This window comes from Hoplias malabaricus, chromosome 2 (assembly GCF_029633855.1).
Source record: "Hoplias malabaricus isolate fHopMal1 chromosome 2, fHopMal1.hap1, whole genome shotgun sequence".
In the NCBI taxonomy this organism is placed as follows: Eukaryota; Metazoa; Chordata; class Actinopteri; order Characiformes; family Erythrinidae; genus Hoplias; species Hoplias malabaricus.
Window position 1 is genome coordinate 44,435,925 of NC_089801.1, and position 143,269 is coordinate 44,579,193.

A 143,269-nucleotide genomic window follows, 5' to 3' on the forward strand; every position below is an offset into this window, starting at 1 on the left:
GCCCCCTCCAGGGTGTATTCCCGCCTTGCGCCCAATGATTCCAGGTAGGCTCTGGACCCACCGCGACCCTGAACTGGATAAGCAGTTACAGATAATGAATGGATTTAGTTGGGAACTGTGGTTGGAATGCATTCTTTTCTGTGTGAGACATCTTGTTTGACATTAAAAATACATGAAAGGTGAACTTAACGATCACATTTGTACACCCAGTGTACGCCACTGAAGGTGCTTGGAACTTTGTGGGGACTGGACGCTGCATGTCTGGACACTAAGTTTGGATGTAGCTGGAGTTTTTCAAGGTCACTGATGGCAGACTCGGAGGATTAGGCTTTTCTAAACAAGTTGGCCTTGCATTTCTCTCGCTGTCCAATTATTACTGCCCTGTTACAGTGGCCCATTATTGATGCTGGGTGACCTTGAGCTAGGGAACAACACACACACACATGCAAACAAAATGTAGTTGTGTGTGAATGTAATGCAGTAGAGTTTCAGTACAGTACTGGAACACACAGAGCTGTGTTAATAATTCACCACAATGTGCTGCAATTATGCATATTCTAATAAGGCATGCATACTGTAATGCATACAGAATTACCCAGTTATTAAGAGGCAGAGAAACCTCTAAGACTGTGTACTGAATAAAAGAAGAGCTAGAAATCTCATTTTTAGTATTTAAGCAATTCACAGTAATTCAACCCAAATAATTAATCAATTGCTTCTTATTATATGATTAATTAATACTTTTGGACACCCACCAGCCATAACATTAAAACCACCTGCTGTTTGACCAATTAGGTAGGTGTGTCTAACAGACTGGAAAGTGAGTGGACACAGGGTTTTAAAACTCCAGCAGCAGCTGCTGTGTCTGATCAAGAGCAGCACACACTCACATGCCACCACCAGCTCTGTGGCGGTCCTGTATGGGTCCTGACTATTGAAAAACTTGGTATGAAGAAGGTAAGAAGGGATCAGCACTCTGTCTCAGATGCTCTCTATGCACAGTACGGCTTCAGGCTCCAAACAGAAGGCAGACCCTCGGTCTGACAGCACAGTTACAGTGGACGAGGATGAAGAGGTGTGCCTCAGGGCTCCGGACTGGGGCCCGTGCAAAGGGAGAGGGTAATTTGTGCTGACACCACTCTGAATGTCCTCTGAAGCGGCGGCGAACATGTCAGAGGAGCCGCAAAAACCTCCAACAGCCGGCAACATGTCAGGATTATTCTTAGATCAGCCCCCGGTGGTCTCCGCTAAAACTCAGACGCATGGAGTGGACGTACGGATAAATGTCTCTCACTCTATATCTCACCAACACCTCCACATCACCTCTTGCATGAGTAGCCTCTCTTTATCTCCCTCTCTCTCACTCACTCACTCATTCACTCACACACACACTTCGCCCTCTCTCTAATACCCTCTCCCATTTCTTTCTTTCTCTCCCTCCATGCCACTCTCAATTATTTATTTCCATCTCATCTTTCTGTTTTTTTATATTATTCTTTTTTAATATATATAATAAAAGACAATAAATATAAATATAAAATGAAATGAAATATATTAATATATTCTGAAGGAGAATATGGGTGTGTCCCAAAACCTAGTGAGCTGTCTAGATAGGCACAGACCGCCTACAGCTGTTTAAGTAGACAGCGTTCTAACGGTCGTCTGTCCTCATGAGGCAGATTACTGAGACGCTCTAGTTAGAGAGCGATTGTGTCACGGCTTGTTCCCGCCCACCTCACGCAATCGGTGTTTTTATATTTTTACCCCAGTGCCGTCGATTCAGTTTCAGCGTGGTGGTTTCTAATCTTCCCGTTTTTATGGGGATTTTAGGGATTGCTTTCGCGGCTGAGGAAGGGTTGGATACTGCTTTAAAATTCGGCCAAACTAAAATATCTTAGTAGAGGTATCTAAGAATTGGAATAGCCTATGTGTTGGGAGCGCGCACACTGTGTTGTAAAGTGCTCTGTAGTTAGACAACTCACAATGTTTTGGGACACACCACATGTGTTGTAAGAGCGCAGATTTGCAACCCAAAGGGATTTTGGCAATGGCTAAAACAATTTGGCCGTATCAAAATAGCTGGCACATTAAATCCTCATCTTTAATAAACGGAGGAGATGTTGATCAAAATGACTTTTGATTTACGACCCAGACAGCGAGCCGCTCCACTGACTGTAGACCACTGCTGGTCCACCATCGGACCACTCAGATTACAGTCCTGTACAGGATATAACTCATTTGTAATCTCCTCAAACAGATTTTACATTCACAGAGACTTTTATTCTGGAAAACAAACTAATACAAATATTACCAACAACTATGTCTGATATTAAATGATTAAATGCTAAAAATGTTGACTGAATTAAAATTATTACTAATCTTATTTATAAAGTTTAAAAAAAGAACGTAATGAAGGAAAAAAAAATTAAACTTGGACTGTGAAAGGAAAAGTGCTAAAATGTGGCATTTTGTCTAAAATTCTGTTTAATCACCAGGGGTCTGCCCAGAAGACGATGTGCAAAGTGGACCTCCAACTTTGCCCTCAGCGGAACAAAAGTGGTCTGCCGTCTTCTTGCTATCAGGGTAGTATTGATATTTACAGTTGAAAACTTTGATCAATTGTCTTTGCCACTACAGACACAATGAAAGTTTTCTGGTTACTCTGTGGCTGCAAAAAAAGACTGCGGCATGGGTCTACAGCAGGTGTGCAGATTTCTTAAAGGCTAAACACCAGCTATATGAAAGTGTCAAACAAATAAATACAGTGGAATTTGAGTTACTAATTCAAGGAATAAGGTTTAAAAGACCATTGGTCCCTCCTCCCCCCACGCCCAACGGTGTTCGGAAACTCTAATAGGCATCTTGCATGTGACATAGATGGTGGACAACAACTCTAGAAGTTGCACTTAATTTAATACAAAATGACAAAAAGGTGTGTATTTTATTGGCTGCAATAATTTAATGTACAGTGGGACATGTGTGCACAAATGGCCCAAAGATCCCAAAATATCCAGGAAATGGACTAAATTTGTCAACTTTAAACGTGCACTTTGGAAAGGACCATCCGTTCACTCCGTTATTTGTAGTGCTCATTTCAATGGCACTTTTCCAACAATATGGGCATGTAAGGAAACCAACGAAAGGTGTTCAAGAGCCTCTGTATACATGGAGGTAAACAGGGTAAGTACACTTACTTCACCTGTTTTAGTTGGTGTTAGTTAACGTTAGCTTGACTTGCTAAACTCGGTGGCTCAGATTATACTCAGCTATGGAGTTGCATTACGGAGGTTTATAGTGTCGGATGAATTTGAGTTCGACTTCGATCACATTTACAAGATTAACGGTACCTCTAAATTTGAGTTTAGCTCATTGCTAGGCTATTGTCATGAATAATGTTGGTTATTTAGCTATCGCTAGATACTGTCATAACAGGCGTTGTTCAGCTGTTGTCCACCAGTGACGTCACGGTTGCGTTCAAGAATTTCCGTAGCGAACTCAGGTTTTTCCGTCAATTTGAGTGTAGAGTGACGGGGAACAAAGCAAATTGACAGAGGGAATGTGTGGGGCTGGTGATAGTGGATGGGGCGTCCAACTCCGCTATCATGGCTGTGCTCTTCTCTTCTCTCAGTATTTACCCCAGTCTTTTACTTGCTCTATGCACAGTGGGGCTTCAGGCTCAGAGCAGAAGGCAGACCCTCGGTCTGACAGCACAGTTACAGTGGACGAGGATGAAGAGGTGTGCCTCAGGGCTCAGTCTTTTACTGGCTGAGAGACGGCTTTTAAAAGTTACAGCTAAGTATGAACATGTTTATTTGGTTTTTATTTGTATGTTTGGTCCTGTGGACATGAGAGTGCTGCTGGTTTTTAGACAAGCTCTCTAAAGTCATAGCTGAGTGTGACTATGAGCACTATCGGGTGTTGGCAAGAGATTTTTTTGCCGACATTTTAGATAAGAAACATGTAGAATACAATACTGCCTCTAGACGTGTTTTAACTGATCTTATTGAGAAACATGATCTAGCCGATGCGTGGCACACCAAACATCTGATGCCAGGCAGTACACGTGGGTGTGCACGCTGTAAGGTGTTTAGCTCTTTAGTTTTATTATATTAAACATCATTTACACATTTTTAAGTATTGAGTTATTGTGTCTGTGAGTTTTACTGACCACAGTATGGTGAGAGAAAGTGTTTTTATTATTCATTCATTCATTTTCTGTAACAACTTATCAAGTTCAGGGTCGCGGTGGGTCCGAAGCATACCTGGAAAAGGTAGCAGAAGGCAGAAGAGCAGGAACACAGACCCTGGAGGGTGCGCCAATCCTTCACATGGCAACACACACACTCACACATATGGACACCGATTGTCGGGACCGTGGGAGGAAATGGGAGCACCCAGAGGAAACCCACATGGACACATACTCCTCACAGGTAGTCACCCAGAGCAGGGCTTGAACCCACAGCCCCAGGACCCTGGAGCTGTGTGACAGCAACACCACCTGCTGTGCCACCGTGCTGCCCATGTTTTTATTAGTTTTGTTTAATCCATGAATGCATACTGGCATAAGAATACTAATTTAGTGAATGATTTAAATTTTTAAGTTTGTCTTAAGTTCTTTTGGGCCACTTGGAGGCTGAACAGAGATCATTTTGACTCCCTGGAACTGTGGTGGGATGTTGATTAAGTCCACAACCAGACCTGCTGTATTATACTCTGTGTCACTAAGAGCATTGTTCAGTCTCTCAATGAACTCCAAAATGTGTTCTTCCAAAACCTGGTTGATTCTAGTGTGGGAGCCATGCCACATTCAGAAACTCCAGATTTGCTCTGTCAGGGCATGGAGAGCATTGATCAGATCTTGGTTACAACATACCTCTGAGATATGAAGTATTTCTTCAGCTTGGAAAAAAAAAAAACAGAGGTTCAGGTTCAGCCTGCAGTCCATGCAGTGCTACTCTGAGCTGTACACCAGCGAGAGAGGAGAGGACCCATCAGTAACTCTCAGAGTTCCTACGAGATAACCCCAGGTGTCACCTGAGCACAATGAAGCTCTGGAGAGGGTAATCAGCATGCAGGAACTCCATGTGGCACTGCAAGCAGTGTCCACAGGGAAAGCTCTTGATATTGACGGCCTCTCTGTTGAGTTTTTACAGGGCTTTTTTTGGTATGTGGCTTTGCAGGACGTGCTGGAAGTGTTCAGTGACAGCCTGGTTGGAGGACAGCTGCCACTGAGCTTCAGGGGAATGGTCCTCATGGTTCTTCTCAAGAAAGGTGACCATAGTGAGGTGAAGAACTGGAGATGTCTGGACCTGATCACTCTTTTGGCTTCCTTTTAAACCAGGAAAAGGGCTTTGATGCTCACTATCGATAGCTATTGAATTCCTGCTCCACACACTCAGGAAGAGCTTCAGTGGAGTGTGTGCTGCTCCAGACATCCTACAGTTTTATGTGTCTGCTTACGCAGATGTGGGGGATGGGAGTCATTTGGAACTGTGATGTTTACATTATAAAGGATATTATTCAGGATTTTTAAGTATAAGGTGAAAAAGTCTGAGTCTGCGGGTTGGGAGCGGAGGAGGACCAGTATTGACAGGGGGTTAAAATTGTTAGTGTTGACAGTGTAGGATTTTAAGTGACCAATCTGATATTCAAAAGAATTGTGAGGGCCTTTTACAAGCACTTAGAACCAGATTGGACAAGTGGAGGTGGATTCTATCCCTCTGGCATCGTCTGGCTGTCCCTGAACCTCCACAGGGTCTTTTAATGGGTATACATTATTGCTGATTTTATTTAGGATAAGCTAACCCAGCACACTGAGTTCAGAGAAGTGTTTGATATTTATCGAGAGTTGAAGGGGATCAGGAGATTATAGATCTCCACAGCAGAAAAGCTACATTTGTAAAAGTCCAGTTTTACAAAAGTTTTTTATTCTGTCCCATACATGCCCTGTGGAGGCATGTGGCCCAGGTCATTTTAAGTCAGGCAGCAGGACTGGGAACCCAAGTGACCTGATTTTTAATGGACTTCCTTGTTTTTATGCCAGTGTTTTTAAAGCATGGAGCTTGTGCACGGTGGAGAAGCAGGACACGCTGCCCTGGCTCCTGCGTGAGTCGGTTATCCATGAGGCTTGGTTGACAGAGGGGCCTGTCCGAGTAGATGAAAAGGGCTTGTCTGATCACCCTGAGGCACCTGCTGGGCATGGTTGGATAGGACCTGAATACACCAGAGCAGCTATCAAAAGATCCTGGGGCTGAGATCCACAAGAGTCACCTCCTAGATGCGCTGGAGAGTCCAGCAGGCACACACTGAACAGGACTGGAATCTGCTGCAAGGGAGGATGCTTTATCAGACTGGCCTGGAGGATATTTCTGGCATGGATCCTTTCATGTGTTTGTAGGTTGGCCCCAAGGTGACTGTTTTTGAATCAGAGAGCCCCCTACTGAACACAGATGGACTGAAGGGTCAACGGTTTGACAGCATCCCTACCACACTCTACTGTACAGGGGGTGTGTAACTTTGGCCTCGCCAGTGACGTGAGGCTGGCCTTGAGGTCGCTGTACAAACCATGGTTGAGCAAATCTGCTGGGGCTCTGCAGTAGAGGGTTTTACATGTGATTATGGCAGTAAAGGCTTTTGTCTCCCTTTTAAATCCTGCAGTGTCCTCCAAGTGTCAATTTTGTATTTTTCTTTTACAAGAAATGTTTTTCTATTGCTTTACTTTAGACTGAAGGGGTTATTTGAGGTTTAACAAACCTTTTTCTATCTTTTGGTGAATTTTTTAACCTTCATGTATTTATTTTTTGGTTTTCCTTATCCCAGAAAAGCAGAAAAAAGTGTCAACTGTTGAATTTTATCTTGGGTCAGGCAAAATTAATCATTTATTTTGCAGGAAAAGGTGGCCGTTTTAATGGTGATGTTTGTCATGTTTTGAAAGATTTGGTGCAATCACATATTTCAGTAGATTTTATGTTTTATAAAATCTGATTAAAAGCTGATTTATGTGAAATTTGGTTGTGTTTGTTTGGTTTGAGGATGTGTGGGGCTATGGCGGGGATGTTTGCACCATAGAAGATGGAAGTTTAACCTTTCCTGACATTTTACAGTAAACATTGTATCTGATGTTTGAGTGACAGAGTTGTACTCTGACTGGTTCAAAACTAACTCTTTGTTCTTTAGCTCCTTATTTGTATCAGGTGTGATGGTAGCAGAGGAATCTGAGCCAGGTTTGAGAACCGCTGCACTGTTAACACTGAGGGTAATCACTCAACAACTGGCAAATATAGCATTCTTCTAAATGCACAGGTTCACCACAAGTGAGTATTTACTAACTACACTTCTCTTCCAGTCTGGGTACTGAATGTGACCCTTCTGAGCCCCCATAATTCACAGAACCTCAGAGAAAATCCACAGCATACTCTCCCAGCATTTCCAGCAAACACCAACAAACCCAAACATCTGAGTTTGTTTGGAAGCCATTAGCTTCTTCTACTTCAGCCAAACACACAGCAGTCTCCAGACAACTCGAACACAAGCCCTGCTGTCATGGAATGACGATTTTAATTAATTAAAAATACCCCCAAAATTTTAGAAGGTTGTAGTATTAATCCTGGATGTGGCCACTCACATGTGGAGGAACCACTCTGTGGAGCATAAACTGGGACTTTCATGAGTGTCACTTTGACAGTTTAACACTGTATTATATCAACTTTCCTTTTAAAAATGTGTGGTAATAATTTGCCTTGTGCCCCATGATCCTGGGTAGGCTCATTCATTCATGAACTTAATGAACTCAACCCTATCTTTGCTTAAATTTGACCTTTAAACCTGGTCTTTTCTGGATGGTCCTTTTACCATAAATGTATTGGCCACTGTCACTTCAAAGCATATCTTGTCCTTGTACCCATTTTGTTAAAATACAGGTCTGTTTATTTACAAAATGGCTAATTTCCTTCAACTTTTGTTTAAAAATGTTCTACAGATGGTAGGAATGGGAAAAGGTCTAAACAGATGGGATACCTCTAGCTTAGGAACCCCAAAAATTCCATATTCAGCCCTTTCAGAGCCGATGTGGTGATAGTAGATATAAAGCTCTCGTTCTGGCTGTAGGCGGCACTGGATGGGATTAGTGCCTTATGGGTAATGGAGTTTGAGAGCTGAAGGGGCATCTGTGTAAATATTCAGCTAATCTCAGGCTTTCCTGTGCAAATGTGCTGTGTCTCTGTAGAGCAAGTGTTCTGACTTCAAAGAGAGAGAGATCACCACACAGACAAAGACCACCACAAAGACATAGAGAACTGGAGTCCTGCACAATGGATTAAATGGGAATCCAGAAGGTGGTTGAAAAGACTTCACAGAGCAAGTTCACTCTTTTTTAGATTCTTAAGGGACTTTTACTTTATATAAAGGACCCATGTTTTATATTCTGCCTGGATTCTGCACCCTGTTTTAAGTCCTTTGCTTAAATATGTCACTATTTTCAAACCTCTATCTCTAATTAAGACAAACTGTTTTGGTTACTGTGTCTTTAAGATAGGCTGTCCATATGCTGAAGGTTCAACACTTCTTATCAAAGTATGTGTAGTAGATTTGCTATGAAAACCATGGGATTGATTTTTGAATAAACAACTGACTGTACAAAAAAGTATAGCCAAGTCCTTTGGACCCGAGCTGTTCTCAGGTGGTACAAAAAACAGTGGAAACTTGTGCTGTGGTCAGAGGCATCCACATCTGTCATGTTATAGGGGGCATGAGTGTCCATCGCATGGGTGACGTTCATACGACAGAAAACGATGACGTTCATCGTTCATACGATCATCAAGTTTGAGGAGTATATTACAATTTTTGAGAGGAGTATGCTCGCCTCAGGGTTATAGCTTCTCTTGGGGAGTCCATGGATATTTCAGCCAAACAATGCTAGGCCTCATTCTACATGTGCTACAACAGCGTGGCTTTATAGGCAGCGTCTTCACTGTCCTGCCTGCACTTCAGATCTGTCCCCTGTGGTGCATCATAAAGAGGAGAATCTAATGATGGCAACCTGTTGAGCATCTGAAGTCTCGAACTGAGTTATTTGAATGGGCAAAAAGTCCATATACAAAAAACTGCAGCAATAAGTATCCTCAGTTCCGAAATGCTTAAACAGTGTCATTACGAGGAAACTTATGGATATGAATGGAACAGACACAGCAGTTCTGCTATGTTATGCCACTCTGTTAGACACACCTACATTGTTGGTCCACCTTGTAGATATAAAATCAGAGACAGTAGCTCATCTGTTGCTGCACAGTGTCTGTTGTTGGCTTGGTGGACTACTCTTACCAGCACTGCTATGTCTGACCCACTCATTCCAGCACAACATACACTAACATGTCAGCATCACTGCAGCACTGCTCCGCACTGTGGTGGTTCTGACCATTGAAGAACAAAGTGAAAAAGGGAAAACCTATGCAGAACAACAGAAGGGCACACAAATCTGCAATTGTAAGTGCTCCTTTTACTGAAACCACCATTAAAAACCAATAAATGGAGAAGTTCAGAGAGGGCAGCGGTAAGTAAATGAGAGTGACCGATTCAGTGTCCAGCGCCCTGGCTGGGTTCCAGGTCCTTGTTTGTGATTCTAATGGCTCTGCGTGATGTCAGCACATGAACACTTTGGTTAATGGATGAACAAGAATCAATCTGCTCACTGATCAATCAGAAATGAAAGGCAGGGGGCAAGGGTGACTGGGCTCCTCCAAAGCACTGCCGCTCGATAGGAAGTGGCAACACTGCTGGCCTGAGGCTTCTTGGGTCGATGGATGCATCATCACTTAACGGACACAGCTGGAAGAACATCTGCCACACCACAAACCTCCTGTATACCATCACTGTGCAAGTTAACTGAACTGTGCATTCAAAACATTAACTTTAAGATTGACAGCTCCACATCCTTTCATATTGTTGAGTTGCCTTCTCTTGGTGACCAACATGTTTAATGCTAGGTATCAGCTACGGGGCTGTTAACCCCTTCAGCATAGTGGGACTGCATGGAAAGCAAATACATCAAGTACCTTCAGCATGAGTTAGAATAGAGTCTCTGATCCAAAACCAGCACTTGATCTTGCTTTTGTTCTCATGAATGCCATCAAATGCTCATGGCAGTGTCTCCAAATCTAGGGTGTAGCTTTGTACCTAAAACAACACTATGTCAGAATTGATATTTTTGCTCCTGTGCTCCCTCTAGTGTGCAGAGTGTAGTGAAATCAAGCCAGTCAAGAATTCTCAGTTCCTAACAACAGTTTTACAGACTGCAAACTGGAGATGAAATGTAGTGTTGCCAGTCATCCCATAAAATAGGGAATCATCCCATATTTGGACACTAAAACTAAATGGTTCCATAATGAACCGATGCACACAGCGTGTCTGTCTCTGGCTGAAATTCAAATACCTCCTCACTCCCTATATAGTGAATTACATCAGTCATTAAACTACAAAGTACACAAGCAGATAGCACTAGATTTCTGATTATCACATAAATAAATATAAATGTTGTATTTAAAAATATATAATGTGGACAGGGCCTTAGTGTGTAAGGCAAGTAGAGGAGTCCTAAAGCAGAATCTGAACATGCATATTTCAGCTTGGCCAACACATCCTAAAACTATATGCATCGATCACTGGGCAAATGATGTAAGTTACTATGAAAATATTCCATACATCTGTGCATTTTTACTGGAAGTAAAATATTGAAGTTAAATATTGAAATGTCATGAGGATTACGATTAGACTGATATTTAGACCTCTTATACCGATAAGATGCTTTCACTCGAGATCTCCTGATAAATAAACAAAAATAAATAAATAAATAAATAAAATATTATTGCTCTGTTTTTTAAGCTAGTAATACAGTATTTTTCAGAATACATGGACAAAACCTGTTTTGCTACTGTTCAAAAAAGCTACTTACTTTTACTTTCTTTGGAAAATGAATAGAAATTAACTCATGATAGTGATTGGCTTAATAAATGACCAACATTCATTCATTCATTCATTATCTGTAACCGCTTATCCAATTCAGGGTCGCGGTGGGTCCAGAGCCTACGTGGAATCATTGGGCACAAGGCGGGAATACACCCTGGAGGGGGCGCCAGTCCTTCATAGGGCAACACAGACACAGACACACACACACACACACACACATTCTAAATGACCAACAGTTAAAAAAATATATATATTAATAATATCGGATTTTCACAAGGTATACTGGCAGATATACTGGAACAACAAAGGCAGACATAAAGAAAGAGATGCCAGTCTTTGTTAAAAACAAATAGGAACAAGAAACAAAACAAAAGAGAATGACACACAAGACTAAACACAAGGATAAGGATCCAGTGAACTAAGGATTAAAACAAGGCTTGTCAGGGGACAGAAAAACAAGTCCAAATACAATACAAGAAACTTGACTATACAGGGAGGCTAACACAGGGGAGCACAAGACCAAACTGAGAGCAATCACACAGGAAGGTTAGGATTGGGAGGTATAACGATAATTCTGCAGTATTTAAAAAATGTGGACGGTATCACAAAATGAGGGCTGTATTTATAACATATGTGTGGTTTGTAAAATTTTTGGTCTGTCTTCATAAAACATGACCAAACAAGTGAGACACAGGGAGGGAACGCTGTGGGAGCTCACTGACTGGAGATGTGACAGTCTGAAAACAGGTGGAGAAAAACAAGACCAGTAGCCCACTGCAATTATTTGTGGAGTGCTGAGCTTGAGTTAAGAGAGGAGTAAACAGACAAAATACTCAGAAGACTCTTCAATCCACTTTGTGCTCACAGGTATGATGCTTTGTTATAATTATGTGTGTTTTGGGCCTCAGTTCACTGGAACATTATGTGCTGTGGTGTGCTAAACCAAGTACCTGTTAGCTGGTCACCTCTGCTTCTATACTGTGTAGAAGTAGTTTGCTTATTTTCAAACTTTTCTCTTCCTCCAAAACAGTCAATGAAATGTGCTCTCTAAGAAATGTTTTTTCTTATCATCAACACAACACACATGTTGGTGTGCACTGACAGGCTGTGCTGAGATAAACTGTACAGCACACACTCAAAACCCTTCATATGACTTTCTGCTCATATATAAGGCTCAGTGCAGCTCAAGATGCACCTCCCCATTGTAATACCGTATACTGCCATAAAATAGAGACCATGTCAATATTAAAAAATGTGGATACTACCCATCCCTAGAGCAGACGTAGAATAATTCAAGACGAAACTAAGAGTAGTTACACAGGGAAGCTATCACAGGAAGACAGTACAAGGCTATACAGAGAGTAATCACCCATGGAGGCTAACTCAGGCTAGTCTAACACAGAGAGTGCAAGGCAAAAGAGATTTAGTTAATACAGCTAATAAGGAAACAAACAAAACTAAACAGAGCCAAAACACAAGAAGGAACACATACCTAATAGCATTACACAAGGCTAACCAAGAGGTTAGACAAAGACAAACCATGAAAACGGGAGAAGATTCAAGGCCAGTCAAAATCAGGAGCAATAATGGCCCACAACCCATGTGCAAAGAGATGGACCTTAAAAAGCTAAACAAACCATGAACACCTGAAAAAGGACATGTGAGGTGAAGAGGCAGAGCTAGGGGAAAAACCGGGAAGGGATGGGATCACCAAGCTAACTTCTTCATTCATTCATTCATTATCTGTAACCGCTTATCCAGTTCAGGGTTGCGGTGGGTCCAGAGCCTGGAATCATTGGGCGCAAGGCGGGAATACACCCTGGAGGCGGCCAAGCTAGCTTCTTATATTCAGCAGAAGAAACACCAACGAGAGGAGGTCCCTGCCTGATGACCCCTGTGAAGAGCTAGTGATAGAGTGGCTGGTTTGGGTACTCATGGGCTGGGCTCAGTGAGTAACCATAGTTTTTAAGGATAGGTGGTTGCTGATCGGATCATAAATGGCCACAGCAACATTACTGTTGAGGTGTAGGATTCAACAGGAATTTTGGTGGCTGCAGGTAGGAAGAGAGTGTGGTGGGCCCTATGTGAAGCTCTAATGGATTGGCGTAGGATATTTTACATCTTATCTGTATGTGTATGATTATAATTAGCTAGCTGAAGGCCTGTAGCTGCTGGTGTGTGTGATGTGTGCCGTTAAGCATTGTGTAATTGTGAAAGCTTTTCTGCCTGCATCCCAAAAGTTACATAGTGCAGTTTCTGCAGTTCTGAGCATGGAGCAGCAACGACAGAGGCTCTATTCTTTCTGTTACAGCTCAGATCATGGCAGAAATGCTCCTACCTCAGCTGAAATGAACCTCCGGACCACATGGACATGGTCAGCACATAGGATGTGCTTTAAAACACAAGCTGATGATATGATGCTGATGGCAGCTGTATTCAAAGCCTCAGAAGCTCTGGAAAATGTGGCAGGGCAGGAGCCTGCTGAGACTGGGTTAGTAGCGCTCCATATCAACCACGGAAACTGGAGCATATGTCGCATACATTCAGGTTCAGCTGGTACATATGCCGGCTGCGTCAGCACATGCAAACATACGGCACTCTGCACTCATGTTTTGACATGATGCCCATTACTCCGTCCCCTGACACGGTGTCCTTGTGAAAGGACATCATGAAGAACCCTGGAAGAATGCCACTAAAGAACCCTTGAGAAACTCTTACAGGCACTTCAGTGCTGTGAAGTGGTTAAATTCATGATAATGAGATAATTTTATTACAGACTCTAATTGGATTAGCTCTGCAATTGCAGAGCATCATACTTTGAGCCAAAGCATGAGGACCACCTCATATGCTGTAGGTTAGGGGAGGGAGGGCGTGTAGAGTCTTGGAGAGTCAATGATGCTTTGGTGGGCCACCCAAAACAAAATGTGTAAACAGTAAATTGTTTGGCTCATGTTGCATAGTCCACAATCTTGTTCACAGATTTGTGCAAATTCTGCGCCAGATTTGGACCTTCTGTGTTCTCTGGAGTGATGGGCCTGCCTATGGTTTATGCTACGGAGGGCTGAATGCCCTCAAATCCTCACTACAATGCTCCATACATGGAGTAAAGCCTTCCCAGAAGTGTGGAGACTGTTACTATGGCAACATGAGCTCAGACACATGATTTCAGAGGACATGTTGGACAAGCAGGCACCTAGAGACTTTTGGGTGTTATTTTGGGTACCTATTTGTTTTTCTGCCCATACTACTTCACAGTATTCTGTCTCATTTGCCCTGTGCCCTTACACTTAGGTCAAATAGATGCTACCTTTGAACGAATCAGGTAATTCCTTAATCAGCCAATTGACTAATTAATTCTACAGACATTCCTCTGTGTTTTTAAACACTTCCAGGAGAGATCTGTACAAGTTTGAAATCACAAAGGAATACATCAATAAGTAGCACATGAATAAAAGCCAAGAAATACATTTTTATCCAAGATGGACTGGGGTTTGCAGAGTTGAACCTTATTAATTACACATGCAGTCTAGGCTGTGGGAGTGTGTGTAACTTTGATATGAGGCGATTGAAATTGAGCATCTGAGACCCAGTCCAAATGGAGCATCCATCTAATGAATGCTTATACTGTGCTGGAGTGGGGTGTCCAGATGGCCAGAGATGGTGGGGGGGCCTCCGCAGTAGCCTTCCTTGCTTTCATCGTTTCCTGGAAATTCTGCTTGCGTCCAATGTGTATACGGCAGGCAAAAGCCTTTGGACCAGTCTTCGGAAGCTAGCGGGGGCACTGCCCATTCCAAACAGACATGGCCAACTGCAGGTGCCATTAATCGTGGGCTCTCAGCCTGAACTAACAATAATTAATTAACTATGTAGCCGGAGCTTCCGCGTCACCAAATGGCATCCATGCCTCCTGCGAAAGAAGTGACCGTTTAACACCTGTGAACAAAACTCTCTGGATGCAAGGACCCTAAACTTCCTCCTGCAGCTTGACATTTGTGGCCAGTTTATTAGAAATGTTCACCTTGAATCTTCACTCTCTGGTCATTAAGCACCTACATTTTGATGAGACCAATTCTAGTGCAAAAACGTGGTCCTATTTGCTTTTGATACATGACTTCAGCTGCTCACGACTGCTTCATTGATTCTCCTCTTTATGGTGACCACAGGAGACAGATCTGGACTAGAGGCCTGCAGATCAAACACACGCACACAGTGTTTACAAGCCCATGCTGTTGAAATAACAGCCCTAGCACTACCTTGCTGAAATAACCATATAATTCCTGGGAAAAGTCATTAGCTTGATGGCAGCATATATCTCTGTAAACTCCCAATAGATATTTCTGCATTATTGGTACCTTCACAAACATGCATGTCACCCATACCCTGGGTACTGATGGACCACCTTTTAATGGCAGATTTTGGCTTTTGCACGTTTACTGATAACAGCCTGGGTTCGTATTTAAGTTTTTTTTTTTTTGTTTTTTTTTGACTATATCACAGAGAACTCAATATCAAGTTTCCTGAATACAAGTAGAAATATGGGCGGCAAGGTGGTGCAGCAGGTAGTGTCGCAGTCACTCAGCTCCAGGGGCCTAGAGGTTGTGGGTTCGATTCCCGCTCCGGGTGACTGTCCATGAGGAGTTGGTGTGTTCTCCCCGTGTCCGTGTGTGTTTCCTCTGGGTACTCCGAAAAACACACGTTGTCCACAAACACACAGTCCAAAAAACACACGTTGGTAGGTGGATTGGCGACTCAAAAGTGTCCGTAGGTGTGAGTGAGTGTCTGTGTTGACCTGTGAAGGACTGGCGTCCCCTCCAGGGTGTATTCCCGCCTTGCGCCCAATGATTCCAGGAAGGCTCTGGACCCACCGCGACCCTGAACTGGATAAGCGGTTACAGATAATGAATGAATGAATGAATAAAAGCAGAAATATGGATTCATCTGATCACGAAACATATTTCTACTATATTTCGTCCATCTCACATCCCTGTTTCAGCACAAAATTAATATATCGCTTTTGCCTTGCATAATACTGTTTCAGGTTGCACTTTTTTATGCAGTGGCAGGCTGTTTTAAGTGACAGTAGTACACCCAAGACCCTGTGGCTATGTTTATAAATAAGCATGACAGTTTCTCATTGAGTGCAATCTGAAGGCTTGAAGTTCCCACTAATTCTATAGTTATTTCTGGCCTTGGACTGAGATTTCTTCAGATTTCCTAAAACCTTTATGATATTATGAAGTTTAGATGGTGAAAGACATTTATTGTATGCAATCTAGCATTGAAATATGCAACTTATCACAATTTAGCTTGAAAAGACTTTGGATTTAATATATAATATACCTTTTATAATTCATAAATCATAATTAATTTTCTCCTTAAAATAACACACATACACATTTGTGTTTAATGTGAAATTACTGCAGTGGCAGCAGTATTTAGCGTCTACCCTTGACTTCCAATAAAAAATGTCACATGGACTTTCACTTAAGCAATAACCCGTACACACATCAGCTGCTTTACACACTTGAAATGATTATAAGAGGAATATCTAAAATGAGATTGAAGACTATGTGCCTGCAATCTATCTATGTGCCCATATATTATGAAAATTATTTCATATTAATAAACAATACTATTATTAAGTAATAAAAACATATAAAAATGATGGGACTCATAACAACCTCATCTTGACTTCAGATCTGGATGCATCCGTATGTGCTTTATTTCCATCAACAACTTGGCACTCTGGATCTGAAAGGATGTGGATCTGTCAGAAAGGAATTAGATACAAAAGAACATTTGCAGCTCTTTCTCTCCATCTCTCTCTCTCTCTCTCTCACACACACACACCCTCCCAGTCCCCCATCCCGATCATTAACTCAACAGTTAATTAGCCTAGAAATGAAGCATAAAAGCATCCAGACCATAACTTCAGTCCTGTGAGACGAATCTTCTTCAGAGAGACGGAGTGAGAGATCCCCTCGCCTGAAAGGGACGCTCTAATGAAGAAATCCAAAAATATCCACCACTACATCATACGGAACCCCGCTCAACAAAAGCTCTTAATTCCGTTCAAGACACCATCAATGAGTAAAATCTCAGGAAGAATGGGATGCCTTCATTTCATGCTACAGTTAGACCACTGCTGAGCCTCCAGAACAGCTTGAGCACATATTGAAGCTGATGTTTAAGCTTGGTTTCCCACAGCGATGACAAGAAACATCATCCGAGATCAACAGATCAACAGTCTCATTTCTTAGACAAAGATGTTCTGTATATTTGTGGTCACAATTTCAAAATTCAACTCTTCAATTTCTTATAACAATTTTTGAAAAATTAATTTAGATATCATATTTTTATTTTTTACACTTTTATTTTTAGCACTTTTATTTTTTACAAAGAAACATGTAAGTACAGTTCAGTAATACCAGCGAGAACAGCTTGTAAACAAATTAACAAAACATGGCTACAAATTTTAATTTGTTACTTAAAAATAAATTTTTAACCTTGCCCTTATCATCAGGAGATGCCACAGCCATCAGTAAACAGGAGATCTGGCATCTCTCTCTCTCTCTCTCTCTGGGTGAGTGTTGGTAGGATTTAGCAACTCCTCAATTCCCCATCCACTCTGCATGATTCTAGCCAGCAAATGCATGAAATAGCCACAAAAATAGGCTAATCCTATTCCCCTTCAAGCATGCTGAGGCTGTTTGAAAATCTTGGTTGCATCATGTGATTTTTGGGGGGTGTGTTCTGGCTAATGGTTTAAAATAGCCATAAATACATTGGGGAGAAATGTTGAAATAAATATAAAATTTATGATATACATGATTTTTGAGCCCTGTTCTTCTCTGTGGCTTCATACAGTCTGGACGAGGTGTTGGTCTGTCGCTGATCGAGCTGGGTCACTCGACTGGAATAAACTCACATCCTCAGAGACCCGTGCACGGAGCTAAAAGCTTGGCTTCTTCCCCTCGCTAATGTCAGCTGAGTTTAACCACATCCCACCAGGATCGCTGCCTTATTTATTAATTTAAACTCATTTATTTCATTGTATATATATTCATACATTTTATGTTTTAGAATTCATTATACACACATATATACACATAGAGATCAGGCTTAAATCATGGACCTATTTGATTATACTGTAGACATGCAGTATGTATGTTAATATGGGGTGCCAAAACTTGGCAATTAGGACGAAAGAAATGAGGAAAACATTTTTTTTGTTAAAACTGGCTTTAAAAAATAACAAAAAAGTAATAAAATAATAAGCCCTGTGCTGTTATGAAACAGAGGATTAGATATATTGATGTGTGCATCTGCTGCTGAAATTAGCTGCAGTAGCGCAGAGGCTAGTTCACATTTACTGCTGCAGTACGGTCAGACTTGACCAATAAACGAACCCAATTAACCTTTCAGGCCAAACATTTCTTCCATTTTCTCTTAGAGAGAAAAATACAGACAGTAATGCTATGCTGTGTGAACTAAACGGGCTAAATTACAGCCACTGCAACAGGAGTAACTTCCAACAAAAGTCACTCTTCCATGGCAGGGCTGAAAAAGCGCCATATCTGTGTTTTGACATTCCACACTGTTCCGAACTCATTAGTCTGGTTACAGTGTTTTTTTTTTCCATCTGTTTGTAAGGAGTAGGAGCTAGACTGTTCTCAGATCAGTTTCCTACCATTTCACAATGTCTACACAGCGAACAATGCAGGAAATAGCAAAACTCAACTGATCAAATTTTTCACATTTGTTTAACTAAAATTTGAATCATTTTCCATTACAAATTATAAATTTTAATCCAAACCGAATCCGAATATTACTCAAAATATATTTTCAGTATCATAACCAACATGATGTGCTAGCCAGAGGTACCCTGGCTGCCATTAGGTACTGGGATGAGATCCTCAGACCCATTGTGAGACCATATGCTGGTGCAGTGGGCCCTGGGTTCCTTCTGATGCATGACAATGCTAGACCTCATGTGGCTGAAGTGTGTCAGCATTTCCTGCATGATGAAGGCATTGATGCTATGGACTGGCCTGCCCGTTCCCCAGACCTGAATCCAGTCGAGCAGCTCTGGGACATCATGTCTCATTCCATCCACCAACACCATGTTCCACCACAGACTGTCCAGGAGTCACTTAGGATCCCTCAGGAGAACATCTGCCCCCTCATCAGCAGCATGCCCAGGCATTGTAGGGAGGTTACACAGGTAAATAGATGCCACACACACTGCTGGGTCTTATTTTAACTTGTCGTGAGGAATTTCCACTGAAGTTGGATCAGCCTGTAATTTGATTTTTAACTTTTGATTCCAAATCCAGACTTCCATGGGATAATAATTTTGATATACATAATTGTTTATGTTATTTTGTTCCACTATGTGATGAATAAAGATTTTGGAATATTTCATTCATTGAGATCTAGGATGTGTTATTTTAGGGTACAAGCTTAACAGTGTCTTACAGCGTTAAGGTGATCTCTTGTTCTTTCTCTCTTGCTCGCTCTCACTCTCACACTCACACACACATACACACACACACACACACACACATCTTATCTGGGTTTAATCCCCATGATACTCACTTTTATCTCTGCAGGTAGCCCATAATTACAATCAGCATTACATTCAGGTATTGGATCATAATCTACTTTAATAACCACACTAATTAGCCCTCATCAGCAGCATGCTAGCACAGTCTGACTAGCACAAATTTGTAAACACAGAGATGAGAAGCTGTGATAGCATGCTACTCATTAGCGCCTGGAGTGTGCATGTGCGTGTGTGCGCTACACAGTCGTCCCGAGAATGTCGTTCTGATTAGGATTAGTATTGTGTCAGTTTTTATGCGACAATTCCTGCAATAAATATGAAAATTATTAATATCTAAAATTTTGAATAATCCAAAGACTGGAAACTGAACATGACTGCTGTAAGGCTGTGCCCATATGGGTAGGTTTTAATCAATTTTAAATTATAACAGTTGCCTGGAGAGTGGTTAAATGCAGTGTACAACTACTGTTTAGTGGTTAAATGCAGTGAAAAACTAGCTAAAAAGTAGTTAAAATGCTAATCTAGTGTTTTCAGTAATAATAAATATGAATAGCCAAAAAGCAGTTTAACAGTGCATCAGATTGGGAACAGTCAGACAGCGTCTGCAGAAAGAAATAATGTATGCCTCTGTTGGTAATCATTAAAAAGGAGAAGGAGCTGATGCCAACCAATAAAGAGCTCCAGATGACTTGAACTAAAAACATGAATTATGATTTCTGCAGCAGACTGAGATAGAAATTGTTTGATTTTAGTGATGTTACGCAAGTGAAAAGATGCAGTTTTTACCACTGTGTTTATGCAGCTGTGAAAGAGAGATTAGAATCAAGGAGGACACACAGATTTCGGACCATGGCAGAGGGAGAAATTAATACGTTATCAATGTGAAGAGACATAGATGGAGTGTGATTATGTAAATTGTAGTTTAAATTATCAATTTTAATTCTGGCATATTCCCACAATGGCGTTTTCTTCATTCTTACTGCATTTAGCAAGTTCCTTATATAATTTTCTTGAGCCAGACATTGCCTGTCAAACTGCTTAAAAATTGTCAAACTGCTTTGAGCAATGCTGGGTAAATCTCCATGCTTCTGGATTATACTGAGCTTCTTCAAACAGTACAGCACAGTGTTTTGGGCCACAGCTCTATCACGTCGTCTTTATCTTTTTTGTAGCAAAACGTTAATTTTTAACTAGATATAAAAATTGAACTTTACACATACGTTTCATAAAACTTAAGAGATTTTTATACATTTGTTTGATTGATTGTTTGTTAATTTATTTTATATGTTTATAGAAATCCAGGGAATATAAAGGATATTTTTAATTCTGCCTTAGAATAATTAAAAAATTATTCACTATTATTCAGTAAAAACATATGTTACAAAAAGGTAATGGCTGAAAACATTGGAACATTAGAAATCAAAATAGTTGCCATCCAACACGTTATTATGTTTTTAATGGACATTCCATGAAGAGTTTGATAAGCTTGTGGATCAGATAACAAAGTCCATTCTCTGTAGAAGAGAACCCAGGCCGTGTCGAAAATGGCTTCAAAATACCTTTATTATCAGTTTAAAACGTCCTGAAATGAACAGGAGTGAATGGAGAGGTAATATCAAATGGTCCTCTCATAATGCTGCCATTCACTTCCTGTGACACTCTTTTGAAGGCAAATCCTGGGGGCCTGGTGCCAAATAAAGACAGAACCAATTGTTTCTATGTGATTTTGTTGTAGCATAAATGTTTGGTGGTGGTGTTCAGCCTGTAGCTCAAGTCCTATAGGCAAAGTACTCCCAATTGTTATGTGATGTCATATGTGTGTGTGTGAGTGTGTGTGTGAGGAATGCTGGGAATTGTAGTCTGAGAAATGAATGAAAACATGGAAACAACATGAAATCATGAGTGTTTCTTAAACCCCTGAATCTAAAGCACATGTGTCAAACTCAAGGCCCGCAGGTCAAATGTGGCCCACCGTATGATTTGATGTGGCCCGCAAGAGCTTAAAAGATCTGATTGACTACAATCTAGTGGCTTAATGCCGTTGCTTCATGGGTAACATAATCGGCATGAATTGTGGGAAATGGAGTTTATGGTCAATGCACGCTTTTAGACTTAATTATTAATTATTCCGCCACTAATTCTAAAGCGTGCATTGACCTTAAACTACATTTCCCACAATGCATGCTGATTATGTTGCCTGCCAAGTGAGACATTCCACCACTAGATTACAGTGTATCCTCTTCAATGTGATTTTTTCAACAAGTGGAATTAAGAAATAGCTACAAATATTGATCCCAAAATGTCCAGGAAAAGAAAAATGAATGCCAATGGAAGACAGTTTCAAGAGAGATGAGAAGGTGAATACATGTTTGTGCTGCAAGGAGAAAAACTGGTATGTCTTTTGTGTTATGAGGCGGTGGCAAGAGTTACGGCCCAAAACGACGCGGATGTGAAAGCTAGCTTTATTGTAGCTGAAGAAATCCCTTGCGTGTCTAAGTCCTTTTCAGAGGGTGCATTTTTTTGAAGCAGTGTATGCTGAAGGTCATAACTTGTGTTTGATGATATTTTTCTTTATTCACTTGGATAGTCTGATCGTTGATTGATGGAGTAATATGAGTTTCTTAGTCTGACAAACTAACATTTATGTTGTTAACAGAGCAACAAAACATATTTTTATATCTATGCAAATATTTATAAGTTGAAAAAGTAATACCATCCATCCATCCATCCATTATCTGTAACCGCTTATCCAATTTAGGGTCGCGGGGGGTCCAGAGCCTACCTGGAATCATCGGGCGCAAGGCGGGAATACACCCTGGAGGGGACGCCAGTCCTTCACAGGGCAACACAGACACACACACATTCACTCACACACTCACACCTACGGACACTTTCGAGTCGCCAATCCACCTGCAACGTGTGTTTTTGGAAAAAGTAATACATTCAAAGTTATTTAACATTAAGGAGTACTTCCATTTATTCTACATTACACTTGGTTACATTTAGTTACATTTATATGTTCTTACAGTTACATCTGGCCATTATGCTGATGTGGCCCTCTGTGAAAATGAGTTTGACACCCCTCATCTAAAGGATAGAATGCTGACTTTGACAAATAAAAATGAATTCATTCAATCAGGTAATGTTAATAATATATAACAGTAAAGTTTTCCAGTCTGTAACCACTTATCCAGTTCAGGGTCACCATGAGGCCAGAGCCTACCCTGATTCACAAGGTGAGAACATACCCTGGAGGGCCACCCGTCCTTCACAGAGAAACACACACCTATGGACGCTTTAGAATTACTATCAAATAACTGATTTTGTAGCGTTTAAAGTGTTCAACTTTCAATGTTGGTGTTACTGACACCCAAGCTCCAGGGTCTCTGCTTCCTTGGTCACTGTATTTGAAGAGTGTGGAGTGTACTCCCTGTGTCTGTGTGGGTTTTCTCCCTGTCCACACCAAGAGCAACCCTGATCATGATGAAGGGCCACACATTGGACAAGGTCATTGCACCACATTTGGTAGGCGCTTACTATGATGTTCTTTAAAGAGATATTTTTCAGTGGTTTTAATGTTGTGGCTGGTCAGTATATATTGTGAATGCTGCTTTTCAGCAGGTGATAGAGCTATGTAGATAATCGAGGTTCAGCGCAGGGACATTGTCCATCCTAGAGATGCAGTAACCAGCAAATGGACACAAGGCAGGTCAGAACAAACAGAGGGAAAAAGATGTGAAAACAGGAAATTAAAAGAAAAAATCACTGTGAGGGTCCTGATCCATTCAGCATGCTCCTGCCTGTCTGACCACGAGTGGAAATGGCTGTACACACACACACAGACACACTGAGAGAGATAGAGAAAGATAGGCACATTCACACACAAGCGCATGTGCGCACACACACATACTTGTTTCTGTGCGTTGTGGGGGTCACCTGGAGGAATACTCACATTGTGGGGTCCACCCTTTCCCAAGGTGCTACAGACTTGAAAAAAATCATGCTTTGTCAAAATGCACTTGTGAATCTTAATATCACTTCAAATTATAAATATCTCAACAAAATTGATTCTGACCAGACGTCCTCGTGACTTGTGGGGACATTTCAGGTTTGGAGTATATTTGGGGACCAAATATTACACAAATCACCTGTTCTCATTCTTTGTGGGGACCAATTTCATTTTGAGAGAGAACAATGTGTAATCTATAAATAATGCAGAAAAACAATGAATCCAGGCCGATGCATTCGTTTAAAGATTAATTTATTAACCTTTAACGTTATTTGAACTAATTTGTTCTTTTATTAAACTCTGAAAAAGATAGGCACAGATGTGTACATACTGTAGAAGCAATGAAGTTAGCCAAAAACTGTGAGAATAAAACACAATATAAATAAATAATACCTTGAATAACTGATGAGCTTAGCTAGGCTAAAGAAAATTTAAAATCAATATGAACACACACAATATAAACTCAGAATAATTTACATGAGACAGTCCATCTATGATATTAACCAAGAACTCCATTACGAACACTGTACTTACACTCGCTGTCCATTATATTAGTTACTCTTACCATGTAGGAGCACTGCCATGTCTGATCCACTCATACCAGAGCAACACATTAATTGTTCTTGTGCAATGCATGGGACCTACACTACTGGACTGTTTGGTCCCTGGTTGGCTTTTCACTACCACAACCTCACCCCAAGAAATGTATCTGGAATCAAAACAAATCGCGCTAGGTGGGGGTCCTCTAGAGGTACTGCCCATTGAAGAACAGGGTGAAATCTGGTAAACAAAGCATGCAGCACAAGAAATGGACACTATTCTGTAAATGCTGAACTACAAAATGCTCCTACATTGTAAATGGAGCTGATGAAATGAACAGTGAGTATAGACACAAGGTGTTCGTAAAAAAAGTGCCTGGTCCGAGAGAGCTTTGATCAAGTCTGAAAACAGAAACTTTAAAACAATATAAATCACATCACAGCATTGCAGAGACAGGTTTAAGAGCCCACTGTTCAGATGTATACAGTGAACAGACAGCTTTCCAGGAACTTTCCATCAACATGAGCTTCTCCACTCCATGGAATTCACTGGACCTAGGTGACAAAAAAAAAAAAAAAATATATATATATATATCAAAGGAAATTTTCCTATGCCTAAATTTTAATAAAAATTTTGCTCTTTTACCAACATCTTTTTTGGCACAAATTGCATGATTTAATAAGGCTGTTTTTCTTACAACATGCAAAAGAGAAAACAGACCTACATTGGCACTCAAAATGGTATCATGCCCCAAATTAGGATTATTAGCTATTTTTTTTTTGCAAAAAGTGATTAAAATAACAATTTAAATAGATAAAATGGTTTTCTCCCAATCCAACAAAAAATGTCCAAAATAACTACTGCCTCAGAATTATTAAACACCTTTTAAAACCCTTTGTGACAGGTGTAATTAATCTTTATACTTGAGTGAATCCAAAACAGGTACGTTCATAAATATCATTCAATTACATGTTTCTTGATGGATTCCTGATATATGATCACACTGCACGATTGTAGCCACGATTTTCTTGTCAAAGACTGTTTTAGGGGATCACGGGAACAACCCTTAGGTCACAGGCAAATCAACACTATCTCGATTGCTACGTGTGAACCGCTGAAAGATGTGATACAAGAGCTTGCCCAGAAATCGCTGATGCCATGCAAACAGCCAATAAATATCCAGTAGTATGAGACTTGTGACTGACAGTGAGCGAAGAGACAAGCTACCATCAATGAGAATTTGAGGCATAGGCTGATGAGAAGAAGAACTACACTGTTGTCTGTGTTGTGTCTACTGGTCCTGTTCTGTATGTATTTTAAGATCTTTGTAATTACTGCATTGTTCTCTCTGCACTAATGTTCTGGAGTCAAATACGGAGTCAAAAAAGGGTAAAAAAATTTGAGTTTGTAAAACAATACTCACAAATGTAACAGACTTTGTAACTGTGTTTGAGCAACTACATACACGTTAAAATCCACAAATGTATACGTCAAATTTAAAACAACAACTACAATGATAATAACTTAAATTCACAGATGTGTAAAAAAGATTTGCATTTGTAAATGAAATGTTGTGAATGTGTGAATCAGTAAAATACTTAAAATGTGCAAGAGCAAACCTTTTTTAAAGATTCCAAATGTGACAGTGGGAGTTTTTGAATGAGATGGAAAAAAACACACATTCGCCTTCTCTGCTGTGTGTGCGAATCTCTTTTTGCAGTTTAGAATTAAAGACCCTGTTTTGACGGCCAATTGATGGACCAATAGGAAAGCTTTAGCTGGACCAATCAGATCGCAAGGTTTGTTTAACCAATCAGATTTGTTGCTGTCAACCATAGCGCTTTTCCACCAAAAGAACTCTGGTTCTTGAACCAGTTGTGTTCCTGATTCTAGGAACATTGGTTCTTTCCAGTGAACCACCGCATTTCTACACATTTTGAGGGGAACCAGGAATACGTCATGAACGGAGACACTATGGGTGAGTTCAGAGGCATCCTGCTGACCTTGTGAACAGCGGAGAAACGTAACCAAGAGCCCAGAGCTTCAAATACAGCGTTATCGCCCAGTGGAGCTTGACAGGGTCATTCACAACGTTTCATATAAATAAATAATAGGAAAAAACAGGAACATGCCCCATTTTTATGCGTTTCTGGTGAAGTTAGGCGCAATGCCATGTGCGTTGATCAAATCCGCGGCTCTTGTTTACGTTTCTCTGCTGTCCGTAGAAACGCGGCGGTTCACGGACCTGAGTTCATTTTGTGGAAAAGCGCTATGGTTGACAGCAACAAATCAATGTTCCAATTGGTTAAACAAACCTCGCAATCTGCTTGGTCCAGCTAAAGATTTCCTATTGGTCCATCAATTGGCTGTCAAAACAGGGTCTTAAATCCGCATCTGCAAAAAGAGATTCGCAGAAGGAGAATGTGTGGATTTTTCCATCTCATTCAAAAATTCCCACTGTCACATTTGGAACTTTAAAAAGGTTTGCTCTTGCACATTTTAAACCGTTTGAGAAGTTACTGATTCACACATTCACAACATTTCATTTACAAATGCAAATCTTTTTTGCACATTTGTGAATTTAATTTATTATTGTAGTTGTTGTTTTAAATTTGTGCATTCCAATACATTTGTGGATTTTAGTTTTACGTGTATGTAGTTGCTCAAGCACAGTTAAAATTTTGTGTATGTAGTTGCTCTACGGCAATTACAAAGTCCATTACATTTGTGAATATTGTTTTAAAATGCACCAGAGCAAACCTTTATGTTCCAAATGTGACAAAAAATGCACACATTCACCTTCTCTGCTGCTTGTGTAAATCTCTTTTCACAGTTGTGAATTTTTGACCCTGATTGGCCAACTGATACCAATAGGAAAGCTTTAGCTGTACCAATCATATAGTGAGGTTTATTTAACCGATCAGAACATTGATTTGTTGCTGTCACAGCGCTATTTCACCAAAAGAACTCTGGCTGCTAAACCGGTTCCATTCCTGATTCTTGGAACCTTGGTTCTTTCCAATGAACTGCTGTGTTTCTACACGTTTAAAGGGGAAACAGGTATACGTCATTAGCAGGGGAGTCGCTGTGCCTGAATACAGCGCCAGCACCAAAGACTCATTGGTGACTCATTGTTAGACTCATTGTTAGAGTCATTGTTTATTCTTCTATCATGAAGTCAGACCCGAGTGAGATATAATACTGTGTAAATGTTGCGGAGTTCAGAGCCGTCCTGCTGAGCTTGTGAACAGCAGAGAAACGTAACCGAGAGCTGCGGCTCTGACCAACACAAATGGAATCGCACACAAACAGCACCAGAAACAAAAAAACAGGGCGTGTTCCTGTTTTATTTCTTTTTATTTATTTATTTGAAACGTTATAAATTACTCTGTCAAGCTCCGCAGTGCAATAACGCTGCATTTGAAACTCAGCTGGGAACAAACTTTTCTGGGTCGCGAACCAGTTTGTGTAGATGGAAACATACCAAACGGTTACAAATTCACCTTGCGAACTGGAACCGTTCTGGTTCCTTTTGGGTGGAAATGCACTATCAGAGATACAATAGAGTAGGGGTCCCCAATTACTTTTCCTCAAGGGTCACATCCAACAAACATCGAAAGGCAGGGTGTCATTCTCATATTTTTTCATACAGTACTTTACAAGATTTATTATTTCGGTTAATATATTAAGTCTATGTAAATCGGTAGGCCTTACTAACTACAGTTATTTTATTTTACAGACACTTCAATGAGAGAAGTGATAGTGGCAGGTGGAAACGAGATACCTGAATTTTTGTATTTAAATTGTATCAGCAGCAAATTGCTAGAATGCAAACCCCAGCCTTGTACGTGTAACGGGACCAATGGCCTAATGTGGCAGCAAGTCCAGTTTATATTATTACATTTATTCAAACTAGGAACTATGACTAAACGTTAACTACATCAGTGGCATTGCCACAAATTGATCTTTGGGTGGGCCTGTGTAAAAGTGTGTGGGCACAATTATTCTTTCTATAATAATAAGCAGTGTGATTTATGAAATTGTAGGCTGCCAACTTTCTGAAACCAAATTTAGGGACACATTTATGGCTTTACTATTTTAAATACTTCACTAATTACAATTAGATCTAAAGTGAATGCATCTTATTTGTCTAAGTGGTCTAAAAGACAATATTATCCTTATTGCATTACCACAGTTAACTTATGTCCAGTAAAAATGTTATATCATTATTTTTAAACACATTTGCTGCTGATGTTTTACAGCTTACTGTCATGTCCTATACATAACATACAGTCTGCTTATTTAGGACTTCTGTATTTCTCTTATGTGAAATTATCTGACGTGATTATAGTAGTAGTAAACTTGTAGTTTCTTTAGGACATGGTGCTAACATTAGTTCTATCTAAAAGCAAAGTTGTAAAATCCCACTTTCTCAGCATGCGCCTGCTGCTCTTAGCTCCGCCACAAAACAAACCGCTGTAGGAAGGGGCTGAGACTCCATTGGCTGCAGAACTAAATGATGGACAGTTAATACAAGTGAGGACCAATGAGAAGCATGTTCTGTGGAGTACCTGCCCCTCCCTCTGGCTAAGGGAGACCTGCAGAGCTTCTGTCTGTTTCAAACTATAAGTTTTTACAGTCTAACCTCAAAACAATATAATAAATGGTGTCCTGTGTTGGTTCAATACCAAACACGGCTTTCAGTGTCCAAATATCGGACAAAGTTTGGGAACTGTACAGAACGTGGGTGGCAGGCACATGCAAGACCAGTAGAGATAGGTGTTATGGGATTTGTAGCCAAGTTTGCTGCATCCATGCATGTGAACTTCGATATCAGGTGCTGAAAACTATGGGCAGCTGTGGAGGAGTTATCAGAACCAGCTGAAAATCTAGTCAGCAGTTGTGGAAAAGAAAAAAAATACCTGCATATTGCATATTGCAAAAATGCATATTACTTAGAGAAATACACTGTAACATAAACTGTAGTTCAGAAAATGTTGTCTGTATACTGACCTGTGAGTGTACTGCTATAGTAGGAGTATCTCCCTAGAAGTGGTCCCTACGATGCTAGACCTGACAGTGTGTGTCACCAATACAAACTGAAAGAGCTGTATCAGAAAAGAAAATAATAACAAATTCAAACTCAACACTCAGTGACATCAGTCATGAGGTAACGTACACTGTAGTTCAGAAACGCTGTCTGTATATTGACCTGTGAGTGTACTGCGACGCTAGACCTGACAGTGTGTGTCACCAATACAACCTTAAAGAGCTGTGTCAGAAAAGAAAATAATAACAAATTCAAACTAGACCCTCAGTGACACCATTCATGAGGTAACATACACTGTAGTTCAGAAAAGCTGTCTGTATATTGACCTGTGAGTGTACTGCTGTAGTAGGAGTGTCTTCCTAGAAGTGGTCCCTACGACGCTAGACCTGACATTGTGGGTCACCAATACAACCTTAAAGCGCTGTGTCAGAAAAGAAAATAATAACAAATTCAAACTAGACCCTCAGTGACACCAGTCATGAGGTAACATACACTGTAGTTCAGAAAAGCTGTCTGTATATTGACCTGTGAGTGTACTGCTGTAGTAGGAGTGTCTTCCTAGAAGTGGTCCCTACGACGCAAGACCTGACATTGTGGGTCACCAATAAAACCTTAAAGAGCTGTATCAGAAAAGAAAATAATAACAAATTCAAACTAGACCCTCAGTGACACCAGTCATGAGGTAACATACACTGTAGTTCAGAAAAGCTGTCTGTATATTGACCTGTGAGTGTACTGCTGTAGTAGGAGTGTCTTCCTAGAAGTGGTCCCTACGACGCTAGACCTGACAGTGTGTGTCACCAATACAACCTTAAAGCGCTGTGTCAGAAAAGAAAATAATAACAAATTCAAACTAGACCCTCAGTGACATCAGTCATGAGGTAATGTACACTGTAGTTCAGATAAACTGTCTGTATATTGACCTGTGAGTGTACTGCTTTAGTAGGTGTTTCTCCCTAAACGGGGACCCCACTATGCTAGACCTGACAGTGTGTGTGTGCACATTTGACCAAAACCTTTTCAATAGTTCCGTCCTGAGAGGGTCCCCACAACGTAAGGCCTGAGAGTGTGTGTAACCAGTACCATCCCTAAGGCCTCACCCAAAAGCAATGAACTATCACAATTTTGTGCCAGAGAAATTAACTTCAACTGACCACAGTGACCTGCCTCACTAAAACCTATTTCAGTGACTATATGGACATGAAACCTTTTTAAATACCTCCAAGTTAGAGGACGGAGCTCCAGCGCTGAGCACAGGACCGGAAGCTCAGTGGGTTTGTTCTACCATGTCCATCGTGTCAGCGGTGTCCTCTCATGCCTTCTACAGAGATTTCAAACAACAGTAAAACATTTCGGTGAACACCACACACAAATACATTAATATTTAAAGTGCAATACATTTTACAACATGTTTAATCTCTCATCAGTTAAACAATTGCTGAGTCAAATTGACTTGACATGGATACACCATGGTATTAAAAAACGTAAGACACATTTGTCCTGACACAAGTAACAATTTCAGATTATACCACCAATACAACCGCCAATACAACCTGAAAGAGCTGAATCAGAAAAGTAAATAACCAATTTAAACTAGACCCTCAGTGACATCAGTCATAAGATAACGTACACTGTAGTTCAGAAACGCTGCCTGTATATTGACCTGTGAGTGTACTGCTATAGTAGGAATGTCTCCCTAGAAGGGGACCCCTCTATGCTAGACCTGACAGTTGTGTCACTAATATAAGCTTAAAGAGCTGTGTCAGAAAAGAAAATAATAACAAATTCAAACTAGACCCTCAGTGACATCAGTCATGAGGTAACGTACACTGTAGTTCGGAAAAGCTGTCTGTATATTGAGATGTGAGTGTACTGCTATAGTAGGAGTTTCTCCCTAGAAGGGGACCCCTCTATGCCAGACCTGACAGTGTGTGTCATTAATATAAGCTTAAAGAGCTGTGTCAGAAAAGAAAATAATAACAAATTCAAACTAGACCCTCAGAGATATCAGTCATGAGGTAATGTACACTGTAGTTCAGATAAACTGTCTGTATATTGACCTGTGAGTGTACTGCTTTAGTAGGTGTGTCTCCCTAAACGGGGACCCCACTAGGCAAGACCTGACAGTGTGTATCACTAATATAAGCTTAAAGCGCTGTGTCAGAAAAGAAAATAATAACAAATTCAAACTAAACCCTCAGTGACATCAGTCACGAGGTAATGTACAGTGCAGTTCAGAAACGCTGTCTGTATATTGACCTGTGCGTGTACTGCTTTAGTAGGTGTTTCTCCCTAAACGGGGACCCCACTAGGCAAGACCTGACAGTGTGTGTCACTAATATAAGCTTAAAGAGCTGTGTCAGAAAAGAAAATAATAACAAATTCAAACTAGACCCTCAGAGATATCAGTCATGAGGTAATGTACACTGTAGTTCAGATAAACTGTCTGTATATTGACCTGTGAGTGTACTGCTTTAGTAGGTGTGTCTCCCTAAACGGGGACCCCACTAGGCAAGACCTGACAGTGTGTGTCACTAATATAAGCTTAAAGCGCTGTGTCAGAAAAGAAAATAATAACAAATTCAAACTAAACCCTCAGTGACATCAGTCATGAGCTAATGTACAGTGTAGTTCAGAAACGCTGTCTGTATATTGACCTGTGAGTGTACTGCTATAGTAGGAGTGTCTCCCTAGAAGGGGACCCCTCTATGCTAGACCTGACAGTGTGTGTCACTAATATAAGCTTAAAGAGCTGTGTCAGAAAAGAAAATAATAACAAATTCAAACTAGACCCTCAGTGACATCAGTCATGGGGTAATGTACACTGTAGTTCAGATAAACTGTCTGTATATTGACCTGTGCGTGTACTGCTATAGTAGGAGTGTCTCCCTAGAAGGGGACCCCTCTATGCTAGACCTGACAGTGTGTGTCACTAATATAAGCTTAAAGAGCTGTGTCAGAAAAGAAAATAATAACAAATTCAAACTAGAACCTCAGTGACATCAGTCATGGTGTAATGTACACTGTAGTTCAGATAAACTGTCTGTATATTGACCTGTACGTGTACTGCTTTAGTAGGTGTTTCTCCCTAAACGGGGACCCCACTATGCAAGACCTGACAGTGTGTGTCACTAATATAAGCTTAAAGAGCTGTGTCAGAAAATAAAATAAAAACAAATTCAAACTAGACCCTCAGTGACATCAGTCATGGGGTAATGTACACTGTAGTTCAGATAAACTGTCTGTATATTGACCTGTGAGTGTACTGCTTTAGTAGGTGTTTCTCCCTAAACGGGGACCCCACTATGCAAGACCTGACAGTGTGTGTGTGCACATTTGACCAAAACCTTTTCAATAGTTCCGTCCTGAGAGGGTCCCCACAACGTACGACCTGAGTGTATGTGTAACCAGTACCATCTCTAAGGCCTCACCCAAAAGCAATGAACTATCACAATTTTGTACCAGAGAAATTAACTTCAACTGACCACAGTGACCTGCCTCACTAAAACCTATTTCAGTGACTATATGTATATGAAACCTTTTTAAATACCTCCAAGTCAGAGGACGGAGCTCCAGCGCTGAGCACAGGACCGGAAGCTCAGAGGGTTTGTTTTACCATGTCCATCATGTCAGCGGTGTCCTCTCATGCCTTCTACAGAGATTTCAAACAACAGTAAAACAGCCTACAGTTAATGAAATATCACAATTTAATATTAAACATTTGGTAACCACAAATGAGACTATCAGTGTAATTTAATGAATACACAATCTTTTATTTTAATCTACATATTATGCATAACCTAGCTTCAGTTCAAAAATTGAAAAGTTTTAAAAACACATTAGCATTTAGCAGAAAATAAAAATAAAAAGCTTAATTTTACCAGTACTCCTTATATTACAAATAACTACTCTACAACTGCTTAAAGGCTGCTAATTTAAAACATTAAGTGAACTATACAGGCAAAAAAAAAAAAAACATAATGCACAATTCTTGAAGAAAAGATTATACTAGATTTACCTTTATATGAGTTTAGAGATACCTTCCAATACGTTGGTGTTGATAGTGGCACTGATGACATTCTGTGCTGCTTCATCAAGTGCTTTCACTCTCCTCCGTCTCAATTGTACTGTCCTCCTGGAACTCACAATATGCGTAAATGTAGGCAGACAAATCATAACCTAGCCACTGAAATACATTGCATTGTAATGCTGGTCCCAAGCGTGTATACATAGGGAGGGTTGTGTCAGAAAGATTATCTTTTGTATAAACTATGTCAAATTAACAATGCAGATCACTAACAAGAGTTCCATATCGGATCAGAGAAGGCCCGGGTTAACAACGTCCACCATTGGGATTGTTTCCTGCCAGTGTACCAGTGGAAATTGGGATACAGGAGGAGAAGGAGAGGGGGAACAAGAGTTGAGAGACAAAATAAAGAAGAGGGTTATGAAGGTGGAGGTGAGAGTGGAAACACTGAACGTTAGCACTATGACTGGTAAAAGGAGAGAGGTAGGTGATATGGTGGTAGAATTTGCCCCAAAAAATGCAAATGGCAGTAGTAAATACTTATTTTCAGAAGAAGGAAGAGCATTGGGTGACATTTAAGAGTGGAGGAAGGTCTACACATGTGGACTTTGTTTTATGCAGGCGAAGCAACCTGAAGTAATTTAGTGACTGTAAGGTGGTGGCAGGGGTAAAGTATAGCAAGGCAGCATCAGACGGTGGTGGTAGGTAGGATGTATTTGGAGGTGAAGAAAAGGAAGTGGGTGAGGGCTAAATCACAGATCAGATGGTGGACGTTAAAGTAAGAACAGTACGGTGTGTGATTCAGGGAGGAGGTGAGGCAGATGCTAGGTGGGGTGGACGAGGTGATGGACAGATGGGCAGAGACTGCAAAAGCAGTGAGGGAATCGGCTACAGGTACTGTGTTTGTTGTATGGACAGAGGAAGGAAGGGAGGAGACTTTGTGCTGGAATGAGGAGATCATGCAGGAAATCTTAAGAAGGAAGTGGTCGACAAAATAGAATTGGAATCTCAAGAGAGATGTCTAAAGGAATACAAAAAAATGCAGCATCAAGCAAACGGAGAAGTGACAAAGGCTAGGGAAAATGCACGTGAAAAGTTGTATGAGAATATGGATAGTGAGGTTAGAATAAAAGACATGTATCGACTGGCGAGATGAGAGAGGAACAGGATGTGAGGATGTACAGCATGTTAGGATGATAATGAATGTAGAAGGTATTGTGCAGACTAATGAAGAGATGATATTTGAAGGTGGAAGGAGTACTTTGAGGAACTGATGAATGTTTGTGAGGAGAATAGGGAGCATGTTAAGGTTAGTCTGGAGCTATGGAGGAACACAGTAATTCATTCACTCACTTACTGTAAGTACACATCTAAATGTGAATAAACAATTCTCGTATTCTGAGCTTAGATGCAGATCAGTCGAGGGCTCAGTGCATTACTCTCCTTTTTCTCCTCCCAGATCTTTCCCTTATACTCTTTCCACCTGCCCAGGAACGGCTTCTGCTGTCTCCCTCTCCAAAATCTCTCTCTCCCTAAAAGTAAACGAATACAAACAAACCAAATGTTACAAGCAAGTCAGGCTTATAGTACACACCAAATGCTCACTGATTTTCAAATGAAGGAGTTGCAAATATAATCATAGGCTACACTGTCAAACACATTGTTTTAGATTTGCAGATTTTTAACATCTCAAAGCAATTTTACGTGATGTAAACTAATTACAAAAACCCACATATTGGCACTTTAATTTAACTTTCACGTCTGTCTTTCTCTCTCAAGTGAATGCACTGAAAATACAGTTTTAATAAAACTCTGATTATATGATTCTAATAAAATATCACGTTTACTCTCAATATTAAACATTTACAAATGAAGCGTCACCTTAAACACTTGCCTCTAACTGGCCTCTATAATGTAAACAGCTGAAGTAACTGTCTCTCTGTCTCCAACACGCATTCATGGAAACAGAGTCCTTTAAAAACTTAATTTTACAAAAACAGCCGAATATTCTCTCTATATCCAGTATAACGTTAGTTAAAGCACGAAAGCTGTTGTTAACGTCACATTTCACGGGCCTCTTTCTCTCTGCACTACTCTCACACGGAAATATAGCCCTTTAAAACATTTGAAACAGCTTAATAACTCCCATTCTCTCTATAAACACATAAATACGACTAAAATAAGCGTCACATTACCGAGTAAAGCCATATATTTAAGCACTTTTACGTGATTTAAACTAATTACAAAAACCCACATATTGGCACTTTAATTTAACTTTCCCGTCTGTCTTTCTCTCTCAAGTGAATGCACTGAAAATACAGTTTTAATAAAACTCTCTACCTGTCTCTCTGTCTCCTACACGCATTCATGGAAACAGAGTCCTCTAAAAACTTAATTTTACAAAAACAGCCGAATATTCTCTCTATATCCAGTATAGCGTTAGCTAAAGCACGAAAGCTTTTAACGTCACATTTCACGGGCCTCTTTCTCTCTGCACTACTCTCGCACGGAAATATAGCCCTTTAAAACAGCTTAATAACTCCCATTCTCTCTATATACACACATAAATACGACTAAAATAAGCGTTACATTACCGAGTAAAGCCATATATTTAAGCAGTTGTTTATTACCTTTCAGCTCGTCCTGTGCACGACCCCGCAGACTCTTCGTGGAACAGAGGGATTATGGGAAGTGTAGTTCCTTTGTAGTTCCGAGTTGCTTTTCCTTCATTCAATGTAGAACGGTGAAAACTACAAACCGCCATTTTATATTCGCTTCCATTACACAGAGCCATTATCTTCAACCAAATGTTCGGCTGAGCTATTTTAATACATAAAGAGTGGACTATATTTACATGTATATGAATTTTACTCTTGAACGTGTCACCATTAAAGACTTTATAACGCTGATGTTTGAACTAAAAGTTTTAATTTAAACAATTTAATTTGCCTCCTCACTAACTTACAATATACTACACCAGGATTAATATTTTGTAACTAAATGTATGTCCATGTACATTTTTTGTTAAGATTATTTTCTATGTTTAAAATACTAACTAGTTGTGTACGGTGTTTTATTTGTGTTTACCTTGGAGAAGGAGCCAATAATGCAGTGTTTAAAGGACCCTAGTTCATTTAATATGAGTCACTATCAGTGTTGCGTAGACGCAGTAGTGAAGTGTGTACGGACCCCCACGATCTGTGTGTTCATGCAATACCACCGAGTGCCACCGGGGGCGTTGTGAGCAGAGTCACACACAGATGAGACACACGGCTGTCAGGTTTGTGTGAAGCATGGGGGCCAAAAAAAAACTGCACCACCCATATCAGCATGGCCTCCTGAGTCAGCTGACCCATTTTGGCTGAAAACATTGTGGGGACCAGCAAACCGGTCCCCACCATGTTTTTGGTCCCCACACCGTGAGTGTGCTAACAGGTTGCGGACCCCACCATGTAATATAAACAAACACACACACACACACACACACACACACACTTGTTTCCAAATATTGTAGGGACATCAACTTGACACACATTTTCTTCATTAACCCCAGTCTTAATCTTCACCCTATACCTCACCCAAACCCTACCCCAAACATATTTTCATCTTATATGCAACAATCTATGTTTTATGTACCAGTGGGGCATCCAAGCTCTGTAACAGCAACATTTGTCAGTGGGTTAAATACTCCACATATGGAAGCCCTCCAGGGTCAGTGATGGGATCAGCTTGGGTATGGTCTATCTAGGCTGTACACTTGACCCACACACTATGAGCCCATACTGACCTCCTGTATAGACAGTTACTAGGCTGACCATATTTATCCAATATAAGAATCCCACCTGAATCAGTCTAATAGCCCATACCAATCAATCCACAGGCCACATCTATCATGCCCATGGTCACCCCATGTTGGCTCCACTATGGTTTTTAGCTCCTTGTCTCCATAAGGAGGACAAGACACCACAATGTGAGTGTGTCAAGAGTTTGGTCCCCACAACCTCAGAAAAACATGGTACTGACACATACATATAAAATCTTTTAGATTTGTGGGGACATTGCATATAAAGACAGGATCCTACAATGTGAGTGTGTAAACAGGTTTTGGTACCCATTGTGTGATATATACCTGGTACACACGCACACATTCCTGATAGAATCATCAAAATCCATTATGTGTGGTTCAGCTTTCCCTCTATCTGACCACCCATGAAACACACACACACACACACACACACACACACAAACACGTACACACACCCTAATCCAGTCCGAGGGCCAGTGCTGCGCTCCTTTCCACTCCACTGCAAGGAAATGTGTCAGTGAAGAAGTGATCTGCACAAGAACACTCCCTGGCTCCGGACAAAAATAATAAAGCAGAAGGTGGAAGGGGCCACAATTAAAGGGCCAGTCCCTCAGAAAAAAAACTGTTTCCTTCACTTTCTCTCTTAAAGAATAATAATTCACAGAATATATAAATACAGAATCAGCCCGTTTGGATTTTGTTGTGATGTCACAAAATTGAGCATATATGTGTATATATAAGTAGAGGAAAATGGAGCACATGTGTTATAAATCTTGTGTATATCTTGAAATATCAACAACATCTAAACTAAAAAAACTTTTTTAAGTCTATTAAACTTATGTAAAATGTAAATGGTTGTGATGTCATAAACCCATTTGCATATGAGCCCTTATTTAGTTCAGAGCAGCCTAATACCACCTGCAGCCATTTTGGAACCCATCTATGTTTGTGATGTCATATCTATTAATTTTTTTTCTGTGACCCCTCCAATTAGAACATGATATTTTAGCCCCGTCCATTTGTGTTGAAGTTATGATAAGCAGCATATAAAAAGACTTGTCATCTTGTTAGTAATGCAGATGTGTTATGACCTTTAAGGAAAATGACAAGTGTGTGTGAGTGAAGGACATGTCAAACTGAACAAAGTATGATTTTAATTAGTTAAGAAAATGAACAAAATTAAATTTAATAAAAATATGCATTAAAATAATAGTAAAATGAACAATGCCTTTGTGCACAATGCACAATGAAACTTTAAATAAAAATAAGAATATTACCAATAAAAACTTTAAAATAATAAATGAATAAAATAAATTAACAATAAATAAATAAATAAAATAATTTGGTCAGGAATTCTGAATTATTTTGGTGGATGAAACCACACACTAGCTGTGTTCAAAAGCCTAGGCTGCACTTCTCGGCTGCTACGTCACAGAAGGCTATTCCAATGTGAAGAATCCTTCGTATACAGCAAAGAAATGCAGCCTACATTTGGAGCCATTTTGAAGGACGCAACAAATGTATCCTTTGTGGCCCTCAGTTACCAACAGTTCTCTGTGCATATACGGTGCTTTGGAGAAAAAAAACAAGACACGGCAAAAAACTGACCTTCAGTATCTATCTTGTAAAGTGTAAAATAACTAATTAAGTAAACTACTTGTCTGTATACCACATTTAATCAGAAAGCTTATTGGCATATTACAGTACCACAGAAAGCATAGTAGTACGGTAATTATAATCCCATTTGAAACGTGAATGTTTGAAGATGAATTTTCAGTGTTTAAGTGTTGAAGTTTTATATAATTTTTAAATGGTATTGTCTTGCAGGATATTCTTAATAAGCAAATACAACTTATTAATTTAACTTACAGTCATGTTAGTACTTCAAGGCAGATAAGACCTTTCCAGTGAAGTCATGACACCACCTTCTTAGACCATTTCATTTGTTTGATTGGGTTATTGAGTCTTAATAGGACAGTCCTACCAAGGACACAGCTACAGCCTAGGCTTTGGAACGCAGCTACAGGGGTTAACTTGTCATATATTTTTCCCTGTGTTGTCCTCTAGCCATGCCCTGAACTTGTGAGCCCTGAAACTCACGTGACTGGGTTCACAGGTGTTCCTAACGTGTCCCCCGTTATTAGCTCCCTTTGTATCCTCAGCATTTTATTGTTCATTGCTGTTTGTGTGAGTGATGTGTTCCAGTGTTTCAGTGTGTCTTTGTGATTAAATGTCCACTTCTGCCTATGCCTCCATCCCCCGCATCTCCTTCACTCTACAAGCACGACACACACACACACACACATACACACACACACATACACACACACGTCCAGTCCTTCTGAAAACATATGGGAGACTGTAAGAGACAGGCCCTTTAATCTCAGGGCTCAGGAGAGAGAGCGTTAGCGCTGAAGATGAAGTAAGGAAACATGACACTGGAGTAATGCTCCTATCAACTGGGATCGGGCGAAAAACTATATTACACCGGGGTTATGACGAGCCATGGAGAAGGAGCTAAAAATAGGAGGCCAGAAAAACAAAATATTAAGACAGAAACTGGAGCTCGGGCTGCTTCTGCTCATCTGGTAGGTTTTGGGGTAGACAGAACGCTGCTGTGAGGGTTTTGATGGCATGGGGCCACATGAACATTAGTAAGGTCAGGTACTGAGGGTGGAGGATTAGTTCGGCCTTTTCGTCCTCTACACCCCTTGGGCCTGCACTTGGACCCTTTACAAGACACTGGGGCGTCTGTGTGCACCGTGGCATATTTGAGTAGCAGACAGCACTAATTCTAAGTGGCATCCGAAAACTTTTGGGAGCGTGGGTGGTCTTAGAATATAGACAGTGGGGGGCACAGCTGTTTGTGGCTGAAACGCAGAGTCAGCAGGTTTCTCTGTGATTGCTACTGTATTTCTGCTGATTGCATGCAACACTCATCATCGTCTTCATCATCATCACCACCACGGCCCCACCCCTCTGCCAGAGTCCAGCTGTGACTGAGTGAGTGAGACACACAGAGACAAGGACACAGAGAGAGGCAGGGAGGACAGAGAGAGAATAAAAGAAAAGGAGAGAGAGAGAGAGAGAGAGAGAGAGAGAGAGAGAGAGAGAGAGAGCGAATTCCAATTCAACAAATTATCAAACACACACAAAATTCTTATCTGAAACTTTGGGAAAACACAGCAACATAGATAAATCTGTTTCCGCCCAATAAGAAAAGACTACACATTGGTCCTGTACCTCTTCTCTGTCAGATATACAGAAAGCCCATTCTCACCATGACACAGCCTGGTCATAGAGCAGGGCAGACACAGGAAAACCTGGCTGCCTAGAGTAGACCAGCTGAGTGTCCACTGTAGGGCAAGTGGAGACGGAGATGCACTTTCTCCTTCACTGTTAGAGATACAAACAAGTACTTCATTCATTCATTGTCATTGCTTATCCAGTGGGTCCAGAGCCTACAGAGAATCATTGGGCACAAGGCAGGAACACACCCTGGAGGGTGCGCCAGTCCTTCTCAGGGCAACACTCACACATTCACACCTATGGACGCTCTTGAGTCGCCAATCCACCTGCCAATATGAGTTTTTGAAACATGGGTAGAAACCCATGCAGACACAGGGAGAACACACCAAACTCCTCACAGACAGTCACCTGGAGTGGGACTTGAACCTAAACCTCCAGGTCCCTGCAGCTGTGTGCGACTCTACCTGCTGCACCACAAACAAGTACTTGACAAATATTTTCCAAAATTCAGAGCTGAGATCTCTGAGTTTTCTGAGCATCCTGATCCAGGAAAACTGAGAGAGGTGCTCTGGAGGGCAGATGCGTACAGGAGTGCCACAGTGTGAGGGAGAGTGGTCTAGTGCAGCATACAGCACAACAAAAACAACACTGCCAGAAGTGACACACAGAAATACATAGTTAAACTCACTGTGTAATTACAGTGGACATAGATGATTTAAAAAATCACACCACAATATTCATATGTAGGATTGAATATTTCCTTTTTTGCTGTAAAATTTGCGTGTGTGTATTTATTTTTTAATGTTTTGGCAATACCGCAACATAGTCATTCCACTAAAGCTTCCTTGAATAGAATGGAATGAAATGGAATTGAATTTAATTGAATTTCATTCAATTGAAGGGCTGCAGTTGTGTTGCTGTCACGCAGCTCCAGGTGCCTGCGGTTGTGGGTTTGAGCCCTGCTCCGGGTGACTGTTTGGTGTGTTTTCCCCGTGTCTGCGTTGGTTTCTTCTGGGTGCTCCAGTTTCCTCCCACAGTCCAAAAACAAACATTGGTAGGTGGACTGGCGATTCAAAAGTGTCCATAAGTGTGAGTGCATGTGTGAGTGACTGGTGCTCCAGACCCACCACAACCGTCAGCTGCATAAGTGGTTACAGAGAATGAATGAATGAATGAATGAATGAATGAATGAATGAATGAATGAATGAACTGAACTGAACTGAACTGAGAGATGAGAGGGGAAACAAATGTGATAGAGGAAGAATAACACAGAGAGAGAGAGAGAGAGAGAGAGAGAGAGACAGAGAGAGAGAGAGAGAAAAACAACAGAACAGAAAGAACAAGAGATAAAGGGAGATAGAGAAAACAATGAAATGTGAGGGAGCATGAACAAGAGAAACAGAAAGTACAGGAGAGAGAGAAAGAGACAGAAAGATTGTGTGAGAGAGAGGAAGAGAAGTCAGAGTCCCTGCTTCTTGCCCACACTAAAATCATTTGCAGTGGAATGTAATGGGAGCTGGAATAATTATCCAGGGCCAATATTCCGAATCCGTGCCTCATTTCCGTAACGATTGTCTCTAAAAGCGTATGAGATGTCTTTGGACACCTCCAGGTTTCCCCATTCTGCAATCTAATGCCCCATTACCAGTGTCCAGACAGGCCGGGCGAGTGGCGGTGCTGTTTGGGTAATAGCCAGGCCGTGTCTCTTTTTATACAATGAGACATGAAGCGTATTAAATGTGGCTGGGGGGGAGAGGCTTTGATTAGAGGGGGCTTCTTTTCACTGTGTGTCATGGCCCATCACTGGAGCTGACCATGACCTTTTACTGACCACTGAGCCACATCCACTTGGGTCATGACAAGCTGAAGGGGCTGGACACTAGTAGGAATCTGGAGTGGACGGTGGACCCAGATCTCCACAGAAAAGCATCTGCATAACCAGAAGTCACCATGAACAATGCCATGTGTTGGCCGGAGGGTTATAAATCCCTCAGCACTGGGCTTCAGAACAGTGGAAATGCATTCTCTGGAGTTATGAAGCTCCAGGTACCTAACCTTGATATGGTTCTGGAAGCAGAAAGCCATCAAATTCTCACAGCAATTGTCCAAAGGCCAAAGCAGTGACCAATGAACAACTGGAATCACTCCACTGTACTGACCACGGACCCCGTGCCCTCATACTCAGCTCCCTATATGATTATATTATGAGGTGCAGTAAAGAGGCTCTTTCATTAGCAACTGTAATCAATAAGGAACTGACCAGTGTGGTCAGCACTGGTGGACTGTAACTGGACACTGTTTGTACACATGCTATGATATGTAACAGCCCCAGATGGACTTCATGGGCTGCAGATCTGGATGGAGGACAGGCCAGTCAAGCGTCTACAAAATCAGAATAAGGTCTAGCACCATCATGCTGAAATAACCATGGACTGGAATGGAACCCTGGAGTATATATCAACTTTAGGGTCCTTTAAAGGGGCAATAAGTAATTTTCTACAAAAAAATAATAATAATAATAATAAATACACAAAGGGCCCTCCACAGAGAGGGCCCTTAAATTGAGTGGCCTTGTTTTATTTATGTTGAGCACAGATTCACTAACGCATCCAGGTCCATTACATCCCTGGAGTAATGAGCTGATTGCACCTTTAATTATTAGCTACATATCATGACTGAGATGCATTCATTAATTAGTTTATTTCTTTATTTGTTAGTGTTAATTAATTGTCATTATTTGCCAGGGCCAATAAGGTAGTAGTGGAATTAGCACCGTTAGCAGGTTGTAGCTGCAGATAAACAGAGCTGAAGTTTCCATACGGGTCCTGGGTCTGTCCGGGGCCCTGGGTTAGATTTCTCCTGAGGTGGGTTTGGGGTCAAATGGTCGCTGAACAACCCCCTTTATAAAAAGGTGGTAGGGGAGGGGAGAATCAGCAGTGTGTCCTCCCTCAACATCCACATTGAGCAAGGCACCTAACTTCCAGCTGATCTCTTGGTGCCAAAGTGGTCCCTTGTTCCAAAATCCCACAGCAGCTTCTTGGTGTTTTTCCTTTTGTGTCTATGTCCTTTTTCTTCCACATCCTTTCAGACCCATGAGATGTTTGCTCACAGTGAGAGGACAGACTCTGCCTGGTTAATGGTCAGTGACTGGTGATTAATGAGAGGCCGAACCACTGAGGATGGAGTTGTTGTGTAATCTGAATGCTGGACGGGGTGGTCAGGGTGGAGCTGATTTGATTTTGCTGTTATTGGACGGTCATCCGTCTTCACTTGTCAGAGTATTGGATGCTGTGTCCAGCAAATTGTGATTGGAGGGTAATTGGATTATTCCGGACCCCTACATGTGTGCTCAGTCAAACACAGGGGGTGGGTGTGTAATGGGGTGGTCTTCAGTTTTCAGAGTCTTCTGTTCTGGGTCAGTACTGCAACGAATGAATGAATATGCAAATGTTTGTTTACACGGGCGAATTGAAACCAGCTTCTGGCCCCTCCCCCTGGGTTTGGGTGTTGGATATTTATGAGGTGTGTTATCAGCGGTAGATACTGGAATGCAAACAGGAAATGACTGAGCATGACTGCTCTGGCGCAGCTGCACATGAGACTAAAGTCACCATGGTCAATGCCAAATGTGGGCTAGAGGGGTCTAAAGCCTCCTGGTACTGGGTTGCTGGAATGATGGATCTCCGTGCAATAATTTGGAGAATTCTTCTGTTTTCCCTTAGTGCTCTCATTTTTACTGTACACTCCTCTTTCTGTCTTCTGTCATCTTTCCATTTTTCCCTCGCACACTCCAATCTTCTCGGCGGATATATTTTTGTGGGATGCCATCCATCCTCATCTCAGAGTGTGTGTGTGTGTTGTTGGGTGAAGTTTACAAGGTCAGCTGTTGGGAGATAGTGTATGTGGGTGTGTGTAATGTATTTCATTGCATCCCATCCAGTGAAAGGGTAACAGAAAATGAAGGATCAGGAGGAGGAAGTGTATGCAGGGCTGGAGAGAGTGGGCGAGAGTGGTAGAGAGACAGAGAAGAATAGAGAAAGAGAGAGAGTGAATTCAGTGACACAACAGTGGTCATAATTCAAGATTGGAAGAAAAATGCTGGCGGATATCAAGCCATCCAATCCGAGCTGCTGAAAAAACCATGTGTTTTCCAGTGTTGTTGAGGTCTGGACCCTGCTCACTAGCAGATTCATTGTTAGGTTTCTTCTTTTCTGTGTGTTTCCTTTGTCTCAGACCCCTTTCTTCCTGACCTTTCAGACCCACATAGTCCTTAAAAGTTCATTTACACTGAGCAGTACCGTGTTTTCAGATGGTACACTGGTTACGGTTGTCCACAGGAAGCAGTCAGAGTCTGGACCCTGTGATCAAGAGCCTGATAATGACCTGCTGAACAGAATGGGGTGTGTGGTAAACACTTTGAGGTCTCTGATCTGGAACTGAAAACCCTTTGAAGAGCCTCAAAGGGACCCTTTTCCAACTGCTCCGTTCTTCAGGGATTGATTTTACAGCACCTTCAACTAATCCACCTGCTTCCTAATGACCGCAGCTCCACTGAGAGTTTGTGAGCATGCTCAGAAGAGCATTCATAATCGATCGGTTAGCTCGTCCAGCTCATCCGGCTGAAACGTTCACCACAACTGGACACTGTACTGCTTTTAATGCTTTGATGAAGATATGACAACCTGGAATGGTCCTGGAATTGATCCGAAATTGATCTGATTTAGAAAAATGACATTTACAACAAAATAATCAAATTAACTTCACAATTTCTAATTCAAAATGTAGGAATATTACCTGATTAAAAATGTATCTTGAAAAAATGTTAAAAAATGTTAAAAAAAAATGTTAAAAACCTATTCCAACTCAAATAGAAATTCTGAAAATGTATGTGAATCCAATTCCACATTTAGAAAAATTACTCAAATCTAATAAAATAACTAAAATAACTTAGGAAATTAGGATTTAGGAATAACTGAGTAAGATTGTATCAGAAATATCAATTCAATTTGTTTTGAAATTTAATTATCAAATTTAAATCAAAATCTAATTTCAGACAAACAACTAAAATCAAATAATACATTTTAAAATATCAGCTAATTCCAAGCCTAATGTGATTAAAATCTAATTATATTTTTTATATAGAATATAGAATATAGAAAGAAATATTATTCAAATCAAATTCTACATTTGGAAATAAAACAAAATAGAACAAAAAAAATCTAAATTTCAGAAAAATTTCTCAATTCAAATCAGGGGTTTAGAAATATAAATTGAATTCAAACATTCAAACGTGCATTAACATAAACTGGCTCAAATTAAATTATAGATTTAGGGAAATTATTAATTATTATAATTATATACAATTGTAAATATATATATTATAATTAATTTTATTTGAAAAATGACTTGATTTAATCACAGTATTGTCCAATGATGCCTTACATCATTGAAAACAGCACTTTTTGTGGATGAATATGTCAAAATGAACAGACCAACAGAAATGCTCCAGAGTTGACATTTCTTTGAAAAGTTGTCCTTATTTTCATTGCACATATCCAAAAGCTTGTAGACACCCATTATAATCAAGGAATATTCAATTCCCAGGGGGTATAAAGCCCACTCTACCCAGCATAGGCACAAAGGACGTTGAAGAGAAGAGCAGCTGTCCAGCATCAGTGCCTGACCTCACTAGCTTTCTCATGGCTGAATGCCATCAGATCCTCACAGAAAACCTCCAACATCTAGTAAAAAGCTTTCCCAGAAGAGCCAAAGCTCTCTGACAAGCAAAAACATGACCCTCCCATAAACCCAGAGTCCTTCCACAGGGAATGACATTCTGGTCAGTTGCTTGGGGAAGAGGGCTCAGTTAAATTTTAATGCGTCTGGAGGGGAGTCAGAGTTTCTTAACTTCACATAAAATTCCAGTATTCCAGTATAATATCTATTTGTTTTTCATATTTCATAATTCTAAGATCAAGAACAAGAACTACAACAACTTTTTTTATGACCTCTCAGAGGACAAGCAGAGGGAGCTCACTGGGGGAGAAGCATGAACCTCAATATGGGAGGCGAGGTCTGGAGTGATACTAGCAGAGGTATGGACCCAGGCTGTGTCCCACATGACTCCCCTCACTTGGTTCAGCCCTGATTACCTGTCAGCACCCTCTGAGTGAAGACCACGCAATATGTGCTGATGGGTATAAATTGTCAGTGAGAGTTGAGGACAGTTTTCATAATTTTTGGCGAAAAAGCCCCAACCAGTTCCCAGTTCCATTTTGATCTTGAATATTTCTTTATTTAAGTATATATTAAATAATATTTTACTGATTTTGAAAAACGATTAATTAAATGGAGCAAAAATATCTCCAAATCTACACAATCCAGATATCCCTAACATTTCTACATTATGTTAGATTGGTTGTGTTGTTTTACGAATATTAAGTGAGCTTCTGTCCACTTGTGGTGCTGTTTCACTGAAACAACTCAAATTCTCTTTGATGTTCCTGAAGAAGAGCAACAAAAACAGCGTTTAATGGTGTACGCTGTAAACTCTGTGACAGAGTAACATAAGACAACAAGTTCAGGGTTAATGTTAAGAATACAGTGTCGGTGTTAGGTGAAGGCTTAGTTGTTAGTGATACATTTACACCAGCTCAAAATTTGGAGTGTTAAGGCTTGTGTTAAAATGAGAGCTATCACTATGTTAAGGTTAGTTCTAGAGTTAGGAGATGTTTTCAGGCAGATTTTTTTACACTGCGCTAACAGAAAGTCACATAAATATACCCATATATACTTAGTGCACTTGTTTTCAGTACATAATTATATGTAGTACATATTACACAATTCCTGGCAATGGGGTATTGTTCAAATAAGTGCAAACTCATCTTGAGGGAAGCCTGCACTGCGTGAACATTTCCTTAAATGCCACTTGTATTATGGGTATATATTTAGAACTTTTGGTTACTAATTATGAAATTGCTGTTCCCTGAAAATATTCTTTATTTTCACTCACAAGATTCTCAGAACTCCTTTACTGTAATAACAGAGTTCAATACAGAGTCAATTTGTAATTTACCATAATTAAATAAGATTTTTTAAAAACAAACAACAAAAACAGTTACCTTCACTCACACTGTGTTCTTACACTGTGGTTTGAACAGATTTAAGAATATAGAGCTCACTGTATTTCATAGAAATGAACTGAAAACTGGCAACAAATGACAGATTAATTCTTCAAAGCGGATATATTTTTTACTCACTATGACTCAGGGGCTCCATACGACTGGATACTATTCTTCCACAGTAATTTCCCCCAAGTTTAGGAAATATGCCCCCCCCCAGCAACAAATTCCCAGCAGAGCTGTGAATTACTGCAGGATCCTCGCTGCACATATCTGTTTTATCTGTTATTGTGAATCTTGTGGAACAGGGAGTCAGAGACGAAGCAGGAAGATCCAGATTAGTGCATCATTCTGTAAAGAGGAGTGTAAATCCATTCATTCTAAAGCAAGGAAACCTGAACATATACATTCATTGTGTAAATATCTTCATTCTGTAGCTATATAATTTGTAATAACACTGCAATAATATAATAACATGGAAATAATATTGTAACAAGTAAAGGTATATTTCTTAGTAGATGCTAAATCATGCAATTCAGTCATACTTGTAACAAATTGTTATTAATGAGGCAAATTGAAAGAAATATTGTTTATGTACCTAAAATTTATACAGTGATGTATTTACATGTCTAAAATAACTAATTTGAATGCATTATACCCAGTTAACACCCAAACTACAGTGAAGTATTTCTGATGACATATCATGGTATTTGTGCTATATGTTATGAGTTAAGGTAAATTAGAGTAAGATAAATTCTGTTGTTACCTTTGTGTTACCACTAAAGCTATTAACATATTTATTGAATGATTTAGGGTTGGTTTCCCAAATAGGGATTAGGCTTAGTCCCGGACTATAATCCTACTTTCAATGGGAAATCACAATTCAAAATGCTGTGTAATCCTGGACTAGGCTTAATCCCTGTCTGGTTCACTACCCTTTAATGTTTTTTGTACCAATCAGCTCTCAAATAGCTCTCAGCCCTTTTATTCTCCATCATATACCTATACTTTATTAAGTGAGCTGTTCTGTAGATTTCTTCTAGTTTTGCTTGTATGGAAGCCTCTCATTGGCACCATAGGCAATTTATTTCTGTATTAATTCACAGACAGGTGTTCTCTTCTACAGTGCCTAGCACTTATTTGGCACTTAAGTCCCAACACCTGCATTATTCTAGATTTGACACATCAGTGTCTATAGCATTCTTCAGAGTCTTTACCTTTTACTGACTGCTACTCATTACGTTCAAAGCTTATTGCTAATTACCTGCTAATTACCTGAGCTCCATCGTTTTTACAGCCCAACTCCTTTACTACACCCAATAAATCTAAGCTGCCTGCAGCCCCTGATGGATTAAACTGACCACCAGAGCTGGACAGGCATAGCATCTTAGCACCTCCCACACTCACTTAGAGAGAGTTCTTGGTTATCCTTTCTTTTATAGAATTAACGCAGTAGCACATTATTTTGTGGATTTAGAGCTCCTACCAACCCACACACTGAAACAAAACCAGACAGCCAATCTACAGTGATCTGCCTAAGAATACATAAAATAAAATGAGTGAACAGCAAGTGGCTCATTATCATTTAAAGGAACAGGCTCTGAACACACAGACGTTTCATTACGAACATATTAAATACAGCAGTGAAACACAATAAATCATACGCTGATCCTCAAACTTCTTTTATTATTTATACTTCAGTTTGCATATGGGTTCACCCTCAGATCCATGCATACAAAAGGGAGAAAGAGAGAGAAAGAGAAAGACTAAATGATTGAAAAATCTGATGGCATTCTGGGGACACATAATTTAAACTGCAAATTTCAAGAATATCCCCAATAGGTTTTACTTGAATTAATATTCTGAGAAAGAAGGCAACTTCACAAGAATGAAGTAACTGTTTTGAGAATTGCAGTAACATTTTAAAAACAACAAATCATGTTTAAAGGATAAAGTTAATATTCTAAGTGTAATATAAATATTTTTGGGAATGAATTTTAAATGTATTTGAAATTATAAAAGGGACATTTATTTACTTTATTTTAGAAACATTTTTTCGTCTTGTAATAGTATGATTATTTTTACTTGCAAAAATATCATTTTATTTTTGACATTTAACATTTTTTTCAGTGTCCCTAAAACACTGTTGTAAAGAAAGGCAGATGGAGAGACAAAAATGCAAAGACAGACAGACAAGAAAAGAAATCTTTGCAAAAATGTCACCCAGACATTGTGCTGAGAAGACATTTGCCGAGGTCAGCAGCTCTGGACGTATTGCTTGCTTGAGGCGAATGTTTAACAGTGCCCGTCCCTCTGAGGTCAGATTTGAAAACAGTAAAATCATGTAACAAATTCTTTTTTTTTTCTTTTTTTTTTTTTATGTCAACCAACATCTGTAACCAGGCTTTGTAAAAATTTTGCTGGCATTCGTTCATGGCGCTGTATTTGATAAAAGTCCCCTTTGTGATCACTGTAGAACCATGAAATAAAGAGAAAAAAATTATATATTCATATATTTATATATTTAAATACTTCATATAGTTTTTGATCTGTTGATATATAGACAATTAATAGAAAATAAATAAGTATAGAATACATTACATTTTTTCTCACAGTAAACTTTTAAATCAATAGAAAAACATACTGTTAAAAAATGATCAAAAACAAGCAAAAACAAAGCCAAGAAAGTGCGTCATAATAAAAGACTCGATACATTGTTTTTCCCCTGTGCACATTTGATTGTATAGAGGCAAGAATCCACAGCTTTAGAACAGGAAGTTAGTTGTATTGTTTTTGGTAGATGTTCTTTAATGTGTTTCACTCCCTAGCGATACAGTGTTCATTTGTTTTTGTTCATTGACATTTTTTTGTCCAGTCACAGCACCTTCTGTTGAAATTGAAGTTCAGCAAAGCAGTCTGAGGCTGGGGTCATGCAGAGAAACTGTTGCGCAATTTTAAAACAAGCTGGAATCTTACGTGAAACTAAAAATGGCTTGAATCTGTTGCATAATGTGAACATTCCTTCAATATCATCTTGTCCTCAACTCATGAGTGCTGAGCCCAATCAAAATGCTGAGAATGTACCCTGTACTTCAAATAATATCAATCCGAACAATACACTGTTATCAACAACAAAAAAAGTATAAAATGTATATATTGGATTATTCACTAGAAGAAATTTTCCCACAGTGTGATCCCCTGATCTATTCCAGGTAAGAATCAATTCCACACTAACAACACATTTTATAACAATGTAATTACAGCTGATGATTTCACTATTACACCTTGATTACAGCAACACATTATACATAAATATTCACTGTGAATCTACTTCAGTTTTTACATGTAATAACTCTGGGTCATTGCTAATTAATTCCATGTAATTACATCAATGAATCTTTATAGTTAATACATGTTTATGTGTAAGAACACATGTGTTTATTGATAGTTAATACATAATTACATGTAATTGAACCAGTGAATTTTGATGGTTTTCATATATCTCAAAATTTATACAAGTCTAGCTTTAAAATTTTTACATAATTATATACAATTATACAAGTGTACCTTTATTGTTGCTACATAATTACATGCAATTACACAAGTTTGTATTGTAGATTTTATGTAATTGCCTCAATTTTATGTAATTACATAGATTACAATTTATATATTACATTTAAATATATATGTGTATTTTACAGTATAATTACTTCTTGATCTTGCAATCTTGATATTGCAACATAACTACATAACTTATGTACATGACTATCTTTTTACAAGATTACAAGTAAAATAATCTTGATAGTTACTACATAATACATTATTACAATACATATACTACAAAACTAAAAGTAATTACACAAATGTATCTTAATTTTTATAATTACAAGTGTATTTTGATTGTTACTGCATAATTACATGTAATTATATATGTGAATCTTGGTAGTTACTACAAGATACATACATTTAAACAACAACATTTCTACAATTGTGGATGTATATAAGCTATAGTTGTATAATTCAGCTGTAACAGTGCAGACATCAGCTGCCATCACATTAATTTTATCCATGTTGTTAATGTGTAAGTACACGTTTATTAAAGATAAACATCAGTATCAGTTTGATTCTGAAGTGCTTTACATAAATTAAAATGGGACTTGATGATATTATTTTAAACAAATACTTTTGTTATTAATTAATGTTATTAACATATCACACAAATTCATCCAGCCTGTGACCAGTTGCGTAAAAGTTTCTGGCTATGAAACCAGCCACTTGGGCTTCACACAGAGTCCACCTTGACCTGGTTGTTGTTGGTCATAAGCGGCGAGGGCTTGCTCTTGAGCCTCTCCTGTGCCTCGTTGGAGCTCTCAGGGAAGAAGATGCGCGCGGTGCACACGGACACCACAATGCGCTTGTATTCACGGCGGAAGTTCTGGTTTAGGACACCATAGACGATGGCGTTGAGGCAGCTGTTGAAATAGGCCATGAAGTAGCTGGCCACAAACAGCCACTCTGGGATGTATGGCGCCAGACGCTCGGGTGCCACGGCGACAGCAAGCCCAATTAAGTTGAGGGGCGCCCAGCACACGGCGAAGAGTACAAACACCACAAACATAGTGACAAAGTTCCTCACGTCGTGGGGAGTCAGCTTGGGACGATTGTCCGGCTTGACCCTCCGCCTCACCTGGATGACCAGGATCCAGATCCTCAGGTAGCAGTAGGTGACCACCATGATGGGCAGGATGAAGTGGAAGAAGACCACTGCGATGGTGTAGGCCGAGCTAGCGGACTGCTCGAAGGTGCAAGAGTACACCCGGGCGTCATACTGCAGAGAGCCTACAAACAAATTGGGGATGATGGCCAACACTGTCAGGGCCCAGATCAGGAGGACGTAGCAGGCAGAGTTCTTGTCGCTGAAGAGCTTGTCATACTTCAAGCTGTGGCAGATGTAGCAATAGCGGTTCACGGCGATACCCGTGATGTTGAAGATGGAGCCCACCACGCTGACCCCCATAAGGAAGCCACTGATCTGACAGTGCGCTGAGCCCAAATTCCAGCCCCGGTGAAAGATGGCTGTCAGCACCAGAGGGTACGGGTACAGTGCCACCACCAGGTCTGCCACAGCCAAGCTCACCACGAAGATATTGCCTAGGAACAAGGGCAGAAAAGCAAAGACAGCATGGGTTTTCTGAATAAACCCTTAGGCCAGATACATACCCCACTTTTATATATGCAAATGCATCTGCCTCAAGCTCAGCAAGATTGATTTCACGTGTCGCTGCATTTGGAAATGTGTCATAACACGATTGTTAACGCAACACTAGCCTTTAGAGCATTGTTGTAAGGACACACAACAGTAATCTGAGAATCAGGGTCATTTTCTTTTATTGAGAATTACTGGTAAAAAAAACTGCCAAGATATGCTTTAAAATATAATGTATATTGGAGAGATATTTAAGAAGAAGTGAAACATCTTATAGTCCATTTTTGGAATATCAACAGAAAGTTGATAACAATTAACAGTCAATCAAGACCATACAGAGGCAACAATTTTCTAAATAGGCATACATTTGGAGGACAAATGCTTTCATTTAATTAGGTTAATTGCATCTAACAGTGTGTTTCCTTAAAGTCAGTCAATGGCCCAGTCAGTTTTTAACTGTCTATGACTCACTCAGTCCGTGAATTAGTTGGTTGGTCAGTCAGTTGGTGACTCAGTCAGTAAGTCAGTGACTCAATCAGTTGATGACTCAGTCAGTCAGTGACTCAGTCAGTAATTCAGTCACTTTGTGACTCTGTAAGTCAGTCAGATATTCAGTCAGTCAGTCTTTGAGTCAATCAGTTGGTGACTCAGTCAGTCAGTGACGCAGTTTGTCTGTCAGTGGCTCAGTCAGTCAGTCTGTGAATCAGTCAATCAGTCAGTGATTCAGTCAGTCAGTTATGATTTAATTAAGTTGACTATAAATCAGTACGTATCTACATATGTAATTAACTGTAATAGCATAATGTTGAAGCAATATAGGCAAACAAGACAACAACTTCACAGGCTTCAAACACATCAAAGGCCTTGGAAACGGCAGGCAGAAGAACAGTAACTGTGTATGTTCACCTTGTTTATCTTGCTCCAGGCGCTATTACTGCTACCTTCGTATGCAAGCCATGTGCCGTACTTTACATACATACAGACAATAAAAGAGATAAGATGCCTTTGTGTGTGTGTGTGTGTGTTTGTTAATGTTTTTGTCAGTTTATGTGCATTGTGAATGATTGCATATATGTATGTATGTATCAGTGGCGGATGCTGGTCTTTCAAGGAGGGGAAGCTCAATTTCGGCCTACATCATAAAATGTGTCGGTTTATTTATACGTAAATTCTACCCTCCGTTCCGTTTCAAGAAAATGATCTTTGACCCTGTCGTACCAACAAGGCGTCTTTTCCAGGGACTTGACTAGTGTCCTCTCAATGGCCAGCAGAGCTAGGCTGCTTAAACGGCCTTGGCCCATGTGAAGTGTGTCCGCCTGTGAGTGCTTTGTGACGGTGGAGGGGCTCAGCAGCACCCGCTGGACAGAAACTGCGATAGAAGTCAGAAAGAGTGATAGAAGTCAGTCTCCAAACACAAGCAGCTACAAAAAAACCCACCAGAAATAGAAGCTTGATTTGTCGCTAGTCGTTTTTAACAATGAAAATGCCGCTAAAAGGACTTAGAAAGTCTGGTTCAACTCAGAACAGAATGAAAATGTAACGCTCCCACGGATCTTTACACCAAAGGATCACTGATTCGCTCATTTTGCTGTCAATCAAAAAGGGATTCAGCCTCAGACAGATCATCCAATCATCATGCAGAAGCTGAGCGTCCGGGCCAGCCGAGGCCAGCCCACTGCCCCATAGACCCCCAGAGACGCTGAGCGTCCGATGGGCGGGACAAAGCCCAGCATTTATCCAATGACTCGTCTCGTTTCGCTGCACTTTGCTGCTTCGCTATTGAACTCCATGGACGCTCAGCGTCCTCACTGTTTAAATCACCGCGAAGAGAATGATTGAGAGGAAAGCCGCGTCTTTACCAGTGATAAGAAGCTGATTCTGAAGTTGAGCGTGTTGTAGTGCATATTTATTCAATGTACACACAACAGTATAAATTTGATAACTTATTTTTTGACATTTTAGGGGAAGCTGAGCTTCCCTTGCAGTCTTAGAGCAATCGCCACTGGTATATATATATATATATGGTGTGTGTGTTTGTGAGAAAGAGAGAGAGAGAGAAAGAGAGGGAGGGAGAGAGTATTCAGGCATGCCATATAGCTACTACATGCATTAAGGAGAGCACTGAGTGCCTCTGTAAGAATGATGAAGAAAAGGGGTGGGGTTAGACACATTTAAGGGGGGGAGCGACCTCTGAGGGGGGACTTCCGGGTCGCGATCGCGTTTTGAGAGGCTTCCAGGTTGAGACAGGAGAGAGGAGGAGGTCGGGGCCTGGTGTGTGTGCGCGTCGGACGGTGGACCTGTTAAATTAATACATAAGAGTGTAGTTTTATAGTGTTCTTTAATGTTTGGCGTGGGATTTCCCTTTTTATAATCTGAATACTCGCTACTTCCTTATATAACTATCTTGACTTAACTCTTTAAAGCTGTTGAAGGGGAGGGAGTCAAGTGAAGTGGGCAGTCTAAACTATTTATCTTTGCTGTGTGTAGTATTCTTTTCTTTTATAGAAACGTAGGGTTTACAAGGATGTGTGTGGATTGATATCACTTTTGGGGTGGATTATAGTTGTGATGATCACTAGACAAGAGTGTAGTTTTGGTCCACTTTTGATGACTTCCTGGAGTAGCTGTAGAGGAGGATTAGGTCAAATATAGGGAGGTATTTTATGGTGTTGTGCAAAATAAAAGATTGCTTCATATTAATCGGACCTCGTCTGTTTGTGCGTCATTGTTGGGGTTATAATTAAATTGTGTCCAGACCTTCCTGGCTTATCAAAGGTGGTGGCAGCGGCTACTCCTAACAAAGAGAGTCCCTACACCTCTAATGAATGTACATTTCTAATGGACATGGGGAACTACAACATTTTACTGAGTGTGTTTATGTGTACGGAGACAAAATAAATGAAATCACACCTCAGTGAATGTGGAAAAGCTGCCTTCTTCTTACTCTATTTACCATATACATACACACACAAGCAGAAAGAAAGAGCAAGAGTACCATGACATAAGACACTCTTGGGAAAAGCCAAGGTCCATATCACCTTCTAATGTCACTGAAAACACTACAAAGTGAAACATGCCTTGTGCTAGCTTAAATGAATAAGTGACCATGAAGTGTGTCCATTCCACTGCCATCACCAGATCAGTGCTTACACAGCTGCATGTCAGTGTGGGCCAAGCAAAATAGCAATTTTACACTAGCACAGGATGAGATCAAATAGCACTATTCCACCTTAAATAAATAACAGTGACAATAAAAGCTCTCCTTTTTAGATGATTTACATATAACATATAACATCCATATGGCTGTATGCTAGTGTGGGACAAGCAGTGTGAAAGTCATACACTAGCACAGGTTGAGCCAAAAGGCACACTTCCGCCTTAAATAAATAAACATTTTTGCAAAATCTATTCTTTTCAGCTGCCATCACCATATAATATTGACATGGCTGTATGCTGTTGCTTGACCAACTGTGGCATGTGGCTATGTAGTGTTGTATGCTGACGGCAGCTGATTTTGAAATCACATATATTTATTGAAGGCAGAATGTAGCTTATGTGTCATCCTGTGCTTGTGTAATACTGTCATTTTGCTTGTCTCACCAAAAGGCACCATTCCACCTTAAATAAATATTAGAAACTGTCCTTTTCACGTGTCATCAACATATAGCACTCACATGGCCATGGACACAATGGATCAAGTAATATCCCGGTAGTACATTAGTACAATATGAGACCTAAGGACATGATTCCACCTTAAAAAAAATAAAAGTGATAGCCAAACCTCTCGTTTTCAACTGCCATCAACATATAACACTCAAAGTGCTGCATTCCAGCGTGGGACAAGCAATGTGGAAGTTATACATTAGCACAGGGTTAGACCTAAAGACACCATTCCACCTTAAATAAATATGAGTAACTCTCCTTTTCAGGTGTCATCAAAATAAAACCCTCATATGGCCACAGAAACAATGGGTCAAGTAATGTCCCAGTTGTACATTAGCGCAATATGAGACCTAAAATCATCATCATCATCATCATCTTCTATTCCGCTTTCCTAAAAACATGATTCCACCTTAAAAAAAATAAAAATGATAGCCAAACCTCTCGTTTTGAACTGCCATCAACATATAACACTCAAACAGCTGCACGCCAGCATGGGACAAGCAATGTGGCAGTTATACATGAGCACAAGATTAGACCAAAAGACACTATTCCACCTTAAACAAAACATAGTGTCAGCAAAAGCTGGAATAAACTACCCCTTTAAGAAATCCTTCAGTCAATGCTTTATGATCCCAATGTTACGGCCGCTCCCAACCTTTCTTCAACCTGTCAGAAACATTAGCAGAACACAGTGGGGACAAGCTAAGGCTAATTCTCCAGCAGCGACGGCCTGTCTCTTCAATTAGCTGCCAACAAAGCTGTCAGTCAAACACGCCCTGAAGCACACTGGCGGCACACACATTCACATCCACACACATCCCCTCGTATAGATGCTCGTCTCCTCCCGCATTCCTCCCATCCACAAATTCCAAACCTTTTTCAAAGGAATAACCTTGGCTGCTATTAATTACCAGTCGCCCAGCATTATGTCACCGGCAGAGGATTAGCAGCACCTGCTGCTGTCACCCAGAGACACAGGGATGGCTTTATTGGGCTTTTGTGCAGAGTATTCGAGCATATTACTCGAAATGAGCCCTAGATAAATCCAGATGATCATTAAGAAGTGAATTCCAGAATGAGGGGAAACATAATACCACCCATTGCACCGATTTCACTCAACAGAGCTTGGAGTCTGTGCCAGCATATATATAGCCATCAAATCCTTACAGCTATGCCTCAGCAACTAGTGTAAGACCTTCCCTTAAAAAGCAAAAAGGGACCAGTTTTGTATCACTATCCCTGACTTCACAAGAAATTTTTAAAGAGCAAGTTGTTTAGGATCTTTGGAACTGGCTCATCCTCCAAATCGGACCTTGCCTCTTGTTCTGACCTGAGTCCCCCATGCTCTCCACTCTCCATGCTGGAGTCCTGCAACATTTTCTAGCTCTGATGAGCACTGACAGCAGAGGTCAAAAGAGTCATCTCCACAGTGATTCCTGGGGCATAACCCAACCCCCCCACCCGCCCACCCCCAAGTCGAAGTTCTACCAAGCGAGGTTCTATATCCTCCCTCGCTTAGGAAGAGGAAGAGAAAGGAGAAAAAGAAAAGAAAGTCAGGGAAGAGCTTGCCCTTCAAAAAAGTCACACAGTCAGGGCTGGAGGAGTGGCGGCCGTGGGCTGTATGAGCCGGAGTTACGCAGCGATTAGGCTGTCAATCAAGGAGCCTCAGCTGGCTTACGGCAAGTTGTGGCTTTCACACACACACACACGCTTTTTAAGACACACTTGCTCCCAGACTCTTCCAAGGAAGCTTTCGTTCCTCGAGGACAGCAGCAGGAGGGAGCAGCACCGAAGCAGTCCAGGCTTAGAATCGACATCGGGCTCGTTGCCATCATGCACAGGTCTGCTCACCAATGATGGATAATTACTACCAGCAGTGACTTCTTCTGCACTCACTGATCACTTCTCTTTCCTCAGACTTGAGCATGTATTCCAATTAGCATTGGGGTTATCGAAGTGTGCTAACATTAGCACACCTTGAAACTCCAGTCCTATGCACCTGGTAACCACACCATCATCTTCATCTCCAGGGGTATAGTTCAGAGTTGCTCTGGGCTCGCTCAGGCCTACTAACCTTGCCCAGATCTAGTAACACAGTGTCTCTGATTACAAGGGAAAGCCTAGAGTTAAAGTTTAACCTGACGGAAGCCAAGAAAGGACTGAAGGTTGAAAGGTTGACGCAGAAGCGAGGCCTGCGGTCCCGTACCCCTCCCGTGGCCAGTTATTGCGTGTAATATTCATGATAATGTATGTTAATGTATGTTAAACATTGTGTGAATATATGAATGCATTTAAATACGTTAAAGGAAGATGCCATTTCTCACAGGCTCACTGACAGCCCAAGGCCAAAACATAATTGCAAGCTTATTTTACATATGTTAGCATGTTTTGGCAATTACACATCCAATGATACCATGCCTGTGATTATTTTGCATAAACAGGTTACCTTGTATCTACAATGCTGGCCACTTCATACTATCAGTTCAGTAGGGTCCAGTTCACTGCCTGGTTAATCACACTACACTCATACACCACTATACCACGTCATGGAACTCTAGAGAAGAATTAATGCATTTATCACCACAGATAACCCACTAAGAGTGTCCTGTGGTCAGACAGCTGAAAAACTAGTCTCCAAAATTTGGTAGGCCTAACTGTTAATCATAAACTCATCTACATTTTTGCAAAGTTCATGATGTTTTCATAAACATACACATAAGATAAACTGTGAGCTAAAGGAGCACAAACTCAAAGCCAAATGTACACCATGAACAACACCAAACTGACAAGGAGAAAAAATCTGAGCACATGCAGAACAAATCTGAAAGAGCACTTAATTTTTGTAACACTTTCCAAGCAAGGGTGCATTAATTACCAGTACTTACAACAGTAATAAACATTACTAAATGTTAACTCTTTATTAATTGACACTAGTTGAGATGTTATTAAGCATTAGATACTGATGTAATATAATGTAAAACAACAGGGACGTTTATTTCTATCATTAGTTAAAGATTAAATTAGACATTAATTAAGTAGTGTTAGTGTTTGATTGACACATTCATTAAAAATTTAGTTCATTCATTCATTGCCTGTAACCGCTTATTTAGTTCAGGGTCGCGGTGGGTCCGGAGCCTACCTGGAATCACTGGGCTCAAGGCAGGACTCACCCTGGAGGTGGCGCCAATCCTTCACAGGACGACACACATTCACAACTTCACTCACAGACTCACAACTATGGACAGTTTGAGCTGTCAATCCATCTACGGACATGTGAGCAAACCCACGTGGACACGGGGAGAACACACCAAACTCCTCACAAACAGTCAGCTGGAGCGGGACTTGAACCCACAACCCCAGATCTCTGGAGCTGTGTGACTGTGACACCACCTGCTGCACCACCGTGCCACCCAATTAAGTTTATTTGTTCATTCATTCATTCATTATCTGTAACCGCTTATCCAGTTCAGGGTCGCAGTGGGTCCAGAGCATACCTGGAATCATTGGGCGCAAGGTGCAGGGCATCACACACACACACACACACACACACACACACAGTCACTCACACACTCACACCTACGAACACTTTCGAGTCGCCAATCCACCTACCACCTACAATAACATGTGTTTTTGGAATGTGTGAGGAAACCGGAGCACCCGGAGGAAACCCACACAGACACGGGGAGAACACAGTACTGTTAACTGTTGCATCCTTGTTTTATTGTAAAGTGTTACCATAATTTGCAACAAATAAGTGCTCAGTGAGAAGTGCTCACAAATTTTTTATATAACTTATATAACTTATATAATTATATAATGCCTTTGGCTTACTGTAAATTTGCTGTGAGTTACTGACCCCGTTTGTGTGTTTACTGTTAATGTTTGATAAATGAACACACACTCGGCTTCTGAGAAAACAAACATCACCAGAGCCTTCTACACCCAGTCTCTCTCTCAGATTCAAGATTTAAGCTTTATGGTCATGACTGTTGTGAGAACAATTTTGCCAAAACAAAAACAAGAAACAATAACCATAAAAATACAAAGGAAAATTAAAAGCAGCAAATATTTTCTAAATAATTGACAACAGTAGTGAATGTGGTAATAATTATAGAGGTTTTGGCAAAATTTTCAAAAAGATATTTATAAAGAAATATATGCATTATATATGTATTGATATATAGTAGTATTTGGTGTACACCGTGTGAGTGGAGGGTGGAGTATGGTGAGGTTGGTGTTACTCATCGTCTCTCAAGCGGTGACAGGCTGATACCCACAGTACGGGGAGGGGGTGGTGTGATACCCTCTCCCAGAATTATCTCTAATTTCTCCAGGTCTGTGAGTGTGTGATAGTTTAGGATCAGCTGTTTAAACCTGTCTGTGAAGGGAGGGGACTGAGGGGGCTCTACTCGGGGGTTTGCTCTTGGCTCTGTAGCACTTAAAAACAGCAGGGATTCTTTGGAACCTGAATTTAGGTGTGTCCAGAAATGTAGGGCTCTTTTTAGGATGGTGATAAACAGAAGGAATCGGCCTAATTCTGCCCTGCACACATTAGGTTAAAATTTTTTGGACTTTAAGTAAATCTTAAGAATTCAGAGTGCAGGGTTTCGGTTGGATGCTTGTCCCATTTAGTGTAGCTGTGCTCAATGAGTGGACCCCAAACCTCACTCCTGTAGAGTGCAATGAGTTGAATCACACTGTTTAATACTTTACACCAAATGGAGATGGGAGTGTCAATATAGTGATCTGCGAGCCTTTTCCTTTAGTGCATTGACTGCGGGGCGAAATTTCCTTGATGTGGTAATGACAAGGCTGAGGTAAGTGTGCAGCAGGGTGTGCTCCAGGGTGGTGCTGCCCATGGTGAACTGGTACCTGTGTTCCTGACACCTGGGATTTTTCTAGAAGACCATAACTTCTGTCTTCTAGAGGTTGATTGCCAGGGCTCAGTTCTGGCAGTACACACACAAACAGTTCTGAGACCCGGTTGTCTGTGTAGAGCACGGACTACACCTCCCCATCCTGCACAATGAGACTGGGGGCTGTAGACTGTTCCAGCTGCTTCACTTACAACACATCTGTTTTCTGAATACATTGATTTGACAACATCATACACTTAACCCCAGACTCTGCTCTGTAGGAGAAGGTAGTACAGCCCCTTGTGCGGAATAGAGTCAAGCGACGTCTTGATATCTACAAAACAAGCAAAGACTTTGGTTTTGGTGAACGTGTTGGTTGATCAGGGTGTGTAGAGTGTAGATGTGGTCAGTAGATTTGTGATTTGGTAGGAAGCCAATTTGACTCCTACTCAGGACATATTAAGGAAAGACAGAATTCTGTTGCTCAAAATGCTGTTAAAAAATTTCCCCAGATTACTGCTCACACAGATGCCTCTGAAATTGTTAGGGTCCAGTTTTGGTGCATTTCCACCACATGGGTCTGGCTCTACACAACTCGACACAACATGCTTAAACCTTGTCGTTTTTCCACTGGCTGGGCTCCTCTGCGAAATGGAGCCGGTGATGTCACAAAACCCCATCTCTAACATCGCTGGCTTTGAAAACCACAGCAATGGCGGCGGTAAAGTTTTACTTGTTGCGGTTTTCACTGGCAATTTTCGTCGGCCATCGGCCCAAGGAGCTCTTCAAAGCACCTAGAGGTAAAGTTACAAGCTGCCGTTGTGAGTCTGATAAAAATCAATGTGAAAGCTGCTGTAACTTTAGAGATTAACCAAGTGGCGGTTTGTGCTCTTTTACAAATCACCATTTAGTACCTACTTCGCACAGTTGGAACCTGAAATGAACTGGGACCCGGTTCCAGGGACCAGGTACCAGATTTGGCCTGTGGAAAAGCAAAAGAGCCGTGCAGTGTTGAGTAGAGTCATGTAGGTTCAATGCAGTGGAAAAGTGCCATTTGTCTCCACTCTAATGGATGGGGGTGATAAGTCTTTGGCTCCAAGTGTTAGGAAAACAGTCTGAACTCAGGATCAGGTTGAATAGTTTGAGCACAGCCCACTGCAGCTCAGGGGTGCTGTCAGGGCCATAGGCCATAGGCCTCTCGAATCATAGATTCGAGAGATTTGAGTTGGGTCAATTCTTCCTGTGTTATTGGATAATCAAGGCATTTCTGATTTCCTTTTATGGAGCATTCTAGTAAATATAATTTATGTTTTATCCAATCATTTTTGGGATTGAGGTCTTTTTGGGGGATTTCTTGGTAAAGCTGTTCAAAATGTGTTTTCCAAATTTCACAGTTTTCTGAAGGTAAAGCCTGATTCCCAGAACATATTTCTTCCATTTCTCTGAGGGTTTTGCTTTGTATAGTTAAATTTTTTTTTCATGTGGACTGCCAGTTTATATATTATTTTAGGGTTTCAAAGTATATTTTTTCTTAATTCTAGATTGTCTGGTTGTCTGCATTTGAGGTTTGACAGCTTTCTAATTCCTTTCAGAATTCATGATCAAACCATTCCCATTTCCCTGATGTTTTTGTAATTTTTTTTGCCCTTTGAATGTTGAATGTTTGGTGCATTTTGGGAAGGTTTTGATGTTTTCTGTGATGATGAAGTTAACACTGACCTTGCTTTTTTCAAAGTTGGTGTTAGTAAAGTTAGTGATTTGGTTTGATATGTCAAGTGATATTAGGTGCCTGTTTGAATTTTCCTGGTTGTCCAGGGCCCATTTGTACATCCTGTGGAGCAAGTACAGTTTTTACAGGGCTCAATTGCTGTTGGTTTGGGGTGGTCCCTCTTTCTCTCTCCTCTCTTTTTCACATGTGCTATTTTCACTCTTTTTTCTGTGTTGTCTTGAATGCTCACTCTCTTGTTCCTCTTTCCTTCCTCTACCTCACACACAATCTTTCAATCTTCCTCCCTTGAGCCTGCTCTCTCTCTCTCTCTCTCTCTCTCTCTCTCTCTCTCTTGGCATTTTTTGTCAGTTTATTGTTTGTTAAATGACCACCATCTGCTCCAGTCTTTGTCTTTGTGTCACAGTGATGAGCTCTCACTTACCACACACACATACACACACACAACATGATGCATGTGAATGGAGAACAATGATGAAATGATGATGATGATGAATTTCATGGCCATTCCTATGTACATAATCACTCACCTGAGCAGAGAGAGAGAAAGTGAGATAGAGAGCTATAGAGAGAGGAAATACAGAGCTCCAGCTGGTGATAAGAAACTAATATATTTTCTTCTCTTCTCTGTTTCCATCTCTCTCTCTCTCTCTCTCTCTCTCTCTCTCTCTTTCCCCTTGATCCTGTTTCATCTGTTATTTAATATTACTCCCATTCAGTCTGAGAGAGAGCAAGAAATAAATAGAGAAGAAAGAAGAGGAAAGGGAAAAAGAAAAAGGAGGAAATATAGAAACCGAAGAGGAGAAAAAAAGGGAAATAGCAGAAAATGAAAGGAAAAGGAGCATGAGAGAGAGAGAGACAGAGAGAGAGAGAGAGAGAGAGATGGAAACACAGAGAAGAGAGAAGAAAATATATTAGTTTCTTATCTCCATCTGGAGCTCTGTATTTCCTCTCTCTATAGTTCTCTATCTCACTTTCTCTCTCTCTGTTCAGGTGAGTGAGAGTATAACCTTATGTACCAATATATGTGGCATGTATTATTTATCTGCCTCTATGTATAAAAAAGAATAAATACCAAGCGCGCACACATCCCTACACGCACGTGCATGCAGTCAGGAAGATGACAGGCATGCAGGCCTCACATACACATATTAATCCACTGCATTAGAGCACGAGCCTGTCCAAGACCACCAAGCTAAATATAGACCTCCAAGACAGCACCCGACATAACAGCAGCACATTATCTCCACAGTCCAGCATCCAGGAGGTCAGTGTGAGGACACACAGCCAGGTCCAGCTGAAGGACATAATCACAAGTCCACAACCAATCACAAACTAATAAATAACAAGAGCAGCATCATGAAGGGCAGGATTAGAATATACTTATTACTTATCGAGATTTACATAATTATTATGAATATGGTACCAGCACACACTGACCAAAGGGGGCTAACAAAGTATGCAGAGCAACAGATGGACTACAGTCAATAACTGTAGAACTACAAAGTGCTCCAGAGTGGATGACAGAGCTGGGAGACTGGAGAAAGAGTGTAGAAGAATGCAGGTTGGTTTTAATGTTATAGCTGATCGGTGTACATCAAATATATTTGGGGAACAGGGATTGTGTTTACATGAACAATGAATAGATGAAGAGATGTGTGTGTGTGTGTGTGTGTGTGTGTGTTGCCACCCCCTCCTGCCACTAGCAATCCTGCTCTAAGAGACTTCAGTCCAGTCGGCACACACTGGACACTTCAGACAGGAAGCGGAATCGTCCGGTTCTCTCCCTTCAGCTGTGTTTACAGGCCCTGGAACAGCATGCTCCACTGAGTTAGACACCGATGAAAACACAGCACTCACACAAATGTCTTAACTATTAAGCTCAGGTTCAAACACACATTTGTGTTCAGGTACAAACATGCCCTTTGTCCATCGGTGGCCATAAGTGCTTATTTTGTTTCAAACTCAGGTGTGTGAGTGACTAGGTGAGTGTGTGAAATTCTCCACAGGTGTGAGTTCCTAAAGGTTGATTCAAGAGACACTAAACCACCATATTCTCTCTCTCTCTCTCTCTCTCTCTCTCTCTCTCTCTCTCTCTCTCTCTCTCTCTCATACCAATGGGTCAGGGCAGACCGTATTCATGCTTCAGCGTCCGATCACATGTCTGCGGTCACACTCAGCGTCACGCAAACTCAGCGTTCCCTGCAAGCAAGTGCCGGCGACAAAACACCACAGGTATTGTCTCACTTCATGTCAGAAGAATTCCCAGAGATGCTGCAGGGACTAGAGCTGACAGGTCCACGCCGGCAATGCTAAAACACACACACACGAACACACACACACGGCATTGTACAAGTCCCCGTCCCAATATCTGACAGTGCACACACAGCCCTTTGCTCCAGAATCACTGTCACGCCTCTCAAGTGTCAAGGGTTGCCATGTCACATTTAAGCAGACATCAGTCAGCAAGCGACTAGGAGTCAAGTCCCTGTCCTTCTCACTGAGAGAAGCAGAGCAGTCTTGTTGAATCCAGTTCTTCAAGGACTCTTCTGAAAATGATCTCAATCCCATCTCCACCTGGGCCTTGAATGACTAGCACCTCTTTCATTATTTACTGGATCTTCAGTTTTGGTACCAGGATTGTCTTGGAAGCTAGTTCTTCTAGGACTCTTCCAAAAACAATCACATTCTTGTGGTTCTTTTTAGCAGAAGTCTTCAAATCCAGACCTTGGATCCAGGTTCTAGACCAGGATTTTAATATGCCTGGCTGGTATGACACTATAGATTCAATTGCTAATGCAACTGACTCTCCAAGTATACTGTCATACCAGCTGACTATGGTAAAATCCCAGCCAGGAACCTGGATCAAATGTCTGGACTGGAAGGACCTATAGGATCTATAGCTTTGAAGCGAGGTTCCCTGGAAAAGTACTTTTCAGGTCACATGGTCATACCTGGGGATGTTCCATAGCAATGCTAATTTTACTTCCATTAGAAAAAGGTACAAGTATGCATCTGTTATGTAAAAATAAACAGGTACATACTTAAGCCATAATGTCATTGTTGCACCCTTGAGGGACAATTTATTTAGGATCAATTCCTTAAATTCTCTTCTGAGGATCAAGTAGTTTTCAAGGCAAATCTCTCAATTTACCAGTCAATCCCCCTACCTTGACCTATGGTCATGATTACTGGGTAAAAACGGAAAGAACTGGATCGTGGATACAAACAGCAGTAGTTATTTTTGTGTATAGAGTGGCTCAGCATACTCCCCATACCCATGTGAAGCTTGACCTCCACACTGAGAGACCCCAGTTGAGCTTTTTCAGGCATCTTATCATTAAGCCCTTTGCTAGAGGTGCACCAGGCACCGCCAACTGGGAAGAGGACAGAGGGTGGACCCAGGACTCGCTGGAGGAATTATATATCTCCTGGCTGACCTCAGAATGCCTGGAATGCCTGGGATCCCAGGAAGACCTAGAGGAAACTGCAGGGGACAGGAGTGTCTGTGTGTCCTTGCCTATGGCCACTGAGACCCCTAAAATCGACTGACCGAAAAAGAAGATGATGGTGTGGATAGTTTTAAGGCTCCTTTAACCAAATTTTCCAATCTAGTCTCCATGTGGCTCTAGTAGTATTCCTCACATTCCTCTCCTCCTAGAACTTTCTGGATCACCCATCTTGTTTGCATAGTCGTAAATTCCTTCACTGTGTCCGAAGTGGCTCTCCATTCACTATTCCCCATATTACTCATGCAGGGCACTAGTATAGGAAACTGAATTCAGGAGGGTAGTGAACGATTATGGACACTAACTCATGCAGGTTTTTACCAAACAATGCAGTGCATTATGGATATCTGCTATCCACAAGTGTCATCTAGTGCACTAGGTTTTCAGACACTCACACAAATTGGCGGAACCCAAAAATAGTGCACTATACAGTGAATAGGGTGCAGTTTCGGACACGCCGCTTGTCTTGAATCCAGTAATTCTTCCACTTGTTGAAGAGAACCCCATCTGTTCCAGGAGATCCAAACACATTCTACTTGCAGTGATGTAAACATATGTCTGTGAAAGCAAACAACTGTGGCAAACGAGTGCGGTCAAGCTTGCATAACTACGGTCAGCTCAAATAATGGTGATCAAGCGATTATGTAATAACTGTTACAGGCCCACCCACCACACTGCTTCTGCTGTGTCTGCTTTCCATTTGTATTTAATTTCTCCTGCTTTCCAGACAATGCAACCGGTTCTGACCTGAAGATACATTTCTGAAATCTGATCGCCAAACATCTTATTACTCAAAACATGTAATAAATTTCTTTGCTTCATCCAAAAAGAGTCCCATTATTCCTGCAACATCACATGTCAATACATACACATTGACATAATATTTTAGCTAACTTTACTTAACAAACTTTATTCTAACTAACTTAAAATTCCACCCTTAATCGGGAATGTGGAGCTTTATATAAATATGGTATACTTGATATTGTGACATTTGATCCATTGAAATCCAATGCTGATCTACATTACATTAAAAGGATCGACTGTATTGGTCACCCATTATATCACAGTAGGGACACATTGGGCAGCAGTTTTGAGGGTTTTATGGTGTTGTTGCCTTCATCCAATATACAAAATATACAATTGCCCAAAGCTCATGACCATATGTGACAATTCTTTGACTGGCTTTTCCTTACAGCTGGAATGAAGATACAAGCAGCTTTATTGGCTTTTCTCTGTCAACTAGCTGAGCTTTATTTTCCATGACAGAATGAGGATCTCTGCAATCCAAGAGCATGTGGGAGTCCCTTGCACTGACAGAAGCCAATTGAGGTGGTTTGGTCATCTGATAAGGATGAGAGGAAATCCTGAGGGAGACCCAGGTCTCAATGGAGAGATAATATCTCTCAGCTATAGCTATAGAACAACTAGGGATGTCCCGGATGAGCAGGAGTAAGGAGACACCTGGGCTTCTCTGCTTGCCCTATCGCTATGAGGCCCTGAATCTGGGTGCAAGGATGAGGTCAGCACACTGGAGAAAGGTCAAGAGTGTGTTGTGGCTCTCGTAGCTACACAGCAACACACAGGGTTCTAAGTTGACACTTCAGATTGTTTTTTGGATGTGGGCATTTTGAACAAACTACTTTCTGTCTCTGCAGGCTGGGGACTGAGGGTCGGTGGGTCAAGATGGTAATGTGTGCAAGTGTCTACATCTGTGATCATGTGTGTGTGTGTGTGTAGAGTTTGAAAACTACACTTTGATGCCGGGGGCTGTCATGTGGGTCAAAGTGTGTGACTGCATGTTTGAGAGTGTGTGTGTGTGTGTGTGTGTCCATCATGTGGGTCACGGCAGCAGGGGCTTGCCGCATCAATACACTTCGCCTTATCTGCATTACTGAAACAACTGCACATGGCTCCATTCTGCACACACACACACACACACACACAGAGAGAGAGAGAGAGAGAGAGAGAGAGAGAGAGAGAGAGAGAGAGAGAGAAACAAACACAAATTTAAAGTTTACAAAGCGGAACACACCCATTGGGTGAGTTAAATGTCCAAACTCTGTCCTAGTCGTTGTATAACACATCACTTCCTTGTCTGTCCAATTTGGCTGTGGTCATTTTAAGAGATTGACCAATCAGTGCTCTATGAGAACATAAAACATAAAATTGTTTATCAACCAACATCATTCTAATTTACTTGCTATAGGCTCATCCGAACAGCTTTATGAGAAACACCACCTTAGTCATATTTAATCCAAGCATACACAAGAAGTTGCTTCCATTTTACCACTCCACCTTAAATACAGAAGCTGATACAGGGCACTGGAATGTAACTGAGATCTGTAATTTAAGGTTTTGGAGTTGTGTAACTGAGATATGAGTTATGAGTTTGTTGTTTGATGAGGTGTGTGTTGTACAATGTGTGAAATGTGTAGTTGATCTTTTGTACTTGAACTTCTGAAGTTGGAAAGTTCCTGGGGGTGTCATTTATGCTTTAGAGATGTTTTGGGTTTTTTGGGATGTATAGCTGAAGTTTTGAAGGTGTCATTTTGTGAAGTGCAGTGGTTGTGGACACGTGCTGAGGTTGTGGAGATGTGCTGAGAAGAGCATAGTTGAGATTTTGGAGGTGGACGGCTTTTGCAGATGTAGATTTGTTTGTGGTGTTGTATAGAGATTGTGCAGATGTTTTGAGGTTGTGGACACAATTTGCGGATTGTAGAGGTCCTTTGATGTTGTGGAGAGGTGCTAAGGTTTCTGAGATATGTTAAGCTTTTGGAGATATGGTAGGTTCAGGATGCAGAGATATGCTAAAGCATATTGAGACATTTTGAGGTTGTGTTAAGATTTTGGTGATGTTTGATATTTTTTTGCAGTTTTCAAGTTGTAAAAATGCTGAAGTTGTAGGTGTATTTTGAGGTTGTGCAGAGGGTTTGCGGTTGTGGAGATGCAAAGTGTATGGCTCTTGGTGTTTTTGGAGGATTCTTCACTGACTTTGTGGGTATATATGAGGTTGTGGAGCTGTTTCAAAGTTACTTAGATGTTTTGAACATGTGCAGACATTCTGTTACGGGGTGAAGTCTGTGGGGATATTCATTCAAAGTCTGTAAGCGCTTATCCAGTTCAGGGTTGCGGTGTGTCCGGAGCCTACTCGGAATCACTGGATGCAAGGCAGGAACACACCCTGGAGGGGGTGCCAGTCCTTCACAGGGCAACACACACACTCATGCTCACTCACATCTACGGACACTTTTGAGTCACAAATCCACCTACCAACATATTTTTTTGGACTGTGGGAGGAAACCGGAGCACCCGGAGGAAACCCAGGCAGACACGGGGAGACAGTCATTTGAACCCACAGCCTCCATGTCCCTGGAGCTGTGTGACTGCAACACTACCTGCTGCACCACTGTGCCACTCTGTGGGGATACTGTCAATTGTTTTTTTAGAATTGGTATTTTTGGAGGATTCTTCTCTTAGGTTTTTAAAAGCTTGTTGTGGTTGTGAGGTGCTGAACGCTGGCTTTTCTTTGATCTTAGATTACCCAGAGCCCATTTCTTTCTCCTCACTACTACACTCAAGTGCATTGGTGGAGTTCAGAATCAGTCTTTAGAAGGTGCAGTTTTACACATGTGGAGCCAAGCGATACCGAGCCCAGTCCTCATTTCAGGCCTAAATCCCATTAGCGCTAAAGAGCGGCTTTGGGAAGTGGCGAATAAGGCTTTCCTCAGTGGCGTGTGGCTGAAGCGAAGTGGTCTTGGCAGCAGGGGAAAAAAACCCTAACACACTAGGTGAGGAGCAAGATTGAGAAATGTTCATTACCTCTGGGGGTCTTTCGATTTGGAGCCTTTAGAACACAGGTAATTGGCTTTAGATCTGAAGGAAGCATGTGTTGGTGGGTATGGGTATGGGCATGTGCATCATGCAGTCAATGAGATCACAGGGTTTTCCCCTGGAAGGAAACACACACATACACAGATGTGTACAAGATGAAAGATGGTGGTCCATCACAATCCCGCTCCAAAGTGGCAATTACATCTGTAAGCTGGGTCTCCAGTTGTCTATTACAGCTGCTGGAGCCACCATCAAAGCACAGCTATGGACCCATCAAGGGACTTTGGGCTTGGCTTCAGTAGTGTGTTTGTTGGTGTGTGTGCATGTGTGTGTGTGCATGCTAGGATGTCTCATAGGGACTACTGCCTGCTGGCAACTCTGTCTGGGAGGGAAGGCCAGCCGAAGCTTATCTAGGTACCTCTCTGGTGCCAGATGAAGATGGCAGCGTTCTGGACTTTCTGAAGCCATAATAGTGTCAAAGCTGCACAGGCACTGCCTGGGTTCTGCGATCCCACAGGGAGCACCTGGCAACCTGCTCAAGGCCTTGGGCCAAACATGAGTGACCACAGCATCCCATAGGCTTTTTCAAACTGGCCAGGGATCAGTCTTCCGTCCAAACTTGAAACCTTGTTCATCAAAACAATCCCTGATTTTCGACAAATCCCACTTTGTCTTTTCCCAAGGTTCTGCCCAGTGGGTATTCCTACTAATGACATTCTGGTCAAACAAGTGTTCCAGGAATACTGCCTGCACCTGCCTCAGGACATCAGTAGTGCATTATGTCCTGCATCAGCTGAAAGGAGATGAAGACCTTGGAATATACATGAACTTTCCCTTTGAGTTAAGGGTCATCTATTGATGGACGTCTGTGTTAGCAATGCTTTGGTCTTTCATCTGTGGTCAGTTTTGGACAAGAAGGGCCACTTCTGGATAGATTTTTTTGGATCAGTGATTTGAAGGTCAAGGTGTGTGTTTTAAATATAATGACCAGTGAATAAATATACAAAACAGGTTTTTCTAATAAACTGGCCAATGAGTGGAAATAGAAGGGGGTGTTTCTGATAAAGTGGCCAGTAAGTGGAAATCGAAGGGGTGTGTTTCTAATAAAGTGTTCTGTTAGATGGTACTACCCCCAAAGGAAAATTTCAGATTTTTGAGTACACTTACAGCCAAAAGCAAGTGGGTCAAAAGGTCATAGCAGGTGGGTCGACACTGATAAATGACCCATTGTGTCAGGCTCGAGGGGGCGGACTGACTGAGGCGGACGCACTCGCTAAAACACAGTACTTTTAATAAAGGAATATAACAAAATAAAGAGACTTTAACAGAACGAAAACAAACAGGCAGCCAAGCAGGCTAAACTAGACACGGGGAGCTAAACAGGGCAAACGGGACTGACAGACTAAAGAGAATAGACTGACAGACGAAATAACGACAGAGGAAATAAAACTACAACATGAAACAACGACTTGGAAAACAATCACGGAGAAACTGTAGAGACAGACTAGATAACACGACCGACTTGACATAGGACAAAGGAGAAATGTTCGACAAACAGGAGAGACACAAGGGAACTTAAATTAAAGACACAGACAAGATACACCTGGACAGATAATGAGGAGGACGGACAAGAAGGCGGAACAAAGGCGGGGCTAGGGAAACAACAAAGAGCCATGTGCTGAGAACGAGCACATGATCAGGGAAAACAGACATGACAGGACGAGGGCGTGACACATTGGAAGTACAGTGCAAAAGGATGATGTTTATTATTGCACTGTGACCAGACAAACTAAATAAAACAATGAAGGACACACATAAAAAAATCCTTTGAATACATATACTATTTACAAGAGGTTACGGGCTCTAGACTCATCCCCCTTAGAAATGAGAAGCAGCCGTGATGCTAAAACACAGCACATGGTCTAATACACACACACATGGACACAACTACACAAACCGCTAGCAGTTGGCTCAGGTGTAACCCATTACTCACTAATAGAACAGGAGCTCTATTACTAATACCCCACCCCCAGGGTGAAGAGTGACTTTTCATCTCTACGTTGGTGGATCCTCCCCGCTAAGATCAAAGAAGGACCTGTCTTGCCGGAATCTCCCAAATGAAACCCTCCTGCCAAGGATTCCAAGTACACTATATTCATACATATATAGAGTTCACAAACTATGATTTTAAATAATGTCTTAGGCTAGTGATTGGGTTCACCGGGTTCACCACATCACCTGACCAGTGAGTGGAAGTAGAAAGGGAGTGTTTCTAATAAAGTGACCAGGCAGGTAATTCACAATGTAATAAAGTGCACATGCACTGGGAGACTAGAGTGATGTTTCTAACAAAAGTAGCCAGTGAGTGGACATTCAAAGTAGCTGTTTCCAATACAGTGGCCAGTAAGTGGGTATTCAAACTAAACGTGGCCAAGGTGGGTGTTTGTAATAAACTAGCTGTTCACTGGAAGCATACAGTAGGTGTTTCCTATAAAGTGGCCAGTGAATGGACATACATTATTATAAAATGTCTACAGCAGGTGTACAGAGCCCATAGTGATTTTATTCTGAGTGGACAATAGGTCCAGTTGGAACTGGATATGTTTTATAGTCAAGGGCCAGATGTTTGGAGCCATTTGCAGCAGTTTTAGGACACAAATGGGAAACGTGTCCAAGAACGTCACAGGTGCCATGTAGACAACCATGTGGCATATGGCCAGTGATGACTTCAGTCCAGTCCAATGGTTCTCACTTTGTTTCCTGAGAAAAATCATTATATAAATAATTTATCATTTAATAATATGACTAATACCGTGACCTTGAACTAGATAAGAGGTTACAGACTATGCATGAATGAATGGATAAATTATATGTGCCATATTAAACACATTGACCTAGTTAGAAGAGGAGGTCTCTGGATAAGAATATTTGCATTAAAATACATACTGTTAATTTGACTGAAAGCAAATGGGCAGAGTTAGCAAACCCAGAATGTGACATTAGCACTAGTGACTGAAAGGGGCCCTATAGAGAAACCTCCTTTAACAAAGGCAGCAGTCATAGTTGTGAGACAGAGACATGTGCCTCAAAGATGTAATAAAAGTATGTTTACCAACAGTATAAAACTTTACGACTCTCCAGACTTGCTCTGTTACTGTTCCTCAGACAGAAAGCTGTTTGTGGGAAAAGTTGTTTATCATGTTATGAACTATTTTATAGTGTAGTACCGTGGCTCTCCGATTCAGGATGATAAAATTTTCCAGTTTTCATGCTCACACTACAATGCCCAGCATGCACTGCACACACACATCATATATCCATTGGGAATCCTTGTTGTGTCAATCAATCCTGACTGCAAGCCACTGAACCAAACATTTTGTTTAGCTACAGCTGTATTAAGTTTAATAATAATTAATAAGCCACAAGCTACCGGTACACCATATTAACCACCTATAACAAAACCTTAGCCAACATGGCAAATAACATAGCAACTGGTAAGCAACCATAGAACAGTGCTTGGGACCACCTGGAATACTATATCAGACACTTGACCACAACCTGGCAGCATGACTAATCACGATAGAAACTATAACAAGCAAAATATACCACAGCTGCCTGCCACCAGGAAGCAACCTAGCAACCACCTACTAACAAATACTAACCACAGAGCAACAGAGGATATTATAGCAACCACATAGCAATACCCTTGGAAACACCTGGGATGCTATTTTAAACAATTTGCAACACCCTAGCAACAAGCTGGGAGACCAATCACCATGGAAACCATAACAACCACATAGTATACGTCATCAGCCACTGAGCAAAATGAGCAAAAACACCTATTAATATATTAGCAACCATGTAGTAACACCCTAGCAACCACTTGGGTTACTATAGGAACAACCTAGCAACACTGGAAAGCTGAGAAGGTGCTTCTCTAGTTTCATAACATTGCAGAAATATCAAGGAACGTCTGAGGGATTTCTTTGGGGAATTTCATGTACATCCAGCTAGCCCTTTCACATCTATGTGACATTCACCCTTTCACATTCATGTGTTTAGACTGTGTGTGGACAGTTAATTAAACAGTGCAATGTTTACAAACTGTGCTTTATCTTTGAACAGCCCTTAAGCATGTACAGTATCTATGGACAGTGTAACCGCACATGGCAGACAATGTGTCCTCTGCAATTGACCACTGTCTACTTGATGACACACAATCCAGCCCCTGACACTGGCCTTGTTTTGTCTCAGCTGGAAACCACAAAGAGAAATACTGGGGCTTTCACTTGGCCCCAGGGCCAACAGCGCCAGCCATTTTCCAGTGACCAGGGCCAGTTATGAGACAGGGAGATGGACATTGGGGCCTGGATGCTTCCTGAAGACCATCCCCTACAAGGCAAGCACAGGAAGTTCATCCCATCTGAGTTTTTAGAATTGTCCATTAAAGAGGAAATCTTTTACAGTCTTTTACAAATCATTAAAAGGGAAGTTGTTTTCAAAGCTTCATAACATAAAGTTATTACATTAAATTACTATGAATACATATTACATGCCCGAGACCGCATTTTACATTTGTTCTTAGATTTGCCCAAAAACATTTTTTAAACTCTACTCATGGTTGCAAAGTTTGACCCCAGTACATTTTGAAAATGTGTTTATTATATTTAGAAATTTTGGTATTATTTTCTGCATTTTTCAAACACTGAAAAATAATAAACAAATGGTTATTTGTCACTAATTGATTTAATAATTAAAGACGTACTGTGCAATCTTATAATAATTGCAGACACACAGGGATAATGACTTGCAGAGGAATCAATAGCATGTAGCATGAAATAGATTAACCCATAGAAAGTTTTATCTGGATGTAACATCACGCTTCTCTCTCTCTCTCTCTCTCTCTCTCTCTCTCTCTCTCTCTCTCTCTCTCTCTCTCTCTCTCTCTCTCACACACACACACACACACACACACACACACAGAAATACAAATGAAGAAAAAGAAAAGATGTTCTCCCGCATTCCCCTGCCGTTTTCTTCTCCTCCGCATAAAACCAATTAGCAGAGATTGGGCTCCAATTTGCAATTACCAGGCAAGCTGATCCTAGACAAAGATTGGATTAGGGCCGTTTATGCCAGCCGGCTTTTCAAGTGCGCTCCGTATAGGATCCACTTAATAAGGAACCACTTATAGCTCTGTCCAGAGTGCACTGTCCTTAAAGCTCTGGCTCTATGCAATTCTGCAGATCACACAGATCAGCCACACACTGGCAACAAACTCAGCTCCTTCACTACTTTAGGCTGAGATATTTTTAGCCAAGAAAGTCTCAATGATCATCTTTTATTAGGAGCGAAACTTTCTGAAAAGTCTGTGATTCAGAACCTGTTTAAATAAGATGTAGCTGGTCTGTTGCAGATATTATGGACACAGACCTTGTATACACGGAAAAGTCGGAAATGAAATGATATAATAGTAAGATCACTATGCTAAATGCTAAGTGTTGGCAAGATTGGCATAAACATACCAAGTACTGGGATGTCTAGCCGTTGAGTTGCATTCACTCAGTTAAGGAACTCTATCTGTTACATGTGGAATGAGTTAAGGTGCAGTTTGTGATCCAGAACTGATCATCTAACCTGACCTCACTGATGCTCTCATGGCTGCCATCAAACATCTAAAATAAATCCTTCCCAGAAGAGTAGAAGCTGTTATGTACTAAGGGGAAACAATGTCCCTCATAATACCCTTCATTTCTGAAGAGCTTCTGGATGAAAACATGTCCACAAACATCTGCCTAAATACTGTATTAGCATAATTACTAAATTAACTTTGCACAACTATCAATAACATCCCAACTCCCCTGAGAGTTTAAGCTTACAAAATCAACTATGGCTCCTGACCCTAGAGGCAAATGTCTAAGAAGCATTGTTTCTAAGAAACATGGTCAAGCCTCATTATTCAGAAAGACCCACTAGGACCCCATTATCCTGCAGTTTAATGGATGCTAATTTAAAGCTGGGACCTCTAATAGGTCTGTAAAACCTCAGCAATCTTACTCCCTGGCTGCAGCCTGTAGGCCTTTATAAAACCTTGAGGGAAAACCTCAATGAAAATTTGGAAAATGTGTGTTAGCATGGTTACTAGCCCAGAAGGATCCCAGTAACTGCCAAATGAAGGTAAGCAGGTCCTAATTCTCTAAGTAATACTTTCAGGTCACGATATCAACCAAAGCTGGAAAACTCTGAATGCAAAAGACTCTCTGACCATTGTTTCAGAGCTAGTCAAGGACCATTACCCTGTCCAAACTACAGCAACTTAAACCTCCTGCAGATTAATGGATGCTAATTCAAAGATGGGGCCTCCCATAGGTCTGAAAAACCCTCAGCACTCTTGAGATAAGCTGCAGTCAGCAGGGCTGCATAAGATCTTTAAGAATCCTCAATGAAAAATCTGGAATATATGTGTTAGAATCATTACTAAGCTCGCATTCAAAAGTAGCCCCAGATATTCCCAAATAGTAAGCAAGCTCAAATTTCATGAGTAAAGTTTATGGTTTGGGGCGACACGGTCACACTGCAGGTAGTGTCACTGTCACACAGCTCCAGGGACCCAGGGTTGTGGGTTTGAATCCCGCTCAGGGTGACGTGAGTCTGTGAGGAGTTTGATGTGTTCTCCCTGTGTCTGTGTGGGTTTCCTCCCACATCCAAAAACACACATTGATAGGTGGATTAGCAGCTCAAAAGTGTCCATAATTGTGAATGTGTAAGTGAATGTGTGTGTGTGAGTGTGTGTGTGTGTGTGTGTGTGTGTGTGTGTGTCTGCAAAGGACTGGTGCCCCCTCCAGGGTGTGTTCCCACCTTGCACCCAGGTAGGAAGGTCCCAGTTATCACCAAACAACTACTGTAACTACAGTAAGTAATTGTTTCAAAGAATATTGACCTCTATATTTTCTGTGAAGAATTAAAATCTATGGCCTACAGTATGATGGATGTTAATTAAGAGTTCAGACCTCTGTTAGTTAGCAGTCCTGGGCATACTCTAGTTCTTTGTGTGATCATTAAAGCTTCAGTAGTTCATGAGGACAGTGTTAATAATGTAATTCTAAAAAGCCAAAGCTAAAGCAAAGGTTTTACACAAGCTCAAACTTTTACAATCTACTGTTGAGAATCTGAAGCAGAAGATACTGCTGGCCATTGTTTCAGAGTTGATACCTCATTATTCTCCACAAAGAACTGAGACCATATTCCCTACGGTATGACGGATGCTAATTTAGAGCATACACCCTCTCTCTGATAGTTCTGTAAAAACTTGAGCACGTCTCGGCTCCCGCTGCAGTTATTAGGACTTTACGGGATCTTTAGGAATCATCTGAAAATACCTTGCTGAGATTTATGACAATGTGTGTTAGCCTACTTTCTAAATGAGCTTTTCAGAAATAGCAACACTTCATCTATCAGCAGCCATGTGCAGCATGCAAGGTCTGGTTACTTTTCTTGCAACCAGCTTTTAGTTTCCAGGCCTAAAGTTGGTGGCCAACCCTGGGGCCAAACGACTTTGGCCATTGTTTTAGAGTTGATCAAGCCTACCTCATTATTATTGGCAATCAGCCAGAGGCCTATTCTATTACAGTGGGATGGAGGCTAATTTTTAGCTAGTATGTCTAGTAGCCTGTGTTCTACCATAGCAGGGGTCCAGATTAATGCCGTCCCAGGACCAGTAAAATGTTATGTAATGTAAAGTGTTATAAATATCAAAAAAGTATAGAAAAGCCAGTAATAAAGAAAAAATGTACACTTTTCCTGTAATTAAAAAATAAAATAAAATCAGAAAATTCCACTGCAGCAACAGGGAATATCAGGCATGTTTTTATACTGTATGAATCTTTAGTAGGAGTTAAGTCCAATGATTTTATTCTCAAAATCTTATAACTTAATTCTCAATATAATATGTTTTTAATCTAGAAATAATTACTACATTAATCTTGAAATATTAAGACTTTCCTCTTGAAATCTTAAGTGTCCTTAAAACACCATCGTAGCTAAGCTTGGCTCAGACCGAGAAGGGTGGATGTTTCTTCCAAAGTGTGCTTCTCACAATAAAAAACTGCCTTACACGTTCTAATGAACTGTTTTGTTCTTTGTCTTTAATTACAATTCCATTAAGTGAAAAGGTTATAATTTTAAAAAATACACATAATTGTACCTTTTCTTTTATAATTGTAGATTTTAAAGTTGTGTTGATTTCATACGCCCCATTTAATCTCCAGGAATTCTTTTATTTAACACAGTGACACCACTACTGTACCTTTAAAGGATCATTTAAAATCTGTGTATGTTTACTGACTAATAATATACCTCTGCCGCTTTCTATTGAGTGTAGAGTATAATTGTATAATAGTGATGCTTCTACCAATATACATATATCATCATTCATTCATATCTGTAACCGCTTATCCAATTCAGGGTTGCAGTGGGTCCAGAGCCTACCTGGAATCATTGGGCGCAAGGCAGGAATACACCCTGGAGGGGGCGCCAGTCCTTCACAGGGCAACACAGACACACACAAACATTCACACCTACGGACACTTTAGTCGCCAATCCACCTACTAACATGTGTTTTTGGACTGTGGGAGGAAACCGGAGCACCCGGAGGAAACCCACGCGGACACAGGGAGAACACACCAACTCCTCACAGACAGTCACCCGGAGCGGGAATCAAACCCACAACCTCCAGGCCTCTGGAGATGTGTGACTGCGACACTAACTGCTGCGCCACCGTGCCGCCCCAATATATATGTATATTGTCACTTTACAAGAAAAAACATGTATCTCCATTTCTGTGGATTTTTTAGTTTACTACATTATTTGAAGACAGCAGCTGTTCTTCATATTGTGTGAAATTTTCATAATGACTTGACCAATAGAAATGCTCTAAATTTACATGGATTAAAATCTTTTTACACTGACTTCCTTTGAATTTAAGGGTATTTTTCCATGTCTAATAAACTTACAGTTTGAAGATACATGTTTTTTTGGACTGAAATGATATATAATACTCATAGTCAAAATCATTCAAACAGCTGATGATATTAGTATAAAACGGAGTAGAAAAATAATTAAATAATTAATATAATTTTAATAATTAATACAGTGTCAAAAGATCTTTAGGAACCATCTTGAATGACGATTCCCAACAATTTGCATTAGCCTGGTTCAGAGGTAGTAGCCTCCAAACAGAACAAGATTAGTAAAGAGTTTCCAACTTTTCTGATCATCCTTGAAGACCAAATTATTACAGAGTCAATGTAACATACCTCATAGTTCTCAGCAAACACCTAGAACCCTATTCCCAAGTTTCCTTAAACATGATTCTGCCAGGACACCAAACTGTTAACACTATGCCATTGAAGCTAATTGTGCTTGCAGGAGAACACTAACTGTCAGATCCTCTCAGGTAACATTTCCAGCTTCATCCTAAGAAATATGGATGGCTGAGGCATCATTGGGGTCAATGCTAAGACCTAGTGTCCAAGCCAAAATACATCACTAAGGCACAAACTGTTACCCAGAAGGCTTTAAGCTCAACACTCACTGGCCATTGTCCCTGAGTCGATGTCTCCCACCTCATTATTTTCTGCGAGCACCTAGAACCCGGTTCCCCTGCAGAATGACAGCTGCTAATTTGGAACACAGACCGTCTGATAGCTGTGGGAATCCCTGGGCAGTGTCTGACCCTGCCTGCGGTCATTAGGGAGAAGCACTAAGTATCGGAAGCTCCTGTAAAATGCTGTTTTCAGGGAAATAATATTTCATAAACTCAGCTGTGAGGCGGATGGTGTACCTCATGACATGCTTGAATGCACAAACACACACACACACACACACACACACAAATGTACACACACACACACACACACACACACACACACAAACATTTCTCCTAGCATTAGCCGTGTGATCATAAAGAGCATCTATTTCTAGGGGCTCAAAAATATCTCCTGTCTGGCTTTGTGAGCAGAGATCTTCTTTTGTGTCTATTTTACTTTTCCCACTGTGTGCTTCTCAACAGATCCACATTCTTTCAGACCCATAACGTTCATATAGTGTCATCTCACAGTGGAAGGATTGTCACCCTGGGGTTTATTAAGCAGATGTGCTTGGCCCAGCCTGATCTAAAGAGCTCAGCTGTAATCTGCTTAAAAACTGGCAGGTGTTTGGTTGGGTGGAGGGGGTTGGAGGGGGCTGCGATGGAGATTCAGATTTAATATCATTTTCAAAATGTTTATATTTTAACCATGTGAATAGATCTCCTTTCCCAGTGGATTTATGTGTCCACCTGCAGGGTCAAAAACAAGGCAACCACTGCATGTGTAATATCCCGCCACACCGCAGGGTGGACGCTGCACGTGGGGAATGGACTGACCACGTGTTGCACTTGAATTTGTCAAGGTGCTCTACATGACCCATGAAATCTGACACTAGATCACTGTAAGCTCTTTGTTTTCTATTCTTCAATGGTTAGGACCCCCACAGGAACACCACAGAGTAAGTATGATTACTATGTGGACGCATGGTTTAAAAACTCCATCAGCAACTACTGTGACTAATCCAACATTGGTTGGTTGGACCTTCTGCAGGTCAGTCCCAATCCCACTTGTTAAAAGGCTTTAGGGTAAGCTGACAGCTCTGAAGAACACCACCCTGTTTCTTTGTTGGTTCTTCTTTTTTGTCTATTTCCTTTTCTCAGAGCATGGTTCTGAACAGCTACACATTCTTTCAGACCCAAGACATGGAGGATTTTTTTGTCCCAGAGTGAGACTTGAGTGCCTCCTAATGGCCAGTGGGTGGAAAGTAAGAGCTGGAAGTTTCTGACAGTTGTGATTACTTTGGGATAGAGATGATTCCCATCTTCACTTTAAAGATTAGGTCTTAAGATTCTCTCCATCTCTTTTTGATCTTGTTTAAAATATTCATATTTCTTTAAGTAAACCTTTTTTTCTGTCATCGCTTTGACAAAAATCCTCCTTAATCTCCTGTCAAGTCTGATCTTGCATCTCCCTCAGGTTGGTCTCCCTCTGGTATGGTAAGGACATCCACTTTATTTTGACTGTGGGTAAAAACTGGAGCTAAAAGAGGACACCCATGCAGACTCAGGGAGAACAAACCAAACTCCTAGAGGTGAACATCAAACCTAGGACCCCTGATAGTGACCCTTGACACTGGATTAAAGGAACACCCCCTTCTCTCCGAAGCGCTGACCTTACTAAACATGTCTGGCAGCTAGCAGGAGGTGATTAGCCTTATGCAAATGTTATGCTAATGATCCCCCACCATTCATAAATTCTCATGAAGTTGGCATTTTTGGGAGGAGGGAGCCTCTAAAGGGAATTTTATGCTTATCATAATACTCAGTTTATGTGACTTTTAATCGTCTAAACCCCAGTGCCTCGGCAGGCCCGTGTTTATTCAGGAACATTTATTAATCCCCTGTTATTAAACTGCCCGCTATCAGCCATCCATCACGTGCCACGTTTGCTTTATTTTCCACAACAGTGGCTATATCTGCTCTCTGACAGCAGCTAAGAAGAGATAAGGTCCTTTCCTTTAATTTATGAAGATACAGGGCACTGGGGACTACATGCACACACACAAACACAGATCTGTATTTTAAAAAATGCCATTAACATGGTGTTCATGCAAAACGTGAGTGTACATAAGTCATTAACTACTCGCTGCCCTATGCCAGAGTCAAAGATCACCCTTTACTTCATCACTGTCCACTCCAAGCAGCTGCTGGGAAAAAGTAAACAAGTCTAAACAAGTTGGTTTGCATTCTGACCAAGCCCAAGTGTTTGCATGTAGTACTTTCAGTGCTAAAGTGTTAGAGCACCTGATTTTGGAGGTGGGAGGGTGGTGCATGTTTCTGGTCACGTAGCATCAATACCATCAGTACCCAAGAGATTGGAACCTGAGAGAGAGAGAATGTTCAGTGTGATGCTCATTCTACCACTCAAGAATATTCCTTGTTCTAAGATCCTTTTGGGAAGACCAGCCCAGTTCTCAAGCTGCTCCGGTTATAACTACAGGGCTGTGACTGAAATAATCAGTGCACTGTTCACTATATAGTGTTATAGTTCACTGTTCACTATATAGTGCACTACATATGCATACATACATAAAACCCAGACAGTGAGGAATGTAGAGAAAAAAGAATGGGGGCCCCTTGTAACACTGTTTGGAACACTAAACAGGTAGCAAACAGAAAGACAGATTAACGCAGGTGGAAAAAAAGGGGAATAGTGTGAAATAGAGACTGAGAGACAGCACAGGAAACAAGTGAACCAAACAAAGACAACCAGAGGATCTGAAAACAAGCAAAACAACCTCACAGCCGTGTTCCAGAGTTCCAGCACGCTGCATGAGCAAGAGTCCACCACCCTTGTAGCAAATTGATGGGTCTTGATTAGCCTTGATGGGGCTTTAACACTGTAATAAGCACCCTCTTCCAACCCCTGTGAATGCAGCTGATGGGCAGCAATTACTACCTTAACTGTCATACACATTTATACATGAGCCTCGCTCCGGGTGACTGTCTGTGAGGAGTTTGTTGTGTTCTCCCCGTGTCCGTGTGGGTTTCCTCCGGGTGCTCCGGTTTCCTCCCACAGTCAAAAAACACACTTTAGTAGGTGGATTGGTGGCTCAAAATTATCCATAGCTGTGAGTGTTTAAATTAATGTGTGAGGGTGTGTCGCCCCGTGAAGGACTGGTGTCCCCTCCAGGGTGTGTTCCTGCCTTACACCCAGTGATTCCGGGTAGGCTCCAGACCCACCGGCACCCTGAACTGAATAAGTGGTTACAAACAATGAATGATTGAATGAACACTTTTACACACTTAGACAAAATTACACAAACACTGTGGTCCAACTTTACATGCGGGATTGTAATTAACTCTGGTATGAATCACCCCTGCAAATGTGCTCACAAGAGAGGAATGAAAGTGGGCTGACATTCGTTTCTGGACCAACTTATAAAACTGAATCCAGGCAAGGTCAAGGGCATTCAAGTTGATGTGCATATGTCCTGATTATGCAATATGAATTTGTACAAATTGTTTTGTCAGTAATTCTACACAATATTTTAAGATCACTGCTAAGAACTAAGGGCCCACTAAAATTATCTAAAATTTGAAAGTTTTTGAACAATTTAAGGTAGAAGCTTCATCTTAATTGGAACATAATTATACCATATTGTATTATAATTGTAGATTTAAAACTTGTATTGATTTCATACGCAGATTTAATCTCCAGGATTTAAAATATTTTCTTTTGCTTTTACATAGTTCTGTAATGAATGATTACAGATACTCACCTCTCCTTCTGGAGAAAAGAGTGTAATACACATTTAGGGAACACAGCTGGAGTGTAACACCTTTGCTGTACCTTTAAAGATACATTTACACTGGTTGTACTTTAAGTGATTAATAATGTTCTGTACCTTTTTTTCTGGGAGTGTAGTTTTCCAGTGTTTTCCATAGTTTCCCATATGAATTGCAGGTAATTCCAGGGAATGACTGGGATGTACATCAGTAAAGGTCTTAGTAAATGCCATGTCTGATTGGTCTTTAGGAATAATCAAATTGTTGAATTGTTTTAGTTTCATGTTAGAACATAAATGCATTTTACCAGTGATTTGGTAAGAATTATTAAAAAAGTAAGTTTTATACCTGACTATAGAACTGAGAGCTGGAATTCTGAATGGATCAGTGGATATAGCACAAGCTGCTGGAAGACACAGATACACAAACACAGACAGACACACACACACACACACACACACACACACACACACACACACACACATCCTCTTAATGAACCAATAAAGCTGCTGTTACTTCCACCATCCTGTAGATTTCAATTAGAAACACGTTAGTGGCTCATTCAGGAAATTGATTCCATTTCTAAAGGAAAACACTAACGGAATCATCTGGCAGTTCAGTCCTAATGAGAACAAATCTACACACACACACACACACACACACACACACACACACAAACACACACACACACACACACACACACAGATGGGGGAAGAATATCTTCATCTTTATGATGCCATCTTCCTCCAGATTTTCTGTGAGACTCTGCCTCTCTGTTCATTTAAGTTTCATCTAGTTGAACTCAGTTCATCCATTCATTAATTAATTAATCCATGTATATATTCAAAACCTCACACACTCATATAGGAGAACAATTTCACACACTCCCTCAGTCCCTCACACACTCATACCTGTGAACAATTTCACAAATTCACCCAGTGGCCAGTTTCATACAGTCACCCAATCACTCACACACTCAAACCTGTAGACAGTTTCACACACTCACCCAATCACTCACACACTCAGACCTGTAGACAGTTTCACACACTCACCCAATCACTCACACACTCAGACCTGTAGACAGTTTCACACACTCACCCAATCACTCACACACTCAGACCTGTAGACAGTTTCACACACTCACCCAGTCACTCACACACTCATACCTGTGAACAAATTCACCCATTCAGACCTGTAGACAGTTTCACACACTCACCCAATCACTCACACACTCAGACCTGTAGACAGTTTCACACACTCACCCAATCACTCACACACTCAGACCTTTGAACCGTTCTACACATTCACCCAGTCACTCACACACTCATACCTGTGAACAAATTCACCCATTCAGACCTGTAGACAATTTCACACATTCACCCAGTCACTCCCACACTCATACCTGTGAACAAATTCACCCATTCAGACCTGTAGACAGTTTCACACATTCACCCAGTCACTCACACACTCATACCTGTGAACAAATTCACCCATTCAGACCTGTAGACAGTTTCACACACTAACTCAATCACTCACACACTCAGACCTGTAGACAGTTTCATACACTCACCCAATCACTCACACACTCAGACCTTTGAACCGTTCTACACATTCACCCAGTCACTCACACACTCATACCTGTGAACAAATTCACCCATTCAGACCTGTAGACAATTTCACACATTCACCCAGTCACTCCCACACTCATACCTGTGAACAAATTCACCCATTCAGACCTGTAGACAGTTTCACACATTCACCCAGTCACTCACACACTCATACCTGTGAACAAATTCACCTATTCAGACCTGTAGACAGTTTCACACACTCACCCAATCACTCACACACTCAGACCTTTGAACCGTTCTACACATTCACCCAGTCACTCACACACTCATACCTGTGAACAAATTCACCCATTCAGACCTGTAGACAATTTCACACATTCACCCAGTCACTCCCACACTCATACCTGTGAACAAATTCACCCATTCAGACCTGTAGACAGTTTCACACATTCACCCAGTCACTCACACACTCATACCTTTGAACAAATTCACCCATTCAGACCTCTAGACAGTTTCACACATTCACCCAGTCACTCACACACTCATACCTGTGAACACATTCACCCATTCAGACCTGTAGACAGTTTCACACATTCACCCAGTCACTCCCACTCATACCTGTGAACAAATTCACCCATTCAGACCTGTAGACAGTTTCATACATTCACCCAGTCACTCACACACTCATACCTGTGAACAAATTCACCCATTCAGACCTGTAGACAGTTTCACACACTCACTCAGTCACTCACACACTCATACCTGTGAACAATTTCACACACTCACCCAGTCACTAACACCTGTGGACAGTTTCACACACTCACCCAGTCACTCACACACTGAAGCTCCTCAGGGAAACCATTCCGGGGTAGGGGGTAATTTTCTGGTGATTGCACTCTGTGTGTTGCGTCTTCTGAAGGTTAATAGCGTGTAACATGTCAAACTCATTTGAGATAATTGAGGAATGTTTAAATATATTTTAACATCATATTCCTTTAAAGATATAATCAGGATTCAACGTCATTGGCTTCTTCTTCTCCTTCTTTCTGGGCCTTGTTCATATCATTAAATCCTCTCAGCTATGTTCCAACATCCAGTGCCGCAAAAGTATAACGATTAATTTGAGTTAGTATAGGCTGGTGAAGTCGTAATGATTTACAATTTATACCAATGTAATTACCTCCAGCCCTTTTTACACATGCAATTACCTGGTAGATAATATGTCATTACAACTTTTAAGATACATTACAGTAGTTAATACACACATATTTACATAATCTACTACTGTGCCACTGTGCAGCCATATGTAAATTATCACCTATAGCTACATTGTTATGCATGTATTGTTAATATTTAACTACATATTTATTACGTACATAATGGGACTCACCTAGTTCCATTAATTTTCAATTGTCTACTGTTACCTTTATTTTATAACAGATGAAATCTGTTTCTCTCACACACTCTGTCTCTTTAAAGAACAGCAATGAGCCTCTGTCTCCCCTGTCCATCTTCGGTCATCAGACTGTGGCCAGATCCAGATCAGATTAGAAACATGCCTGAAGCTGTGACTCCAACCCCCAGGCAGTGGTGTTATCCAATCTGCTGTACACCACCCACTGCTCCAATCAATGACATATTTAATGTATTAATAATAATTAATATAACAGTATGTTAGAGGAACACATATAGGTTCACGTTTGCTGTGTCCATGTGTCCAGTCTATAGACAGTGGTCAGACCCAGATCAGGTCTCTCTGTACAGTAAAGCTCTCTGGTTGCTCTTTGATGTTCAAAAATGTCAGCAAGTCATCCACCGACCCTGAGTGGCCACTTTATCAGAAACACTGACCTTAATTCTTATATCCTTCACTCACCCTCATAACCACACTTTCTTCATTTTCTATTTCACTTCCTTGAGCTTTACATTTTTCTCTCTTTTCTTTTTGTCTTCTCCCTTTCTTTCTTCCTTCTCTCCCTCTCTTTTTTCTTATCTCATTCCATCACACTATCTCTCTTCTCTCTTGTTCAGTTATCTTGTCTTGCTCATTATCTTGTCTTTCATTCTCTCTATCTCTCTGCATGTGTGTGTGTGTGTGTGTGTGTGTGTGTGTGTGTTTGAGTGAATTATAGAAGCCATTACACTCTTGATCTGTGCGCCCCATGCTCACCATGTGCCACCCTCTCACTCTCTCTCTCTCTCTCTCTCTCTCTCTCTCTCTCTCACACACACACACACACACACACACGTACACAATGCAATAGAGTAGAAATAATTTAAAATACAGTCCAGCTCTGACCAAGTGTAGTTCAGTCATGTGTGTGTGTGTGGTGTGGTCCTAAAGATAGCACTGGAAACAGATGCCCTCTTTTGCTAAATTAATCCTACCAGACAGTCTTTATTCTAACAGCAACTTTATACAGAATAATGTGTGTGTGTGTGTGTGTGTGTCCTTTGAACCATTGTCTGCAGTGCTGCAGGCTTTTTTTCAGCTTCTAATCTTCTGTGAAGGATTTACTCTAGACGTGGGAATATTGTTGTGACAATTTGATAGCATTTAGTCACATAAACATCTCTCTCACTCTCTCTCAACAGGTGTCTGAAACTTTTGGTTAAGGTTTGTTCAAACATCTGTATCCTAATTTACAATGCTTCTGTAATAGAGAAACACACACACACACACACACACACACACATATGAACAGAGACAATGTGAAACAACCCCATCAATCCTACAAACAGCAATAAAACCCAGGCCTAACCTCATCAGCTCAGTGCATAAAAGCCATTTACACACTTTCTGTGATACACACAGCTCTGCCAAGACGCTGAGAGGGTCAGTTCCTATAGCAGGACGCTTTACAGCAGACATTAAAGAGCTGGACATTAGCATTAGATCAGTCAGACAAGAAAACGTCCAGAAACTTAATGGAAAACTCCTTCCATTTCCATTCCACCCTCGGCCTGCAGTAAAAGCTGGCCATTACTTTACATCAGCTCAACGGAAGTTCCTAGATGAGACCTGGGAGGATGGAGTGGAGAGACGTCTCAAATTCAAACACAACATACTCACAAATCTCCAACCAGAATAGTGGACAAAGTCTTGAAGGGGACAATTTATATATGTTGCTGGCCACACCCCACCCAGCTATGCATTTGTCTGATTCGGTTACAGCTGCAGTCCTTAAGGTGGAATAGAAGAAAAAAGAAGCAAAAGTAGCTGTTTATTCTCCAGCTTGCAGATTTTGTCACCTTAAATGATGCAGTAGCTTTGTCCAGACGCCTGTAACTCACTGCTGTTCCCACAGCTCAGTCTCGAGTGTTTTTTCCTCTTTTCATTTCCTGAAGGATAGATTCTCTTCATCTTCTGATTATACAAACTCTCCCTAACTTGAGATGAGGGGAGCCTTCGTTAATTTGCGGGGCCATACACAACATGCATAGTGAGTGTATAGGGCAGTCTGGCTCTACCTGCACAAACAGCTTCACGATTGCCAGGGAGAATCTATGCAAATTTCCCTGGTGTGATGTTACAATAAGGGAGAATTCCAAACGGCTCATAGAAGCTTTCAACTGACTAACAGAAAACAGATGGATATTATTTTTTCATGCTTGGAGTTGTTTATAGGAGCAGTAGAAACCCAAGAGGAAATACAAAAGCACTCAGAAAGTGAGTTTTTCATAATATGTACACTTTAAAGTATGTCCTAAATATAAAAAGCCATTCATGCTGTCGCAGGATGTACATACATTTGTGAAGACTGTAAAATTGTTTTTCCACCATGTTTGAAAGCACAGACACATTTTGAAAAAGTGTTTGGTTGGGAATTATAACTTGAACCTGCAGTCTTCAGTTTTGTGAAATTGGAGGTGAAAGATTTATACAGGTTTATAAAGTTTATCAAATATGTTGTGCTGCTCCTATTCACCCATTCAACTCATAACAAGTTATTTTACTAGTGTCAGAAGTGGGATTGCTCAAACATGGCTTGTTGAACCACAACGATCCTTCAAGGTGCATGTGCCCTGTTTACTTAACCCAGTGGTAGTACTGCTCCACACCATTACTTATAAAAACAGGATAATTATATTACTATGGTGACACCATTGTCAATCATTTTGTGTTTTGACACAGTCTAACAGATCTGTGCATATTGAATAGAACATTTTTTTAGACTGAAATAACTGAGCTGCACTGTGTACATTTGGGGATTTTTCCATCTAACTGGAGGAAAAGTGTAACTACAGTTACACTATACAAAGCTGTTTTATCACAAGGCAAGTTTATTTATAGAGCAACTTTCATACACAGGGGCAATTCAAAGAGCTTTAAGGTGTCAAAAGGAACAGTAAAAAGCAGTTAAATTAAAAGCAATAGTAAAAAAAAAAACATAAAAAGCATTAAAACAATTAAATAAAATGAACAAACAATTAAAATTATTTAATACAAGAATAAAAATGAAAGTGCCGTATTATCTGCTCAAACAGGAATGTTTTAAGTCTTGATTTAAAAGTGTCTAAAGTCAGGGCTGTTCTAATATTCTCAGTCAGCTGGTTCCATTTAAGAGCGACACAGTAGCTAAATCCTGCTTCTCCGTGTTTAGTTTTGACCTGAGGCAGGACTAACTGACTAGTTCCTAAAGATCTGAGAGCTCTGCTCGGCTCATATCTCTGTAGCAGGTCTGATAAATACACTGGTCCTACCCCATTAAGACATTTATAGACCAGTAATAACACCTTAAAGTCTCTTCTGTAACAGACTGGTATCCAGTGTAAGGATGTGAGGATGGGGGTGATGTGATGATGTGATCTCTTCTTTTGCTCTGAGTGAGAACTCTGGTAGCTGCATTTTGAATCAGCAGAAGCTGTTTAATGGTAATGGTAAGAGATCATTACAGTAATCAATCATGCTAGAAATAAATAACAATTTTATAATTAATAAATAAATTAATAACAAAAAAAGGACAGAAGATCACATTGAAAATGTACGGATCATATGTCAACAGTAAAATCTGTAACTGTGTGTGTTAGCAGGTTTAAGGTAATGTTTATTTGTCACGCTAAATCAATTTTGAATCACTATTGTTTATGAGAGGTTTAGTTGTCTATAGTATTAGATAAGCTATAAGCAAACAATGTCGTATCAAGCAAACTTTAACTCCTCATGATTTTACTCTACTAGCTAGGAAGCTAACAACTAGCAAGCTAGTGACAATGCCAAAAAAAAAAAAAAAAAAAAAAAGTTTTTCAATTGCTTAAAACCAGGGAAAAAATGATTCACATAATGGATCAATCTTCTAAGGTAAGATGCAAATAAAAATTAATTAAATATAATAAAAATGTAAAATATATTTTAAAAAAATTATAAAATAAATAATAAATAAAATATTTAATATAATGTAAATAAATAAAACATGAAATAAACGTTGCATCCAACCTGTCCAATTATTATTATTATTATTATTATTATTATTATTATTAATTCCGGGGGTCCTTAACTCTAAGGCTCCTGATGTGACATGAGACAGAGAATCACTACATTTGATGAGGAATGGGGTCATATCTTTGATGGACAGATATGATTTCCCCCTCATACGCTCTGTAAACTTCCAAGGCCAATCAGAACAGTTTATGGGAGGAGTTGTATACTTGATTGACAGGTACAGTGTACCTCTGCTAAGGCTAATAAACATCCAAGGCCAGCTGGGGATGTTCTAGGAGGGGGTGTTTCTTTGACTAACAGTTACCTTGTTCCACTGGATTAATAAATGTCCATAAAACCTTCTGAGGATGACCAGCCAGACCTTACATATCCTTTACAAAATCTATTGTCCAGTGTAAATACAATCAAGGCAGGGTTGGAGTAGATCATTTCATTTAATTTGCCAGAAAGTTCAGAAGAGTTGTTTTGAACTGGAAACATCTTTAGTTTTACACTGCAGCTAATGTAGCTAATGCAAATAATAAAACTAATGTAGTTAACGAAGATAATCACATAACAGTATCATACTAAATGTCGTAAGATTTACCTTATGTCACATATAGACTTGAATGATAGACTGTACAATATTGTTATTCAAAACAATGATCAAAGTCTGGAATCAAGATGGTACAACTGTATTTAGTCATGCTATAACTACAGATGTTACAATAAAAGGTAGCATGAAATGAAATGGGACACCCTGGAGAAACTGTGTGCATTAGGTCACCATTCTGAATGTCAAGTGTCAGCTAGAGGGGTATAAATCCTTCAAGCCCTAAGGTGGGCAACAATGGAGCTACAGTCTCTGGAGTGATTTAGCATCATTCAATATTTCTCAGCTGATCAGCTAGATTTAGTGTAAGGAACTGTGTAAATCAGAGTCTGCACGGTTCTCTACAATGCACCCTTTCATATAAACCAGGACTCTGTTAACATCAGTGCAAGAAATGCAAGAAATACACAAGCAATGGGAGCTCATGGCTGACTGTTAGCATTAAATTAACTGTTATAAAAGAGTTAACAACTAATCGTTTTTTCATAACACAAATTAGCCAGTCTCTTTGAGATGTTTTAACAACTTCATGATATGTAATTTTGGGCCGCACTATTGCCTTTCACTTTTCTGAATAGGTTTGGAGAGTAGGGTTAAGGTGGTCCAATCTAGTGGTCCAGCGGGGTCTGAAAGAATACAGTATTAAAGCCCTCCTGACACAGAATGACCTGTGCGCGTGTATGTGGGAGGAAAGAGAAAACTGGCACAGGACTATAACAGAAAATCACAAGGACAGGAACTCCCTCTCTCATACCCACACACACACACACAGACACACACACATTTGATCGCAGCAGGGGTCAGAGAATCAGGGGCACAGACAATACCGGCCAGCCTAAAATTTCTCCCTGATGGATTTGTTGACGTCAACAAAGGAGATGAAAAAGTGGAGTTGAGAGCAACTCAGCACACACACACACACACACACACACACACACACACACACACACACACACACACAAATGTCTCCATTATGGCAATTGCTATACATGTAAAAGGAAACAAGCTAGGACAAAACAACACTTACACAAATACCTACATAAATGGAAAGCATTGTGTTCTGACTCCGAGTGCACCATCTTCAGCCCCTCTTCGTCCACATTAGGGACTGACCAGTACTACATGTTTGTTGGCAAATCCCACCTATAAATCCACTGCTTTCTGCATTAAACACAATCATTCGTAGTTGTTCTGATATGTCCAGAAATGTATTGTCTCAAATATCTTTACAAACCAGGGTTGTTTACATATACACATACTGTCATTTATTCATTTTCTACAAGCAGTGAACAGTTGTCTTTTGAGCTGTACATGTAATGGTGATGATGGTAAAATATCTACACCAAAGTAAGAATGTAAGTGTGTGCTATTTCAGGCCAAATTTGTTACAGTACTGAATAACATTCATTCTGTTTTACTTCCAGTAACTGATTCAGAGAGAAGGTGGTGTGTTCTCCCTGTGTTTGCGTGGGTTTCCACAGTCCATAAACACACATTGGTAGGTGGACTGGCGACTCAAAAGTGTCCGTAGGTGTGAGTGTGTGAGTGAATGTGTGAGTGTGTGTGTTGCCCTGCGAAGGACTGGCGCCCCCTCCAGGGTGTAGTGCCCCCTTCTGGACCCACTGCGACCCTGAACTGGATAAGTGGTTACAGATAATGAATGAATGAATGAATGAATGAACTGATTCAGAGATTCACTAGAGATACCCATTAACTCAGGGTTAGAATCTCTGTGTTCTGTGTTATGGTCTGAAAACACATGGAACAATCAAGAACCTGGTGTTCTTATGGCAGTGGATTGACCACCACAGAGTCTAGAATTACACCACCACTGAATGGGTTTAGGATGTTGAATCAGTTAGTTGAAAGTTGAAAAAGGGTAGACAGTAAATACTGAGAGACATGATTTTGAGGCTTTAATCCAATTGGTCCCTGGATGTTGCTGTGACTTGGAGGGGGAGGGGCTACATTAAATATGGATTGTGTTTAAGAGGAAAAATGAATGATTGTTGTGGAAATATAATAGATGAAAGGTCATCTATGACATTACTGTGCATAGTCATATAGGACACACACACACACACACACACACAGAAACACACACACACACACACACACACACACACACACAAACAGCAGGGTGCATGATAAATTAGCAAGACTTTAATTAATAACCAAATCCCAGCACAACTATACGTCATTCTGCAGGCTGAGCTGGTCATTTACAGACTGACAGATTCATGGATTGATCTCAGATCAGAGAGGTAATGCTTGTCTTAAAGGGGCAGTGTAGTATTACAGATAAGAACTGTTCCCAGATCAGCTAAAGGGAGTGAACATTGCCCACTGCTCTTAAAAGAGTGAGCAGTGAAAATGTCAAACATTCAGAAGTAGAGTTGTAAAGGAGGCTGTCTTTCGTTCTATTAATCTGTTCTTTTGCTCTCTCTCTCTCTCTCTCTCTCTCCTTCCTTCTTCAATTTATCTATTTCTTTAATGCACTCTTTCACTCCAGCCTTTGCTCTCATATTTTTCATCCTCTCTCTCTGTCACACTCTTGCTTTCTATAATTCTTCCCTTTTTCCTCTTTTCTTCACTATCCCTCTTTCCTTTTATCCACTCTCACCCCTTTTTCTTCCTTTCTCTACCTTGCTCTCTCACTGTTTCTCCAGCTCTTTTTCTCTCATATTTTTCCTTCTTTTCTATCTCAATATCATATATATTCTAACACTATTGCTGTCTTTCAATCTTTTCTTTATTGCTGCCCTCTTTCTTTCTTTTCGTTTCACATGCTTTTCTCTCTCTCTCTCTCTCTCTCTCTCTCTCTCTCTCACACACACACACACACACACACACACCCTATCTTTCTTTCATTATCTCTCCGGTTTCTATCATAATTTTTACTTTATGCCCACCACTACCTCTCTCACCCATTATTTTTCTTCCTGTCCACTTCAGCTCATTTTGACTGACTCATAAAATTCCCTTTAAGTTAAGTGACATTTGAGATGATAAGTAGGACATAAGAGAGCATGAGTGACTCTGGTGGTAAGGAACTGACCACTGATAAAGTCAAAGACCACTCGTTATTTACATTTCAGTCAAACATATTACTAAATAAAGATTTGACATTTTTCAGCTCTGGGGAAAAATGTAAAAGGTTATTATTACTGTTTTTGTTATTATTATTATTATTATTATTATTATTATTATTATTATTAACATATTACTAACATATATAAAGGTATTATACACCTGAAGGTATAGAGTATTGAAATTATGACATTTATAAACAGTGTTTTGCAGGTAATTATTTTGTTTTATATCAATGCCATTTTCAAGGCAAATGGAGTGTTAGAGTCTTGCCCAAGGACTAATATTGGTGTAGCTTGGTGCAGTTACCTAAGCATGGAGTCATAGCCTCCTATGTTGCCAAGAGAGCAGCAGTGCTTCCATTACACTACACCAACAATATCAACAGAGATTGAAAGCACACTGAGACTCACCCTCTCCCTGTGTCTGAATTACAATATCCCCCTAGAAGAAATGGCTTCTATTAGCATTATCATTACATATTTGGGTGCTGAAGCCATTATTTCATGGCCTACACTGTTATTGCACTATATGCGGTGTATGGAGCTGTTCGAGACTCTGACACTTATCAATGACTAAACATCTCTTTGCTTCCTTATGCACCATTTGGTGACTGGCATCATAGGAACTCCTCCTAACAGTTCCACACACAGCTTGACAGTGGTGCGGTGACACTCTACGTTCTGCACACGCTCAAAACAATTACATACCTGTCAGTTGTGATTCATAAACTGAGCCAAAACCACTGCTGTGGAGCACTGAGCTTTATCTCCATACAGATGGGTGGGGCTGGTCATCTACCAGGAGCACAACTCAAACAGCCCCATTAGAGGAATAACCTCACCAAAATCTGCTAACGTTGCTCACGGTCCTGGGATCCAAGTCCTAGGATCCATTTTACTACAATGTTTAAAAAGGAAATATCTGTACACTTTTCTATTTTTAGCCTGAATGAACCATTATATGCTCAAAGGAGTGGGTTCCCACATGGGAACAACCATTTGTACAATGTATTTAGCACAGAACAGCTATCCAGGTTGGTAGCTGTCAGTGTAATGGCTACTTCTTAATGTGAAAGACAACCATCAGAGAAAATGAATGAGAATACAAAATAGTAGTTAGTTTGTAGTCCCAGTTATTCTCAAATTAGTAGTTTTTTAAACGTTAGCCTCACAGATTTGCAAAACCTAGAAAGGAAAGTTAATAGAAAATTAGAGCAGAAGCTATAACATATAATTTTTGGGGAAAAAAAAAACTATAGAATATGTTATGTAGTTAATTAACTAGATACTGTTAGCTGTTGGCCAAACTCCACTACAACAAAGATAATAGTGTTGCAAGTGTGGACCATGCCAGTGATGTGGCTTCACTCTCAAGCTAAAATGCTGACATAGTTAACAAGCAAAATCAACTTAATCACTATAGTTAGCATCCCACTCATTACAGATCAAAATTTTCCCACATTTATTGTTAACCTCAAAATCACAAACACCTCCATACATATTTTTGCATAGCTATAAACACAAAAGTAGCAATGGGACTAAATCAATTAACAAGTAAAATCAGCTTTGAAATGGATTGAAGTTACTGTCTAATGTAACCATTTGTTCCAACAATGCTAAATATATTTAGCTTCCACTGGGTTAGCTAGATTAGCCTCATAGTTCCAGTACCTCATAAGACTCCCAACACTGCATCCGCCTACATCTGTAACATAATAATAAAATATCTTTATTAGAGCATGTGCCAAACGACAAATATTTCTGAACTGTGGCTTTAAGTAAATGAGATCGCTAGTCGCCATGAGCTAGCGTTCTTTCGCTGCATTTGCTATTTTCATACGGACATAAACGCACTCATTTTCAGTGCATTAAATGGCCTTGAGCAACAACAATGAATGAGGCTCTGTAAAGATGTGTGTGTGTGTGTATTTCAGACTGAAGGGGTTTTTCAGTGTTTTTTTTTTAATATATAAAGCTTTGCACTAAAAAGTCAGTACAAACACACACATATAATGTAATAATTCATTTGGATTCAACATAAAAATATATAACTACTCAGACAGAATTTCACAGCAGAATTTCACTAACTGCTTATCCTCCCTTTTTGCCAATCCTACACTCTGTAGGCCACACACACACAACTTGTGCATGTGCCCTAGACTTCCAAAGACAAAACAGCCATTTTACAGGAATATTCACTCGCATTTAAGATATATATCAGGGCCTGATAATATAGAATTTCAGAGAAGTAGAGTTTCTGCTGTAACAGGTACCGAAGAAGCACATTTTACTTTGTAGGTAATATTTTGAGACAAGCCTTAACTAAAAGCAACAGAACTCTTCATCAAGTTCAGAATTTCTTAGAACAGAGTGAGACACGAAGAGATCTGCAAAAGATAAACAAGCTAATCTGCCTTGTAGACACAGCTCCATCCAACTCTGTCACTGCCATATAGCTAAAAATAGTTCAATAGTTTAGCTCTACAAGCGAGTCCAAATTTAATTTTGTACATTTTTCATTGTTTTACATCACTACCAAACACACACAGTCTGTATGCAACTGTCAAAACAAAACCTCATATGTCCAAAATGGCCTTGCACTGCAACCTTTTAGGCTATTTTGAAACTATACATGTCAGAAAATTTGCAGACACTCTTTATAATTACGGAATAATTTAAGTGGACTCATTGTGAACCCCGATGCCCAGGTCTATATATATATATATATATATATATATATATATAGGTTTTAAAAGAAATTTACAGACTAATTGAAATGGACACTCAACAGAGGCTGCACATGAGCCCTGGTTCACAATACTCAATGCCAAGTGTTGGATAGAGGGGTATAACATTCCCTAGCATTGAGCTGTGGAGCAGCTGAACTGTATTTTCTGTAGTGATCAAGGTCGATCCTAAAAGTTTTGGTTGGGATCCAGAGCTAATCACCCAACACCAGAACTGGATCTTGACCTTGAACTCCTTGTTAGAAGAGCAGAGGCTGTTGCTGCAGCTAAGAAGAGCCAAACTACCTGAGAGATGGATGAGAATGTGTCCCTAAACTTCACAGAATGAATGTGTGGTTATTTCTCAGGTGCTGAGAAGACTGAAGAACTGACAACTTTGCGTTTGTAATTTGCGTATGCTGCAATTTATTAACACCGTGCTTAAAAACATGATGTGGTGATCCAAGGATAATTGGACTACAAGGACAGGCTCAGTCTGTGTCTATTCTTACTATAAATGATGCAAAAAACACACAGCACTTTCATTTCAGGATGAAAGCTGTTAAGAGCTTTTTAAATATGTCCACAGCAGCAAAGCAAGGACTAGCTCACTGCCAGTAAGATTTTTCTGACCTTCTTTAGTTGGACATGCAAAGAATGAGCTTTCTGAAGTCACCATAAACTTGTTTATCTTCTGTAAATACCTTTGTACTGCTGTATACATTATACACTGAGTTTGGTTTTCCGCTAGCACATCTATGAGTTTAATACTGTTAAGATACAAACTAAAAGTGGTGCACATTTTGAGCTGTTTAAAATGAACAGATATTTGAAGCTTATAAGTATTAATTCTGTGTCTTACACAAAGCTTGAAACTAACACTGGCATATACTAAACCTTGTGTGTTGCATTTTTAGCATGATTCCTTTAGACAAATCTGTACTCAAAAACATACTTAGGACTCCTATAAAGCACAGAGCGGGGGGTTAAAATAAAATGAAATCAGGTCTAACTTTTACAGCCCTCTAACGCTGTCTTTTCTGAAGGCCTCACCAATGGAAGATCTAGCTAAATATACATTCATTCATTATCTGTAACCGCTTATCCAGTTCTGGGTCGCGGTGGGTCCAGAGCCTACCTGGAATCATTGGGCGCAAGGTGGTAAAATACACCCTGGAGGGGGCGCCAGTCCTTCACAGGATGACACTCACACACATTCACGCACACCTACAGACACTTTTGAGTCTCCAGTCCACCTACCAACGTGTGTTTTTGGACTGTGGGAGGAAACCGGAGCACCCGGAGGAAACACACACGCACACGGGGAGAACACACCAACTCCTCACAGACAGTCACCCGGAGCGGGAATCAAACCCACAAACCCCTGTGTGACTGTGACACTACCTGCTGCGCCACCGTGTCGCCCCTAGCTAAATATACAATCAAGAAAAATTCTGATCTGAATATTTAGCAATGTGTGTTTGCCAGCTCTTTTTGGAAATGGGGCAGGTGCACATGACACTAAGGTCACCATTCAAAATGTTAAGTGCTGCCTGTAAGGTCATAAATCCCACAGCACTGTGGAACTGCATTCTCAGTGGACTTTGGTCTCAGCTGGGCAGTATGATAATATGGTTAGCTCTGTCACTGTGGGCACTTTGAGTGTGGAAAGTAATGGGATGGGCCCCACCTGGATGGAAAATGCCATACGGCTGCTCCTCATTCCTTCAGTCACAAGCCTGATCCTGTGATAGTGTGGCACTCGGCTTTAGCCCCAAGCTCACTCTCCTCCAGCTGCTTGGAAGCCTCCTGTTTATTTTTATCCACTACAAAATCATCACAGCACTATTTCTAATGAGACATAATTAAAAATATATGTATTCCAAACTAATTTATTAGAAACACCACCTTCTACTGACATTCACTGTCCACATTATGGGAACCCTCCCCCCTTCTACAGACACACACTGGCAGTTTTATCAGAAATGCCCACTACTACTGACACTCACTGGCCACTTTAGTAGAAACACCCCTGTTTTACTGACAGTAACTGGCCACTTTATCAGAAACACCCCCATTCAAATGACAGTCACTTGCCACTTTGTCAGAAACACCCCTGTTTTACTGACACTCACTGGCAAATTTATCAGAAACATCCCCCTTCTACTGACACTCACTGTCCACTTTATCAGAAACACCCCCTTCTACTGACACTCACTGTCCACTTTATCAGAAACACCCCCCTTCTACTGACACTCACTGTCCACTTTATCAGAAACACTGCCTAAATACTGACACTTACTGGCCACTTTATCAGAAACACCCCGCTTCAACTGACACTCACTGGACACTTTATCAGAAACACCCCCCTCTACTGTCACTCACTGGCCACTTTATCAGAAACACCCCCTAATACTGACACTCACTGGCCACTTTATCAGAAACGGCCCCTTCTACTGACACTAATTGGCCACTTTATTAGAAACACTCTCTAAACTGCTGAAAAAAAAAGAAAACACCACTGTGGTTTCAAAAATAAAAAACGTTTCCGCTACATTATTTATTAACAAACAGAGATTTCTATCACAAGTCTGTGACTCATTTCGTCGATCCCTTGTGTTTGTGTACTAATAAAACTTGTAGGACTATAAATAAGGAAGTGAAGAGGTTTCTTCCTGCTGGTCTTGGGGAGTGTTTCGATAGATGCACATTGTTTTCACCTCTCATTTATTTCATTAGGCGCCTGCACCCTGCACAGAGATAAAGCTGCTTTGTGCCAATATCTGCTGAAGAAAACACCACACACATATTAACAGAGAGCATCTGAAGAGGACAAAAACAATGCTGTTCTCCAGCTGCGGCCTTGTGGGGGATCAGTGAGCCGACCCTAAATCTCATGTCCCTCCAGGCCACTGTTACTCAACTTCAGTCCTGGAGGACCACAATAGAGCAGGGTTCAGGGATTTCCCTGCTGTAACTCACCTGACTCACACCTGACTCATTCATTGCATTAACAAGTCCTCCATGAGCAGAGCAGCTGTGAAACTGCGGGGATGTTGTTTGTCTGTTTGTTTGTTTATTTGTTTGTGTTTTTGTTCTAGTTGATGTTCCAATTTCCGACTAAACCATGAATCTTCTTCTCGTTGTGAAACAGATTCTACTATGATACCATGTGATATCCCTGAGATTCAGTATCAATATGGAACAATTAAAACACAGAGCTAGCACAATGCTAACTAGTGGCTTTTAGCTGGTGCTTCTTGTTACTGTAGCTTCACGGCTCCAGAGTAAATCTGTGGCCACTATATGGTCAACTCTCTTATCAATATTCTTTGCTGTGTTGGATTAATATACAGTGTGCTTGTTCATGTCAACAGCTAACGTTAGCTAGCTAATTAGGCTACTTAACAGTTCATCTTAATGTTTTCACCTCAGGAAAAATATGCTATGGCTTGCACTCTTGATCTCTATTGGCTACCGGTATTATTATACTTGGTTTAAAGGTACACTAGGCAAAATGTGCTATTGGTGCGCTGGTCTCCCCCTACAGTTGCAGAGTGTAATTCACTTTTGCAGCATTGAAAATCTGAAATCTGGAGGGGTATATGAACCAGCCCCCCTGCTGAAATAGCATGCAGTTTCTGCAGTGCTGAGCCTGAAGTAGCAATGACAGAGGCACTATTCTACTCATTACAGCTCAGTGGAGCATTGCAATAAGTTTGACGCTGTAAATTCAAGGTAAATATATTACCTAGTGTTCCTTTAACACAAGTGAATTTGTAAACGTTTCAGTGAGGATTTGATGGCATTCAGCCACACATAAATTAGAGGCCAAGCACTGATATTGGATAATTAGTAATTACAAAATCCACTGCAGAAAACACACTACTGGGGATTGTTATACCCCTCTGGCCCACACCCAGCATTAGGATAGATAAGCCTAGGCTCCTATTCTTTAGGCAATGTTTTCAAATAGAGATTATGCAATCTATGCAATCAAAATAGTGGAAACCACTCATTATAAGGGGATACTGGGGGGGGGGGGGTTACAAACATTTGGAGATGGATCCTAGTGTAAATACACACAGTCCCATTCAGTGGAACACAATGTTTTCTTCTCATCTGCCTCAGTGGAAAGGCCAAACCCTCCTGACTCATTATCACCATAAATATGAACACAGTCGTCACCGATATTAAAGAAGTAATAACAAGCAAAGCATGTCTAATGAACCACAGCTACAAACATGAACACAGAAACAACATAATTTAGGAGGACAACCAAGGAACCAAACCCAAACAACATCTGCGCAAAACAAGGGGCCAGTAAAAACATTTACGATCTTTGGAAAATAAACACTATTTAGATGAATGGTGGGAATAGGGGTGAGGCCAGACCCTGGGACACAGAGGGGTAATGAGATCTGACCCAGTGATGGCTGTTTATTATGCCACTGTGATTTGACTGATCTATAGGTAATGACAATGTTTATTTCCTGTTGCTTTGTGTACGTCACCACTGTGATTGACAGCTGTTATATGTAAATATGAGAATCTTGTTAGATATTCTGACCATTCATATATTTATATAGCATTGCTGTCCAATGTAAACCATTTATCTCAAAAACAACAACGTTACAGGGGAAGGAAAAAAAACTTCTTAAGTTCCAATAGAAGTCAGTGTAAAATGACATACTTCCAAGTAATTTTGAAGCATTTGTATTGTTCGGTTCATCGTGTAATTTTCACACAATGTGAAGGGCAGCTGGATGTAGCAAACTAAAAATTGGACAGCAACGAAATACACTGTCAACAGGTTGGCTGTAGGTCATGAGATTGGCACATAGATCCAGGGGGTTGGGGTCCCAGGGTACTATCTGTGAGGAGTGTGGGGTGTTTTCCCTGTGTCTGCATGTGTTTCCTCCAGGTGCTCTGGCTTCCTACACTGTGTGACTGGGTGAGTGTGTAAAATTGTACACAGGTGTGAGTGTGAGTGACTTAGTGAGTGTGTGAAGCTGTCTACAGGTGCGAGTGTGTGAATGAGTGTGTGAAATTATCCACAGGCTTGAGTGTGTGAATGACTGGGTGAGTGTGTGAAATTGTGAAAATGTTTGGGTCGACCCCAAAGCAGGTGGGACTTCAACACATCCTCTAGCTTCAGCATGAATAGGTGGGCATACACAAATGTAAATAGGTTGTTTTTTGTGACATCACAAATACAACATATTCAGGCTTGTTCTGTGTTTTTATTTGGGTTTAATACTATTTATGGGCTCTGGATATTAATAGTACCTTAACACACTGTTTACATACTACATCAAATTCATTTACGTAAAAGATGATGATATGGGCCCTTTAATGTTACTGGTGGCCTGGGGGCAGTGGAATATATGCAACAACAGCACAAGAAACACCATAAATTTACTCTCATTTTCATCATTATCATCATCCTGTTATCTGTGACCCAGTAACGACTGACAGAGAGAGAGAGAGAGAGAGAGAGAGAGAGAGAGAGAGAGAGAGAGAGAGAGAGAGTCATCCTAGATTACTGCTGAATCGCACAGGCTTGGGGGAGGACGTGCATGTAAGCGACGTTTCAAATCTCTCCCCACACACACACAAACACGTGCACACACACACACACACACACACACAGAAAATCTCTACACTCAGCTGGCAGGAGGAGGGGTGAGTGTGTCCAGCAGTTCAGCAGCTGGACTCACGCAAACAGTGTGTATTCCAATACAGCGCACAGTGCTCACTTGCTCAGACTGAGTGTGTTGATGTGTGTACAGGGCTTTGGTGATGGGTTGTCCTGGTACATCATCCAGCAGCATATTTTAAAAGAATGCCATTTCCATATTAAATTCACACCAAAAAGATTGAACACTCAGTGCAGAAAACTGTCTATCGATACTCTTGATCCCACCTGGACAAACAGGTGTCCACACACATCTGGCTACTGTGTATCTGATCCGGTCTTCACCCGCGAGGCTGTGGTCCTCACACTCTTCTATGGCCACCCCTCCCCCTAAATCTAGTGTAACCTCAGCTTAACTGGACGCAGCGCTCCATTGATGTGTGTCCAATTCAGCAGGTGTTGCCTGACCATGACACAAAAAAGAAGAAAAAGGGGTGAGATCCTGCTCTGTCCCTTGGTTCTGAGCTGGTGGGCATTGTCTACTCCAGCGACCACAGCACAAAAACACATTGGACATACTGTCGCACTCTCTAGGTAGACCCAGGGTCTTGTAGTATTTAATATAAAACACCAACAGATTAGACTAAATTTAGGCTTGTTTCACTCTAGAAATAAAGAAACTGGGATTTATATTTTAGAATTATTACAATATTATTATTAGATGAGACTTCTAAGGGTTAAAAAGGCAACACTAATGAATTTCCCTGTAATCCTGATTAGTGAAAGTATCAAAATGAAAGATGGTGACTGTAAAGTAGAAATGTTGTTGCTTCACTCACTCAGGACTGAAAATCAATAGCCATCACTACAGCAGTTACAGCCTCTAAACACCAGACCAGGGGCCAACCCCCACCCCCCAATGCACACACACCACCACCACCACCACAGTGTTACACCAGACAGGAGCCACACTGTGGAAGAATGAATGGAAATGACTTCCAAAGACTCATATATGATTAAATAAATCCACTAATTTAATATGTACACACACGCACACGCACACACACACAGTTGAGGTTCCATATTGTATGGCCCGATAATCCCTCACTCCAGTACAGTAAAAGTACAGTATATATTCCTAACAATTATTGATACTGTTTTAATCTTCACGTAAGTTACAGCATCAACCAAAGTTAGAAACAATTTCCCAGACACATCTCCACAGCTCCAGCACGTAATGTGGGTTTGTTTTATCTGGGGGTGGGGAACACGGAGCAGTGATAGAACCATGGAGCAGCAGTTCCAGTCTCACCTCCCTGTCCTGATTTTACTCACCAAGGACCCTTGAAACCAAGGGAGGTGAAACCAGGACAGGGAGGTGAGATTGGGCACACTGTAAACAAATGTGTGGCTGTAAAAATGTTGGTTTCAACATTTTGCTTCAAACAAGACATCTCCAGCAAAAACAATGCAGATTCTAACCAGAATTACAAACTCGATGCCCGATCCACCTTAAAGGGTACAGCTCTCCGTTTCGAATTAAATGGCACGGAAACATAATTATATTTGTGTGCTGTTTTCCCGCACCTTCAATTGAGAATAAAATTCTGGAACTCCTTTTTACCTTAAATGGCGCTTGATAATATTCCGACACTAACATTAAGTTCTACCTTAAATCAATGAAGCACATTTTCCTTTGTGCTCTAGAAGCTGTTTGAAATAAACATGCCTCTTTAAACAGGACCTCAGGTTCATTTCTGTAGTAAACGTATTTCTACAAAAACAACAGTATTGAGGTGCGTAGAGTTCTGACTCTGATCTAAAGCCTGTGGTCTACTGGGGTCTAAAGTCAGTCAGCACTGGGCTGTGAAGGGGACCTGCGTTCTCTGGAGTAATAGAACACCATTCATTGCCTCTGGGATGAGATGGAGTGGTGTAACAGATTGTAACAGATGCTGGAACAGTGCAGTGAGGATTTGATTGTATTGTCTTAGTGAAGTCAGATGTTGAATTTTGGACGATTAGTTCTGGAACCCACGGCTCCACAAACAAGTGCTGTTCTGTTTTAAACCCCTCTAGCCAACTCTTGACATTGAGCATGGTAACTTTGGCTTTAGCATGGATGTGGTTAGACCTGGTTTAGGGGGCTTCAGCCAGGAGGTGTTCTTTAAAATGTTATTTAGCCCCGGAATCTTTTCATTTTCAACAATGGTCCTCTGTCTCCAGAAGGCCGTTGGCTATTGGTTTGTATTGCCTTCCTGACTGAATTCGCACACAGTGCTGCCAACCGTCCCGTAAAATATGGGATTGTCCTATATTCGGACACTAAAAGTTACGTTCCGTTTTTAACTGATACGGAACGCATTTTGTTACGTATTTTTGAGGACACACTTTTTATGACTGCAACAGAAACACGCAGCTCTCTCTCAGCCAGAGCGAGGGGGTAGTCTCCACGGCTCCTAAACAGAGAACACGCTTTTCATTGGTCATCACCTTTATTTAGCCAATCAGCAGCCAGAGTTACCATCGTTATCATTGAGTGTGCAGCCAATGGAGTCACAGTCCCTCCTACAGGGGGCTTGGCTTAATCTGTACCTCGTCAAAGAAATGTGCTGCTATGAGGCAATTACCTCAGACCCCCCAGTTAAATCTTAGCCCCCCCTAATCATTAATCTCTAGTGACGGCCCTGGGCTTTAGACTGGTCAATAATTCTGATTGGATAAAAGAAAATGATTGACAGTGCCCTGGAACCACTAGCCAGCCTCTATTTACATAACGCTATGACCATGGATTCTATTAAAAGAGCTTAATCCATGTTATTTCATAAGCGTAAACATATATACATGCAATTTTGAAAAACACCAGGGATTAGAGTGAAGTAATGGAAAGTGGTTCCATGACGAGAGACGAACAGCCGAGGGAGGGGCTGGAGGGATAAACAGAGCTGAAATAGATGAATGAAACTTTGAAGGGACGAGTAAATCTCTTAATGCCACACGGAATCCGCTGGAAAACAGGACAGCGGCACGTTTTTATCCTGCTCTGAGGCAATACAACACACTCTTAAGGTGGACCCAGTCTCAGGGTGATTCCGTGGATGAGGTGGACGCGAGTTCATTCAGGGAGGACAGATGTGACTTTACACTTGTGGTCAATGGAACCAGACGTCACAGTGTTTTACAACACAGCAACAGCCATTTTAGCAGCAGTCAACATGAGTCTCCTGAGTCATTATCTGCATTACATTAGACACAGTTTGTCCTCACAACACTCTTTAAAACACAGTCTGGCACTTTAAAGGTGGCAATATGAAATAACAAAGAGTCCAGACTTAAATCCTGCCCAAAGCATCACATGGAGTTTAGTTCTGATTCTGTTGAAATTCCTTTTTAAAAGTCTCTGATGGCAGTGACAGAATTCTCTCTCTCTCTCTCTCTCTCTCTCTCTCTCACACACACACACACACACACACACAACTTGTCCACACTTGGCAGTAGTATTGTGACTGATGAGTACTGAGAAACATCAAACGCTGGACTGTAACTCCGTCTGAGAAAGACATCATCTTCTAAATCTGTCCAAACTGATCCAGAGCGTCTTTACTGCTGCGAGGACAAAGAGGCTACATCAGCACTTCTCCTGTAACACACGTTTTCATATGTATCTGCTTCACCAGCATCATTTCACCCTGTAGTGACTTGGTAATGGCCTCTGGAGCTGCATTAGGTCTGTTACAGCAGGACAGACACTACCCCTAGCTGTTAGCTGGACATTAATGATGGCAACCCTAACATATGTGGTTCTTTAAAGAACCTTTATTAATAATGGTTCTGTGGAGGATCAGAGAGGTCCTAGTGTCCTAGAACCTGCTCAGAAGGGTTCACGGATATCACTTTTGGTTCTGTTAGTAAACTTTTAATAAAGGGTCCCTGAAATAAAGAGTATGGTGTCAGTATATGGATCCACCTTAAGAAGGTTCTACTTCTAGAGCCATAATGGAACCTCGTGTCATTTTAAGATACAGACTGACACTTCATTCCTGTGTGACACCAGGTTTGTTTATTTGCACCTGCAGCAAGAAAGTAACTAACAGTCTAAAGTCTAATGAAGGTCATAGCCCACAAAGTGCACTAGATAAGGGATAGGGGTCCAGCTGAGAATTGAGATTCAGCACAAGTTGTGAACACTGTATAAAGCGATGCTGGAAAGTTGGCTGACTTTTTGTTGTTGTCTGTACACACACTCACACACACGCCCACACACAGGGAGCGTGTTTACCTGCGTTGCGCAGCTTCTTGTTCCTGTAGACGGAGAAGATGACCAGCAGGTTGCCCAGTATATCCACCACGATGGTGAAGATGAGGAAGCAGCCCAGCGTGGTGGCCACCCAGCGCGGCCGCTGCTCGAGCGCAGAGCCGTTACCATAACTTCCATTAAAGAGCATCTCACTGACCACCAGCACCACGGAGCCCCCAAACTTTCTCTCTCTCTCTCTCTCTCTCTCTCTCTCTCTCTCTCTCTCTCTCTCTCAGTGTCGCCCTCTCTCCCTTGCGCTCAACATCAATGATCCGGAGCCACGAGCCTCCGACGCGCGGCTTCTTCTCTCCATGTTTGCTCCTCCTCGCGCGTGCTGCCCCTCACTCTTGCCCCCCCCCCCTGAGCCGAGTTGCCCGCTCCCGCCGCTGCGCTCCTCTCGCGCGGAGCTGCGCTCTTTGTGGCGGCGGCGCGCGCCCATCTCTCCGCCTTATGTGGGATTTGTTTTTATTCGCGCCCGCTCCACCACAGACCACGCCCACCCTGGCGCGTGCTCGCTTCACTCGAGTATGAATGCGTGAGGCGGGATGCCGCTGGACCAATTGTGACGCGGGAGGGCGCGGCGTGTGCGCACGAGGGTCCGTCCGCTTCATCACAGCGCACGAGTACCTCCAGAGAGCTTAGAAATGTATTTGTTTATTTTTGTTCAGCTTCTTATAAATAGCTAAGGCCAGTGTGGGCTAGAGGGTACAGAGACCCCCATCAGTGGACTGTGGAACAGTGGAACTGTGCTCCTGGACTCATGCAGCTGTGAATTGACTTGTGATAGAGTCTGTGATCCTGAACTAATCCTCCAGGACCTGGCGTCACTGAGGTACATGTGGCTGAGCGCCATCAAATCCTCACAGCAATGTTCAAATATGTTGAAGCAGAATAAAGCCTCCCAGAAGAGGAGGAGCAGGTGTCTCCAAACTTTTGTGTAAACAAACCAGAGACGGAGAGAATCCAGGCTTTACACCGGTTCCACTCCGCTTTATTACCGGCTCCTGAGCGCGCGCCCGTGCTGCCACCTGCCGGGAGCGCGCAGCACGAGTCTTCAGCGCTGTGTTGACATTGCTACAGAAACACAGGTCTCCATGTTCATAAACATAACCTCATCTTCATAATCACCTTCATCATCATCATCATCATCATCACCACCTTCATCACCATCATCTTCATCTTTTTCTTCTACATCACTATCATCATCAGATCAAACTTCACCCAAGAGAACTACAGTGGAACTACAAAGGAAGAAAATGTGAATAGCAGTGGATAGTCTTTTAAAAGTTCATTTTTAGGATCAAATAGATGTCCCTGAAGGCAGAATTCACACACACACACACGACTGTAGTCCACACTTGACCGTAGTATTGTGACTGATGAGTACTGAGAAACATCAAAAGCTGGACTGTAACTCCGTCTGAGAAAGACAACGTCTTCTAAATCTGTAGTTAGCTGGACATTAGGACACTAGAACTGAGACAATGAACTCTACACAGCTAGAGATACCTTCAGCATTAGTGTCAATGTGAGTTATTTCTGTTCTACTGTCTCTGCCTCTGCCTTAATGTATCTTATAGCTTTTTTCACTGGTCTCCACCTTAAACTCTGTGCATTGTAATTTATAAACTCTCAAATTATTTTTATTGAAATGATGACAACCCATATGTGGTTCTTTAAAGAACCTTTATTAATAATGGTTCTGTGGAGGATCAGAGAAGGGTACTGTCCTAGAACCTGCTCAAAAGGGTTCACAGATATCACTTTTGGTTCTGTTAGTAAACTGTTAATAAAGGATTCCTGAAGTAAAGAGTATTTTTAATCCTAGAGCCATAATGGAACCTCATATCATTTTAAGATACAGACTGACACTTCCTCCTTGAGTGACACCAGGTTGTTTTTGTTTTCAACTTTGTTTTTTTTGTTTCAACTTTCATTCATTGTCTGTAACCTCTTTTCCAGTTCAGGGTCGCGGTGGGTCCAGAGCCAACCCAGAATCACTGGGCGCAAGGCAGGAACTCACCCTGGTGGAGGCACCAGTCCATCGCAAGGCAACACAGAGACAACAGAGTTTTGTGTTTTAGCAATTGAGAAAAACTGTAAAAGTTATTGGTATTTTATAGATGGCCGAGTGCCATCTAGAGGTCAAAGATTGAATGACTGTATTTCAGTAACAAGGAGAGACACGGAATAAAATCATTTTGACATTATTTTTTAATTAGAGCTTTGCAGTTGTATGTGTACAGTCTCCATTTTTGTAGAATTACAAACTCTATTTTTTGTGGAACAGACTCCAATTATTTAAAAGAAAAAGAAAGGAGAAAGAAAGAAAGAAAGAAAGAAAGAACAGAACAGCAGTAGTGATGTAAAGACGGATTTATTGGTATTTTATAATGTGCCGATTGACTGACTGCACTTAAATAACATTAGAGCACTACACTGTGGAAACAGGTAAAGTTTATTAAAAATAAACACATGCTTCACCGCCCTCCAGCGGCCAGTGTTTGTATTACAGAGCTGTACATAACGTAGGGCTTTATAAGGGAATATAAAGGAGGTAAATCCTGCCAAAATCATAATTGAAATAAAAGCAATTAAATGAAAATGCAAATTTAACGTTTGGCCATTTCTTTTCCAAACGTGTTCACAAATATCATGAATTAATTTCATTATTCACTCAAGAATGGGTCAGCACTGACTAAAATGTTCTTTTTTGTCATTTCATTTTCCAACCAATGCTGGTACTTCATGTTCAAATCTAAAATGAACAATTTAAAGAGGAAAAGATGAAGCGGCAAAGATGGAAAAATTCAATGGAAAAAAAACGCAAAACTTAAATTATCCACTGGCAGCAAATAAAAATGCTGTCCTCTCTCTGCGTGTCGTCATCCTTTTACTGGCGCCGTCAGCTGTAAAAAAGTTCAAGAAACCGCACACTGACGGGCGTCGCACGTTGGAAGTTGTGACGTGTTTTAAGAGCGACAAAAACATTTTAAATATTAAAATATTTTAGATTTTACAAGATCGCCATAATCTTCATAGAATTACATTTTGAAAATGAACGAAATAAAAAAAAAACATTTAAATTAAATACTCAGTAATTATTTTCAAAAGCTGAGTCGCATCAGAGGGATCAAAGAGCCACATGCAGCTCTGGAGCCGCGGGTTGACAACCCCTGGTGTAGTGCATTTTATAACTTTTTAAATGTTATCATTTTGTATTAAATCAGCTTTACATTTTACAGAATAAATAATAATTAAAAATAAAATCTCTTCATCATCATTTACTGATGTCACCAGATCTCAAAGCGTTGGTCTGAGAGGAAGAGTCTTCTGTGAGTGATTCTGTTATTGAAGAGTCTGCAGAGACATCACACACACACACACACACAGAGAGAGAGAGAGAGAGAGAGAGAGAGAGAGAGAGAGAGAGAGAGAGAGAGAGAGACACTGTAAGTAAACATTAACACAGTGCTATAATGCGATGATGGACTTTTAGAGGCCACACACACACACACAAACTTACCTCACACTGTGAACACTGCTGCTAGTGGAGACACTGAGGTAGATTCTCTCGGCGGAGACGTCAGTGATGTTATTGTGGCTGAGGCTGAAATTAAACAGATTATAATTACCACACTGTCATTATTCTCAAACTTCTCCTCAGCCTCTGCACACAACAACTCATCTGTACAATGTCAGGAGACTTTACTGAGACACATTAGAAAATGAGACCAATTATAATCCTGCTTTTCAAACACTATGTATACAATAATTATTCTAGATACTTGATTCCGAATGATCCCATCCAGATCAGCCCCTCCCCATTAGTCCACTCACTCCAGGACGCCGGTTTTGTGCAGGTGTGGAAGCAGCGGCTCCAGGCAGTGGTCAGTGAGCTGGCAGTGGCTGGGGTCCAGTTCTGATAGCCCTTCTGAATACTCCAAAAACAGAGCCAGTGACCGACAGACCTGGAGGTCCAGCTGTGTCTCACTGAGGTCCAGTTCCTCACCCAGAGCTCGAGAGAGAGCCACAGCTCGCCTCACACTCTCCCGCTCAGTCCCCACAGGAACCAGAGACAGGAACTGAAGCAGCAGAGCTTTACTGCAGCTGGAGCAGACACAACATTCACAAACACACACAGTTAGAACTTTCTAACACACGAACAGAACTAAATTAAACCACGGTGAATCTGAGTGAGTCTCTTACAGCAGGGTGACTGTGTGTAAAATGGTGAAGAGCTGCTCCGCTCCACTCTCCTGTATCTCACAGTCCTGCAGAATCAGCTGTGTGTGTGTGTGAGCTCTCTGGATGGAGGTGGAGATGACTCTGCAGTCCTCAGTGCTCAGGGTCAGTGTGTGTGAGGGTTCGGTAAGGTCCAGAGTGGAGCCGCAGGAGAAGTCCAGTCTGTGCTTCAGAGCGGAGAGCAGAACGGCTGATGCTGCCCCCTGCTGGAGCTCAGAGTCACTGCAGCAGTGCAGCAGCCTCAGCAACAACAGCCTGTCAACACTAACGCACACACAAACAAATACATTTACACATGATTTACACAGTTCTAGATCTTTTCAGAAAGGCAGCCCACGTCTGAACCCAACTAAAACACAACCACGTTGAGAACTGGTCGACTGAAACAGACAAAGAAACAACTACAATCGAGGACAGAGTACTCCACTCTAATTGGGACTTCTTCACACCGAGCTGAAGGAGTTAAAATCCAGTCACAAATTAAATCTCTTCTACAAGAAAAACAGAACTAAAAGGAACAGACAAAGCTCTCACCACTGAAGTAAACACCTCACCAAAGAAAACCAAACCATGACAGAAACAATACTGGACCTTGAGTGTGCAGTGTGCCTGATATGTAACAATATTTATATATGTACAATAGTCTACTTCCTGTGTGTTGTACTCCTGTGACCTAAGGGAGGACTGATTCCTGTGTTTCCTAAAATACAAGGATTCATTAGATTGTTCCATCGCAGAAGAGAGACGCCTCCTGCTTAAGTTCTGGGGGCTTCTTCTGGGAATACAGCAGCTGAAGGTGAAGAGTTTTATTTGTTAGTGACCTCTCAGCTGTCGTTCCTTTAGGTCAGTGGTACCCAAACCTTTTTGGCCTGAGATTTACTTTTTGTTTTGTTAAAACCTTTTGTTTTTCTGAACCACTTCTCAAACCGGCTTTCAATAATCATCAGTGAGAGTCGACTGATATTTGGATATTGATATTTTCAGGTGGAAAAAGGCTGATTCACATTATGTAAATGAGGTGCAATCTAGCAACTGGTCAATGGCCGCTAAATGCCATCTTTTCTGTTAAATAGGTCTTCATTTTTAAAAAAGACATTCAAACAAAAAATAAGTCATGCAGCAAGGTTAGATTATTCATTCATTCATTGTCTGTAACCACTTATCCAGTTCTGGGTCGCGGTGGGTCCGGAGTCTACTCATAATTACTGGGCGCAAGGCAGGAACACACCCTGGAGGGGGCACCAGTCCTTCACCGGGCGACACACTCTCACACCTATTGACACATTTGAGTCGCCAATCCACCTACCTTGGACCATGACAAGAACCCGGAGCACCCGGCGGAAACTGTGTGACTGTGACACTACCTGCTGTGCCATCGTGCCTCCCAATGGTAGATTATAATTTATTTAATATTTTCACAGGCTGGAATTATCTGGATACTGGATATCATTTATTGGCCCATGGCTAAATGTGATATTCCTATTTGTTTAAATAAATCTGCAGACATCCCAGGTCTGTGCAGAGAAGACTGAACAATCACATTGTACCTTGTATCTCAATGAATTCTGTATAAACATCCACAGTTGATTTTGAATTAATGTGGTATTAAAAATGTAAATAAATTCAGTTATATTTACAAATGAGGACCACAGCACTGAAGTCTAAAGAAGAGTAGGAACAGTTCAAACCTCAGACGAGAAATGTGGTTAAGGAGAGGCACAATGTTCTGTAGCTCCCCCTCTGGTATGGAGGTCCACAGCAGGCTGAGAGAGAGGGCAGTGCAGAGCTGGAGGGTGAAGCACAGAGCAGCACAGTGGACAGAGTCCAGCTCTCTGCTGTTCAGATTGATGCAGTTCTCTGTTGAACTCAAAAGACAGGACACACAGTGAGCGGAGCGAGTCTCGTAGATCTCTCTGATGATGGACAGCACAAAGCTGCAGCTCAGACTGTGGAGAGGACACACACACACACACACACAAAATTAATTTCAGTATTTTGATGCATGTTTTATATCCACATACAGTATAACAGTATGAAATTGTAAGAGGCGCTGTGTCACACTGCTGTGTTTTCTCTGACCTCTTGATCTGGAGTGTGTCTAGAACAGACACAAGTTCCCTGATGTTCTGCTCTTTAATGTCACTCTTCCTAAAGTCCACAGTGACGCTGTGACACCGCAGAAAATAGTGAATCACTTCCCAGTTCAGGGAGCAGGAGGTCAGATCTCCACCCACTTTCTGGAGGAAGCTTTGTGTGAGTTCTTCATCCTGAGCATCATACACCATCACTGTCAGCTCCTGGAGAGTCTCTTTAGACAATCTACACACACACACACACACACACACACACACACATACACACACACACATTTACATTATTTTAATAGTTTAATTGATATTATATTTTATTATTTAGACAAAACCACTTAACAATAAAAACTCTGAGACCTGATGGAGAGACGGCCCTGGTGACACAGAAGGACACTGAGAGACTGGGCCTTTATCCTGTTTTCAGTCAAGTTCAGACACTGGATGTTCCAAAGTCTCAGGAGAGAAGCTAAACTGCTCATGACCCCGGACAGCACTCTCTCTGACCACTGTGTCTTGCTCTGGATGACTGAGAGCTCTCCAACCCTCACTGGAGCAAGAGCTCTCACTGCTCTCAGAGCTCGCACCATCCTCACCACCACACCATCACTCAACCTGAAACATCACAGAGACAGAGAAACAAAACCATATTAATGACCAATTATTGTCTAGAATATCTACATACACAATTAATGTCAGTGGGATTTGAATGATCAAACTGAAAATGACAGATGCTGGATAGGATGTAAATACATAGACATATGAATATTCACATAATTCATTGAATACTTTCTAAAGAAACATATCCTAATATAATCATTAAAACAGTGTTTATAGAGCATTTTTCATACAGTTCAAATACAGCTTCAAAAGCTTTACAGATACAGGACATGGCCATAAATAGAAGGTGTTTTTTTCAGGGAAGACATCAAGAAGGAAACATGAATCTCAGTGTGTTTCATTTTCCCTAAAACCTACAAAACTGAACAATAAATGAAGAAGCACTTCTACACAGTTCACCTGAGTGTTTGAAAGTGCATGACGTGTCTGAACAGAAGTCTGATTCCTCTGAGAGAGATATCTTCTGGGTTTAGTGTGAGGTTGAGTCTGGTGGCAGAGATGCCCAGCACTTTCCCCACAGCCTCACAGCTGGAAGTGTGTATTTCTCCATCCAGAGAGAGAGTGAAGTCCAGGGCCTGGAGCAGAGGAATCATCAGTGCTGCCTCTTCTCTGGAGTGAACCACTTTACACAGAGATGGGACACAGCCCTCAGCAACACTGAAATAGTGAAAAAGACACTTATAAACATGAAAACTGTAGCGTAAGATGAATATGATTTCTCTCATAAAAAAAAAATTGACTTTTGGGGTTTTTAATCTTCAGAAATTTGACCAAGACACCCACAGTGTCCACGAGCCTCAGATTCACCCCCGAAATAACATTCTTCTCTGGTGCCTAAAGTAGGGAAAGGGGGATTATAAAAACGACACTCCAGGCTCTGTTTATGGCACAAGGTCTCCAGGGGGCTAGACAGTAAATTGGTGAAGCCCCAAAGTTAGAGACTCTGTAAATGATCAACCTTAATTTCCTCTGCAAAGTGATTAAGCCTGGCCCACACTACAGGATAACACTTCCAAATTTGAGGCCGACTTAATCCTCCCGACAATGGAAAGGGGACTCTTGATTTTAAACAATTATTTTCCTAGATTATCCTGTAGTGTAGGGAGTCTATAATCCAATCTTTACTCTATCAACAAGAATGTGTCTGAAACAACCAGAGTGCTGTTAGCTCAGGCAGTATTCTGAGGGAGGAAAATGCAGAGTCATGTTGTGCCCTGTCAATGTGCTGAAATATTGAATAATCTGTGACTCAATCACAAAGGCAGCAAGAGAAAGGTATCAACTGCTTTCTGTTTTGGACACAGCCCGAGTGTGTGAGAAAAGTCCGCCTGCTCTCTGGATGTATCATTTCAGGAGAGACTCCCGCGAGGATTTGAGGTGCGGAGCTGTCTGTCGGTGTGTGTAATCTTAAAGTGTGTGGTGGTTAATTCTAGGCGGATCACATAGTGTAGGGACTTTGAAAACTAACAATAATCAAGAACAGACAAATCTGTGAAAAATGTCTTTATGTGTGGGTTGTCTCACATTTTCAACATCGGTCAGGATTTTTTAAATCCTGTAGTGTGAGCCAGGCACTACACAAACTATGGAATTAAACTTCCCTTAATTCCCACTGCTTCAAAAAGGGATTCTTAAGTTTCACATGGTACACAATGGAGTAAAAATAATTCCAGTTGGACAAGCCAAAATGGAATTATAGTTATGTGTTTATAATGACATTTTAAGCATGAATCACCAGCATCTCCATATGGCAGTTACCTTTTATATTCTAGAAATTATATGTGTGCTATTTAGTTAAGAATTGTGTAAAACATTATGTGGTTTGGTCATAATGGCAATTATTCAGAGATATGTCTCTTTGTCTTGTCAAATGTCATGAATTATATGTGATGTCATCAGTTCAGAGAGGTTCTAGTTTGAAAAGAACCAGGCACAGATTCTCCTCCCTCAGTCCTTCAGAAGCATAATCTCACAAAACAAATGTTAACTACTCATACTCTGACAACTCAGTACTTACCTCAGCTTAGAAATGTAGGGCAGACACTGAAGGAAACTCCTCACTTCACTCTCTTCATCTGACCAGCCCCTCAGCTCTACTGGTTTCTTCACTGATTGGAGTTTCAGCACTTCTAGGAAGAGGGAGCTCTTTCTCTCTGAGAGGTCTATGATCCAGACATTAGGAGCTGACTGGTAAACTGGCTGTAACACTGGAAGAACACTCCTGCCTGTTTCACTCTCATACTTCTTCACATGTGAGAACAGATCCAGCAGGAAATCACACTGAGGAGAGTTGTGAGCCGTTCCATAAGGGAAAGAGCTGTAAGTGCAGAGTGATATTAACCGCTCCAGTGTCTTCTCTCCTGTCTGTCTCCCACACTCCTCTGCTTTCATCAACAGATCCAGAAACATCTGAGTATCTCTACTGACATCAGACCCCCAACTGAATCTAAAAGAAAAAAAAAAGAGTAAAATGGTATTTCGTAATGAACACAGTCCGACCAAACAGGAAAATATAAAATACTTATAAACATATAGATTTAGTTTAATCAAATGTTATTTGTGTTGTTATTATTATTATTATTTGTGATGTTATTTAAAGGTCAGTAATTAAGTTTAGACAGATTTTAAAATAGCTGTATGCAAAAGATGCGTCCAAACTCTTGCATACAACAGCACATACAAATCTTTAAGCATTTGAACATTCATTTTTCCCCAGTTATATCCACATATTTCTCAAGAAAACAAATTTAAAACTCAGAACTTTAGTTAAAGTAACACTAGGTAAGATATGGTATTTTTGCTCCTGCCAATACTACCTAGTCTAACAATCTAAAACTCTTTCAGCTGGACTGAGGAACAGAAAGCTATGTGAGTATGTCTGGAACTGAAAAGTTGAGCACCTGTGACAGTGGAATTTGTAGTTGTAGTAAACATTCACACAAGTGCATCAGAAAATTTGAAGTCATACTGAAAATCACTGTTTTTCTCTCCAACAAATATATAACAGTTACACCTCCACAAAGTCTGTATTGCAGGTGCAAAAATCTAACTCTACCCACACACACAAGTTAAAAAAAAAAAAAGTTACAGTTGCAGTGGTGAAAATGGTGTAAAACACATTAACACACCCGTATCAAAAAAATGTGAAGCCATGGACAACATATTCAAATTAGAAAATGTAACGTGCTGTTTTGTGTTCTGTTCTGTTTTTGTTCATTGTTTGTGCTCCCCTTGTCATGTGACTGTTTCCCCCTGTCTTGTGTCTGCTTCCTGCTTGTTCCCTGGTCATGTGATACCCTTCCCTTGTGTTTCTAGTGTCATGTGTCTTAATTAGTACCCAGGTGTTTCTTGTTGGTGTTGTCTTCATATAGTCCTTGTCAGTGTTTCCTGTTTGTGGGTCAATGTACCTATGTTTGGTTAATGGTCATGGTCCTTAGCATTGTTCTATGTTTGATGCTCGGTGTTTAGCCTTCTTGTTTAACTCTTGTGTTTTATGTTTAGATACCTTGTTTAGTGTTTAGCCCCTTAGTTCTGTACAGTCCTTGTTGAGTGTTTAGCCCTCTTGTTTAACTCTTGTGTTTTATGTTTAGATACCTTGTTTAGTGTTTAGCCCCTTAGTTCTGTACAGTCCTTGTTGAGTGTTTAGCCCTTGTGTTTAGTGTCCCTCTGTCTAGTTTCCTTTAAGTTATTGTAATAAAGCCTCCTGCATTTACCTCCATCCCTTACTCCTACACCCCAGCATTATTACAGAAAATCACTTTGTTAATCTTGTAATAAGATTCACAAACCTGTGGAACATTTTATCACAAATACATTGATTTTTGGTTTATTTGGAAAATTGTTTTGCACAAATCAGTGACTGTATCTGCTCAGATCTGCATCTATGAGTCTCAAATGCTGCTCAAATGAGTCTCAAATGCAGTGTACTAAATATTTCTGTAAAGGTGGTGCAAAACTGGGTACACACTTTTCAGAGATCAGTGAACCCTTCTGACCCATCAGAGGAGCTCAGTTGGCACAGTTGGTTTTCTGGGGCTGTGCTCTGGGTGACTCGAGCTGCATTCATCGTGCTCACATTGGACTAATTTGCCCAACAATTTCCAAACAGTACCCACTCCTGGCTCTATAGATGCACACATTTGTTTTGCATCACCTTTACTAAGATATTTCTTAACACTTAATGCATGAATTCACATGGAACAGCTGGCACTGAACATGCATTAACGGTGCCAGTGGAGCTTGGTACAAATTTAGTCACCAGGGAGACCAGTGTGCACCTACATACAAGATGCTGGTTAACTGACTGGTTTGTGAAAGGTCCATTAAGTAAAGTGAGTTTGGAGGTTGGTGGTTCTGGGGCGCAAAACCTAACTGCTGAGCCTTTTGAAAGTGTTCTGGGCTTAATTCAGCAAAACACAGATGAATGTAGGAGCCTAACTGATGACCTCTGTGAAAAGATTAAGGTAGTGTGTTTAGGAATGTGTGAAGATAACAGGTTGGGCCCTGTGTGTAACTCCAGTGATTAAGTGCAGGATCTTTTCATGTTTCACTGTATAATTTTATAGCGTTTATCCAAAAGAGAAAAATGTATCCAACATTCAAACTCACCTCAGCTGGGAGATGTAGGGCAGACACTGAAGGAAACTCCTCACTTCACTCTCTTCATCTGACCAGCCCCTCAGCTTTACTGGCTTCTTCACTGATTGGAGTCTCAGAACTTCTAGGAAGAGGGAGCTCTTTCTCTCTGAGAGGTCTATGTCCCAGACGTTAGGAGCTGACTGGTAAACTGGCTGTAACACTGGAAGAACACTCCTGCCTGTTTCACTCTCATACTTCTTCACATGTGAGAACAGATCCAGCAGGAAATCACTCTGATTATAATCTTCCTCATCATCTTCATCAATCTCATAGAAAGGGAAGGATGTGTAGCTGCACACAGATGTCAACAGTTCACTGAAACTCTCTCCTGTAGCTGAATCACACTCTGCTGCTGCAGCACTCAGTTTTATCAGAAACTGGAGAACACCAGAATCACTCCGATCAAAACTGTTAAAACAAAGACACAAAACAGAAATGTTAAACAGACGGTTGTTAAATCATTATTTTGATGTAATTGAATTGTGTGTTTTACAACAAATTACTTGCCTTCAGTAAAACGGATTATTAGATCAGAATAATATCAACAGAAGAAATACACCATATATTAAATATAGAATAAGGTTAAACCAAAGGTTATTCATTACACAATCAGTTTAAAACTAACAACTACACACCAGGGTAAAGATCAAACACACATCTGAAGTAAACTAAACCCCATACTGTCCTTCAACTAGCACAGAGGAAGAGATGGACCTTGGCTTCCACTGAATATTAAAAATAATAGGAAAATCCATGCTTGAAACACAGTTTGGGTTTTCTACTGAAATCACTGTAGGATTTGCTTCAAAACTAAGTTCTGTGCTCTGCTCTATACATGGTACCACTTTAGAATAAGACATTTATAAAGGACTATAAATGGTTCAAAATCTGTTTATTATTAGTTATTAATTATGTTATTAACACATTAATAGTCATTAATAATTAGTTATAACACACAGATAAAAAAGGCACCAGTGACCTGTTGTTTACCAAATAGTGAACCCACATCCATCTACAGTTAAACCTCAGATTTGACCTGATACTGACCTCACTGTGTCTTCTCCATCAGTTGACATTAACCCTTTCAGCTTTATCACATATTTATTAATAAGTTTAACCAATAAATAAATCAACCTCAGACAGAGTGTCTTTTATACATTAATGATAATGTGGTGGAGCTAAACGTGTGAAACGACTAAATTCACATCCTCGGGTCTGAGCTTATTCTTTCTCTTGATATTTTCAGTAAATTCTCTGATACTTTTAGTTTTAGACAAAAACAAGGTAAATATCTCACTTCCATCTCTGTGTTACAAAGGATTATTAATTACATTTAAGGTGTTTACAACCTAATTAATAACCATTTAATAAACAGGCATTTAAACCATTAATAAGCCTTTATAAGTGTAGTCTTGTTTTAAAGTCATACATCATACATAAAATAACATGAGCAGTGGGCTCCCTGTGAGCAAATGAAAATAACAAAACAAAAAGTAAAAAAAAAATCTACTGTTGAAGTCATGGCATTTTAACACAGCGTTAAATCAGTGTTGCTCTGTTACAGCTATTACACACTCCTCACACTCACCTCAGCTGGGAGATGTAGGGCAGACACTGAAGGAAACTCCTCACTTCACTCTCTTCATCTGACCAGCCCCTCAGCTTTACTGGCTTCTTCACTGATTGGAGTCTCAGAACTTCTAGGAAGAGGGAGCTCTTTCTCTCTGAGAGGTCTATGTCCCAGACGTTAGGAGCTGACTGGTAAACTGGCTGTAACACTGGAAGAACACTCCTGCCTGTTTCACTCTCATACTTCTTCACATGTGAGAACAGATCCAGCAGGAAATCACTCTGATTATAATCTTCCTCATCATCTTCATCAATCTCATAGAAAGGGAAGGATGTGTAGCTGCACACAGATGTCAACAGTTCACTGAAACTCTCTCCTGTAGCTGAATCACACTCTGCTGCTGCAGCACTCAGTTTTATCAGAAACTGGAGAACACCAGCATCACTCCGATCAAAACTGTTAAAACAAAGACACAAAACAGAAATGTTAAACAGACGGTTGTTAAATCATTATTTTGATGTAATTGAATTGTGTGTTTTACAACAAATTACTTGCCTTCAGTAAAACTGATTATTAGATCAGAATAATATCAACAGAAGAAATACACCATATATTAAATATAGAATAAGGTTAAACCAAAGGTTATTCATTACACAATCAGTTTAAAACTAACAACTACACACCAGGGTAAAGATCAAACACACATCTGAAGTAAACTAAACCCCATACTGTCCTTCAACTAGCACAGAGGAAGAGATGGACCTTGGCTTCCACTGAATATTAAAAATAATAGGAAAATCCATGCTTGAAACACAGTTTGGGTTTTCTACTGAAATCACTGTAGGATTTGCTTCAAAACTAAGTTCTGTGCTCTGCTCTATACATGGTACCACTTTAGAATAAGACATTTATAAAGGACTATAAATGGTTCAAAATCTGTTTATTATTAGTTATTAATTATGTTATTAACACATTAATAGTCATTAATAATTAGTTATAACACACAGATAAAAAAGGCACCAGTGACCTGTTGTTTACCAAATAGTGAAAAAAAAATCTACTGTTGAAGTCATGGCATTTTAACACAGCGTTAAATCAGTGTTGCTCTGTTACAGCTATTACACACTCCTCACACTCACCTCAGCTGGGAGATGTAGGGCAGACACTGAAGGAAACTCCTCACTTCACTCTCTTCATCTGACCAGCCCCTCAGCTCTACTGGTTTCTTCACTGATTGGAGTTTCAGCACTTCTAGGAAGAGGGAGCTCTTTCTCTCTGAGAGGTCTATGATCCAGACGTTAGGAGCTGACTGGTAAACTGGCTGTAACACTGGAAGAACACTCCTGCCCGTTTCACTCTCATACTTCTTCACACGTGAGAACAGATCCAGCAGGAAATCACTGTCTTCCTCATATCCCCATGAGATCAGACTCTCTACAGTTGTCTGAATGTTCTCTTTCTGATGGAGAGCTGCTTGCAGACACAGATCCTGAAGGAATGAATTCATTCTTTTTCTCTGTGGAGATCTGAAACTGCAGAGTCAGGAAACAATTCAGAAACATGAGACACAGTGAGAGAAGCTACTCATCAGTGCAATTTCAAACCAGAACAATCAGTAAAAACAACACACAGCTACTAAAGTCTGCTGTTCCCCAGCTGTGATCCATGGACATTATTCAGCCACTCGAACCCTCCTCCTCACTCTGTGTGTGGGGTCAGTGTAAATATGTCTTTATCCTGGAAAATTCTTAACATCTGCAGTGGATTTAAATACTTTAATTATCTCCCTGATGTTTAGCTGAGTTTCTCACAGTCATTTCCTGATTTTATTCCCGATTTATCTTTATATTTTTATTTTCCTGCTCCTGCAGTTAAACACTGATCATTCATTACTGGTGATGAACTAATCATGATATTCATGTATCTGTTAAGGTTCACTGCACATCCTTAATTCTTATTTCACAGTAGATTTCCATCATCTCCATCACCTTCACTCAAAAAAATGATTCAATGTTTCAGTAAATATGACTAACTCATACCTGTGATTTTTACACATCAAAAGTTAGTTATTAGAATAATTTGACTGCTTCAAGTACTTCACTTTAATTCACGCTTGTAAAGAAGAGGTTAAAGTAAAAATAAGTATATTTCACTTGACTTATTTGGTTAACGGAAGGACGGACAGAGGCTTCCTTCATTGCTGCACATGAATGTTGCTGTTTCTTCGACATGGATTATTAAACTGTCCTAACTAGTAAAAACATCAATGTGTATATTAACAGTTATCATTCATACAAAATAAAGCAGTATCTTCTGTCAATGGTTAGTGCGCATTTGATGCTAAAGAAAACTTTTCTCCATTTCTTCGGCGTCATGCTGATAAATGACCAGTTAGCCCTGAACACACCCAGAAAGACGTTTTGATGGAGAGATTCCTAGGTAGATTTTATTTAATGTATCTGTTAGTAGTCATATTAGGCTAGTATGCTAATGGTGGCAACTTAGCTGCACTATCTACTTAACATTAACAGACACAGCTGCGCTGGCCCAGCAGTTTACGTGAGTTATTGTCAACTCCTGAAGACTGAATACCACGTTAATGCTCTTATAAACACATTTGTGGCTGTAGAAATGTGCTGGTTGAAAACTGAAAATCTAAATTTACTTTTTATTTATATCTTTAACTATAAAATTAGCATACTTTAATTGTAGATGTTTTTCAAAACACAGTGATCCATTTTATTGCTTGTTACATAAATGTTTGTGATTAGTTTTGTATTTTGTGGTTAATATTTAATTAGTTTTTTGAATATTTAATTATAATATAATTTAAGCAAGGATTACTAAAATGAATTATTCATTCATTCGTTCATTATCTGTAACCGTTTATCCAGTTCAGGGTCGCGGTGGGTCCAGAGCCTACCTGGAATCATTGGGCTCAAGGCGGGAATACACCCTGGAGGGGGCGCCAGTCCTTCACAGGGCAACACACACACTCACACATTCACTCACACCTACGGACACTTTTGAGTCACCAATCCACCTACCAACGTGTGTTTTTGGACCGTGGGAGGAAACCGGAGCACCCGGAGAAAACCCAAATGGACACAGGGAGAACACACCAAACTCCTCACAGACAGTCACCCAGAAAGGGACTGGAACCCACAACCTCCAGGTCCCTGGAGCTGTGTGACTGTGACACTACCTGCTGCACCACTGTGACACCCTAAAATGAATTAATTAAGAAATAATATAGAAAACTAAGTTGACTGGAGGTGATATGCTTTAATTTTATTATAAGAAAAATGTAAGTAAAATGTGCTTGTTTTATTTATGTTAATATCAAGTGCATTTTACTTTAAATGATCTTAAGTTAAATTTACTTAAAAAATCTAAATGCAAATTGTTGCTAAACTTTTTTTTTATGTAAATCTGACTTATTATTTTATTGAGTGCTCTTGTGCATTTTTAAATAGTTGATTAAAGCTGTGTAACTGTGTTATTTGTTATAGATCTCACTGAAAATATCTGACACACAGTTTCTCTGTTACACTTCAGTTGCCAGTAAAGAAGCACATGAACAACACATTCAGTAAAAACAGAACAATAATGTGTTTTTTTATGGATTTCTAAAATTTCTGATTTTTATTTTTTTTCCTTTAAGAAAATAAACTCAATTAAACAAACAACAGGAAATGGCACCTTTTTATTCACTGAAGTTGCTGCTATCCACAGCTTTTCTTAGCTCTAGATAGTAGATGAGACTGTGTCACAACAGTTTCTCTAGAATGGGTTAAACTTATTTCTTAACACTTTGTCTGCAATGCCGTCTTACTCTCAGGAGTGATCTGTTCTGTTAGTGGGGGTCATACAGCATTGTTGGAAAACGAACACTAAGGTAAGAAAATGGCAGAATGTCAGTGTCCCGAGCTGTTTGCTTTACACAAGATGCCAGAGAAGGATGGTGACAAGAGAGGATGCTAGTGGTGCTAAATTATATTAAAAAATGATAGACTTCAGAGAGATCCGTCCAGACCAAGAAAATAACTTATTCGCTACTAATAAAAGTGAAACAATAACATGAAGTTATTCGCCTAAGAGCACTCTACCTGTAAAATACACAACGTTAAATTCCATTGGCCAGTTCTGTTGGCCATGTGTATAATAATACATGTGTAAACTTCAGAGGAATACTTAGGAAAGTTCATTTTTCTGCTGGAAAATCCAATCCTCACAAAGTTTCAGTTTTCTGACTTGAGGCTTTAATTCATTATTTCTCCCCTTCATTTTGCCATTTATTTTCTGAAGTGCACCAACACACTGCCCAGCAAATGTGTCCCAAAACAAGATGCTGCCCCTCCCCCATCATTCACAGTGAGGATGGTATTTTTTATATTACATGCTTCACTCTATTTCCTCCAAACTCAGCATTGATCATTTTGATCAGCATTGAACAGTTAAAATATTGGTTCATTTGACCTTAGGAAACTCAGCAAACATCAGTCTGGCTTTTTTACACAGGTCTTAAGAGCAGGACGTTTCTTGCACTACAGACATTCCGGCTCTGGAGATGTAAAACTGTCTTAATGGTGGATGTAGACACTATCTGATGCCTAATGCTAATCATACACTAGATGACTTTGAAAAAACATTTAAAAGACTGAAGTGTGACAGGGCGGCACATTGGTGCAGCAGGTAGTGTTGTTGTCACACAAATGTATAGTGACATGAAGCGTATGGAGTTGTGAAAATCTGAGTTTGAAAGTCTTTTACACAGATTTATTTAATTTTTTTATTTAATAATATACTACAATGTCTACAATTCCACTCTGTTGCAACGTGTCTTTTATATGATACAGATTTTTCTAATACACTGTAGTTTATTTTATGTTATTTTATTCAAATATGAGTATATTTCCACATTAATTAATTTACTAGAGCTCTGTTCACCTGGATCTCTTTTATCTGCCCTTTACTCTAGTTAAACTGCACTTATATTAACTTTTGGTTCATTTTTTATTTTTTCCTGGTTATTGCACATTAATGCAAAGTCTGTTTTTGTGGGGGTTTTTTTTGCTGTGTGTTGTGAATCATCCACTCCTACTTCACACACTAAAAACTGCATAAATGGACATCCGGATTGTCATTCAAATTAAAATTCTCAAAGCAGTTATTTATTTGCCACAAAGTGAAACAATTTTTCAGACACATCAAAGCATGCATTTGAGAGGGAAACAGTATTATCAATTATTAATTATTAGTAGTATTTTATTAAAAAAACTGACACACTCACCTCAGCTGGGAGATGTAGGGCAGACACTGAAGGAAACTCCTCACTTCACTCTCTTCATCTGACCAGCCCCTCAGCTCTACTGGTTTCTTCACTGATTGGAGTTTCAGCACTTCTAGGAAGAGGGAGCTCTTTCTCTCTGAGAGGTCTATGATCCAGACGTTAGGAGCTGACTGGTAAACTGGCTGTAACACTGGAAGAACACTCCTGCCTGTTTCACTCTCATACTTCTTCACATGTGAGAACACATCCAGCAGGAAATCACTGTCTTCCTCATATCCCCATGAGATCAGACTCTCTACAGTTGTCTGAATGTTCTCTTTCTGATGGAGAGCTGCTTGCAGACACAGATCCATAAGGAATGAATTCACTCTCTTTCTCCACTCCTCTCTCTCACTCTGTGGAGGTCTGAAACTGCAGAGTCAGGAAACGATTCAGAAACATGAGACACAGTGAGAGAAGCTACTCATCAGTGCAATTTCAAACCAGAACAATCAGTAAAAACAACACACAGCTACTAAAGTCTGCTGTCCCCCAGCTGTGATCCATGGACATTATTCAGCCACTCAAACCCTCCTCCTCACTCTGTGTGTGGGGTCAGTGTAAATATGTCTTTATCCTGGAAAATTCTTAACATCTGCAGTGGATTTAAATACTTTAATTATCTCCCTGATGTTTAGCTGAGTTTCTCACATTTATTGCACATCCTTAATTCTTATTTCACAGTAGATTTCCATCATCTCCATCACCTTCTTGTGCATTTTAAAACTGTTGATTAAAGCTGTGTAACTGTGTTATTAGTTATAGATCATCTGTGAATATACCTGTAACACACAGTATCTCTTTTACTCTTCAGGTACCAGTAAATGACTGAATCACACGAACAACACATTCAGTAAATAACAAACAATAACGTTCTTATGGATTTATTTTTAAAATTTCTAATTTTTATATATTTTTCTGAGATAATGACTTTTGGGTTTTTTCTCAGGCTGTAAGCCATAATCATCAACATTAAAAGAAACATTCAAATGCTTGAAATATATCACTCTGTTAGTAATGAATCTATATCAGGGGTCTCAAGCTCGCAGCCCGCGGGTCAACTGCGGCCCTCAGGACGATAGTTTGTGGCCCCGCCTTAATATGAAAGTTTAATGTTAGCGCGGCCCGCGAGTTTGATATGATTGGCACTTTTCAGTGTTGTGTGCGGAGCTGAACGAACCTACCAATCACGGTGGGACACATTCAGGGTGCGATTTGCCGGTGGGGATGGTGGGGACTTTCCCACCCTCTGGTTTACATGTCCCACCCTCTGCTGAATTATTTTTATCCTCCTATGATCTGTGCATCAGCACTTGTATAGCCGGGTCAGCATCTCAGCACCATGGACAGCACTGTGTGCGCGTATTCAGACAGGAACAGGGAAACCGCTGAGGTGTGTTGTTGTGTGTCTGTACCTGCTGAATGTAACCGCTGTGAAACAACCAGGAAACTTTTTATTTCTCTGATTAATAAAAGCTTTATCGAGGCCGGCGATCTCAATTTGTTGTTACTCTATGTCTCTCTATCAAAGTGCTCTCTCTCTCAAATAAAACTTTCGGCCCGAATTCAATTTTCCCTCTATTGATGTAAACAATGTGAAGTGAGGAGAGAGAGAGACGGGTGGCGGCTCCTTCCCGACCCAGGGCTTCTCTCTCCCTCCGATCCGCCGGAATAGAGAAGCACCGTCTCTGTGTTCCGAGTTCCTCAAAATAGGCTCTATATCATGAATTAAAATTGTATTTTATTTAAAAACTATATTTTTTATTTTTTAAGTTCACGTTCTAACTTAAACTGTGGTGTTTTTCACAAATTTAACAATTTTTTAAAAAAAATTTAAGTTCACGCTCAAAATAGGTAGGAGTAGGAGTGTGAGGTTTATCTACACAAGAATTCACCGTTTTCATGTTTTCACACTATTGTGTGGTAATTTTTCTGAATAAAATGTTTCTCAAAATTATCCCCCCCTCTGTTTTTTTTCACAAATCGCACCCTGGGTGTATTGCTCTAGGGGGCGGCATATCGGCCGGGTTTATTGCGAATATAAGCATATTTGTGTGCATTTTCTATTTGTCATTATATGCACGGCTGCTCCCGCTTCACGCGCTTCGGCGTCCACTCTCAACCCGGAAGTTGCTGCTCAACGGGACAGAAAAAGGAGCGGAAAAGACTCATCGGCTAAACACTGAAACTGAAACTTCAACGCGACAGCGACACCAAGTGGAATTATATATATTATACAGCCCCAAACATGTCTTTTTCAAAGCCTGCAGTGAAGAGAAAGATTTGTGATGAGCACAGACAATTTCAGGTAAAGTGGGAAGTGCAATATTTCTTTGTTGAGCACAGGGGCATCCCGGCGTGTCTTATTTGCACAGATAAAAGTTGCAGTGCACAAAGAGTACAATTTGAAACGTCATTACACAACTAGACATGCTGAGGAGTATGCAAAATACCAGGGAGATGAGAGAGCCAACCGGGCTGCTAATCTTAAAACATGTCTACTGAGGCAACAGGATTTCTTTAAGAAAGCGACCAAAGAGAATGATGCAGCAGTCGAAGCTAGCTACGTGGTTAGTGAGATGATTGCTAAAGCAGGAAAGCCATTCACAGAAGGTGAATTTGTCAAAAATGCATATTACAGGCTTCAAGTATTGTCTGTCCAGAAAAGAAAGGTCAGTTTAGCAACATCAGCCTTTCTGCCAACACCGTGGCAGAGCGCATTTCTGACCTGTCAAGTGACGTTTATGATCAACTGTGTGAGAAAGCAAAACGTTTCAGTGTATACTCAGTCGCTCTTGATGAGTCCACAGACATCACCGACACTGCCCAGCTCGCAATCTATGTCTGTGGTGTTGATGACAATTTTGAAGTCATAGAGGAGTTGCTCACAGTAATTCCAATGCATGGCCAGACCACCGCTCAGGAGATATTTCACCAGCTGTGTGATGCCATTGAAAATGCCGGTTTGGAAGAGTTTGTTGGAATAACAACCGATGGAGCGCCATCAATGACAGGGAGGAAAAATGGACTGGTGGCACTTGTTAAAAAAAAACTGGAAGAGGAGAGTGTAGAGGAGGCCATTGCTCCTCAGGAGCTTAAAGCACAGAAGGTTTCGTGCTTTATTAGAGGAAATGGAGTCAGAATATGGGGATGTGCTCTACTTCACCGAGGTACGTTGGCTCAGCAGGGGAAACATATTGAAGAGATTTTTTGAGTTGAGAGCGGAAGTGAAACCTTCATGGAGAAAATGGGGTTGCTGTTCCCGTGCTAAGTGATCCCAAATGGCTCATGGACTTAGCTTTTCTTGTTGATATTACACATGAGCTTAATGTACTGAACAAGAATTGACAAGGCCAGGGGCAACTTGTCAGTGCTGCCTATGACAACGTGAGAGCATTCTCTGCGAAACTTATGTTATGGAAAGCCCAGCTTTCTCAAACAAACCTTTGCCATTTCCCAGCATGCAAGGCACTCATGGATGCAGGCACACCATTCAGTGGTGAGAAGTTTTGAAGCTACAGGAGGAATTTGATCATAGATTTGCAGACTTCAAGACGCACAGAGTTGCATTTCAAATTTTTGCGGACCCCTTCTCCTTTGATGTGCAAGATGCCCCCCCTGTGCTTCAAATGGAGCTCATTGACCTGCAGTGCAACTCTGAACTCAGAGCCAAGTTCAGGGAGGTGAGTGGAAAAGCAGACAAGCTCGGGCAATTTTTGAAAGAATTGCCTCCCAGCTTCCCTGAGCTTTCCCGAATGTTCAAGCAGACCATGTGTCTTTTTGGGAGCACATACTTGTGCGAAAAGCTCTTCTCTACCTTGAACTTCAATAAGTCCAAGTACAGGTCCAGACTTACTGACGAGCATCTTCAAGCCCTACTGAGGATCTCAACTGCCTCCTCCCTTAAGCCAAATGTGGCTCGGCTATGCAAGAGGAAGCGCTGCCAGATCTCTAGCAGTAAGAAGTAGGCAAAAGAAGCCATGTTCATAACTGTTTATGTTCAATGTTCCATTCATGTTCAGAAAGTTAAAGGTTAAAGAACTGTTAATACAGACATTTGAATCTGAATAATAATAATTACATTTCTCTAGTCAGCAACTAACATTTGTAAAGTATTTTGAGATTAATCTCTCTCCATAGAGAACCCACACTGTGGAGGATAAACTGATTCATACAGAGATTAAAAAGCAATTGGATTCTTCATCTCATGTGAGCTGCAGTCTGTATAAATTAACGACACAAAGAGATATGCACTAAACCTACGCTTTAAACAAAAAGAAATTCTACAACAAGAACGATCAAAGTTGCATTGTGTTGGAAATCAATGCATGCTGCCACCATGTAAAATGATAGCTTTGTTGGCCATAGCTTGAACACACGCTCTTTGTGTGTGTTGCCAGGTGTCCAAGCAGGTCAAGCCAAGGCATAACCAGTCATTTCTATTCGGATTTAGTCCATCCTACTTAATCAATGTGTATAATATCTGTGGTAATCCTGAGGTTTATTCATATTATAATTCTAAAAAAACTAGGCCCCCTCCACATTTGAATATTTTAAAAACTGAGATTTTTGTCTGCGTTTTTGTTTTTTAATCTTTGTCCACACCAATAGTGTATTAGAAAATATCAACAGCGACACATGGACGCAAAACGACTCAACATCGCTGTTCGACTTTGGATGTTACAAAGGTGCAATGTAAAGGTAACATTATTACTATATTTTTCTGTCTGTTACTTTCTCTTCTATTCTGTCTCTCACACTCTGTGTCTCATTCCATTCTCTCTGTATCACTTTATTCTTTCTGCATCTTTCTCGTTCTCTCTCTGTCTCGATTTCTGTTTGCTATCTCTCCTTCCTTAACCCTTCAATAGATCCCTTTGAAAAGAACAAACAAGAAATTATGCAAATGGACACTCTCTCTCTCTCTCTCTCTTGCGCACACACACACACGTATATAGAAATAGATCTTCACTGGCTCACATTGTGATAGAAGCTTTTTCAAAAAGCTCAGTTTGCCAATAAACACGACAGCACTGACAAAATGCTTTCAAAAATCTCCACTTGAAGAGCCTTTTAGAAAACCTCCATTTACATTGATTTAAAATGCTGTTTTTCTGTGGACAGGAGGCCAAAACATACACAAATACCTCAGTTTTTAAAAATATCTGGATACATTTGGACTGGGCCTAAGTTATTTGTCTCTGTATACCAATCATATGTAACAACAAACTTTTTACAAACGATGTAATCTCTTGTAAATATCTTTGTTTCACAGAGGTGCTCTGGTTTTCTAATAGTCATCTATCTTCCTCACCTACCATCTTCAAAAAAACTACTTTAGGGAAAGAGGTGTAATCCTGTGGTTCCACTGGCTTATGATTTTTGAGAGGTTTCATCCACACTTTAAACTGGACATTGGAACATTTCTCTGAGGATCTTTAACCATTTCACCACATACACATTAGTGATGTCAGGTACTGATTTGAGGTTTAGTTCTTGATTCTAAGAACATAGGATGGGTTTAAAAACACTCCAAAGTTGTTCAACAGCGAAGCAGAACAATCCACTTGTCAACCTTTCACTCTGAGCATGGACTTAAGCATGGGTGACCACAGGTCCTCTTTACCCTGGACAAGTCCTCTTTTTAGGACCTAAAAAATGCATCCAGCCAGCATTTCTAAATTCTAGTCTTCCCCCATCCTAATTCTTGCCTTAGGCCCTAAATTCATCTTTTAAGTGTGCACTTTGATGTTGTTTGATGATGTTGTTGAAAGGTGAGAAAACGGGCGCGTGGGTTTAAGGACAGAACTGGGACATGCTTCTCTTCACACTACTTCATGTGAATACATTACTGCGGGTTAAACATCATTCACTGGGATGTGCAGCCAAACTGTCTGAAAGTTATTAAGGTAATTGATCATAATCTCTTATTCATGTGCGAGTCATTTCTGTGACCCATGGGCCTTTAATTTTCTGCTCTATATTTTAAAAAACCCATCTGTCCCTATAACCCACACCGACACACTGGGCAAATCTTACTCCTACTGACTTTCTGAAGAGTTCATCATTCTTGTTTAACTTTACACAGAAATATTTAGACTGTTAAAGCCCCAATGTGCACCAATGAGTGAGTAAGTAAATAAGTAAAATAAGTAAAATAAGTAAAAAGTCAAGGACTACATCTGCAGCTACGAATCTCAAAGTGTTGAAAGCTATTGGCTGATGTCTCCTGGTTTCGGAACTGAGCGCCTCCCATGAAAAGCTATGGAGAGAGATTAGTCTCAAAATACTTTACAGATGTGTCAATGTTAATCCACAAACTAAACACATGTTACAAATATGTTTCAGTATTCACAAATGAATACATCCCAATCAAAGTTTTTGTTTCTCATAGATCTATCATAGGGGCGTCACGGTGGCGCAGCAGGTAGTGTTGCAGTCACACAGCTCCAGGGACCTGGAGGTTGTGGGTTCGATTCCCGCTCCAGGTGACTGTCTGTGAGGAGTTTGGTGTGTTCTCCCTGTGTCTGCATGGGTTTCCTCCCACAGTTTAAAAACACACGTTGGTAGGTGGATTGGCGACTCAAAAGTGTCCGTAGGTGTGAGTGAATGTGTGTGTTTCCTTGTGAAGGACTGGCGCTCCCTCCAGGGTGTATTCCTGCCTTGCGCTCAATGATTCCAGGTAGGCTCTGAACCCACTGTGACCCTGAACTGGATAAACGGTTACAGATAATGAACAAAAGAATGAATAGATCTATCATAATTTTTAGTGAAAATAAATACATTTGTTTACATTTACATTGCAAACATGTGTAAAGTCGAAGTCTCAAATTTAAAATTTATTTGTAAATTGTTGAATCTGCTGCGTTTGTGGATCAAGTCACTCACGTGTTTTCCGTTCATTTGTTCATTTCCTCTCGCGGGTTTTTGGATTTTGAGACTTTCCTTTTGCATTTCACCCGATCCAAATACAAATGCAGTCTGATCCACAAATGTGGCCAGCAGACGAACAACCTACCGCTAGGTGGCACTGTTGTTTTAGGACGTGTGAGGACATCTTAAACGGAGACATTTTGTATTTTTGACATTGGACTGTTAAAACGGGTGATTTGTTTCAGACAGACACCCTCAGCCGGAGGGAGAGGCAGATACCCCACGCCTCCTAAACAGAATATGCGCTTGTCATTGGTCATCACTTTTATTTAGCCAAACTGCAGCCAGAGTTATATGTCTACAGGGGGGTGTTTTGCTGCGGCAAACAACAGTGCCATCTAGCGGTGGCTTGTTCGTCTGCTGGCCACATTTGTGGATCAGGCTGCATTTATATTTGGATCGGGTGAAATGTGAAAGGCAAGCCTCAAAATCCAAAACCCGCGAGAGGAAATGAACAAATGCCCGTCACGAAAAACACGTGAATGACTGGATCCACAAACGCAGATTCAACAATATAAAAATAAATTTTAAATTCGAGACTTCGACTTTACAAATATTTGCAATGCAAATTTAAACAAATGTGTTTATTTTCGCATGAAATTATGATATCTATGACAACCAAAAACATGTATTTATTTTTAAAGCAGTGATTTATTTTCTCCAGTGTGAAACCTAGCAATCTATTAATGGATTTTTTCTCCATTTCGCTACTGGCGTTGCAAAATCAATTGTTATAATTTGGCATAAACGATACATGAAAAGTTGAAAACACCTACCATTCTCTTCTTATAATAGTTTTGCAGACAACAAATTAAATACCTTTGACAAGAACACGTCATGTTTTTGAATTTTGAAAAAAGTTGTCACACTCACCTCAGCTGGGAGATGTAGGGCAGACACTGAAGGAAACTCCTCACTTCACTCTCTTCCTCTGTATGTCCCCTCAGCTCTACTGGTTTCTTCACTGATTGGAGTTTCAGCACTTCTAGGAAGAGGGAGCTCTTTCTCTCTGAGAGGTCTATGATCCAGACGTTAGGAGCTGACTGGTAAACTGGCTGTAACACTGGAAGAACACTCCTACCTGTTTCATTCTCATTCTTCTTCACATGTGAGAACAGATCCAGCAGGAAATCACACTGAGGAGAGTTGTGAGCCGCTCCATAAGGGAAAGAGCTGTAAGTGCAGAGTGATATTAAGAGCTCCAGTGTCTTCTCTCCTGTCTGTCTCTCACACTCCTCTGCTTTCAACAACAGATCCATAAACATCTGAGTATTTTTCTTGAAGTCAGACTGAGAAACAAATCTACAAGAAAAAAAAAAGAATATAGCATTTAAAAATGATTTAGCATTTAGATATAGCATTTAAAAAAGAAATTTTGTCTAGTATTCAGCTTTGTTTTTAATCAATAAATCAATCATTACGCTGACGCCAAGTTGTAACAGATATACTAAATCTATTTTAAACAAGGACAACCGTGTGGAGGACAAATAAATTGGTTCAGTCTGAGATTAAAAAGCAATTGAATTCTTCATGTCATGTGAGCTGCAAATCTGTATAAATTAATGACATGAAGAGGTGCACAAAACCTATGCCTTAAACAAAAAGAAAATCTACAACAAGAAAGAGTAAAGTTAAGCTGTGTTGGAAATAAATGCATGCTGCCACAATTTAAGGCAACATCATTAAAAATCCTTTCTTTTAATGCATAATGTTCACAGGTAGAAATACAGCACTATGTTGTGTGCTAAAAGCTCATAGTTGATGCCAAGCACCCGCTTTTCAAAACAATGTCTAAATACACGATATGGCCAAAGGAGACCTGCTCATACAATAATTCATCTGAAATTAAAGGTGTCTCCCACATTGCTGCTTTAAAAGCCTTGACTTTCTGGGAAAATGTTTGTGGTATTAATCTTTTATTAGTTGTTGGATTAAAATAGATTAATCTCACAAAATAAGAACAGATTTTAATTAAACACATATGCTGAGTTTTTTCCTAGTTCATTGAAGTTACTTTTCTAGTTAGTTCTTGTGAGTGACAATAAGCACAAAATATTCCTCTGGAATGTACGCACTGGATTTGGGAGTAAAATCCTGAGCACTCCTTCTTTAATAAACTGTATCTGTAACCCAGCTCTTCTAATTAGTGTATAATACCTGTGGTAATTCACACATCCAGATATTTTAAAAACATTTGTTTTTGTTTGTTTGTTTTTTTATATATTTATCCACATCAACAGCATTTTAGAAATTATTCACAACCACAATAGGACGCAAAATACAAACCGGATTCCAAAAAAGTTGGGACACTAATGATGTGGAGATGGCAAATGTCAATATTTTACTCGTAATAGAACATAGATGACAGATCAAAAGTTTAATCTGAGTAAATGTAACATTTTAAAGGAAAAATATGTTGATTCAAAATTTGGATCAACAGCTGGAAGACCAATTAACACTAATTAGGTCAATTGACAACATGATTGGGTATAAAAAGAGCTTCTCAGAGTGTCAGTGTCTCTCTGAAGCCAAGATGGTAAGAGGATCACCAATTCCACCATTGTTGCGCAGAAAGATAGTGCAGCAATACCAGAATGGTGTTACCCAGCGTAAAATAGCAAAGACTTTTAAGTTATCATCATCAACCGTGCATAACATCATCAAAAGGTTCAGAGAATCTGGAACAATTGCTGTGCGTAAGGGTCAAGGCTGTAAAACTGTAATGGATGCTCGTGATCTCCGGGCCCTTAAACGTCACTGCACCTCAAACTGGAATGCCACTGTCAAGGAAATAACAGAATGGGCTCAGGAATACTTCCAGAAAGCATTGTCAGTGAACTCAATCCACCGTGCCATCCGCCGTTGCCAGCTGAAACTCTACAGTGCAAAGAGGAAGCCATTTCTAAGCAAGCTCCACAACTCAGACATTTGCACTGGGCCAGGGGTCTTTTAAAATGGAGTGTGGCAAAATGGAAGACTGTTCTGTGGTCAGATGAGTCACGGTTTGAAGTTCTTTATGGAACACTGAGACGCCATGTCATCCGGACCAGAGAGGACAAGGATAACCCAAGTTGTTATCAACGCTCCGTTCAGAAGCCTGCATCACTGATGGTGTGGGGTTGCATGAGTGCTTGTGGCATGGGCAGCTTGCATGTCTGGAAAGGCACCATTAATGCAGAGAACTATGTTCAGGTTCTAGAACAACATATGCACCCATCTAGACGTCATCTCTTTCAGGGAAGACCCTGCATTTTTCAACAAGATAATGCCAGACCACATTCTGCAGCAATCACAACATCATGGCTACGTAGGAGAAGGATCCGGGTACTGAAATGGCCAGCCTGCAGTCCAGATCTTTCACCTATAGAGAACATTTGGCGCATCATAAAGAGGAAGGTGCGGCAAAGAAGGCCCAAGACGATTGAACAGTTAGAGGCCTGTATTAGACATGAATGGGAGAGCATTCCTATTTCTAAACTTGAGAAACTGGTCTCCTCTGTCCCCAGACGTCTGTTAAGTGTTGTAAGAAGGGGGGATGCCACAGAGTGGTAAAAAATGGACTTGTCCCAACTTTTTTGGGATTTGTTGACGCCATGAAATTTTGAAACAACATATTTTTCCCTTAAAATGATACATTCTCTCAGTTAAACTTTTGATGTGTGATTTGTGTTCTATTCTGAATAAAATATTAGATGTTGCCATCTCCACATCATTGCATTCAGTTTTTATTCACAATTTGTTTAGTGTCCCAACTTTTTTGGAATCCGGTTTGTAGAACAAAACCCCTGTTCAACTTTGGATATTACAAAGGTTCTATATGAAGGTAACATTATTATTATTTTTATTATAAATTTCTGTGTTTTATTTCTCTTCTATTGTATCTCACACAATCTGTGTCTCCCTCCATTATCTCTGTATCACCTTATTCTCTATGCTTCCTTCTCATTTTCTCTGTCTCCATTTCTGTTTGCTATCTCTGCTTCCTTAAACCTTCAATAGATCACTTTGAAAAGAACAAAAGAGAAAAAAATACGCAAATGGACGCAGTGACACTCTCTCTCACTCACACACATTCATCCATGATCCTGACAAAGAATAGCATGACATCTGCTTTTTCAAAAAGCTCAAATTTACCCATAAACATGACTCCACTGGCAAAAAAAAACTTCAAATCTCCATTTGAAGAGCCTTTTAGTAACCGTCATTTTCAGTGACTTCAAATGCTGTTTTCATGTGGACAGGAGGCCACAATGCAGGCACTGACACATTTCTATGAGGATCTCTAAGCATTTTACCACATACACATTACAGGTACCAGGTACTGATTTTGGAGGTTTAGTTCTCGATTCTAAGAACATGAGCTGTATCTAAATCTATCCAAATTTGTTCAACACCTAAGCAGAACACTCCACTAGTCCGTTGTTTTTGTTTTTTGGACTGAACACGGCTCCGCACCCCAGTTCTCACAGATCAGTTTTCTTTGTTGCACATACAGCTTTTGCTGGAAATTTTCATTAGCTATTGGCCCATGGAACATGTAAACCTCTTCAAAACACCTTGAAGTAAAGTTACAATCTGCCATTGAGTCCGATAAAAATAAATGTGAAAGCTGCTGTAACTTAAAGGAATTTTACAAGCGGCTGGATTTTTTGTCCAATTATTTGTCACTGTACAACATACTACAAAATGTGTCTTTTTAACCGCATTTAACCCATCTGTGGTAGTGAACACAAACACAAACTAGTGCACTAGGGGCTGTGAATACACACCCAGAGCAGTGGGCAGCTATCCCTGGCACCCTGGTTTCAGGGACCAGGTACCAGATTTGGCCAGTGGAAAAGCAGAGTTGTGTAGGTTCCATTCCGTGGAAAAGCACCTTAAATTCTAGTCTCGCCCCATCCCAATTCTTGCCTTAAGCCCTTAATACTTCCTTGAAGTGTACACTTGGATGATAATTGATGATGTTATTAAAGGGTGAGTAAAAGGGAAACATGGGTTTAAGTGCAGAACTCGGACAAACTTCTCTCCGTATGTTTTCATGTGCATACATTTCTAAGGCTTAAACATAATTCACCATGAAACATAATTTTTGTGACCCATGAGTCTTTCATTTTCAACCCATCTGTCCCTATAACCCACACCAGCACACTGGGCAAACCTTAATACTACTGACTTTCTGAAGAGTTCATCATTTCTGTTTAACTTTACACAAAAACAGGTGAAATGTTTAGATTATTAACGCCAGAACCCCAATGAGTGAGTGGGTTGCTCAGTATTTTAAATGACACTGTGAATGGATTTAGCAGCATTACACAGCACCGTTTTATCAATGAGACTGTTATATAGAAATCTAAGTATTTCTACATTAATGACTGGTTCCCAGTGATGCCCTGTTCCTTTCTCAAGTGTATATTAACTCTGGTTGATGAAATATAAAGGTGCTTGTTTAGTAATGTTAAAAAACGTTTAAAGTGTAAATTTTGTTGGTTTCTGTGATGATCATGAGTTTTAGGTAGTTGCTTGGATGTCATTTCAACATGGTGATTCAGTTTTGTGAATTTACATGAACATATGATGACAGACTTTGCATGATCATAAACTTTTTTTATTTGTTGTTATCATTGTTAAGGGCCAAACAATAAATAGAATTTAATACAACTGTCTGAAAAAAGTCATGTGTTAATTTTGTTGTTAAAGCGCAGATGTATGCATTAAAGTTCAGTAACATAGTTGTACAGTTATGAATGCATTTGTCAACTACTTAAAGCCCCCAGCTCCCCATCCATAGTAGATGTACTTAAAACAGCTTAAGATGTGTCTATAATGTCACAAATAATTGATCTTTACATGTTTAATCAATACACAAATCTAAAAATGAAATTTTTCTAGAATTGTTCTGTGAAAATTACTACTGAGTTTAATAAAAAAAAATATGATAAAAAAGTAAAAAGATCTTACCGCAGCTGGGAGATGTAGGGCAGACACTTAAGGAAACTCCTCACCTCACTCTCTTCATCTGACCAGCCCCTCAGCTTTACTGGTTTCTTCACTGATTGGAGTTTCAGCACTTCTAGGAAGAGGGAGCTCTTTCTCTCTGAGAGGTCTATATACCAGGCTAAACAGGACAGATTCACCATAAAATGTCAAAATAAAATTCTCAATAATACAATCACAGCTGTTATAATGTTATACCTATTACAATCAGTAATTATAAACACTCACCATCCACAGGGACCTCCGTTTCCTCACTTGGTTTGCTGGTATCTCCCTCTCCATATACAGCTGAGACTCTGACTCTATAACAGCTGCTATAGAGGTGAGCAAGGGTGCATAGGGGATGCGCTGTTAGAATGGACTGCCAGCCCTCCAAACCCGCCTCCAGATACTCCACCATGTAGTGGAGCACAGGAGAATCTCCATCAGTCTCAGCGCTCTGCCAGGAAATATGGAGGGCATCTCCAATCTGCACTTTTACTGTAGGAGGTCCAGGTCTGTTTCGAGAAAGTGTCTGGAACTCTGTGATTCTACTATAACTGCTAATGCTGTTATGGTCCCTTACAGCATATCTGAGCTGGTAATGTGTCTCTGGTATGAAACCCCTAATAACCATAATCTCTCCAGTGTTAAAGATATCTCTATCACTCCATTTAAAAAAAATACGATTGTCTCCTTCACTGCTCACTGCTCTGTAGTCCACTCTGTACCAATGACCGAAACCAGACCCTGACCCTTGCAGCCTCACAGTAACACATGTCTGTTTTACTGTGTGTATTTCAGGGAGCTCTGGTATTAGCTCAAGATTTACTCTGAGCCTCACAATAATACCAAACTGGTAAAGACATACAGAGGACTCAGGAAAATGTGGCTGTGGTAGAGATTTGGCAATGAACTTGGTGTGCTCTGTATCTTCATTTGTCTCCTTCCTGGACAGAAATAAATGAAGGTCAGAGAGGTATTTCTGATCAACCTCAGGAACTATAAAATCTTCTGTATCTCTGAAGTTCACGTTCTCTAAATTAATGTAATGTTTCAGAGCTGAGAGGAATCGATCCTCTGGTGATGTGAGATTGAAACACAGCTCTCGTGAATCTTCTATGACATGCATTAAGTCTTCTGGTGACTTTACAATAGTGAGGTTTGCAGCTCTGCATTTATTCAAAGCCACAACTTGTGCATCTTTTTGTCGAAGCCAGTGATGCATGTTCTGGGGACTGAATGGTGATTGTGCATTCCTCTTCAGAAGGTCTGGTAAACCCTTTTCTTTTTTCCCTCCTTCCTCTCAGATGGTTTTAATACATGACGCCAGTTTTCTCTGAAATCCAGACTGGTACTTTTTCAAAATCACTACAAATTCACAAAGAGTTTCTTTCAGGTTTGGATACCATGCAGTCACACCAAGACTGGAATAAATGGACATCATATCCTGGCAAATGCTCATGTTTTTCTCCAGATGCTCAAGCACATCCACTGTTTTGTCCAGTATGTCTTCATTGATGTGGCCAACAACATAATTAGATGTCAGGGTCAGATTCTTCAGAGGGTAAAGCCATACTTTCAGAGGGACTGCTGTCTCATTTTGAGGCACTAAAAGCTTCTGGAGTGACTTCAGTTGATTCTGTGCACCCAATGCATCAAAATCCATTTCACTTTTCAATTCCTCTCCATCAGCGTAAAGTGCCATTTCAAAAAAACTATTTATTTGCTCAAGACTCAAAAGTAATTCATCTATACTTGAGTCAATTAAATTTCTCTTTATTTTATCTTTTAGTTTCGTGCTTTCCTCAGTGTTTTCGACCTTGTCATCAAACACTAAAAAAGCTTGTGTTCCATAAACAACAGCCACAACCACGTGTGTTGCTGAGTTCTTATTAGTCACCGATAAAGGAGCTTCACCGTGTAGCAGTCTGTGACTGAGCATGTCCAGTCTACTGGAGGTTCTGTAGTGTAGAGTGATCCTTTCTTGTAGCTGGGAAGGAGTGGGGTGTTTCAGAAAGACTGCAGCTCCTGCCACCTCCACCAGCCCTGATACAACACTTGCTCTTAAAGCAGTGGTGAGATCCAGAGCCCTGAGTCTGTCCTGCAAAGACTTTCCCTCCACAATCTTCTTATCTGTGTGGGTCTGAGGAAGACACAGCCTCATAGAGGACAGAGTGTCTTGGTCCCATAGAAGCACATCTAAAATAATTAAACAGAAGAATGTCGTTGTCAGTCTTTGTCAGCTTTGTTTCATTGTCATTGAAACAATATATAAAAATTAAACATATACAAATATATGGACGCATAATCAACAAAATGTCCTCTCAAATAAAACAGACTTAATTCACATCTACAGTTTTTCACATCTTTAACATTGACACTTTGAAGTTTGCAATTTCTCATCAGTTTTTTGTGATACTTGCAATTTAGATCTGAGTGAAGTAAAAAGCTATGGACTGCCACTCAGGAGCTTCTGAACACTTGGTAAAAAACAGTGGACTTAAAAATGTAAAACCTGATCATCACTTTAGTTCAAAATCACAAAAAGAATTTCTTGCAAATAATTTTTCAATTTGGTTTTCAATTTGTCTGGGTTTTTATTTCAGACAACTGTTTATCAGGTTTACAGTAGAAGCTTAAATATTAACCAAAATGCACCTTATTTTACATGTGTTTGTCAAAGATGGCAATAATTATAGAGGTGACTTTCATAACTAAAGGGAGAATAGCTATGCCTACCTGAGTTAAAAGAATCAGTGCGGCAGTCATACAACATCCCAAGCTTCAATGGACGTCCAAGTGCAGCCATTCCACGAAGTCTAGGATGTAATTTAAAGATTGTGATGTTTGTCATTAATGTTGGTAGTATTTACAGACATTTCAAACAAGTCCTAAAAACTTGACAGCAAACAAACCCACCAGTAGCTTGTTCAAACCCTCTGCAGAAGCGTTCTGTCAGGTAATCAAGCTCACTCTCCACTCTGTTACAAGCAAAAAATAAATAAAATAACAGTGGCATGAGTGAATTTTTGTTCTATGTACAAATTCAACAAATTGTACGGTTTATGTACAAATATTCACCTCAGCTCTTGCTGTAAGCTCCTCGTTGCATTTTAGGAGTTGATTCATCTGTTTCTCCATTTTGCATTCTTTTGATGAATTTAATGAGAATATCTGCAAAAATTGTGGTAAGAATTAGTGGCTTTTGTTTTGACCAAAGTTGTGATTGCCAGACAACAGAGCAAAACCGTTGACAGTTTCTCCACTCAACAGTTTTATTGGTTAGTTTTATTTAAGAACTACTAGCTAATTGAGTTTAAGGTCATCAACAGACAACAGTTCTGGTTTAAGCAAATAGCACAGTTAACAAGGCTGCAGAGAATGTCAGTTTTGCTGAGTGGCAGAGTGTTTCTAAATTGCAATTTGTCTTAAGACAAAATAACAAAACCATAACTTATAATTTGTGAATAAAGTATAAAATAAATAAATAAATACATGAAAATTATGCCCAAGCTTTCTTAAAGGCAGTTTGTTGATGTGTAAAAATCACTGCAAATAACAAAATAAAACCAAGTAGCTATTACACTTAAAACTTGTGAGCATGAATTATAAGTACATTATATATAAAACATTCTGCCAATATTACAGGCTGTCTAATTTTTACAATCAATATATGTATCAAGTTAAAACACTCACCTCAAAAGAAGGATTTTCACATTTAGCTAAAACAGTATTATGTTCTTTGTGTTCCTCTACTGCACATATTAGACATACAAAGCACTGGTCAGTTTTGCAGAAGACCTCCAGCGCTCAGTTGTGCAGTTTGCAGAGTTCCAGTTTCAGTTCTTGGAATTCAGTAGACTCCACCAGTGTGTGTCTCTGTAGTGCTGCTACTGTGTAGTGCTGCTTCACATGAGTTTCACAGTAAGACGCAGAGCAGTTCAAACAGGACTTCACTGCTTTGAGCTTCCTCTCAGTGCAGAAGTCACAGGCCACGTCTCCAGGTCCAGCGTAGCAGTGAGCAGGGAGAACAGGACTGAACCCGGCCTGCTGCAGTTTCTGTACCACTTTAGTCAGCGCAGAGTTTGGATTCAGAGCAGGGCGAGTTGTAAATCTCTTCCTACACTGAGGGCAGCAGAAGCTTTTCTCAAAGGTTGGTTTGGTCCAGTAGTTCTCGATGCAGGTTTTACAGTAACTGTGTCCACAAGGGATAGTGACAGGCTCCTTCAGCACCTCTGTGCACACTGAACACCTAAAGTGATCCTCAGTCAGCAGACTGGCCGACAACTCACTGGGTAAAAGAATTACGAAAAAGCTGCTTTACCGAAAATAACTGTGTATTCAGTTTCAGAGCAATGGAACTAACAAATGTGACAATGCATATCGTTGCTGTCCAATGCAAAACATGTATGTCCATTTTTATCGATTTTTAGTTTAACATATAATTTGACCACAGTAGCTGTCCTTCATATTGTGAGACAATTTTACGATAAATGGACTAATAGAAATGCTCTAAAATTACTTTGAATAAAATCTTTTTAAATTGACTTCCATTGAATGTTAAAACGGTTTTTACTTCTTCTGTAAAGTTGCTATTTTGAAAATACATGTTTTTGATTGGACAGCAACTATATTTACTGTCAAAAACTGCACACATTCCAGTTTATTTTTTTCACTTAACAACTCTTACAAAAACTGATGACCTTTCACTGTAAATTCTGAAGATATAAGCTTTTTATGTTAGCATAATAATGGGCAACTGGCCTAAAGATTAAATAAATAATTTATATATAACATATATACCATATATCAGCCATAACATTATGAATTATGAAAACACCTCCTTGTTTGTGCATGAGTATGAGTGGATCAAATACAGAAGTGCTGCTGGAGTTTTTAAACCCCTAAGTTTTAGTGCGGGACTAAGAACAGTCAACCAACCACAAATATCCAGCAAAAAGCATCCAGGGAAACCTTGATGTAGGACTAGAGGTGACAAACACAAACTGTGCAACAACA

General features: G+C 40.5%; 1 protein-coding gene and 2 long non-coding RNA genes across 4 annotated transcripts; all 3 read right to left on the minus strand.

The window, feature by feature from the left end:
• Positions 1–23,838: 23,838 nt before the first annotated feature.
• On the minus strand, positions 23,839–34,674 carry LOC136687320 (uncharacterized). Of its 2 annotated transcripts, none has more exons than XR_010800435.1 (4): positions 33,143–34,674; positions 32,675–32,776; positions 30,344–30,445; positions 23,839–24,628 (listed from the first exon to the last, which is right to left on the minus strand). It is a non-coding gene; the product is annotated as an uncharacterized lncRNA (long non-coding RNA). The 2 variants fall into 2 exon arrangements; XR_010800434.1 differs by lacking the exon at positions 23,839–24,628 and adding an exon at positions 29,085–29,182.
• A 16,934-nt stretch (positions 34,675–51,608) lies between these two features.
• Positions 51,609–106,997, minus strand: mtnr1aa (melatonin receptor 1A a). The gene is made up of 2 exons (XM_066658937.1): positions 106,831–106,997; positions 51,609–52,477 (listed from the first exon to the last, which is right to left on the minus strand). The coding sequence occupies exons 1-2, from the start codon at positions 106,994–106,996 to the stop codon at positions 51,609–51,611; spliced, it is 1,035 nt and encodes a 344-aa protein (XP_066515034.1). The 5' UTR covers position 106,997.
• Positions 106,998–110,102: 3,105 nt separating this feature from the next.
• Positions 110,103–111,149, minus strand: LOC136675340 (uncharacterized). The gene is made up of 4 exons (XR_010796173.1): positions 111,058–111,149; positions 110,689–110,958; positions 110,375–110,458; positions 110,103–110,208 (listed from the first exon to the last, which is right to left on the minus strand). It is a non-coding gene; the product is annotated as an uncharacterized lncRNA (long non-coding RNA).
• Between the last annotated feature and the right edge of the window lie 32,120 nt (positions 111,150–143,269).

Coding starts and splice junctions, on each gene's coding strand:
- mtnr1aa (XM_066658937.1), bottom strand. CDS start 106,996: ATGCTCTTTAATGGAAGTTATGGTAACGGCTCTGCGCTCGAGCAGCGG. Junction 52,478..106,830: donor CAAGAAGCTGCGCAACGCAG/GTAAACACGCTC, acceptor CCTTGTTCCTAG/GCAATATCTTCGTGGTGAGC.